This window comes from Marmota monax, unplaced genomic scaffold (genome assembly GCF_021218885.2).
Source record: "Marmota monax isolate L192 unplaced genomic scaffold, Marmota_monax_Labrador192_F-V1.1 WCK01_AAM20220418_F8-fsc00095, whole genome shotgun sequence".
NCBI lineage: Eukaryota > Metazoa > Chordata > Mammalia > Rodentia > Sciuridae > Marmota > Marmota monax.
The window spans coordinates 4,904,959-5,016,691 of record NW_026695244.1 but is presented as its reverse complement, the minus strand read 5'-3'; the positions used below and the strand labels follow the sequence as shown (position 1 = coordinate 5,016,691).

Here is a 111,733-nt window from a genome sequence, read left to right as displayed (position 1 = left end):
GAGAACTGTCAAAGTAGTGGTACCAATGTGCTTTTTAAAGGTTAACTTCAGGGTTTGACTGTGTTCCTATTGGTAGGATGACCTTGCCCCATTATTCTAAATCAGAAGCATCTACTTTCTAGAATTTTCTGGGATAGTATTGAAATCTAAAAGGGACAGTAAGTAGGGTGCATTCCTATAGTCCCACCTACTAAGGAGGCAGGAGGATTGCAAGTTCAAGGCCACACTGGACAATTTAACCAGACCCTGTCTCAAAAAATAAAATGAGGTGGAGCTATAGTTCAGTAAAGTATGGCTTAATTTCAATCTCTTTTCCCTGTCAAGAAGAATAAAAGCTGGGGCTGGAGATGTGGCTCAAGTGGTAACGCTCTCGCCTGGCATGCGTGGGGCACTGGGTTTGATCCTCAGCACCACATAAAATAAAATAAAGATGTGTCCACCGAAAACTGAAAAATAAATATTAAAAAATATTCTCTCTCTCTCTCTCTCTCAAAAAAAAAAAAAAAAAAAAAATTAGAAGAATAAAAGCCACAGCTGGGGATATAGCTCAGTTGGTAGAGTGCTTGCCTTGCATGCTCAAGGTCCTGAGTTCAATCCCCAGCACCACAAAAAAAAAGAAAAGAAAAAGAAAGAAAGAAAAAGAGGAAAGCCAAAAAACTGCTGGGTGCCATGGCACATGCCTCTAATCTCAGTGGTTCAGGATGCTGAATCAGGAGGATCGAAAGTTCAAAGCCAGCCTCAGCAAATTAGTGAAGCCCTAAACAACTTAGTGAGAACCTGTCTAAAAAAAGAAAAGAAAAAAAAAGTATTGAGAAAAGCCAAAAAATAAAAAAAATACTTGTTTTTGTTCTTTTAGTACTAGAAGTAGTGTTAGGGTTAGTGCTCAATGGTAAAGCACTTGCCTAGCATGCTTGAGGTTCTAAGTTCAATATCCAGGACTGAGAAAAAAAAAATATGGGAGGTATATCATTACATGGATAAAGTTAAATAATAATAGAATAAGTGCATTCCTGTAGCTTCCCAAATGACAATACACATAAAGTGGAATAATTTGTTTACTTACCAAGAACTAAAGAGCCACACATCTTCATGAAATGGGGCTTGTTTTTTTTATCTGCAAGCCCAGAGGGAATGGACAAGGGGAAAGCATATCCCTGGGCACCATGTTCCCTTGGGAAATTGGGGTTACTCCTCAGTAACTTATACATGTCCTCTGTGACCTATGCCTTCTATATCCTTCTCTTTCCTAGCCAATTGTATGTATCCATCTCTTTCAAATCTTTTGTTCTCTAAGAGATGGGATGGGCTTCTTAATTGCTTTCAAACACCTATGTCTCTAGTGGTTTGCCTCTAATGTTCTTACCTAGTATTTTCCTCTCACATCATTCCAAATCATACATGAAGTGTTTTCTACAGGTTCAAGTCTGTCATTATCTCATGTATTATAAAAATGATTAAACATCTTTCCAAAATTTACTTTTTCTGCACATTTCCCCCATTTGGACATGTCTGTCAAAACACATTGCACTTTGATAAAACTGGAATGATTCTCATTCAAAAATAGAATAGGACAAATATCTTGCAGTGATTTCAGAAATATATCTAATCATTTTGTTGTTGTTGTTTTGTTCTGTTTTTCTTTTTTTGGCACCAGGGATTGAACCCAGAGGTGCTTACCCACTGAGCCACATCCCCAGCCCTTTTTATATTTTATATAGAGACAGGTTCTTGCTGAGTTGCTTAGGGACTGCTAAGTTGCTGAGGCTGGCTTTGAACTCGTCATCCCCCTGCCTCAGCCTTCTGAGATGCTGGGATCACAGGGATGTGCCACCATACCCTGCCTAATATATTTGGTTTTTGAGAATCCATATTTTATTCCACTGTGAAGTTTTTGATTGGAGTCATTTCTTCAAGTTTGTGTTTTCATCCAATAAGTACTGTACAAGAGAAGCAATTTTCAAAGAAAATGAAAAGTGCCCTAAAAGAGGGAAGAAACCTTTCTGCTAAATGAAATAGCAAAGAGGTCATTAGGAACTTTTATGCAACCTGCTATTAACCTTAACAGCTTTACAATTAAGACTACTAGGTAAGGACTATACTTACTCAGTGTTGTACCTTGGGGAGTATCCAACATGGTTTTAAATGTAAACATTCTGATGTTAACTCTAATTATTGTGCCCAATCCCATTGTTGAATAGAACAAGTGAACAAGTGAACTGACTCCTGGGGATAACAGGTGAATTTTCCCAGGCCCGAAGATATTGATTGAGGCACTGAACAAGAAATTTTACTAAATAGCCCTTTGGTCCAGGAATAAGTCATTCCTTTCTCCTTCTGAGCATTTTCCTCCCAGAATGGAGTTGTTTACCAGTTTACCCTGGTAAATCAGTTTACCCTCTGATTCAGCATGGTCACACACAATAAATGGTTAAGAAGTTACTGTTTCTGCAAGTCTCTGATGCAGTATAACATGTACATATTATTGACCAAAAAGATGATAGATATTAATTTCCTATCTTTCCCATAAGGTCCATAGTTTCTTTCCCCAATCCTTTTTCTCCCCTGTTGCTGGTTACCTTTTTCTCCTCTCCAATTGGTAAGTTCTTTAATCAATTAGAATATCTTTAGTTACTGAGATTTGATCAGTAATCAGCTATATTCTTAAATTCTATTAACTGTATCATGCCTTGTACTTTCTTCTGGCAAAACAACCATATTTATTAACTAGTTCATCATATTAATTCTGGGGATTTATGTCAACTTGGTAACCACTCTGATTCCCATATAGCTTTTTACTCCATTATTGACCAGTAACTTATATTATGCTGTATAATTTATTGGTTGTTTGGGATCTGTCTTCTATTTCTTTAAATATGGATGGATGACACAAATTTATCAAAATAACTTTCAAGTAATTAGCAATTCAATAGAAATTGGTCATTTATGCTGATGAGCTTACTTTCAAATTATAAACATTTTGAATATATTTTATTTATTATTATTATTATTATTATTTTGGTGTCAAATCATTTTATTGAGAAGGTTGGAGATTAAGGAGTGCAGAAGCACTGAAATTAACGATTAATTCCGAGGTCCTCCGCAAGGCCAGACCTTGCCGCTGCCGAAAAGCTTGAATATATTTTAGATTATGCTTTTTTTCTCTTTGGTGGTCCTTAAGCATGCTAGACAAGCACTCTACCGCTGGTCTACATCCCCAGTCCTCAAAGACATACAAATGTAGATGTAAACTGAAATGATTTTCATCCAACCTACCTATATTTATGTTGAGAGCCACAGCCAAAGGGGCCCCAGCAAACTTCCAGCTGCCAGCAAACTTCCAGCTGCTGGCTGATGATTGGCTCACAGCGGCCCCAGCAACATCTAGCTGATTGGCTCCTCGGCCCCAGCAACATCTAGCTGATTGGCTCCTCTGCGGTGATGCTCATTGGGCTGTTTCCCTGCCCTTTCAGACCACGGAGCTGCTCATTGGGGGACTTTTTTACCACAAATTAATCTTGGAGTCAATCCTAGAGGATTGATACCTAACCATATTTGGGAGATGGACGTCACACACTTGCCAGAATTTGGAAAATTAAAATATTTGCATGTTACAGTTGATACTTCTTCTGGATTTTTGATGGGCTCCCTTCATGCCGGAGAAAAAACTAAAGATGTTATAGCTCATTGCTTACAAAATTTTGCCACTGTGGGTGTTCCAAAACAGTTAAAAACAGATAATGCCCCTGGTTATACTTCTACCTCTTTTAAACAATTTTGCTCAACATTTGGCATTACTCATATAACAGGAATCCCATACAATCCACAGGGACAAGGCATAGTTGAAAGAGCTCATCAAACTATTAAAATGTACTTATTAAAGCAAAAAGAAGGAATTGGGAAGGGGTATATATTCCCCAAAGATAAACTTAAAATAACCCTTTTTACTCTAAACTTTTTAAATTTGGATTCATCAGGACTTAGTGCTGCGGAAAGGCATATGTGTCCAAAAAATGTACATAAGCCCAAGGTACTTTGGAAGGATATTCTAACAGGACAATGGAAAGGTCCTGACCCAGTAATTGTCTGGAGTCGGGGGTCTGTTTGTGTGTTTCCACAGGGAGAACAGCAGCCGATTTGGATTCCAGAGAGATTAACCAAGGTCCTGACCCAGTGATTGTCTGGAGTCGGGGGTCTGTTTATGTGTTTCCACAGGGAGAACAGCAGCCGATTTGGATTCCAGAAAGATTAACTAAAGCGATTTCTACAGACCAAAAAGAAGATGATTTGGCTCAAATCCATAACAACTGATATCCAAAACTCCAGTTTGGCTATTCTTACATCTGCAACAGAACCAGGATGCTTTTTTCAATATCTATTTTATTATTGCCCTTTGCCATATCATGAAGTTCTATTTTGTTTTTTGAGCTCATACAGACCTAGGTTAATGTTTTGCTGATCAGTTCTATTTTTTGACTATAGAGTTTTTAAACATTGCAATGGAGATTTCACCTGTAAAAAGTTATAAGGCCTTTACTATAATGTTATGTGTTGTATGTATTATATTATGTGTGCACACTTGTGTTTTGTGTTATATGTTTGAATGTACGTATGTCCATATATCATATATGATGAGCGCTCATGATAAAATGGATCCAAATATTTTTTTTTCACGTGATTTATATGGTTTAATTTAAATTGGGTAAACAACTGTTGAGGATTGTTTTAATATGTAAACAAAAAAGAAGGTTAACAGATCTGTTTGTTTACTTTCACCTTTCCTTTTCATTATATTTAATAATTCTCTTAAAGATAATGTAAATTGTTAAGAAAATTGTTTTCTTTTAGTGCCTTCTGTAATGTTACATAATTTTTTCTTTAGCCATTATTGCCAGAATTCCTATCTTCATCCCAGTGCCGGTGAAGACAATGTAAATTGTTAAGAAAATTGTTTTCTTTTAGTGCCTTCTGTAATGTTACATAATTTTTTCTTTAGCCATTATTGCCAGAATTCCTATCTTCATCCCAGTGCTAGTGAAGTCAAAGATAAAACCAATCTACAGCTTCTACAATAGCCATCACTGAACTGCTTGCAGAACTTGCCTGGACACATTGTGAGCTCACCTGTATGCATTGTGAACTATCTGTTGGTACAGCGAATTGTGGCAGTGCTGGAGTATTTTTGCTGATGGTGTCACCGGTGGTACAATTTTTCAAAGGAGCCCTCAATTGGCTTAATGTCATGGCATTTTGCATCCTCCTCTACTAGTGATGGTCTAAAATTTGGGGGCCAACAGAGGTGAGGCAAAGAACCTCACCCCCCCACAGGTGCAAAGGCCTATCCACAAGTATGGCTGTATGCTGGACCAGTAGTCAGTGACGGGTATGATCCAATTGCAGTGGTACCAACCTAAGACAGGAGGCTGACGCCTAGAGGTCAGTTCATCCGATGACGGGTAAGGACCATATGTTGAATTGGACTGCCTAACAGGCACGGTCCCTAAGCCACATGCTTGTTGTTTAAACAGAGAGGGGGAGATGTTGAGAGCCACAGCCAAAGGGGCCCCAGCAAACTTCCAGCTGCCAGCAAACTTCCAGCTGCTGGCTGATGATTGGCTCACAGCGGCCCCAGCAACATCTAGCTGATTGGCTCCTCGGCCCCAGCAACATCTAGCTGATTGGCTCCTCTGCGGTGATGCTCATTGGGCTGTTTCCCTGCCCTTTCAGACCACGGAGCTGCTCATTGGGGGACTTTTTTGGCTCCGCCCACGTGACCCAGCCAATCGGCCTCAAGAGCAGGAGGATTGTGGGAGGTGGAGAGAAGCTTGGGTGGGAGAGAGAGGCTTGTGGAAAGCCGGTGGTGGCAGTTGAGGCTCTGAGGGTTTTTCCTGAGAGGCTGTTTTGTTTGGCGTGTGTGGTTCTAAAAATAAAGTTAGTTTCTTTTGACAAGTGGCTCCTGATTGTGCCCAGCCAGACTGCGGCATATTTAGATGATTTTTTTAAAAGTAGGTATGGGAAGCATCTATGAACTTCAGCATGAAACTATTCTAGTCTTGAGTATTCTATGAATGAAACATTTAAGCCTTAAATGTAGAAGTAAAGCAAACATGAAAACTGTTCTGATTAAGTATGAATAGAATATATATTTAAGAATCTACTACTAAGCAGTCAAATTTATTTACTCAAGGGTTTCCTAAGAAATGGATAATACCTAAATTGATAGCACAATTCTCCACAATTATGGGATAGTGCTTGCCCATGGCAAAATAGACACTAGAATATATTTCTTCCCTATTTTTTTTTCTTCTTCTGGTTCTAGGGATTGACTAGGGGTGCCTAACCACTGAACTATATCCCCTGCTCTTTTAATTTTTTATTTTGAGACAGAGTCTCACTAAGTTACTTAGGGCCTCACCAAGTTGCTTAGGCTGGCCTCAAACTTGGAATACTCCTACATCCACCTCCCAAGTCACTGGAATTATAGGTGTGTGCCATCACCTGAGGCTTTTCCCTTCTTCCGAAAACTGCTGGGCACTGTATTCTACCTGGGTCATGCCATCAAATTAAAGAAAGATGATTTCAACAGCAATAATAATAAACTGAAGTCTACAATGTCCTAGGCTCTAGTTATGTTCATGTATATTATTAGACTTTGATGTAAACCTAAATCTTTGCAGCATTTAGTCTGTTTTTCAAATTTTCATTCATGTCTCAGAGTCCATTGAGATTATAGTTTCTCAGCTATATTCCAAAGTTGGGAAAAATTATTAAACTATGAGCAAAATTTGAAGCAATCATTACATCTAACACTTACTGGGTTGCAACACTAGGTGATGATATATACATTGATTTGTGTATTAAGGGAGAAAGCTATGGAATCAATTCCCCAGATTTAAATTCTGGCTTTACCACCTACCAGCTATATCTCTATTACTATTATCTATGAAATGGGAATGTTAGTGCTATAACACTTACCTTAGAGAGGGTTTGGAAGACTAAATAATTTAACATGTGCAAAGCATTGGGTAGAAGTAAGTGCTTAAGAAGTTTTAGTTGTTGCTTTCATTATACTAAACATTAAAAAATTGGGGCTGGGGTTGTGGCTCAGTGGTAGAGTGCTTGCCTAGCATGTATGAGGCATCCTCAGCATCACATAAAAATAAATAAATAAAGGTATTATGTCTATATACAACTAAAAATATTTTTTAAAAAACATTAAAAAATTCTCTAGCAATTTCATCTTTATCAAGGAAGAATGAATGTGGATACCAAGAATTATGAGTTAATATGCAACCAATCTACACAGTTCAATAGCAGAAAAGAAAGTATTATATAACTTTTTGCACACAATACTTTCTACCAAACATTTTACTTCTGGCCATTTAAAAATAATAAGAATGGGAAACCCTTTACTTCCCACACAGAAAATATGTAAATTTTTAGATACTTGCAATGCCTTGCAGTCAAGTATTCAATAAATATTTATTCATTGAATAAATGAATAAATAAATAAATGCATAGTTATAGCCAAGACTACAAAGAGAATTTGTTTATTTATATATTATTTAGAGAGGTTAAGTTGGCCTCGAACTCCTGGACTCAAGTGACTCTCTTACCTCAGCCTCCAGAGGCTTAGGATGGCTCTGACAATATAATTTACAACCAACAATGTATGAATTATATAAACTGAGCATTTTAGAGAGCATGTAATCATAATCATTGCTTTTACAACTGGATAAAAATCATCTGTGCAATTGGTGACTACAGATTACTCAACAGGAGTTCTTCATTGTTTCTGGAGGACAAATTAAAATCAGTGTCTTACCAATGGAGGATTAATAACATTTGCTTTTATGAAGGATTTAGACAAATGTGCAAATATAATTTTTTTAAAAAAATAACTCATTGGGCTAAGAAGAAAAATTTAAAAAGAGTCATTACTAAAGGACTATTTTTCTTTGGCCTGGTTTATGAGAACTAATTGTCCCAATAGTCCAAGATATGTTCATGTGGAAGGCAGAAAAATGGCTCCCAAAGATGTAATGTCTTAATCCCCTGAACTTGATGTTCTACATGGCAAGGGGGATTTTATAGATATGAGTAAATTAAGGATCTTTGAATAGGGAGATGAGCCTGGATTATCCAGGTGGGCTGTAAATAATCAGAAGGATCCTTATAAGATCGAAGCAGGAAGACCAGAGTCAAATGGAGATTGGAAGATTCTATACTGCTGGCTTTGAAGATGGAGAAAAGGACCATAAGCCAAGGAATATGGGTAACTTCTAGAAGCTGGAAAAAAACAAGGGCAGGAGGACTGCAGGTTCAAGACCAGCCTCAGCAACTTAAAGCAAGACCCTGTCTCAAAAAATAAAAAGGCTGGTAACATAGTACAAAAAAAAAAAAAAAGTGTAATGTGCCTTGAGATTCTTAGCTGAAATACCAAGCTATGTTGCTTACTCTGTGCATTTTAATAATTCTATTTTCCTTAATTTTGGAAGAGTGAGTATGCTTCAAAAGACAATGTGTTGGGCATGGTGGCACACACCTGTAATCTGACAATTCAGGAGGCTGAGGCAGGCAGATCACAGGTTCAAGGTCAGCCTAGTAATTTAGTGAGACTGTAAGGAACATAATAAGACCCTATCTCAAAATAAAAAATAAAAAGGTCTGGAGACTTAGTTCAGTGGTAAAATCATTTGGAACTGGGTTCAATCCCCAGTACCAAATATCCCCTAGCCCCCCCCCAAAAACCCTAAAACAAAACCCCTAGCATGCTTCAACACTATAATGATTTTGATACAATAATATGTATTTTAATGAGAATAGTTGTATTAATGGATGCAATCCAGAAATTAAATATGGACAACTTAGTATATTGTGGAAGCTTTTTGCTTTTGTTGTGTTGACATCTGCTTTTATTTCAAAATAAGAAGTTAGTATATATGGTATAATAATTTTGTCTCTGTCCCTGTTTCCTGATACAAGTTCCCTGAATGTTGAGCTGATAGGAGTATCATTTGTTCTAATATTTGGTCTTTGTCCTCATAGTTCCTGAAAGAGAGCTCCTAAATCCCTTGAAATATCCTAGGTGGTGGGAGCATCTTTTTTCCTAATGAAGCAACTCTTCATGGGTCCCTAGAAGCTTCAGGGTGGAGACTGGTCACCAGAAAGACTAAGTCTGGATTAGAAACTAAAACTATAAATCGCAGATCCCCAACCTCCAGGGAGAGGAAGGGGGCTGGAAATTGAGTTAAAAATCAATCTTTTGTATGTGACAAAACTTTCATAAAAACTTCTGCTGGGGTTGGGAGAGCTTTCAGGGTAGGGTGGTAGGAGGGTGGTGTGTCCACAGAGGGCATGGAAGCTTTGTGTCCCATATTCCCAAGCCCTCCACCAATGCTTTGCTCTGATTTTCTTATTTAGCTGTTCCTGTCATATCCCTTGTAGTAAACTAGTGAATGTAAGTAAAAAATTCTCCTGAGTTCTGTGTACTATTTTAGCAAATTGTCAAACTGGAAGTTGTGAGAACATATCCTGGCTTTGTAATCAAGTCAGACAGAAATATGGGTAACCTGGGGACCTTATACTTGTGACTGGCCTCTTAAGTGAAAGCAGTCTTGTGGGGCTGAGCCCTTAAACCCACAGAGTCTGATGGTGACTCTGGATGGTTAATGTCAGAATTGGACTGAATTATAGGACACTCAGTATGTCAGGGAGTTGGGAGAATTGGTTAACGTGAGAAAAAACACTCCACAGTTTAGTGTCAGAAATTATTGTTATCATCTTTTAATTTTTAATTTATTTGTATTTTTTGGTACTGAGAATTGAACCCAGGGGCACTTTACTACTGTGCTTCATCCCCAGTCTATTTTATTTATTTAAGGTACCAAGGATTGAACTCAGGGGCATTCAACCACTAAGTGACATTCCCAGCCCAATTTTGTATTTTATTAGAGACGGGGTCTCACTGAGTTGATTAGTGCCTCGTCATTGCTGAGGTTGGCTTTGAACTCTCAGTTCTCCTGTTTCAGCCTCCCCATCTGCTGGGATTATAGGCATGTGTCACCATGCCCGGCGCCAGACAGGTCTTGATAAATTCCTTAGGGCCTTGCTAAGTTACTGAGGCTAGCCCCAAACTTGTGATTCTCCTACCTCAGTCTCCCCAGTCACTGAGATTACAGGTATGTGCTATCACACCTGGCTATTTTTGTTATTATTAATTTTTATTATTTGTGATATGGTGATTGAACTCAGGAGCACTTTACCATTGAGCTATATCCCCAGCCCCTTTTATATTTTATTTATTTATTTTAGTTGTAGATGTACACAATACTTTTATTTATTTTTATGTGGTCCTAAGGATTGAACCCAGTGCCTCACACATGCCAGGCAAGCACTCTACTAATGAGCTACAAACCCAGTCCCTTATATTTTATTTTGACACATGGTCTTGCTGTGTTGAGTCACTGGGATTATAGGTGTGTGCCATCTCACCAGGCAGTGTCAGAAGTTTTGTGAGGAAAAGCAGCTCAGCATGTAAAACCATAAATACATAGAATCCTTTCACAGTGCTTAAATGAATTAACGTTTTTTAAGTTTTGTGAATTTAAAAAGAGAAGCAAAAAGAACCCAGTGAAAATCACATTATTACAACAGTCTGATTCAGAGAAAACAGAAAACTTTCTCCATTTATTTATTTGCAGCTTGAACACTACCACTGATCTACAACTCTTTTTTTTTTTAAATATTTATTTTTTTAGTTTTCGGCGGACACAACAACATCTTTGTTTGTATGTGGTGCTGAGGATTGAACCCAGGCCGCACGCATGCCAGGCGAGCGCGCTACCGCTTGAGCCACATCCCCAGCACCTGATCTACAGCTCTTTTATTTTTTATTTTGACAAAGTATAGCTACATTCCCCAGGCTGATCTTGAACTTGAGATCCTCCTGCCTTAACCTCTCAAGTAGCTGGGATTACAGGACTGCATCACCACCCTGGGCTAGAAACTCCCTTTTAATGGTGGTGCCGGGGAAGACAAATGGTTTGCATAGAGTTTACATGGGCTTTCTAAGAATGTTATTGTAAGTCTGTATTTCCCCACGATTTAATTTAATTTACTTATTTATTTTTAAGATGGGGTCTCACTGTTTTCCAGGCTATTCTTGAATTCCTGGACTACATGCATGTGCCATCATGCCTGGCTCTGCAATTTTTTCTTTAGATACATTTCAGATAGAGACACATGATATAGGGATTGAATGATACTTTATGCCATCATCAATGACTACTACATGAAGTACAAAGAGTTTACTATGATAAAATTTAATTAACATAATTCTTTTCTTGTTCCTCAATAGAGACAAAATGGTTACCATCTAGTTCAAGTTTAGCCTAATGGTCTCCTGAGGTTGATGTTAACATCATTCTGGACAGGGCAACAGGAAGCATCTGTGTATCCTACCATGAATGGAGATGATTCATTCTTTCCCCATTCAAGTATAAATTCGTTGGTATTAAATTACCTAATTGCTATTTATATATTTAAATGTTTAGACATACTGCAATAACTTCTCAGTAAGCTTAAATGATTTAAACCATGGAAATACTTAATTTTTCCCAATTGGTCAACATCGATTCTTTTCTTTTTTTTTTTTTTTTCCTCCATGGTTTAAAGGATACTTGTCATATGAAAGCTATTCTTACAAAATCTTTTGTTCTCATGTTCTACAACCATCTATGGTGACAGCAAAACTCAGGGAACAATGTCAGTCAATTAACAGTTCCCAAAGAGCAGATGGCATAAATGATCATGCCCTACAAAATGGAGAAGGGGAATACACAAAAGATATTTGCTCAAAGATGCTAAAGTTTCCATACAAAAGGCTATAATGGTAACCATTTTTAAATCTCTTTTATATTTGCAGGTGATTCTCTTACATCCTATCTTTTATTTTTGACCTGAGAGACTCATGTAAAAATAACTTAAGAGGGGCTGAGATTGTGGCTCAGTGGTAGAGCACTCGCCTTGCACATGGGAGACCCTGGGTTTGATCCTCAGCACCACATAAAAATATATGAATAAAATAAAGGTATTGTGTCCAACTACAGCTAAAAAATAAATATTAAAAAAAAACTTAAGAGTATGTATTTATGTTAGGTATTTTTAGCAATGAGGAGTATACAAATAAATATGCTAACAGAAAAGTAGAATACGTAACACTGCTTTCAGATTTTTAAACTGTACTATAAAATGACCAATTGGAAAATAATGTTTAAACGTTACTAAAATGATTAGAATTGCACACATATTTTGTTAGCCATTATGGACTTTTATTTATTTACACATCATATAGGAACCTTGTATATGCCAGGTAAGTCTGTTGCCAATGAGCTATAGATGAACTTTTTTAGTGAAATTAATAGAAAGTCTACACTTACTCTCTCAGAGCTCTTCTCATTTAACCTATCTTAAAAAAGGGATTATACTTTTTAAGAATTCAAAATCTCAAATACTATCATTAATTCAAAAAAATTTCTGATGCATACTTTGTGCTCAACATGTAAAACCATAAATACATAAAATCCTGTTTCTGATGCTAAGTGAATAAAATAGACAAAAACAAAAGTTCTAGCCCTCCTGGAACATCTATCTCTTTAAGAAATATTATTATTATTATTATTTTGTGTGGTACAGGGGATTGAACCCAGGGATGCTCTACCACTGAGCTACAAGTTGCTCAGTTGGCCTGGAACTTGCAATCCTCTAGCCTCAGCTTTCCAAGTCACTGGGATTATAGGTATGCACCACAGCACCCAGTAGAAGCTTGTATTTTTAAAGCAGGTCATGAGACTAGGGTTGTAGCTCAGTGGTAGGGCATATGGTTGGCATGTGTTTAATCTCTGGCACCAAAATAACAACAAATAAATAAATAAATATAAAATTAGGATCTATATAAGAATAAAACATCCCTAAAATAATAATTGTTTCCTTTCTTGTCTGACTTCATCCATGTGAGGGCAGGAGCTGTATTTTTCACCAATATCCTACTACTTGTACACTGTAGATGATTTATAGGTACTTCTTGAATATTTGAACAGCAGAAAATCCTTAAAGTAAGTAAAAATTATGGTTCTTTGTTGCATGTTATATCTGTTTGAACTTTTCTGCTTGGCTTTCAAAGTCCTCTTTTTTAATATTTATTTTTTAGGTGTAGTTAGACACAATGCCTTTATTTATTTATTTTTATGTGGTGCTGAGGATCGAACCCAGGGCCTCGCATGTGTTAGGTGAGTGCTCTACTGATGAGGCACAACCTCAGCCCCTCAAAATCCTCTTAACTGGGCCCTACGCTACTTTGTCTACTACATTTCCCAGTGCACACCTATTCCACTGTGGAGAATACCTGCTCACTCCTGCTTTGGATCATGCCATTTCCTCTATCCAACATCAATAAAAATTCTCTCCATTTTAACAAACTGATCTCTGGTCTTCCATGTATCTGGACTATGTTAGGGATTTTGGGGTATCTGATTTAATGCATACAGGAGTGAATGAGGCCCAGAGTTCTGGGAGCACCCCACTGTACTCAGTTCCTGAATTGGGCCTAAAGCCCAGTTTAGTAGCGCCTAGCCTTCTCCAGCAGTCCAAGGAGCCCTTCTCTCCTCACCCTCGCTGTGGCCAGGAACCCTTGCTTATTTTGTTCATTCTTCCTGGTTCTTCTCTTTGCAACTAGATTATAAATTCCCTGAGCACAACTGTGTAGTACCCAATAAATATTTCACCACTGAAGACTGCATGCACTGGGCCTATAATCTCAGTGGCAGGATTAGGAGTTCAAAGCCAGCCTCAGCAAAGCCATAAACATCTCAGTGATACCCTGTGTCTAAATAAAATACAAAAAAAGGGCAAGGGTTATGTTTCAGTGGTTAAGTGGCCCTGAGTTCAATCTCCACTACCAAAAAAAAAAAACCCAAAAAAACAAAAAAACACGCATGGTTTGATCTGAGCCTTTCATTTATTTATTTATTTATTTAGATACTGTGGATTTAATCCAGGTACACTGTGCCACTAAGTCATTTTAAAATTTTTAAATATTACCAGTCATTTTTTATTTTGAAATAGTTCTCCCGAAGTTGCTCAGACTGGCCTCAAACTTGTGATCCTCCTGCCTTAGCCTCCAGGGTCCCTGGGATTACAGGTGTACACCACCAAGTCAACTGTTAAAAAGTTAACCTTTGAGTTCTTCAATAGTGAGGCTGGTGCAAGATGGCTGTGGCATGTTGGAACATGAAGGGCCTGGTAGCAGTAATAACTGGAGTAGCCTCCGGTCTTGGTCTGGCCATTGCAGAACAACTGATGAAGCACAGGACTACTGCTGTGCTTCTGGACATGCCTGACTCAGGTGGTGATGCCCAAACCAAGAAGTTAGGAAAGAGACGCATGTGTGCCCCAATCGATATGACCTCTAAGAAGGATGTTCAATCAGCCCTGACTAGCAAAGGAGAAGTTTGGCTGTGTGGATGTGGCTGTCCACTGTGCAGGTATTGCAATGGCCAATAAGACATAAAACTTAAAGACATACAACTTAGAGAAGAACCAGGCCCATTCCTTGGAGGAGTTCCAGTAGGTTTTCAATGTGAAGCTTATGGGTACCTTCAATGATCCACCTGGTTGCTGGTGAGATGAGCGAGAATGAACCAGACCAGGGAGATCAATGTGGGGTTATCATCAACACTGCCAATGTGGCTGCCTTTGAGGGCTAGGCAGGACAAGCTGCATATTTTGCTTCCACAGGGGGCATAGTTGGCATGACATTGCCCATTGCTTGGGATCTGGCTCCAAAAGGCATCTGGGTTATGGCCATTGCTCCAGGTCAGGTCTGTTTGGCACCCCATTGCTGACTAGGCTTCCAGAGAAGGTGTCCAACTTCCTGGCCAGTCAGGTACCCTTCCTCAGCCAACTGGGTGACCCTGCTGAGTACGCTCACCTGGTCCAGACCATAATCAAGAACCTGTTCCTCAAAGGAGAGGTCATCTGGATGGATGGGGCTCTGCATGCAGCCTTGAAGGGTGACAGCAGGGAAAACGAAGGCTCCTGTGCCTCACCTCCCCCTGGGGTACTACTAACTTTGCTTACCAGTCACCCTCTGTGCCTAATAAACTATTTCATTATAAAAATTATTTTATTTATTTATTTATTTATATTTGCCTTACAGATTTATTTATTATTAGTTGTTCAAAACATTACAAAGCTCTTGACATATCATATTTCATACATTTGATTCAAGTGGGTTATGAACTCCCATTTTTACCCCGTATACAGATTGCAGAATCACATGGGTTACACATCCACGTTTTTACATACTGCCATACTAGTGTCTGTTGTATTCTGCTGCCTTTCTTATCCTCTACTATCCCCCCATATTATAAAAATTTTTTAAAAAATTAACCTTTGAAACAAATTCCATCTTTGACAATTTAAAAAATAAGCTCTATATGGTCAGAATTTGCTATGTGAAAACTCTTTCAAAAGAAATACTTCTCTTGAGATTCAAAAGTTGTCTTTCACTTATAGGTAAACAATTTAATGTTCAGTTGGTCTACGTCCTTCACTGACTTTAATCACAACCCCTTTCAGTTTCTTTTTCCATGCACAGAAGTCCTAGTATTTCCAGATTTTCTTTCATTCTTTTGACCACACAATGGTTCTATATAGATCTTCTCTGGCTCCTTTGTGTCTCTGAGGTAGAGTGACCTAAATTGCATAGACAAGCTTTATTTTGATGAGCTACCCTAGCCAGGGTCACATATTCTAGCCAGCTAATTTCCCACAGACATGTTTAGCTTGGCTAGTAGTTGTTAAAAAATAAAGAAGAAAAAAATTTAAATTTTATTTTGGTACAAGGACTTAACCCAGGGGTGCTTTACCACTGAGCCACATTCCTCAGCCCTATTTTTTTTATTATTATTCTTATTATTTTGAGACAGGGTCTTCCTAAGTTGCTGGTGCTGACTGGAACTTGCAATCCTCCCATCTTAGCTTCCTCAGTCACTGGAATTATAGGCACATACCACTGCACCCAGCTAAGAAACAATATTTTTAACCCAGTGGTCTCAAGTTCTTCTCAGGTTCTACCATTCCTTTAGACTTACACCAGGCCAATTTCCTAGACTGTAAAGTCAAGGAGACCAGAGACTGCCTGTATTGTTCACTATTAAATACTGAAGCTGCTACAAATTTCATCCTTATGTAGAAGCAGCTTTTTAACTTTTTGTCCCAACCCTGAATGAAAATATACCTGGGCCTGATGGTGCACATTTTTTATGCCAGCAACTCAAGAAATGGAGGCAGGAGGGTCACAAGTTCAAGGGTTGTCTGAAAATAAAAAATAAAAAGGACTGGGTATATGACTCAGTGATAAAGCATCCCTGGGTTCCACCTCAGTGTATACACAAAGGCACATATTCTGTGTTAACACTTCAATTACAATGACTTTGGATATTTTCTATCATTCTCCTTTCCTTTCTTGTGGAGGTATGTGTATGTAGTACAAGAGATTGAACCCAGGGCACTCTATCACCAAGCTACATACCCAGCCTTTTTTATGTTGAGATAGGGTCTAAGTTGCCCAGGATGGTTTCAAACTTTTGACCTTTCTGCCTCAACCTCCAGAGTAGTTGGAATTACAATGATGCACCACTATATCCAACTCTCCCAAATTTTATCTTTTTTTTTTTTTTTTTTATACCAGGTATTGAACCCAAGAGTGCTTAACCACTGAGTCATATCCCCAGCCCTTTTTTATATTTTTATTTAGAGATAGGGTCTTGCCGAGTTGCTAAGTGCCTTGCTAACTTGTTGAGGCTGGCTTTGAACTCGTGATCCTCCTAACTCAGCCTCCAGAGTTGTTAGGATTACAGGCATTCACCACTGAGCTGGCTATCATTCTTCTTCATAATCTGCTAAGCTGATGCTTAAATTCCCACATTTTCTAACATCTATGGCAGAATTAAGGTAAGATCTCTTGCCACAGTATTACCTAGTACCCCTGAATAAGAACCCTGTTTGTTTGTTTGTTTGGTTACAGCCAGGTGCTAGGGAAATGCCTAGCAGTGTCTGGTACCTGGAAGAATGAACAAATGCTTGTAGTTTTATGTTGACTGAGTCTGTTCTTATGTGAAAATAAAAGTTCAATTACATATATCCATATATTTTTAATTTCTATTTTTTTAAGTGCTGGGAAACACTCAGAGCCTGGACTTCATGCATGCTAGGCAAGTACCTGAACTACTTCCCCAGCCCTCAATCATATTTAAAATTATTCTTAAAAACTAAACTTTAGGGCTGGGGATGTGGCTCAAGCGGTAGCGCGCTCGCCTGGCATGCGTGCGGCCCAGGTTCGATCCTCAGCACCACATACAAACAAAGATGTGGTGTCCACCGATAACTAAAAAAAAAAAAAAAAAAAAAAAAAACAAAAAAAAAACTAAACTTTAATTTACTGAAGAGCATTAACTTTAATCAAAAGGAAAAATCACACAAGTAGTAAATATGTAATAGGATTCTAATTAACTATATAATTCCTTTTAAATACTTTAGAAACTGATCCAAGACCCAGGTGAGGCAGTGGATGCCTACAATCCCATTACTTAGGAGGCTGAGGCTGAAGGATCACAAGTTTAAGGCCAGACTCAGCAATTAACTGAGACTCAGTCTCAAAATAAAAAATAAAAAGGGCTGGGGATGATGTAGTTCATTGGTAGAGCACTCCAGGAGTTCAATTTCAAGTACTTAAAATTTTTTTTTGATTTTACAGTTAGCTACCCGACTTTTCTCAGTTTTCAAATTAAAATCTACTTTGATCTACTTTCTATGAATTCAGTGGAGAGAAAATAAATAGAAATTGACAGTTATGGAGTAGCTGTTATGAATGAGCTAGTATATCATATAGGGTCCTAAAATCACCTTATTCAAACAGTCTGTGTTAAGAATGAGGGCATTGAGGTTTCAGAGGCCAGGGAGCCTGCCCCAGTTTTCAAGTAAATATTAGCCCTGGGATTCAGGGTTTCTGATCTACACCTACACTAATACTGAATGTGCATTTTAAAACAATAAATGAATAGCTGCCCTATAACACAACTGAAAATATTAGACAAGTATAAAACTTTTATTGTTCCCTTTGTGGTACCACTTTTTTTAAAAGATATTTCATAATTCTTTTATGCCTTATTGTCAGATGTCTTTCATTTTCAATATTTAGGATATTGAGATTTAAATGCATTTCTCTGTACAGAATGGTTAACGAAAGGAGTTAAGTGGTCATAATATTCTTCTTTTGTGTATTCTGTATGTACTTCCTGTACCCCTTATATTTTCAGACTTTGAAGGGCACCAAAATCACAGCTAAACTTAAATTTTTTGTTGCAGACTATAAATTATCTGGGTATTTAAAAAAAATATATGGAAAAAAATCAGTAAACAGTTTCTGTTTCAATGCATATATTTGGTATGCTAGAATCTTAGTTATCTCCCTTCATCTTTCCTTCTGTTGAATTTGGCTTATGACCATGGTAAGTCCACTGTCTAGGTAATGTTTAAAAACAAAACAAAACAAAAACAAAAGGATACCTCCTGACCTTGAGCAGTACTAACTGTAGGTGTTTGCTGGCAAACAACCAAAAAGAGCAGCTGCTCTTTCCTTAGTACTTGCTGTGTGCTGGAGACCCTGCCTAGTGCCTTTATATCCATTACTGCCATCTAGTCCTCAGAACACCCCAATGAGGTAGGTAGTACTATTATCTCCATTTTTACCAATCAGGAAAGTGAGAGGTTAAGAAGCTTACAAAGAGTCAAACAGCACAAAAATGCTGGAGCTATATTTCTAAACTTGATGACTTTGACCTCAGAGATTAAGCTCTTAACCACCACAGCCCCTTACCTATTTGGAAAACAGAAACAAAAACAAACAAACAAACAAACAAAATCTGGAAAACAATGTAGGACACTAAAGTAAGAATTTGTACACTTGGGTTGGCATCAGAAGGCTTCAGGGACAAGGTTTTAAGCAAAGCATCAAAGCAGAATGGAATTTGAGTTGGCAGAGCTGAGAACAGAGAACATCAAAACAAGAAAAGAAGCATCAAAACAAAAGTGGCCATGGCTTCCTGTATGAGGCAAAAAGAACACCACCTAATAGAGGGATTAGGTTGAGTAGTTTCTTTTCTTTTTTTGGTACCAGGGATAGAGACCAGGGGTGCTTAATCACTGAGCCACATTGAACCCCCTTTCCCCTTTTAAAATTTTATTTTGAAAGCTGGGCAGGGTGGTGCACGCCTGTAATCTCAGTGGCTCCGGAGGCTGAGACTGGAGAATCTCTTCAAAGCCAGCCTCAGCTAAAGCAAGGCACTAAGCAACTCAGTGAGACCCTGTCTCTAAATAAAATACAAAATAGGGCTGGGGATGTGGCTCAGTGTTTATTTTTTTATTATTGTTATTATTATTTTTTTTTATTTTGAGAGACTATTGCTTACAGGCTCCCTAATTTGCTGAGGCTGGCTTTGAACCCATGATCCTCCTACCTCAGCCTCCTGTGCTGCTGGGATTATAGGTATGTGCTATCACACCCAGCTAGGTTGAGTAGTTTCTAGTGGAATCTTATCTGCTGTCATGACCACATTTCTTTCTCTTTCTGGTTTTAAGAATGAAACAGGGGTTGGGGTTGTGGCTCAGTGATAGAGTGCTTGCCTGGCATGTGTGAGTCACTGGATTTGATTCTTAATACCATATGTAATTAAAATAAAGGTCCATCAGCAACTAAGATTATATATATTTTAAACAAAATGCAAATACCAATGTTATATGGCACCCGGTTATGCAAAAACCAGAAATTCCAATGTATACAAAAGTAAACAGTAAGATTTTCAATTACGGGGCTGGGGATATGGCTCAAGCGGTAGCGCGCTCGCCTGGCATGCGTGCGGCCCGGGTTCGATCCTCAGCACCACATACAAAGATGTTGTGTCTGCCAAAAACTAAAAAATAAATATTAAAAAATTCTCTCTCTCTGTTTCTCTTAAAAAAAAAAAAGATTTTCAATTACTACCACTGCCTTTAAAAACTTTATGTCTTTGATTATCTTCCCTGGGTTTAAATCAAGCTATTTGGACTATGTTGATAGTTACTCCTTATTTTATTGTAATGAGGAGTAACTTACTTCCCTATTCTCACTAGTGAGTTCTGGTTGTCTTTAAGGACATGGGAAAGATGTTACAGCACAGGAAGTTCAAACTTATTAGTGGGCTATGATCCAGAAAATCACTGTAAATTAGTTGTTTGGAACCTGGAATTTATTTTCCCATGGAAATAGTGGTTATATTCCCAGAGGGTCCACAAAAGCTTACTTAACTAAGAATGCAGTAGAAATGAACACTGTCACCTTTGTGCTAACCTCTGCCTATTATCCCGAAGTCTCTATGGATTTCTCTCCTTATTACAATGTTTAACCACCACTTTGGGAACAGCTTTTCTCATTACAAATTATAGAAAATGTTGACGGTCACTTGTAATTCTATCCAAATCCAATCTTTTAATTGTTCTTTGGGGATGTTTCTTTTTACCACCCAATACTTAAAACAGGACTTCTGTTGGAGAATTATTTTCCTTTTTCTAATATCAAGGAGTCAGTATAATGGCCAAAGAGTGCCTATAGCCTAGGCTATAGTGTCATGTTCTCTGCTATAGCTTGATAAGCACTGCCATCAGAGGCCTAGAAGATATATTCTTGACTTTGTGGAGTTTTAAAACAAACAATCTCCCTAACACTCTTCCCCAGCTTTCTTGGCTTTTGACATGTAATCATATGATAGTTTCTAGGTCTTATTCGTCCTGAGTTTGGTGGTATAATTTAAGAGACTACCTGAATAACGTTCATGCACATTTTGATTATAGTTGAATTGTTACTACTGAAATTTCATTCTCAAATAATCTAAAGCTATGATCTAAATGTCTGCCAAATATATAACTTATCTCAGGAATACTTTCTTTCATGTTATAGTAACCACAATAAAACACAAATATCTTTGTTTTAGATGGAAACATTACCAAGAAATGTTTCCAAAACAGAAATGCTTTAAAAAAAATTGTGTATGGCCACAATAAGAGTGTGGCATTGCAAATTTTTAGGCCACGTACACATCCCACTACTACCTCCTTACTTCTGGGGTATTGCCATGTTGCCCAGACTGGAGTGCAGTGGCTACTCACAGGCATAAGCCCACTAGTGCCCAGCACATGCAAACCTACTAGTGTCCCTGTTCCTAGGAGGTTACCATATTGATGCTGAACCTAGTAAGGACACCCAATTGGCTTTGATATAGCACACTACATCCTTGAACTTCTGGGCTCAAGCGACCCTCAACTTCCTCAGTAGCCACCACACCCAGCTCCTTGGAATTTTACTTGCCAGGAATTCTTGGTATTATTTTAAAGTCTGCCTGTGTTGGGAAAAAACACCTTTAACATTAGGGAAGATTCTTATCATCACAACTACCCTCCAAAAAAACCCACCAAATTTACCTAACCATGTCATCAGTTTTGTTTTTTTTTTAAGCCCATGTGATTCTGTCAGCAAACATTTGCCAACAAAATCATGGCTTTATTGTGTAAAGACAAATTCTACTATATTAAACGTACATACATCTTTTGCTTTAAATCCTCACAATCTATGAATGAGACCTTTTAAGGATATAGGTGGTATTTTTCTTAATAACTTCACTGTAACAGCCATAATATGGTGGTCAATTTTTATAAAACTAAAATCATTAATATAGAAGGTAGATTGATTAGATTCTGATAGTAAAAATATTAAGGTAAGACAGCCCACACCTGTACTAGCTAATCTCAGCAACTGGGAAGGTTGGGGCAGGAGGATGGCAAGTTCCAGGCCAGACTCAGCAATTTAGCAAAACCTTGTCTCAAAAATAAAAATGGCTAGCGTGGTAGAGCACACCTGGGTTCAATATCCAGTTTAAAAACAAAAACTGGGGCTGGGACTGAGGCTCAGTGGTAGAGTGCTTGCCTAGCATGGGCGGAACCTGGGTTCGGTCCTCAGCACCACATAAAAATAAAGGCATTGTGTTGTGTCCATCTACACCTAAAAAAATAAATATTTAAAAAAAATAAAAACAAAAACTAAGGCAAGTGTAGTCCTATTTCAACTAAAGACCAAACAGCTACTTATGAAATCAAGGCATGATAGAATAAATTAGCTAGTGCTTTACACCAACTGATACTGCTCATTTTGAGGATCTGGAAGAAATTTTTTCTTAATAACGATGCATTTCTTTTTGACAACAGGTATTGAACCCAGGAGTGCTTTACCACTGAGCTACATACATCCCCAGTTCATTTACTATTTTTTTTTAAAGGGGGGGGAGGGAATTTTTAATATTTATTTATTTTTAAGTTTTCGGCTAACACAACATCTTTGTTTGTATGTGGTGCTGAGGATCGAACCCGGGCCGCGCGCATGCCAGGCGAGCATGCTACTGCTTGAGCCACATCCCCAGCCCCATTTACTATTATTATTTAAATTTTAAGACAGGATCTTGCTAAATTGCCCATGCTGGCTTAGAACTTGCCCTGCCTCAGCCTCCGTAGTTGCTGGGACTATAGGTGTGGTGTATGCTACTGCACCTGGCTCACAGTGCATTTCACTGACAAATATTAACCTTTTTGCATTCTTCAAAACAATTGATAGATTTAGGCACTACACTTCAGGAAGGTGAAATAAGCTACTAGTTAACTAATGAATGAAAGAGGGCTCCAGTAGCAGGTGACTAAAATTGTTTTTGGCAAAGCACAGTGGTCAGGAACCTAGGATTTCTAGACCCATGGCATTTTAGTAGGCACCTTGGAAACTGCAGGGCAGAACCTAGAATTTTATTGAGCCAAGAAATTTCACACTCTGACAAATTAGACAACTATCCTGTCTTAAAAAAATAAAAGGAAAAAAATAGCATAAAACTTTTTGGAGCTCCTGTGGGAATTAAATGAGAATACATACATAAAGGTATCTAGCAGGGTTGGAATTGTAACTCAGTTGAAGTACAGCGCTCACCTAGCACAGAGCTTGATCCTCAGCACCACATAAAAATAAATAAATAAAATTAAGGTATCGTGTCCATCTACAATTAAAACTACTTTTTAAAAAAGTATCGGGCTGGGGATGTGGCTCAAGCGGAAGCATGCTCGCCTGGCATGCGTGCGGCCCGGGTTCGATCCTCAGCACCACATACAAAGATGTTGTGTCTGCCAAGAACTAAAAAATAAATATTAAAATTCTCTCTCTCTCTCTCTCTTTAAAACAAAACAAAACAAAACAAAAAAAAACAAAACAAAACTATCTAGCAAAGTTACCAATGTGAGCCAGCAGGGTGGTGACAGGCAGGTATTTGACTAATTCAAGCTACTAAGGAGGTTGAAGTGGGAGGATCACTTGAGCCCAGGTGTTGGCAACAGAGCAAGACCCCTTTTCAAAAGTTAGCCAAATTTGAGTAGTGAGAATTTTGCTGGAGGAAAAAAAAGTGCTCCTAAATTATGACAGCTTTTTTTTTTTTTTTAGCACTTTTGCTTCTAAGAATTGAGGGTGCCTGAAATGAGTTAACAACGGAAACAAGTGACCAAATTCACCAATATTGCAAATTCAGTGGGATTCTTCTTAGTTGAGCAGCAATCCCCCAAATTTTGACTAGTTGGCTAGGATGATGAATAAATAGTTTATACCCATGTACAAGTCAACCTTTATAAAGAGAAAGCACTGAAATCCTGTGATTATACAAGTACAGTATTAGCCTGATAGACATCATGCAAGCACATGTCTCTTGGGTGACAAAAGGGATTGCATAAAAAGATACAGCCAGCTTAAGGCAAACAAATACATCTGAATTTCTTGAAACACTGAAAACATCATCTATAAAGTTATATCATATATAAGGAAAAACAAGCTTTTAGCAAACATGGTTTTCAAGTTCACTAGAGGTCTAAGTAAAGGGAAATAGTTTCCTTGCAATGACCACTGTGTTTATCTCCAAATGTTAAAAACAAATAAGTAAAGCAAAGTTCACAACTGAGGCTTCAAAGATGTTAAGAACCAGTTAAGTTGGCAGTGGCTCTGGAGGCAGAGGCAGGAGGACCCAAAGTTCCAAACCAGTCTCAGCAATTTAGCAAGGCCCTATCTCAAAATAAAAAATAAAAAGGGCTGGGGATGTGGCTCAGTGGTAAAGCACCCTGGTTTCAATCCCCAGTACAATAAACAACTAAATAAATAAATAAACCAGTTAATTTTACTTACTTTTTTTTTTTTCCCTATTAAAGAGGGAGGCAAAAACCACAAAAATAATTCGGATATTCAGGTATTATATTCAAATTTAGATAATAAAGATGGGGTTCAGCAAGGCAGAGTGAATACCTGATATGTGCATTAACTGAACTCACCTTAAAGTTATATAACAATTTCTGAATTCGGGAGCTCAAAAAATAGACATTTTTATGTGGAGTCATAAGTTACTTACTACTGATCCAAGGCACTAATACTACAAATTCATTCCCATGAGGTTAGCCAACATGTGTTAGAAAAAATATCTTTTAGTACAAAATTCCATTCCTCATTCCCTGTAGAACATACATAAAGACAGTCTGGTCATTTTCTACCATTCTTCTCTCTCTTCACAAAAATGGAAAAAGTCTGTATAATTCATTTTTCTCCAATAAGAATTCTCTTGGAACTGATGCAAATAGGCAATGCCCTTCTATCACTTTTGCACTACCTCAATATTGTTTATTTTTCATCCTATTAACCTACCATGCTTTGTTCATTAAAAAAACAAAAACAAAAACAAAAAAAAAAACAACAGCTTCATGACATTCGTTGTAATATATGAAAACTCATTCATACAGACCGGCAACACAGTTAAAGTTCTGAACTAACATTTCAACTTTAACAAAAATAACAGATTTCTCAATTCTGTGATACAGGATGCAGACAGCAACATATGTAATACAAAGACCTAAACTTTAAGGACTCTAGATAGATAAAAACGAAATGACCACCTATCAATCTTAATAATTTTCCTTAAGAAACCTAAAGCTGAGTTTAAAAATCTATTTCCAGGTTTACAGTATTCTTCCTTCATGGGCAGACCACAACAGAATTAGGATTATTTCCAGAAACATGGTCAGTTATACACTGGGGTTGGATTTAAACCTCCAGTGATGTCTGCTTTTATTTGCACTGTGAAAAATAAATAGCTGTATTATGCCTTTCTGGACAGTCAATAGGTTTTATTTACATTGCTTTGCAAGGAGGAGACAAAAGACATCTCTTTACAATTGTCTTACAGCAATCTCAGTTTAGAATACGTAATACAGACATATGTGTATGTTTATATATGAAAACACAAACATTTATATATAGAGTAACAAAAATAAATAGACAAAATAACTATGAAGTCTCTTGAAGTACAGATTTATAAACTGTCCACCAGCCACAGAACTTAAACCTGTAATGGACAAAAATCATTACTGACTTTAAAAAAAAAATACGACTTTCACTAACATGGAAAAAAATTAAGATAGAAAAGAGAAAACAATAATCACCGGAAAACCTGTGTCTTGTAAAGATTTCTTCCCATCAGAAGATGCAGAAACATTTTCCCCCCTGGAGCAAATGCACACGTTTCTCATGAACCCTCAGTTTCTTCCCTGCTTTCTCCCTCAGGCGCTGGTGTCGACGGCCGGTGTGGACTTTTTTCCAGAGGTGAGAAGTAGAAATGTGCACTTTATCAGGGAGAGAGTGCACTTTTCCCCCTGGCCCCCCTTTGCTCTGCCTCCAAGATGGTAGGAAAGTTGTCGTTTCGGAGGGCAGAGGAGCCACTCTCTGGTGTTATGTCCTCGCAGTGCCTGTAGTGGTGCTGTAGGAGGCTGCTGCCTCTTCTTGTGCAGCCCCGGCAGCCCTGCCTTCTTGGCTGGAGAGTATATTCAGGGATTTCCCCTTAATAATCACCGACCCTGGGAGCACTTTTTACTTTCCAAAATAAAAATATGATCCTCACCCCTCTTGCTTGACAGGGAAAGGCTCTCACTGAAGCCCAGGGGGGAGCAATAGCAGCGGCAGCCGAGCTTCCTAGTCCATTGCCAGCGCCTCTCACTCTGATCTGTCAGCCCAGCCGAGGGAAAAGGGGGGAAGGAGGAAGGAAAAAAAAAAAAAAAAAAAAAAAGCAGCTGAAAGGTAAGCAGAGGCGGCCCCAGGCCCGGCCCACATCCCCGGGCTCCCGTAGGGCGGCGGGCTGGGCCGCGCAGGCAGGGCGGGCGGCGAGCGCGCTTACGTGAGGCCGGGGATTTGCCGGCCCACGCCAGGCCCGGGGCGGAGAATGAAAGGGTGAGTGGGGCCGGCGCTGGGGTGGCGGGGGCCGGGGGCCTACGGGCCTCGGGGGCGCCCGCCGGCGGCGACCGAAGGCTGGCGGACGGGCGGGCGGGGGTCCGGCCGGGGCGGGAGACGGCCGGGTGGCGAGGCCTGTGCGGGCCGGGGTGGGGGTGTGCGGCGGGAGGGGGGGGGGAGCCGGCTAGGCCTCGGGCCGGCGGGCCCCGCGGCGGCCGCGCCCTGCCCCCGCACCCCGGGCCTGCACGCGCCCCCTCGGGTCCCTCGGGACCTCCAGGCGGGACGGCGGCGCTGCGGGGCGAAATTCGGCGCCGGCCCCGAGGCTCTCCCGCGGGGCGGCAGGCCCGGACTGACGGGACAGGGGCGTCAGGGGCGTCAAGGCCTAGGAGTGGAGAATGGGCGCCGGCCCCCCTTCCCCCTGGGTGTCTCACAGACGCCCCCCGGATTCCGGTAACAGTTGAATTTATTTATCCCCCTCCTTCGCGCTCCGGGCGGCAGGCCGGGGCGGGGCGGGCGGCCTGGCGGGCGTGGGGTGGGGTGGAGGGGCGGTGAGAAGTCAGGTGCAGCCGCGGCCCGGAAAGTTTCCTTTTAGGACCGAATTGGGGTCTGCCCTCTCTTCGGGGAGCCCTGGACCTACCGCCCGGGACCCCCGGGGGCGTGGGGAGAGCACTCGGCTATTTTGAAACTCTTTGCCAGTTCCTGTCCATTGAAGGTACTCCGCCCCTGCACCCCTGGCCCGCGCCCCACCCCACTCCCAGCGAGCCCCGTCGGGCTGCAAACTCCAGCCTGTTCCCCAAGAGCCCTTAGGCTGGGGGAAAGGCCTTCTCTTCCGGTTTGGAAAAGTTTTCAAGGGATTTTTCTTAGCGTTATTAGTTAGTGACCGTGTTTTTTAGGGGTGGGAAGGGAGGGAGATTCAGGTGGTGTTTCTTCTGGACAGTCTCTGCCCATCTCCGATTTAGCCCTTACCCCCCCGAACTGGGTTTATTATCAGGTTTACCACCCTTTTCCTTCGTCCCGGACTCCTTTGGGTCCAAAATCCCCTTTTCTGGTCAGCTCCGGCAGAGGGAAATGTGGGGAGCAGCGAGACAGGCAGCGTGAGGGGCAGGACCAGGCAGGATTTCTGGAGCAGCCCCCAGATGCAGGAGCAGCCCTCCTATTTGGTCACTGTCCGGTAAACCAACCCCGGAATGGAACCAAGGGTCCCTGGTTCTCAGGACGCTTGGAAGCTTTCAAAACTGCGAGGAGGAGGAGGAGGAGGAGGAGGGGGGAGGTGGGCAGGGCAGCTCTTGAAACAAGGTCTTCCTACAGTTTAAGATCAGTAGTTTATTTATTCTGATAACTGATTAATTTATGCACTATTCTTATATGGCACTATGGAATCAGAGAAATGGAAGTTTTAAGGAAACTTGTTACTGCCACATCTTAGAAGGGTCTGTGGAAGAGCCCTCTGGAGTTTTTATTGTTATTATTATTATTATTATTATTATTTTCTGTTTAAACGGATTCAATTTAGTTCTGTTTTGGCGTCTTGAATTTCTGAGAGGTTTTTATTTTTGTTTTTTGAATGTTGTAAACTGAAGTTTCCAATTCTAGATTTCCCACTTTTCAGGGATAGGAAGTTTCCTGTGGCTACTCTTAACCTCCTTCTGGTTGTTCTTTAGAGTTGATGTTGAAATGTTAATGGTTCCTGACACCCTCCTCCCCAGCCCCCAGTGTGGGCACGTTTGGAAACGTTATTTTTCCTCTCTTGTTTGTCCCCCCCCCCCCCCATTTTTTTTTTTTTTTTTTTTTTTGGTGAGCTTGGGCCAGTGCGTTTTTTATTGTGTCCTGCTTGGCAGCAGGTTGGATATTGCTAGCCGAGGTATTCCACGTTCTGACCACTCACACCCTACCAATAGTAAAAAGAGTAATTTGGAGAGCAATGGATATAACCCATGACTTGCTCAGAGCTGACTTCTGTCAGGCACCTGAGACTCCTTATGATTCTTAACCAAGTATGTCTTTTCCTTTGGTCTGCCTGAAGTAAAACTCATTCTCCACAGTGATAGATAACCAACCATTTAGCATTGTGCTTAAGAAAGTCTTGATATTGAAGACTGTATAGGTTTCATACCAAAATGTAAATTAGATTTAATGGTTGTTTTAACTCTGTTGATCAGTTGAAATTTCTTATTAACTTGGACATTTTCATATAAATGTGTACCAAAAATCATTACTTTTATTATAGTTTGATTTTATTTTTAAAGCATACTGGTGGGGGGAAAAAATCCTTCTATGGATTCCTTTTCCCAGGACATTTTTAAAGTTTGAAAGAAATTCTCTTGTTGCCTCATAATTTGATGTTTTTTTCATATTCCTAAGCTTTCAAAAACTGTTTGAACAAATACCAAAACTTTGGTACTTTTTCCCACTTGTCCCAAATGCATATTAATTCCCTAATCTAATCACCTCATGGGCTACTTTATTCCTGTAGGAATGGTAGGTTTGACATTTTTAAAAGTTATATTTTATTTGAAACTAATACAGACTTTCAGGGCAAATATTGGATTAGCTATAAATTGCAAAGAGAATATACCTTTTCACTGTTAAATGTTTTGTTTTAAAAATTGGTGTTTAATTTATAAGTATGAAGTAATCAAATTTTCTTTCCTCAGATTTTATAAACCCATTTGTCTATTCCATCCCAAATGTTTTTTTTCTCCCAGCTAATCATGTTTGCTGCTATTTTTAGAAGAATGAAGATTTTAGTTTAGATGGATTTTAAAAGTTCTGAGTACTCAAAACTTAAAATGTCATTTCAGAAAATTGCTGATCCATTCATTTTTACCTGAGATGCTTTCTCAGGGCCAGCAGCTCTCACTACCCAGGTTTGGACCAGTGGTTATAGATAACAAAAGGCTATTTATATCTGAATACAGCTAAAGAGCAATATTCCCAGACATGAAACCCCCCAACCCCCATACCTGGTAACTTGTAAAAAGGTAGGATAATAGAGGAGGCTGTCTTGGAAGCTAGAATTATCTCCAGAACAGATACTCCTGTGTAAATACAATGGAGTCACATTGAAGTCCACTTAACTTATGCTAATACAATTGTGTTTGGCAAAACATACAGCACATAGTCTCCTTCCCATTATATCAGGTGTGAGTTTGTCGCAGAGGCCCTGACTATAAAAGTTGATTTTAGACAATGCTCTGGATCTTTTGAGATACTTGGTTTAAAAAAAAAAAAAAAAAAAAGTAAAAATTTTAGGTTTCTTTCCCCCCCCCCCTCCTTGCACTTAAGGTGATAAGACTACTTTTTTTTGCGGGGGGGGGGGGGGGGGGGGTGCTGGGGATCGAACCCAGGGCCTTGTGCATACAAGGCAAGCACTCTACCAACTGAGCTATATGCCCAGCCTGACTACTTGGTTTTTATTCCTTCAAAAAATATGATCTGTTGTTGTTGTTGTTGTTTTGGTACCAGGGATTGAACCCAGGAGTGCATAACCACTCAGCCATATCCCTAGCCCATTTTATTTTTGAGATGGAGCCTCACTAAGTTGCTGAGGCTGGCTTTGAACTTTTGATCCTCTTGTTATTGGGATTACAGGTGTGTGCCACCGCGCCCAGCTTGTGATTTGTTTTTAAGACTGGTTTTGGGGGAAATTTTATTGTATCTTGGCATCTTGTAGTCTGACATGTTTGAACTGGGCTTTTGGGTTCTGATCCCAGGTCTTTCACTGGGCAGGTTACTTAATCTTTGGTTTCTTTAACTGGAAATGGAAATAAATTTATTTGACTTAAGCAGTAAGTGAGATAGCCATGTGCTTGGCCCCAGAATAGTTACTGATGGAAGATTGATCCCCCTAGCCCACTTTACCTTTCTGGTAGCACCATCTAAATACTAATACTATTTATTTTATTTGTTTACTTATTTTCTGTAATTAAAAATAATACATTCTTATTCTGTGTTTGGAGAATTACTATTCATCCCACTCAGGGGATAACCATTGTTGTTGTTATTTTTTTTGAGTACTGGGATCACACTCAGGGACATGTGTGGGCAAGTGCTCTTACCACTAAGCTACATCTGCAGCCCATCTACTGTTAACATTTTAAGTGTGTTTTCTTTCTTTTGAGTATATGCATGTATATGGCATCCACATAAGCATAGGCTGTTAAACGTAACAGTAATTGTGAGGTTTTGTGTTGGTTAGAAGAATGGACTCTAGAGTCACATTGGTCTTGAATCCTAGCTGTGTGAAATTGGGTAATTAAAATTACTATCTCAGTTTCTTCATCCACGAAACGGGGCAATATAGTGTTTACTTCATAGGGTTGATGTAAAAAATTAAATGAGGATTTACACATCAGTCCTTTAAAATAGTTCCTAGTGGATAAACTTCATGTAATACTTTCCTCTAAAGATTTTTTATATTCTTGTGTGAATTTTTAATGAGTTTTGACTCAATATATGTTAATAATACTAATAAGTATTTGACTACAGAAAGAATATTATAGTTAATTTCTTGGGCCAAGTACATATTCTTGTGCCAGTAAAAAATTGTGCAGTATACACATGGACAGTTCCAGCAGCTTGCAGTCAGCCTAGCCTCTGCTACCCAATTCTTTCTAGTTGGCAAATGTAAAGGAGTGATAAATGTACCCACTGGTAAAGGAGGAGGTAGGTTTGTTTGACTCTTGGCCTCCTGGAAGATTTGAAGTGACCTGCATGGCCTTGAAGGCCTGAGTACTGTTGGGGGCCTTGGTGGGCTCACTTTAAAGTGTGTTGCCTGAAGAGATGACAGGAATTGTTGAAGTCACTGGTGGTTCATTCATCTACCAGATTAGCTTTCTTGTGGTACCTCTGCCCTTGAGGAGTTTTTAGTCTACTTGGGAAGAAAACTAAGCCAGTATTGAGGAAACCTATTTTTCTCCTCTGGCCTGGGGGCAGGCCTTAAAGTGAGAGGGCTTTGCAGAGATTTCTTTTCTAAGGGAATGGGAGGAGTTAGGTATTCAAGGAGGTAGGACCTGCTGGTATGAATAAATGCCTAGGGACAAAGGAGCATTCTGTGTTGCAAATTGTGGTTCTGTGTGGCCCTGGAGTAGGGGGAGTGGGGGAGTAAACGGGGAGAGGAAGGGTCAGCCTGGCCAGGACTTCAGGAGTTTGTATGTTACACAAAGAAGTTCAGATTTCTTATAAATTTGTAAGCTGACCCCAAAGGCCTTTGACCAAAGAAGTGATCTAGAGGATTCAGGTTGTATAAAGAGTGGCATAGAGGAGAGCATGATTGGAATTAGAACAGTGAGGCAGCTACTGAGAAGAGAGTGAAGCTGGCCTGAATTAAGGTAGCTGAGAGATGGAGAGGAGGTGGCAGAAGAAGGTAAGTGGGTTCCAGAGGTTGGCCACATGTGAATGTGGGCATCATCTTCATAGATGCTGAAAAGGTAGAAGCAGATCAGAAGTAGATTGGTGTGGTCACTGGTTCTTAAGGAAAGGAAAATGTACTTGGACAGTTTTATACATTTGGTTGGAAACCTGGGTAGTAACCTCTAGTCTTGGTAGATATGGAGTAAAGTGATAATAAAAGCCTGTAGGGATGTTTTCTTTGATTTAGACTTTTTATGTTTATGTGTGACTTAATTACTGCAATTTCATTGATGAGGAAGTGGATTTATAAAATTGCTGGGTAACTGTTATCCCTCTTGTATGCATACAAGTTTCAGTGAGCTGCTGACATGAAAATATTGGAAGATTTTATGGAAAAGTTTTAAGTTTTAATCTTGAAAATTTGGAAGATCTGAAAACACTAGGTCTAATTTTTTTTTTTTTTTTTTTAATTGCAACAACTTGTTGGAACTGGCTTGAGTCAGTGCCTTTGGATGAGCAAACTTCTGTAAAGGCTGCTCCTGGCCCACTCCTGTGGCCACTGTAGGCATTTCTTCTTGCACCCCTTTAAGATGAAATCAAAAGAACCTTGGGGAAATTTGGCCTGTAAGTGTGGGGCCCAGAGAAAGGAAGCTACTGACTGAGCAGCCAGGAAGGAGAGATTTTTCAAGAAAGAGAAAGTGACCAACAGTGTCATGCTGCAGAGAGGTCACATAAGCCAGAGATGGAAAAGTGTATGTGGAATTTAGTAACAAAGAGGCCATTCGTTTCAGATTCTTAGAACAGAAGAACTTTGAAGAGTATAGCTACAACTTAGTTTTTCTTCTTTCTTGTCCCTCTTGTGGGGTTTCTGCAACAATAGTGACTATGACAATGGTAGAACTCAGAAAACATTTGTTGTAAAGGATTATTGACTAGAGCTAATACGTGATTAACTAAATCAAACCCTGTTCATTCTGCTGTATTTCCCATCACAAAATTATTAGTATGTAAAACAAAATTATTAGTATGTAAAGACTCTATAGAGAATATTTTTAATTTTTTGCAGTAATGAGAATTGAACCAGGGCCTGTCCATGCTAGGCAATCTCTCTGTCACTGATCTACATTCTTAGCCCTTATTATTTTTACTTTTAAATTTTGAGACATAGAAAATATTTTTATATTAGATTTCTAATATGGAATATAGGAAAGAACTCTTGGTGGATTCTGTAAGTCTAGCCCCAATAGGGTGGGAGGGCCTGAATTAGTGGAGAATTATACAGTACTATTCAGAAAACCACTAGCAGCTGGAGAGGGCATTTTAGCCCTGCAGATTCTAGATTAAAATGATAATACTAATAAGTTACTACTTACTGCTTCTAATAGTAGTTAATACTAAGTGATTACTATGTACTGGGTACCATGCTAAGCACAGTTTGTGAAATACCTAATTTAATTCTCCTGAGCAACTGAATGAGGTATATACAATTATAATCTTCCTTTTCAGATGAGAGAATTTACCAGATTTGAGCCCCATCACTGATTCCTACCAGAGCCAATGAGTGATCTCTACTGCTCCATAAGCTATCCTTACCTTTCTAATAAATCAGGTAAAGGCTATTGAAATTATTTTAATTTTAAATTCATAATGCAAGCTTATATGTTCAATGCTAGAGCAGTCTTTGGCACATAGACATCTGGCAAACATTTATTTTTAAGTAATTCTAATTTAAACTTTAATTATACTGAATATTGCTTTAAGTTTTGGGCAGTAGGCAGTTTTCTCACTGATTTCTTTTTTCCTCTTTTAGTCACATGAGCTGGTGGGTTTTCATCATTCCTCAGTCAAATTTTACTCCTTTTCACATTGACATGAGAATGTTCGTTCTTTTTTTTTTTTTTTTTTTTTAAGTTAATATAGTTGTCTGTTTAGCTACAGTTACATTTTGTGTTCTGTCAAGTTGAATTAAAACTCAATTTAAAAAGTCTTAACATGAAGGAAAAACCTTAAGACTTTTAAGTATGAGACTCTAAATGTGATTTTAACAATAGCTACTCCTTTTGGGATAAGTAAATAGCCTTTTCATCTTCATTAAATATTTTGGAAAGTTAACGTCTCAGGATTTTGGTTCATCCTAGTTTAAAAAAATCGTAAGATATGTTTTTAGGTTAATGCTCCTTAAAGGTGGTAGAATATAAAATTATAGGTGGCAACTAGAGAAAAATGCTGTGGCAGTGAAATGAGCATGCTTCTGAAACAGGAGACTCAAAAGAACAATAATGACACACAGGGAGTCTGCATGGCGGTGACCCAGCAGTAGTCCCAAAGAGAATAATGTTCACGTTTTGTCAAATTGTTTTGTGGTTGTTATTGGAAGACTGAAAAAGCCATTGGCTGCTTGTGCTAAAAGCTTATCTTCCTTTCTCCCTGCTAATATCTTTTTCTCTGTATTTGCAAGAAGAAAGAAACTATGAAAATGAACTGTTTTATTTTACAATTAAACTCAATATATAGTATCAAGAAGGATTTTTTGGAAAAAGATTCTGCATCTTAACATATTTACTGTTTCTGAATTCTAGTGTACGTGGATGTATTTGCTGTGGAAATATTCTTTCTGAGACCTGAATCTCATCTATTTTCAGTAATAGTCATTTCTGCATTTTGGTAATAGATGAATGTATATGTTGTTGTTGCTTTAAAGTTCTTACTTACCTGCATTTTCTCTTTAAGGGAACATAGATCTTTTAAATTCTAAGCTAGTTGTCTCCACAGCTGAAGGTGATATCTGCTAAAGCTGTTAATAAATTTTGTCTGGTTAAGATTTTCTTCCTATTTTAAGTGATTATCATCATGTGTTGAAACTTAAAGCTGTTTTATCCCTCTTTTTATTTTTTGTTTTTTGCAGTGCTGGAGATCCAACCAGTCTCCCACAGCTAGGCAAGCACTCTACCACTGAGCCCAGAAAATGTGATAGTATTTAAATCTTAGGACCTATACATGTTTGATTATGTGGACCTTATGTATTTTATGTTTCCTTTGTTTATTATAGTGAGTATCAAGGAGTGAGGTGATTGTGAACTCCAGCTGTGCAGGCTGGACAGTTGACTATTCAAAAGGAAGATGCAAAGAATGCTATAAAGTGGCCATTTTATTGGACTTTAAAAATATCAAAAGAAATGAGGAAAAATTAATCACAGCTACATATAAAAATTAAGGAGAAATTGTTTATAAGATGTTGAAATTAAATATATATTTTTTTAAGTTTTTTTTTTTTTTTTTTTTTTTAATTTGGTACTGAGGATTGAACTCAGAGGCACTCAACCACTGAGCCACATCCCCAGCCCTATTTTGTATTTTATTTAGAGACAGGGTCTCACTGAGTTGCTTAGCGCCTTGCTTTTGCTGAGGCTGGCTTTGAACTCGAAATTCTCCTATCTCATCCTCCCAGAGCCTTTGGGATTACAAGTATGCGCTGCAGTGGCCAGCTTTAAATATGTTTATGAGTGGCATAGAAGTATAGGTAAACTAGGCACAGTGACACATGCCTGTAATTCCAGTGACTCTGGAGGCTGAGGCAGGAGGATCCCAACTTTTAAGGCCAATCTGGGCAACTTAGCAAGACCCTGTCTCAAAATAAAAAGGGCTGGGGATATAGCTCGGTTGCACAGCATTCTGAGTTCAATTTCCAGTACCAAGAAAAAAAAGGAAGGTTGGGGTGATTAGAGAAAACTTTCACATTTTGTGGGTAAATACTAAAAGAGGGTAGTTGAATGGACTAATGAATTCTTAGAGTTGGAAAGGAGTTGAATAGGTAGACTTTTAATGAGTTTTTACATTTTCAACATTACTTTTTGAATAAATATTGAGTAGCAAATTATTATTATTATTATTTTTTTTTAATATTTATTTTTTAGTTTTCTGCGGACACAACATCTTTGTTTGTATGTGGTGCTGAGGATCGAACCCGGGCCGCACGCATGCCAGGCGAGCGCGCTACCGCTTGAGCCACATCCCCAGCCCTTGAGTAGCAAATTATATGACATCTATTTGATGAAACATGTTACTTCATAAACATTCTGCGATATTAAAAACATTTTATAACTTTTAGTGTATACTGACTTTGTCATGATATCTGACTATGGCTCCTAGAAATAATTCTGTAGACAAAAGTACCGATTTAGTAGAGGATTTTTGTTTTTGGTTCAGGGCATTGAACCCAGGTGTGCTTTATCACAGAGCCACATCCCCAGCCCTTTGTATTATTTATTCACTTATTTTTTACTTTTTTGTAAAAAAAATGTATGAGTTCTAATCAGTTATACATGACAGTAGAAAGGCTTTTCCATTCGTTTTATTTTGAGATAGGATCAGGCTACCTCCCAACTTGTGATCCTCCTGCCTCAGCCTCCTGAGTCGCTGGAACTACAGGCAGGCACCATTGCTTCTGGCTCAATTTACTGGTTTTTAAGAATTATTTAATGATAAGTGGGTGAATGTCGTGAACTTTGAATACATAATCTGGAATTAAGAATTACTCTTACAAAATCTCTTCATTCAACATGTACTTATTGAACATCTACTAATTTCTGGGTACCAGGGTAGACCGAGGAATATAATGATGCACAGAAAACTGTTGGTTCTTTTAGGAGTTTATTTTCTAGGACAGAAGTCAACAGGCACAGTAGGACTTGATGAATGTAGAAACGGGGAAATAGAGGCAGTACCTCAGAAGAGCATTTAACTAACTCATGTTTCTGGTTGAGCTTTGTGGGGTCTGTATGTGTCTTCTTAAGGATTATACCAGGGTTGACCATAGGAGGGAGCACTAAGTAGAAGATAAAGAGGGAAGAGGACCATTTATATGGGCAGATGCAACATTCTGTTTATAAGCTTGGTGAGAGTAGAGGAACCTGAGGTGTCTAGAGCTCTGAATAAAGGTTTCCCAATTATCTGCTCCCTTTCTTTCTTTCTTTTTTTTTCTTTTAAAAAATGTGTTCTTTTTAGGTATACATGACAGTAGAATGTATTTTGATGTATTATACATATATGAAGTATACCTTCTTGTGGTTTTACATGATGTGGAGTTTCATTGGTTGTGTAGTCCTATATGAACATAGAAGTTATGTTCGATTCATTCTACTCTCTTTTCTTTTCCTATCCTCCCTCCCTTCCCATCATCTAATCCAATGAACTTCTGTTCTGCTGCACCCTCCTTATTTATTGTGTGTTAGCATCCGCATATAGAGAGAACATTCAGCCTTTAGTCTTTTGGGATTGTCTTATTTCACGTAGCGTATCTTATTTCACATAGCATGATAGTCTCCAGTTCCATCCATTTACTGGCAAATGGCATAATTTCATTCTTTTTATGGCTGAGTAATATTCTGTTGTGTATACATACCACATTTTCTTTATCTGTTGTTGAAGGGCACTAACTATTGTGAATTGAGCTGCTATAAACATTGATGTGGCCATATATATATATATACACATACATATATACATATGTATATATATATATATATACACATATGTATATATGTATATATATATATATTATTTTTTCTTTCTGGCTTTAAGTCTTTGGGTATATGCCGAGGAGTGTAGCAACTGGGTCAAATGGTGGTTCCATTCCAAGTTTTCCAAGGATTTTCTTTCATTCCCTTTCTTTTTAATGTGTCTCATTTTATAGATTATAATTTTCTAAGGACAAAAAGTATGTCTTGCATTATGGCATTCACAACTATTGAGAAAATGAAAAACTTTTCCTAAGTGTCTAATAAATAAATACTTTTCGCCTTTAAAGGGAAAATGACACGAATTTAGCAAGTTCTTTAATTAAAAAAATTCAGAATTATGAGAAAGTTTGTAAGTTTTATGATTTTGATTTTACTGTTATGTTTTACAATGTAAATACATCTGGTTAATGATGGTACAGTACTTACATCTCTTTTTCCTCTCTAAACCAACCACAAAATAATAGAAATAGAATTAGAGAAAAGAAACTCAAATCTGGAATGACTACCATAAGCTCATAATCAGAATATGTGAACATTAGATGTCCTTAGGTGCAGAGAAAATTAAATCAAGACAAGATGCTAAGAAAGAATGATTTCCTCTTTAGAATCAGGTTGGTGAGGGGAGCAGCTTTCTCCCAAGTAGGTGACACACCCTGAGGGCAATAACTTCTTGCGTGGAATGACAAAGTAGGGCATGTATTGGGCTCCCCAAGTGGCCCAGGAGGTGGGGCAGAATTATAAACTGCAGTCCTACCATTTTTGCAAGTTCAAAATGGATGGAGCATAATGGCGCATACCTAGAATGCCAGGGATTCAAGAGGCTGAGGCAGGAGAACTGCAAGTTCCAAGACAGCACAGGCAATTTAGCAAGATCTTCTCTCAAAAAAAGGGGTGGGGATGTAGCTCAGAGGTAGTGTACCTGGGTTCAATCCCTAGTAATGCTCCTCCCTGTCCCCCCAAAAAAATAGGGGCAGAAATTGTTAGCAAGGAAACTCAACATCTGCTCATGTTTATCAACTAAAAAGGAATCAAGGCTAAAGAATCATCCCTTTCAAATCTATGCCAAGTGGATACTTATGGGCTTGGGAAAGTAGTCCAGCAAGGAGTTAGAACCTCCAGAGAACAGTGATAAAAATTTTCAAAAACGAGGGGCTGGGGACGCAACTCAGTGGTAAGAACCTGCTTGGCATGCTTGACTTGCTTGGCCTTCAGTTCCACCCCCAGGACTGGGGGGGAAACTTTTTCAAAAACAGCAGAGTAGGTGAAAATTGTGATCAAGTAGTTCCAGTGGGAGGAGATGGGGTGGAGTAGTGGTGAGGCATGGCTCCTCTGAAATTAGAATTTAAAGATGAGATTTTAAAGTTCAAGAAAAACAATAACAACTGAAAGAAAAGAGATAAGAGTGAGCTGATGAAACCAGTGTACAGAATAAAGAGAAAAGCATGGTTATTTATACAAATGAATGTTAACTTTCAAAGCAATAGATAATGGAGGCAAGCTTGAGAAATTTAAGAAATCAAAAAAGAAAAAATTAAAGACTTTAGAGACAATGATAGATAAGGAATATAGTGCATCTAGCATACCAATAATTGATACCATCGAGGATGTCAACACAATAAATGAAGGAGGCTGGGCATACACTCCTATAATCGTGGCTGTTCAGAAGGTTGAGGCAGAATTGTTGAGTTCATCGCCAGGCTGGGTAATTTAGTGAGACACTGTCTTAAAATAAAAAGTGAAAAGGGATGTGGAAGTAGCTCAGTGGTATAAGTGTTTTGCTACTAAGCTACATCCCTAGCCCTTTTTATTTTGAGCCAGGATCTCACTTAAGTGCCCATGGTCTCACTAAATTGCTGAGGTTGGCCTTGGACTTGTGATCCACCTGCCTCAGCCTCCTGAGCTGCTAGGATTACACATGTGCACCACAGTACCTTGTTCAATTAAAATATTTTTAATAATAATTTTCAGCAATAATGCTGATACATACAGTTATTTGTGTGAAATCAAGAAATGTCTTCTAATGGAGAGACTATAAATCTTCCAAGAAAACAGCTATATGGTGGAATATGTAATGAATTAAAATTTACAAACAGTACAAAGAAATATAATTAATTGAGATGAAATATCTGTCATATAAGTAAACTGAAGCAAAAGTCAAACCTAATAAAAGAGTATTTAATAGTTGATAAAGCCAGGTGTGGTCCCAGCAAGGCTAGGAGGTCCCAGATTCAAGGCTAGCCCGGGGAATTTAGTGAGATCCTGTCTCAAACTAAAAAAGTAGAAAGGGCTGTGGACTGGGATATAGTTTAGTGGTAGAGTGTACTGGGTTCAATCTCCAGTACAACCCCCCTCCCCCCCAAATAGCCAGGAATAAGGCTGAGGGTGTAGCTCAGTGGTAGAGCATATGTCTAGCATGCATGAGATCCTGGGTTTGATCCCTAGCACTGCAAAAAATAAACAACAACAACAACAAAACAGTAAATAATACTTTAGTATTTTCGGCCTGTGGCTCTGTGATGTCTGTCACATCTGCTCAGCTTATGATAACCCCCGAAGCAGACATGGACAGTATTTAAGTGAATGAGCATGGCTGTATTCAGTAAAATTTTATTTACAAAAACAGGCAGTGTTTCAAATTTGTCCTCTAAACCATAGGTTTTCTGATTTACGATCTTAAACAGTGTCTGAGAAAAGTTGAGAGCAAAGTATGTGCAGAGATTTAACTTGGCAAGCCACATTGAACTCAACACAGAGAATTGATTGAGTTACTTTTGTTTTTCTTTTTGCAGATCTAGGGATTGAACCCAGGGCCTTTGTGCATGCCAGACTCTTATCACTGAAGTATATCCCCAGCCCTGCTATTTCTTCCCCCCTCCCTCCCTCTTTTTCCCGTTCCCCCCATTCCTTTCTTGTATGTTAAACATACTCTACTCCAATCCTTCCCTTCCTCCCTTCCTTATTTTTTTGTACTGGAGATTGAACTCAGAGGCACTTTACCACTGAGCCACATCCCCACCCCTTTTAATTTTTTACTAAGTTGTTTTGGGCCTTGCTGAGGCTGGCTTTGGCACCTTCCTGCCTCTGCCTCCAGAGTCGCTGGGATTACAGGTGTATGCCATCATACCCAGCTCACCATTAAAATTTTTAAGACAAAAAGATAAGGGAAAAATAGAAGTTAGATTATAGTAGGGGATTTTTGATTCAACTCTTCCAGTCCTTGATAGAACAATAATAGAGAATAGGTTATGACATAGGATATGACACATGAGGTTAATAACATCATAAATGGTATAACAAACAACATACCATGAAAACAATTATTTTTTTTTTCACACACCCTTTAGGCCTCCAAAAAGAAATTTAGTTAATATAAGAAGCAAAGATATATGTAGATTATGATCCTATTTCTTTTCTAGAATTAAAACAGAAAAGTACAAAAATTTTCCATTTGAAAAAAAAAACCTCTTTTTTTAAGAAGAATATTTTTAGTTGTAGATGAACACAACACCTTTATTTTATTTATTTAGTTTTTTTATGTGGTGCTGGGGATCAAACCCAGTGCCTCATGCATGCTAAGCAAGCATTCTACCACTGAGCCACAACCCCAGCCCTGAAAAAGATTAACTCTTGGGTCAAAGGAAAAATAAAAAATTAAACCAAATGGTAGAATGTGCTGATAGTCAAAATTCTGTGTATTAATATCTATGGGATATATAGTTAAAGCTGTACTCAAAGGAAAATTCATAGATGTAAATAGAATATTAAGCTGGAAAAGAATGAAAATTCAATCCAAGAAGTAGAATAAAATAATTGGAAGAAAGTGGAAGGATGGTATTAGCAGAGATAAAAGCAGAAATTTAGGAAGTAGATAAATGAGAGTGCTAATAACTCTTAAGATGTTTTTTTATTTTTGGTAGACAGTGTTGATAAAAATATTAAGCAGATAAACTAAAGCTCATCATGAACAAAGGGAGAAAAAAATATCACATTGTATGTGAAAGTACAATAGGACATGGATATTTAGAAAATTAAATGTAAAAAGTTTACTCTGCTCAACTGGATACAGATAAATTGAAAACAGAAGAGCACTATTAGGCTCAAGCAACCCAAGGAACATAGATAACTGAAATGCTTTTTACATTCTTAAAGAACAGAAAAAGAGGGATGGAGGTGTAAGCTCAGTGGTAGAGCTCTGCCTAGCTTGCGGGAGGCCCTGGGTTAGATCCCCAACACAACTTGTGTGTACACGCACATAGAAAAAAGAACATAGGAAAATAAAAAATTGTTTTGTAAATTACTTTTTACAACATTATATTGATACCAAATCTGCCAAAACACACAGAAGAAAACTATACCATTCTCAAAATACAAAAATCTTGCTGGGCATAGAGGCACTTGCTTATAATCCCAGCAATTTGGAAGACTGAGGCAAGAGGATCAAAAGTTTGAGGCCAGTCTCAGCAAACTAGTGAGTCCCTAAGCACCTTAGTGAGAATCTGTCTCAAAATAAAAAGGACTGGGGATGTGGCTCAGTGGTTAGCACCCCTGGGTTCAATCCCTGATTACCAAAAAAAAAAGATAAACAAAAAGTAAAAAAAAAAAAAACAAAAAAAAAACCAAATCCTAGATATTGGTGTCATTCAACAGCACATTAAAAGAATAAATAATGTATGATAACCAAGTTGGCTTTTCTTATATTTTTCTTATATGGAGGTGTTAAACACCATAATTTTAAAAGTGTAAACAGGAAATAAGATTTCCCTAGGTGATGAAAAAATTGGTTAAATTAACCATCAACTTTTACTAAGTTGCTTTGGGCCTTGCTGATTCTGGCTTCAGCATCTTCCTGCCTCTGCCTCCAGAGTCGCTGGGATTACAGGTGTGCGCCACCATACCCAGCTCACCATTAAAATTTTTAAGACAAAAAGATAAGGAAAAATAGAAGTTAGATTATAGTAGGAGATTTTTGATTCAACTCTTCCAAATAAAACACAAACTAAGAAACTTGACAGTATTGGGGTCTTAACCCAGGGGTGCTTTACCAATGAATTACATTTCTGGTCTCCCCCTTTTTTTTTATACTAGGGATTGAACTTGGGTCACTTAACCTCTGAGCTACATCCCCCTGACTTGCTATTTTTTTTATTTTGAGAGTATCTTTTTAAATTGCTGAGGGTCTTGATAATTGACAGAGGCTGGTCTCCAACTTGTGAAGATCCTGCCTCAGTCTCCCAAATTGCTGGGGTTACAGGTATTTTTCACCATGCCCAGCTCAAAAACCTATTCTTAGTAAGATAGGAATTGTTGGGCTTGGGGATGTAACTCAGCTGGCAGAGTGCTTGCTGTGCATGCACAAGGCCCTGGGTTCAATCCCCAGCACCAATAAATAAACAAACAATAGGAATTGTGGGTTGCTTTTTTTTTTTTTAATATATTTTTAGTTGTAAATGGACACAATATCTTTATTTTTATGTGGTGCTGAAGATCGAACCCAGAGCCTCACATGTGCGAGACAAGTGCTGTACCGCTGAACCACAACTGCAGCCTCTGTGGTTTACTTTTTTTCTTTTCTTTGTTTGGTGCTTGAGATTGACCCAGGGCCTAGCATGTGCTAAGCATACACTTTCCCATGGAACTACAAATATGGAATATGTGTTGTGATGTGATGCAAATTAACATTATTTCTAATGAAGCAGTTATTTAAATTTAGGAGTTAACAGTGTTGCTGCCACTGTCGTCATTATTATCATCATCATGATTATTATTTGTTGTACTGGGCATTAAACCCAGTGATGCTCTATCATTGAGCTACATCCCTGACTCTTTTATTTTTTTAGTTTGTGACAGAGTCTCACTAATTTCCTGAGGCTGGCCTCAAACTTGTAATTTTTTCTGCCTCAGCCTCCAGAGTACCTGGGATCACAGGTGTGTGACATTATGCACAGCTTTGCTATTATTGCTTAACATTTTTTCTGGTGGTTCTAGCCAATTGAGTTATGGGAGAATATATGCTTAAAAAACTGGAAAGAAAAGTGAAATCCTCAATTTTTTTAAAATTCTTTTTTTTATTTTTTAATTTTTTTTATTGTTGGTTGTTCAAAACATTACATAGTTCTTGATATATCATCTTTCACACTTTGCTTCAAGTGGGTTATGAACTCCCATTTTTAGCCCATATACAGATTGCAGAATCACATCAATTACACATCCATTGATTTAAATTCTTTTTTTTTAAATATCTTTATTTTTATTTTTATGTGGTGCTGAGAATCGAACCCACTGCCTCATGCATGCCAGGCGAACGCTCTACCACTGAGCCACATCCCCAGCCCGAAATCCTCAATTTTGATTGCATAACTAGGAAATTTCATAGTAAAATGTAAGCATTGCCTTTCATATCCCTCCATTCTTGCCCTTAGACTTATGTGATTTGTAAAATATTCTTCTACATACCAACACACAGGTTTATTTCTTTTTGTAAAATTATTTTTTTAGTTGTAGATGATACAATATCTTTATTTTGTTTATTTATTTTTATGTGGTGCCAAGGATCGACCCAGGGTCTCATGAGCGCCAGACAAGCGCTCTACCACAGAGCTACAATCCCAGCCTTCTTTTTCTTTCTTTTTTTTTTTTCTATAAAGGTAATCAAACAGATTCTGTAAATGACTTTTTTTAAAAAAGTTTTTTATTTGTTTTAATTAATTATACATGACAGTAGAGTGAAGAAGGAGGCATCACAATATCAGACCTTAAACTATACTACAGAGCCATAGTAACAAAAATGGCATGGTATTGGCACCAAAACAGACATGTAGACCAGTAGTACAAAATAGAAGACAGAGAGACAAACCCACATAAATACAGCTATCTCGTGCTAGACAGAGGTGCCAAAAACATTTAGTAGAGAAAAACTAGCCTATTCAATAAATAGTGCTGGGAAAATTGGAAATCCACCTGTAACAAAATGAAACTAAAACCCCATCTCTCACCCTGCACAAAACTCAAAGTGGATCAAAGACTTAGGCAACAGAAACCCTGTGCCTAAGAAGAAAAAATAGGCCCAAATCTTCACCATGTTGGCTTAGGATTTGACTTCTTTAACAAGTCTCCTAAAGTGCAAGAAGTAAAATCAAGAATCAATAAATGGGACAGCTTCAAACTAAAAAGCTGCTTCTCAGCAAAGGAAACAATCAATAACATGAAGAGAGCCAGCAGAATGGGACAAAATCTTTAGCACATGCACCTCAGATAGAGCATTAATCTCCAGGATATATAAAGAACTAGAAAACACCAAAAAACAAAACAACCCAATCAATAAATGGGCTAAGGAACTGTATATAACTTTTTAAGCTTAATTGTACCCAGGGTATTTTTTTCACTGAAGTTCATACACACTTACGTGGACTAATTTGTGAAAGACTTTGCCAGGTAGATGAGTAGTTTAAGAGAGTATAAGAATGAAAAACTGCCTGGGTTGCTTTGACATATTTCCTGTCCTAACTATTCAGACCTTTAGGAAAGCTAAATGAATTTGTAGTCCAATTCTTGCATCCCAATAAGGTGGAAAGGAAAAGCTCTAATTTTTGTTTTATATTGATGTTATTAGATTACTTAGTAATTTGAGTGATTTATTAATATTTCATGTTTTTTTAATCTATTAAAGTTATCGAAATGTTTCTTAAGGAGAATACAAATACGCTACCATTATCACTAGTAGGTGAAATTAGTAATATAAGAATTAACATTTATGGGCCGGGGTTGTGGCTTAGTAGAGCACTTGCCTATCATGCGTGAGGCACTGGATTCGATCCTTGGCACCATATAAAAATGAAAACAAATAAAATAAAGGTATTGTGTTCATCTACAACTAAAAAAATATTTTTAAAATGTTTCTTAAAAAAGAATTAACATTTGTGAATAATAAATTTATCCAGCACTTACCATGTGCTAGGCATGATCCTTACTGTTACATGCTTTGTATCATTGGATCCTTAGAACAACAATGATAACATCTCCTATTATCCCTATTTTACAGATGAGAAAACTGAGATTCAGAGAGGTTAAATGATTTGTTCAAGATAACACAGTAAGTGTTAGATTTGGGGCTGGAACGACTGCATCTTCTCAAGTATTTATGTTTCTTGTTATTTGCTGGTATAAGGAATGTTTCATTCAACCTCTTTTCTTTTGTTTTTATTTTTTTAGCACTAAGGGTTGAAACCAGGGCTTTGCACATGATAAGAACATACACTTTACCACTGAGTTGCACCCTAGCTCCATGTTCAGATTCTGAATGAAAGGGTATTTCCCCAAGTGTTCCTGTAGCTGGTATCTAAGCTGTTCCATCAGCTTTGGGAGGATGGGTTGGACTGCATCAGCTCTCAGAGACACTGACTTTGCAAAATAGATTTGAGTTTCATTGTTGTGGACTCCTATGGGGTTATGTAATAGCTACCCTTTTGGGGGCAGAAGGGTATAGGCAAAGACAGGTCTTTTGGATATAGAAAGGTAGTCAGTATTGTAAAATTCCCTTCCATTTTCTAATGGAATCTCAGAAGGCTTAAGCAATGATTATTATCCTACTTCCAGTGATTAGAAGCACAGGTGGGGTGGAGTGCTGAATGATATAAGTGTGGTTGGATGACTAGGCTTTGTGCTGAAAAAGCTTAGAGTTTAGATGTTATAGTGTGGTGGAGTATTAGAAGGAAAATAACATTTTTAAAAAATTTTACTTTTTATTAGAGCATTATAATTATATGTAGTATTTGGGTTCCTTTTGACAAGATTATCCCCATTCCTCCTCCCTATTTTATATTTTATTTGCTCTATTTTTATGTTTCATAAACATTTGTTACAAATTGGCAAATATTTAGTCAACATAAGAAAAAAGGTAGGAACTGGCTGTGGCTCCATGGTAGCGTGCTTACCCAGCATATGAGAGGCACTGGGTTCGATCCTCAGCACCACATAAAAATAAATAAATAAAATAAAGATACTGTGTCTATCTACAACTAAAAATTAAAAAAAAAAAGAAGAAAGAAAAAGAAAAGAAAAAATGTAGAATTTCTGAGAGAGGTTTTAGGTCTATAGTTTATTCCATTGGCTCAGTAAAGGGATTTGGTTTTCTAAAAATACAAGTACATAAACACCTGTAAAAAGACCTGTACTGGTGACAGTTCATTTGGTGGAGGAGTTCTGCTTTAAGGTATTCGCAAAACTTAACCTGAGTAAATGTTATTTAGTTCCATTTTGAGAGATAGGATAGCATATTTTATAATGTCTTTTTTTTTTTTCCCTATTTGACCGCATTAATGAGAGTTGGAGAATAAGGAAGAATCTATTACATTAGGAAGGGTGATAATGGCATATTTTATAACCTGGATGAACTAGCTTTGCTTATTTCTACTTGTTAATTAGGCTTTTGATGTTTTTATAGACAGTCTGCTTCATCTCGATTCAGCAGCGTTCCAAACTGTGGTATCCTTGGGGTTTTCTTAACATTGCTATGGTGCAGAAGATTTAAAATCAGGTATGGCTGTGAGGCCAAAGTTCCTCAGTAAAATTCTCAATTTAAATCTACCTTGTGATCTCTGATTTATCATTTGGGTTTCTTTTTTTGTGGTGGCCCTTTAGCTGATGTTCACAAGGAATAGAGTCACGTGATGTATGAAGGGAAACATATACACTTCTCTGAGGTTGACAATAAGCCCTTGTGCTCGTATAGCCCCAAACTGTGCAAGCAGCGGCGTCTCAACGGCTACGCTTTCTGTATCAGACACGTTCTGGAGGACAAGACTGCCCCCTTCAAGCAATGTGAATATGTGGCCAAGTACAACAGCCAGCGCTGCACCAACCCCATCCCCAAATCAGAGGATCGTAGGTAAGCAGTCAGTCCTTGATTTCAAGGGTAAACTTGCCTCCTTGTCTTCTGTCTTCTCTTTTTTCCTTTCTCCCTCTTTATGTGTGGTGAATTTAAATGTTGAGTTCTGGGGGAATCCAAGTAAACTTGGGAATACTTCTTAAAAGATTGAAATTTCTTTTAAACAGAGTAGTAAGTTTGAGGGATTATTTTAAAAATATGTGCAAGTCTTTTCTTTTTTTATTCATTTCATAGACTTTTAAAAATTATTTCCCCTGAAAATTGCTGCTTGGCTTCTTGGTACTAGTTTACTTGGTTTGTGTCCTTATAAAGTATTCCTGTCTTTTCTACTTAGTTTTATCCATCTGCCTAGCGAAAGAAACTATAGGAAATAACTGTTAAAATTTATAATAATTTGGGTGTTTTTAAATATATGCATGAAAGATAGTGAAGGATATGTTAATTAAATATATGTAGTTAAATCCTAATTAAGGGTTGGGGTTGTGGCTCAGCGGTAGAGCACTTCCCGCTGGTCTCCTCCTCCTCTGTCCCCCAAATTAAATTTTTTTAGGTATATATTTTTTAATTGTAGATGGACTCAGTACCTTTATTTTATTTATTTATTTTTATGTGGTGCTGGGCAAGTGCTTTACCACTGAGCTACAGCCCCAAACCCCTATTTAAATTTTTTTTTTTTTTTGGTACCAGGTATTGAACCCAGGGGCACTTAACCATAGAACCATACCAACCCCCCCCCCGTCATTTTTTTTTTTTTTTTAAGTATTTTATTTAGAGACAGGGTCTCACTGAGTTACTTAGGGCCTTGCTAAGTTGGTAAAGCTGGCTTTGACCTGGAAGTCCTCCTGCCTCAGCCTCCTGAGCCACTGGGATTACAGGCATGCATCACTGTACCTACCTGCGCCCCTCCCTACTGTTTTAAGTTTTACTAAATTGTTTTATTGTTTTTCACTTTTTGGTTAATATAGTTTTCCTAATATTCCTTTCCTTGCTGGCTACAGCCTTTTTCTTTTCTTTTTTTTTTAATAACGAGGAGTGCATTACCACTGATCCATATCCCTAGCTCTTTTTATTTTTTATTTAGAGACAGGATCTCACTAAGTAACTGAGGCTGGCTTTGAACTTGGGATCTTCTTGCCTCCTCCCAAGTCTCTGGGATTACAGGTGTGCACTACCATGCCTGGTGCTGGCTACAGCTTTATGAATCTCTTTTATTTAAGGTATATATGGTACCTAGCACAAATCTGCTAGTTGGACTTGGAGGTATCATCTGTATGTCAAAAGAATAGGTTCCATTTTCAAATAACTTAAGACTTCATGCTTGGTCAAAGAGGACAACCTTTGTTAAAGATACACAAGTAGCTGCAGTCCCCTGCTAGAACCTCCAAGCAAGCTCTCAGATAACTTGGAGAAACACTGCCAGATGGGTACCCATCCCTTTTGGAACTTCATAGTGCATATTATACAAAACGTTTTGAGAAAAATTTCAGAAGAAACAAGCAACAACAAAATCAATGTCTAATTTTGTTTAAGCCAGCATTTTTCAAAGTTTCTTAAGCATGGAATACTGTTTTTATGTATACTAAGTAAATATACTGAGTAAATATTCGTAAGTGAAACTGTATGAATAATGTGAGTTTAGAGGTGAAATATTCTATTGATTAAAAGCCTCCATGAGTACTTTCTCATTATGTAACAGGACTCTATCCTTTCCTAATATATATATTTTTAATTTTATGTTTTATTCTTTTAATGTCTTAAAAATGACATTTACCTTGCAAAGATAGCCTGCTCATTGTTGAAGACGAATGAGACATGAGCTTTGATTTTTAGTTCAAGTCTCAAATATGTCACTTTCCAAATGGAAAATGGTTTGGGCAAGTTCATGAAGCTTAGTTTCCTAATCTGTATGAAGTGCATTATATTCGTGCCTACTGATATTAGAGGAGATAGTCCAAGTTCTTATATTTTTTTATTGAGAGATTCATTCCACTTACAATTCCATTAACCAGTTTTTTTCTCTTATTCTGTTCTCATGTTCTTCTCTCTGTGTCTCTCTCTGTATAAAGCACACAGTGAACCCTTAAACCCTTCATATTCTTGAGAGTTATGACATAAGCATCTGGATGCTTCTCTGTGAATCTCCTAAAGTAAATACTTAAATGGTATTGGAATATATATTTTTCTCCATAAAAGAATTTTAAATGATCCTTCAGACTCTGAATGAGTTACTTTGTATGTTCTGAATAAAGAACAACAAATCATGTGATAAGCAGTGGTCTAGTTGTTATCAGGGCCCTCACTAGATGACTGACTTGCCTCTGTCTGGCCAACTCTGCTCATGTTCAGTTTGCATATTTGCCTCAGCAGAATCATGCAGACTTTGAGGAATGCTTGAGAATTGTGGAAGTTATGTATTAAATCAATGAGGGCCAAGAGTTACTATAGTCATGAAATTTTTAACCTATAGGATTCACATTGTATAATATGTAATTTTTATATTCTTCATATGTTTCATGCACATTTTCCCATATACTTTTAAAGGTACTGCAACAGCCACTTGCAGGTACTTGGCTTTATCCCGAAAAAAGAGAGGAAGAAAAAGAATGATCCTATAGATGAGGTGAAAGTCAGGCACCAGATGGATACCATGGCCTTTAGCTTGACAGTACCCACGCTGGCCTTGAAGATGCCCAACGGACTGGATGGAATGTCCCTCTCTCCACCTGGGGCAAGGGTCCCTCTCCACTACCTGGAAACTGAGTTGGAAGACCCATTTGCTTTCAACGAGGAAGATGATGATCTGAAGAAAGGGGCAACTGTGAGAAAGAAGTTGCAGAGCAAATTGGCCCAGAATCGGCAGCGCCAGAGAGAGACAGAGATTTTAAAAGTTCGACAAGAGCACTTTAGTCCCCCTCCTACACCTTCCCAGCAGCCTCCGCAGCAGCACTCCCACCTGTCACCTTTATCCACTTTAAAACCTCCAGCGCCGCCGCAGGGTTCTGTCTGCAAGTCACCTCAACCTCAGAACACCAGCCTACCAATGCAGGGAGTGGCCCCCACCACACACACTATAGCACAAGCAAGGCAGTTGTCTCACAAGAGGCCTCTGCCCCTCCTGCCATCCAGTAGGGCTCCCATCGTGGACCCCCCCAGGACTGACCGGGTCCTTATGAAAGCCACAGCCTTCTCTCCACACTTCTCTTGTATAAGTCAGCTGCAGAGACTGGTGAAACTGTGCACACAAAAACATCAGTTGGATACTGATCTGTTTCCCCACTTAGGTGAGTTTTTGGTTTTACCATATCATATATGTATAGATAAACACATTCTGTCACAGCTACCACATAAATGATAGGGCTAGAATACCTACCTGTACAGAGTGATGCTCTGGATGCTTCTTTTTAAGCTTGAGGAGATGAGTGTTTCTGTGTTGCCCAGGCTGGCCTCAAACTCCTGGGCCCAAGTGCTCCTCTGCCTCAACCTCCTGAGTTGCTGGGATTATCAGAACTCTCTGTGTCTTATTGTAGGATTTTAGAATAACAATAGCATTGCTAATATTTGCCAATAGCAGGGGGAAAAAATACCACAAAGCTTCATTTAAAAAAAAATTCACAAGATAATACCTGTGTATGGTTGGAAAGTGAGAAAAATACAGATAAAACTTTTTTTTCTAATTTAAAGGTTTTTTTGTATTTACTATTAATAGTTGGGTTTATTTGTTTTTGATTATTTAAACCTTATTGAATGTGATATGAACTATTATTCTAACTTCAGGAAAAATTCTTTTGCATGATGTGGGTAGCAGTAAAAATATGAACAAAGGATATGAATAGAAGAACAAATATTAATGGTCAATAAACAAACAAAAATCCCCATTGGAGGCAGGGTAATATAAATTAAAACAATGAATTACCAGATTGACAAAAATTATACTCAATGTTGCTAAGGGTATTGTGTCATACTTTTTTTTTGGTACTGGGGATTGAATCCAGGGGCATTTTACCACTGAGCCATATTCCCAGCCCTTTTATTTATTTATTTATTTATTTATTTTTTTGTTGTTGTTGATAGACCTTTATTTATTTTACATGGTGCTGAGAATCGAACCCAGTGCCTCACACATGCCAGGCAAGTGTGCTACCGCTGAACCCCAGCCCTAGCCCTTATTTTTTATTTTGAGACAGGGTCTTGCTAAATTGCTAAATTTCTGAGGCTGGCTTTTAACTTGCAATCCTCCTACCTCAGCCTCCCAAGTCATTGGGATTACAGGCATGTGCCACTGCACCCTGCCTGTATCTCATACTTTGTTGATGAGTAGTGTAGAATACCTTTAAAAATATATATTGGGGCTGGGATTGTGGCTCAGTGGTAGAGCGCTCGCCTAGCATGGGCAGGACCTGGGGTCGACCCTCAGCACCACATAAAAATAAAGGCGTTGTGTTGTGTCCATCTACACCTAAAAAATAAATATTAAAAAAAATATACACACACACAATTATTGATAGCCAACAAATTCCCTTTTGGGACTTGTATTAGTTAGCTTTTCATCACTGTGACCACAGTACCTGACAAGAAAAATTTACAGGAGGAAAAGTTTATTTTGGGGTCAGGGATTCAGAGGTTCAGTTCATGGTCAGCTAACTTTATTGCTCTGGGCCTGAAATGAGGCAGAGCATCATGGCAGAAAGGGCATGGTAGAGGAAAGCTGTCACTACATGGTAGCCAGGAAGCAGAGAGGGAGAGCTAGGGACTAGATACAGTTCCCAAGGGCATGCCCCAGTGACCTACATGCTTAAGCAGTGCCCCACTGGCCTATAGTTACTACCCAGTAATCCATTCAGATCATTATTCCATCAAATGGATTAATCCACTAATGAGGTTATAGCTTTCAAAATCCTGTCTTCACCTCTTAACATTGCTGCATTTCCTAACGTGAGCTTTTCAGGGGACAATTCATATTCAGACCATCACTGGTCTCTACTCTATGAATAACATGTCCTATCTAATAATCTGTGTGTGAAAATGGTTATTACAGCTTTGCTTACAACATTAAAAATCTGTAAATATCTTGAGTCACTGACAGGAAACCTTGATAAATTATTGTACACACATGTGTTAAATAAGCAGCTATTTAAAAGAATTGAATGAAATGTGTATGTTTTGACCAGGATGTGCCCAGGATTTATCAGGTGGAAAAAAAATCAAGAGATGTTCTTTGTTACTCTGTTCATGTGCTTTGTTTATTTTTACAAAAACAAAGTACATCATTATATTTATTGATTAAGTATGTGGATAGATATTTGCCTATTTGTTTGCATAGATAGGAGAAAGTGTAAAAGGATATATGCTTCTGGGCTGTTAACATTGGCTCTTACAGGGAGACTGGAATTGGGCAGGATATGTTTTATGGGAAAAGGGAGTGGTAGCTTTTCTTGTGTAGCTTATATTGTTTCACATATTGTTAACACAGTGTTAGCCAGGGGTGGTGGCACAGGTCTGTAATCCTAGTGGCTCAGAAGGCTGAGGAAGGAGGATCACACGTTCAAAGCCAGCCTCAGAAACTTAGTGAGACCCTGTCTCAAAATCAAAGTACAAAAAGTGCTGGGATGTGGCTCAATGGTTAAGCACCTCTGGGCTCACTCCCTGGTAACAAACAAACAAATAAAAAACACCAACTTTTGATAATTAAAATACTTAATGAAACTCTTAGCTGGGTGTGGTGGCACCCACCTGTGACTCGGAAAGTTGTTACAGGAGGATTGCAAATTCCAGGCCAGTCTGCCTTAGCAACTTACCAAAGCCTTAAGCCACTTAGCGAGACCCTCTCTCAAAAAATAAAAAGGGCTGGAGATGTGGCTCAGTGGTAAAGCACTTTCTGGGTTCAAGCCCCAGGACCGCTGCCCCTCCCACATAACACACCAAAAAACAATTTTTAAAATATAGATAAGCCAAAAGAACAAAGTAAAATACCTCAAACCCTAATACTCATTGATTAATACTTTCTCAAACGTATAAATTTGTTCCTACTATACATGCTGATTTATAACTTTTAAAAAATTTTATGTATTTTCAAGTTAATTTTTATATGAAATAACTTGTCATAGCTGAATTCTATCTTCAATTTTAAGTCATTTCCAGTTTATATCATTATACTCTTGTAGAGCCTTGCCCCAAAATAATTACATCTTTAATTTTTTTCTTCAAATAGATTCTTAGAAGTGGAATTTATATTTTTATAAAAATGTTTTTGGTGGATTACATATATAGCTTAATGGTACAGTGCATACTTAGCATATATGAGCCCCTAGGATCAATCCCTAGCACCAAAAACAAAGTTTTTGATATGTGTTGCTAAATTTTCCTTGAATTACTTTGTCAGTTTACTCTTCTTTCAGTACTACATTTGAATTAGTTATGTCTACATCTTTATCAGCCCTGGATCTTATTATTTTTGCCTTTGCAAATTTAATAGAAAATCTGCTTTAATTTTCACATCTTAGATCAGTATTTTTCAAGTTTGGGCCTTTAGAGGCTTTTACACTTAAAAAATTATTGAGGATAACTGGGCATGGTGGTGCACACCTGCAACCCCATCAACTCAGGAGATTGAGGCAAGAGGCCAGTCTTAGCAACTTAGGGATGCCCTGTCTCAAAAAAATAAAAAGAACTAGGGATGTAGCTCAGTCCCTGTGGGTTCAAGCCCCAGTAGCTTAAAAATAAATAAATAAGTAAATTGAAGGCACCATAAAACTTTTGTATATGTTATTTCTATTGATACTTACTATGTTAGTTGAAATGGAAAAGTTTAAAAATATTAATGATTCATTCAAAAATAACAAAATAAATTCGCCATATAATATGGTAAATAACTTCCAAAACAAATATAACAAGATAGAGTGTTATTTTGCATTGTTATGCATATTTTGATGTCTGATTTACTAGAAGGAAGGTGGATTCTCATGCCTGTTTCTATATTTAATATGTCATGATATATGGTTTTAGGAAAATATGGTCTGACTTTTACGTAGATGGAAAAGTTGGAGTACTTTAATAGCCTTTTTAAAGTAATTGTGGTCATTGTCCTTTGATTCTTCCCTGAAATTTGTAAGTGGTAGTTGCAATGTGGAATCTGAAACTGTATACAGGAATTTTTCATATTGTTACATTAAAATCCTTTGGTTTAGGGCTGGGGCTGTAGCTCAGTGGAAAGGCCACTTAGCATGTGTGAGGCACTGGGTTCAATCCTTAGCATCAGGTAAGAATTAACAAATGGAATAAAGGCATTCTGTCCATCTACAATTACAAAAAAATTTAAAAATTGGTTTAGCCAGGCATGGTGGCGCTTGCCTGTAATCCCAGCAGCTCAGGAGGCCGAGGCGGGAGGATCAAGAGTTCAAAGCCAGCTTCAGCAACTTCCAGACATAAAGCAACTCAATGAGACTCAGTCTGTAGTATCCACTACATTTTATTTATTTTTAAAATACATTTCTTTTATTTATTTGTTTTTATGTGGTGCTGAAGATCGAACCCAGTGCCTCACATGTGCCAAGCAAGCGCTGTACCACTGAGCCACAACCCCAGCCCCTCGTCCACTACATTTTAATTTATAATTTCATTCATTTGTGGATGTTGAAAATTCTTCAGCTTTTGAAACTGGAATTTTATGTTGGGGGCTATTAATTTTGAATGAACTTACAAAAAAAATCAGCCTTTTTTTTAAAAAAAATGTTTTTTAGTTGTAGATGGACACAATGGACTTTTGTTTAATTTATTTTTTAATGTGGTGCTGAGTATGGAACCCAGTGCCTCACAGGTGGTAGGTGAGCACTCTATCATTAAGCTACAACCACAGCCCCAAAATTCAGCCTTTTTATTTTATTTTTTTAAATTTAAAGTCATTTACAGCAAAGTTTATTTTAGAGAAATTGTAATGTAATCTTAGAACCAAACATAGTCTTTGTTTATGTCAGCAAAGAGTGCTTAAAGAAAAATTTAGTCTTCTAATTAGCTTTTATAGTTCTGTCTGGGCTGGTCATATCAGTTAGTTAATATTAAAACTGGCGATAACCTAAGATCAAAGGTTTGCTGTATTGGATAGTTAATTTCTCAGCAGGAAAAACACAACTCAGGTCTTGACTTTTTCAGAGGAAGTGTAGGTGTCTTAGTAGAAAATATCATTACTTCTGTCAACAAAAGATAGATCATATTGTGTTTTGTGTTTGGTACTGGAAATTGAACCGGACACTTAACTTCTGAGCCACATTTTCAGCCCATTTTATTTTGAAACAGGGTCTTGCTAAATTTCTTAAGGTTTGTTAAGTTGCTCAGGCTAAACTCCAACTTTAAGTCCTCCTGATCCAGCCTTCATATTCTGTTTTTTTAAAGGTGCCTTAAGTATCACTTTGAAAGACCTCACTGACATTGGTGTTGTTATCATCACTTAATTGTTTCTTTTTCTTTTTTTCCCTACAAATTTTGATTCTTGCACTTAGTAGTAAGTACTCACATTTTAAGGTGACCTGACACCATAAAGGGTCATCTTGGAACTAGATTTGAAGTTTCTTTTACCAGTGGCAGTATGTAATTTAATTTTAAGCATTTATAATTTGCATTTCAATTATCCATTTCTTAATTTCTCTATTTGGCACATGTAAACTCATTTAAACTATGAAAGAAGTCCATGAGATCCTTTTAAATATAACTGTCTAATGAGAATGCTCTTTTGATTTTTGAAGTTCTCATGTAGGAAGACATAAAATCAAGATGTCTAATAACTTTCATAGTGGCATGAGTATATTGAAATTGCATGATCCCACACACTCAGTTATTCTTTAGGCTATGCAACATCTATTTGTCAAGACATCTTCAGAATATAAACTTTTAAACGGGGAAAACCTTTATGTCAGAAGCTAATAGTTATCCTGTCATTAAAAATTATAGCATTTAACAAAACAGTTAAGCATCATTGATACCATGTTTCTACGTTTTATCTCCTCTAAACTTGTTTTAGCAAATGAAGCACAAAATGTGGAAGCTCTTGTTTAAAGGAATTGAAAGAAGGCCCAAACTTCATTTAATTGAACATCGGTATCCCACCCTTTGCTTTTCCCATGGGAGTGCCGTGCCTAATCCTTGGAACCCTTTCCTTTCCTCCACATGTATTGGGGGAAAGATGGAGTGTGTCTGCCTTTGATAGTTTATTCCAGGGCCTTTCTTTGTTGAAGGTGACTCCATTACCACCTTTTGACTTTTTTCTTGCTAGAACATTACATACATAGGACTTCTTTTCTTAACCCTCTTGAATATGTTTTTCTGATACTGTTTTAGTGTATGATATTTTGATACTTAAAAATTTTACCTTTTATGTGTCCTGAACTCTATATCTTTGCTTCTGTTGTGTCGACTCCATTAGTAAAGAGCCTATTAAAAGTCCATCCTTAATATAGCATAGATTTTTTGTTATAATGTCATTTTTTCAAAACCTGAGCATATATCATATATTTATTATTAATGCCTTTGTAGTGATAGAAATACTGGAGGCATTTGTTCAACACTATGATAGTACTTGCTGGTGTTGGCTTATGTATTTTGGATATCTATTTTTTAGATCTAAGTTTTTAGTCAAAGTAAATTTTTTTCTAACTTGAATATCCTCTGTCTGCCACAGGGTTGGACTGGTCTGAAGAAAGCGGAGAGGAACTGGAGGACTCAGAACAGGCTTCACCATACCAGGTTGCATGGTCTATCCGAGAAACCCTCAGATATGAAAGACACACGTAAGCCTTCTTTTTTGCTTTTATTTTAATTTTTTAAGCACCATTGTAGCAGATAGATTTTGTACTAATATTTTTCTCTTATTGGATCTAGTTTTGATATAATGGAGGTAAAGTAGTTATCATTTGGAAAGAAATGTACCATATTATTTGAGCAAAGCTAATCTTAAGTTTTCTTGGTGAATTAGTCATAGAATTTAGAATTTGTAATAGAGTTTAGAATTGAAAGGGACCTTGGAGATTTCTTCCTTTTTTTTTTTTTTTTATTGGTACTGGGGATTGAACCCAGGGGAGCTCTACTACTGAGCTATGTCCTTGGTCCTTTTTTATTTTATTTTTTTTTTTTGAGACAGGGTCTAAGTTGCCAAGGCCAGATTTGAACTTGGGATTTTCCCCCTCAGCTTCCTGACTAGCTAGGATTACAGATGTGCTCCCCCATGACCAGCGGGCCTTAGAGATTATCTGATTATTTTATTTCCTTGATGATTTTCTATTATAACGAGTGGAGTATTGAAGTCCCCATGTTATTGTGGAATTATTGATTTTTCCCTTCAGTTCTGTCAGTTTTTATTTTGGGACTCCATTAGTTACATGTGTGTTTATAATACTGTGTTTTCCTTATGTGCTGATACTTTAATCATTTTAAAAATAAACTTTTTTGTTTTGAAGTATATTTTGTTTTATGATAATATGGCTATTCTAGCTCTTTTTATGGTTACTATTTCACATATATTTTTTTCCATCTCTTTGTTTTCAACCTGTTTTTGTCTTTGAATTGTAAAATATACATTCTTCTCAAGCTTACACCATATAGGTACTTAATTTCACAAGAAGTCTTAACCATAACCATTTTCTAAAGTGTTTGTACCATTTTATACTCCCATTAGTAATGTATGCGAATTCTTATTGCTCAATATCCTCTCCAACATTTGGTGGTGTCAGTCTTTTTAAAGTTTTATGTATTTGTCTTTTAAAATTTTTTTTCTGTTGCTATAACAGAATACCTGAAATTGGATGATTTTCAATGCATACAGGTTTTTGGATTTTTGTTCTGGAAGCTGGGAATTCCAAGAGCATGGTGGTGGCATCTGCTTGGCTTTTAGTGAGGTCCTTGTGCTGCATCATAACGTAGTTGGAAAGTAAAAGAGCAAGTAGGCTTTTGTAGGGGAGACCAAACACAAGGCTGATCTTGCTTTATAACAGCCCACTTTCCAAGTAACTAATCCAATTTAGCAAAAATTAATCCATCCTTGTGAGAAGGGCATTAATCCCCCTTAACTACATAGTCACCTCTTATTTGCTTCACATCGTAGCACCTTGGCTTTGGGGATCAAGTTCCGACACAAAAATGTGGGGAATACTTTCAAGCTCTTACTACTTTATTTTTTTTTTTCCTCTCTCTTTTTTTGCAGTGCTGTGGATCAAACCTAGAACCTCATAATGCCAGGCAAGCATCCCACCACTGAATTATGCCCCTCACCCTTAGTATTCTAATGAGATATGAAATGATATCTCATTGTCACTGTCATTTTACTTTGTATTTCCCCAATAACTGATGATTTTTTACCATTTCATGTACTTATTGGACATTCAAAAATAATTTTTGGGGAAGTATATTTTCAAGCCTCTTGGTAGTGCCTGGGATCAAACCCAGGGCCTTGTGGTTAATAGGCAAGCATTCTATCACATTCTACCACATCCCCAGCCCTGCCTCCTTCTTAACGTATTTTTTTGTTATATATTTTGGATATTTCTTTTTGTTATATATATGGTTGAGATTGTTTTCCTTTAGTCTGCTACTTGCCTTTTTATTTTTTTAATGGTATCTTTTGATTAGTACCAGTTTTTAATATTAAATAAGTCAAGTTTATTGCATTTCTTTTTATTTTTTTTATTTTAAAAAAATAAAAAAGAATGTACATACCATAAAAAAATGGTGTGTACATTCTGCATACCATTTTTAAATGTTTATGACCATTCAAGATTTTCTCCTCTGTTGTATTTAAGAACTTCATAGTTCTATCTTTAGCATAAAAATTTAGATATATAACCTGTCTTACTTATTTTCATATGGTGGTATGGTTGGAGTCAAGATTCATTCTTTTATGGGTATCTAGTTATTCTAGCATATTTGATGAAAAATCTTCATTTTTTTATTCATGTTTTTTGGTACTTTTTTGTGAAATAATGGACCATATATTGGTGTATTAACCTGGCTTTTTAAAATTTTTTTTTAGTTATCATGGACACAATATATTTATTTTGTTTATTTATTTTTATGTGGTGCTGAGGATCGAACCCAGGGTCTCTCACATGCTAGGTGAGCGCTCTACCACTGAGCCACAACCCCAGCCCTTTTTAGGTCACTTCTATATTTAATATCTTAATTAATGTGGTTCTAGAGTAAGTCTAGAAATTCAGTGACTTGAATTATACAATTTTGTCCTTTTTCACAGTTATTTTGACTAGTTTAGATACTTGCATTCCTATAGGAATTCTTGAATGAAATTATCATTTTTGATAAAATTGTAATTGTGGTTTTTATCATAAATCAATTTGAAGAGAATTGATGTTTTAACAGTGTTATATCTTCCAATCCATGAATGTGGGATACCACTTTAGGTCACTTAAAATCTTTATTGTTATATATTTTATTAAACTTATCTTGAAATTTTTTACTAGTATTTAATGACAGTATTTGCTAGTTGTTAAGTGACCTGCAGTTGTCAATATATACTACAATTTTAATAAATTTACTTATTCAGATTTTTTTTTTTTATAAAATCTATTACTTTCCTTGCAAACAATCATGTCATTTATAAATATGGACAATTTCACTTTCACCCTTTTGATCTTTAAGCCTTTTATTGCTACTTCTGGCCTTACTGTACTAAGATCTTCAGCCAAGTGTTGAATAGAAGTAGTGAAGATAGATATGATTGCTTGCCACTTATTTGTTTGTTTGTTGTTTGTTTATTTATTTATTTGCACTGGGGAATGAACCCAGGTCTTTGAGCAGTGCCAGGCGGGCTCTCTTCCACTGACTTACAAAACCAGCCCTTTAAAAAAAATTTTTTTTTTCAAGGTCTTGCTAAGTGTTTGATGATAGCCTTCAGCTTGTGATCCTCCTGACTCAGTCTCCAGAGTGGTTGGGATTACAAGTGTATGCCACCAGGCTTCATGCCTTGTTTTCTTTATTTGGAGCAAAGTATTTATGTATTTTTGACTTAAATTTTTTTTATTTATAGGGTTTCCATTTATTTTCAATCTTGTTTGGCCATTCCTATTTTTCTTTTATATTTCTTTCTTCATAAAATTCATACTTTAAACATCTCATACATAACAGTTTTATATTCATAATTCCAACCTTTGATGCCCTTGTAAATCTCATTTGTTGTTTTTTCTTTTTGTCATGCAGGATGGCTTATATCTTCTTTGGCATGATAATTTTTGATTTGGTAGGTCCTGGCCTTATGGATTCTCAGTCAAGTTCAACCACTTGATCTTGTAGGGATGAGAGTTGATATCAGCATGCACTCTCAAAGAAGCCCATTTCAAACCCTCTTTTCGCCTTACCTACAAGTTTAGCTTCAGTTCTGAACTTTTTCTATTTATGATTTCTTCGTTTTTTTGATCAAGCACTTCCTTTCAGAGCAACAATGCATCCATAAAGCACCTAGTATATAGGTGCTTTAGAGTGGCAAGTTCCTAAGAGTTCCTAACTGCCATAAGTGTACCATTCTTCCATTGTTTCACCTGTTATTTCTATATGAATGACTCAGATCTTTTTCTCATGTCTGACCATTGTTTTTTCTTAAATTCAAAAACAAGTTCTTTTGAGATAGGTTCTTGCTGTTACATAGGCTTGTCTTGAACCTCTGGGTTCTAGTGATCCGCCTGCCAAGTCTCCCAAATATATCTGACTGTTCTTTTGAGTTTGAACTACCTGTTGGATATTTCTCAACAAATATTCTGTTAATACCTTAAATTCAGCATTTCTACAGTTAAATTCATCGTTTTATTTACTATATATTTTTCTTACCAGTTTCTCTTTTTGATTCCCCTGTTTTGTTTTTTTTTTTAATCAGCAATGTTACCATTTTGCTGCTGTTGTCTTAATAAAGTTAATTTTGTTTGGAGAATTTTCTGTCAATTCTTGTGATTATGGATAAGCCCGGAGTCTCAGAATGTCAAGTTTGGAATTTGTTGGTGTGTGTTTGGTTTTTACTGATAATGTTTCAATATTAATAATAACTGTACTTATATTGTGACTTTACAGATATAATTTTATTTTCTTCACATTTGGAGATAAGCAGGCCAGCTATGTCTCTCATAGATGAGAAAAGTTCACTCAGGGGAAACTGGCCTCTCTCTTCCCAATTCACTCACTGCTCTTCTTAGCAACCAGGCTTGCCATATTAATGTCATATTAATGGGAAGCATCTTGGAGCTGCTGGCAATGGTCTGTGGACCTGTGTCAGTATACAAACTGTTTGTTACTGGTGTGTGACAAGATAAGAATGGAAATTATGAGTAAGCTTTTGAAGCTTCTTTATAATCACATAACATGCCTCAACATCTAGTGCATCTTTCCACAATGAACTGGAGGGGCACTGATTTAGCCCATCTTTCCTCAAGTAATAGTGTCTTTGAAATAACTGTTGTGTTGAGTGATGATCTACCCAAGCTTTGCCTTCCCTGGAAGACCCCTATCAGCCCTTTCTTTTTCTTTCTTTTTTACCAATTGCCCTTCCATTCTCTGTTATGCAGATTCATAGTCATTAAGTCACCCTTAAGTTTCTTATTCTTCATATCCAGTTGCCAAATTAAGTTAATTCTTTTCTGATAATGGCCCTTATGTGTGTTTTTCTTTCTGTTATCTGTCTTGTCTCTTATTTTCATCATTCCCCAGTCTTTGAGTTGTTTGTTGTTGACTCTGAAATTTGTGCTTTTTACCTCAGTGGACTGATGGTGTAGCTTAGTCATAGAGCACTTGCCAAGCATGTGTAAGGCCCTTATCCCTAGCACCCCAAAGTTCCTTTTTTCCTTTTATCTGAAATAGGATTCATTTTCTTCTCCAAATTTGCTATTGATCCAGTTCCTTATTTCATAAATGGTACTACTGTCCTTCCCTAGCCCTGATAGGAACAGCTGGCTTCCTTTCCCAGTTTGTCTTTTCTGCTCACATATTACCACTCACGTTCTCCATGCTGCTGCCCTTATTATCTCTTACCTGGAGTTTGCTAATAGTTTTCTAATTGCTCTCTTCTGTTTCTTCCTCTGCTTTTTCTGTATCTGCTAGCACTGTAATCTTTCTCATGCACATCTCTATTATATTGATACCCATTTTTAAAAAATTTACATAGATTCTTCATTGTCTGTGAAATAAAGGTTAAACTCTTTCATCTGGCATTTAGATTTATAAAATTTTACCAACCATCACTTCCCAGCACGTCCTATACCTTAGCCAAACCAAGCTCCTTAGTACTACAGTTTTCAGTTGTCTCTGTACCTTGGCTTAAAGTGTTTATCCTTATTGATGAGCCTTTTTTCCTTTTCTCCACATCTTTAACTTCTACCCTGTCTTCAAGATCCAGCTCTGTTGTTAGCTCTTCTTCAGGGCCTTTCCTGCAGCACTCTTTCTTGTGAACTTTTGTAGCACATTATCCGTATTTCTCATGGACTTAACTGTTATTTATCTTGTATTAAAGGTGTTTGTAGCACTTACTGGCCCTACCTGAACCCCAAATATAGATCTGCTATGAGATTCTGGGGAACAATTTTAAATAAAAGATTCTTGGGCCTGCCCCATGGAGATTCTGGTTTAGTTAATCAGTGTAGGTCTTGGGAATCTGAAGTTTTAAGATGCTCCTAGGTTTTTCTAATTTGTTTTCAAATATTTGAATTGTTGATCTGTGTGCCTTGCTGTTTGCATCATCACTTTTAGCCTCTTGAATTATTTAACTTTGGAATGTGTTATCTTGTCTGAATTACATTGCAGGCTCTTCTTCAAAACTTTATTTTCTCTTCTATAGTACTCAACATAATAGACACACAATAAATGTTGAATAAGTGATAAGATTGAAGTAAAATCTTCAGTTTATCTATCTGTAGTAGAAGTTGTAGTGAAGAGGACATGCTTCAAGAAAAGACTCCTAACAGAAGTTTGAAGAATAGCCTGTTACATGTCATTGGGGGGGTGGGGGGGGGAGGATAATACCACTTTAAACAAGAGAAACCAAGCAATGATTTACAGATTAGTAAGATAATATATAGTCTATGGCGTCACATGTATGATGGCATTTATGTTAAGATAGAAGAGAAATAAAATAACAGGTTAGTCTTTAGGTCTTGTGTATTATTCCTAACAATAAATAAAGTGAACAGTTTAACCTTGCTGATGGTAGACAATGTTAACTAATCATAGCACTGTTTCTTATTAAGCCTAGATGTGCTCAGCGTCCTTTCCAAATAATACTTCAGTAGGGATCACCTTTCAATCACATTAGTATATGATGAGAAAATGTGTGTTTTGTCTCTGGTGTTGTTGTTGTTGTTGCTGGTGATTGAACCCAAGGCCTTGTGTGTTCGAGGCAAGCACTTTACCAAATGCACTATATATATCCCCAGCCCCCGATTCCTAGCCTTTTTATTCTGAGACAAGGTGTCTGGCTAAGTTGACCAGGCTGGCCTCAAACTTGGAATCCTTTTACTTCAACCTCTCAAGTTACTGGGATTGCAGGTGTGCATCAGGATGCCTGGCCTCAGAATTCTTTAAGTACTTAGCAAGAAAAGGTAGTTAAAAACCAGAATGTCTTAAAAGGGCAGTTCCTAGGTAATGTACTATTAGAATTCACTGCTCTATTTCTGATATGACTGATCTATCTTTTATTGAGTTGTGCTGTCATTTATTCAGTTTTTAGTAAGTAAAGGTAAATAAGTGGTTTTCTCTGTGAGTCCCTATTCATTTAAAATTCAGAAAGTCCTGGGCATTATGTGTCTAATGATGACATGCTAAGAAGGGTAAGCGTCTTAAAGCCCTGGATTGTCTCTGCTGCCTTGTGTTGAGTTGAAATATAATTTTCAGTTCTATTGAAATCTCATGCTCTAATTTTCTTAACCACTTACTCACTTGCCACCAAGGTTTTACCCCTGTTCATTAGCCCCCTTTCCTTATTCTCATTTCCCCTTTCTAAAATGAGCTTAATGTGTAATTGGTTTTTTACTTCTCTCCTTGCACTTTCCAGGCCAGATGACGATGATGCGGAGAGTAGGAGCTCCAGGGTGACCCAACTTTGCACTTACTTTCAGCAGAAATACAAGCACCTCTGCCGCCTGGAAAGGGCAGAATCTCGTCAAAAGAAATGCCGTCATACATTTAGGAAAGCATTGCTGCAGGCAGCCAGTAAAGAACCGGAATGTACTGGTCAGTTAATACAAGAACTTCGGAGAGCAGCATGCACTCGAACCAGGTTAGAGCCACACAGAGCCACTTGTTCTAAGGAACTTGTCTCAGTTTGTATTTTGTTTTCTGTATTTTTGGAGAGGGTGGTTAAGGCACAATGACCATTTAAACCTAAAATATTTGAGACTGCATTTTGGTTTTGTTGTTCCGGAAAAAAGCACCACACAGGTGACAGAATAGTACTGCCATGTACTGATATGATAGTAAAAGCATTACTGAAGTTTTGGCTGGAATTTAATTACAGTTTATTTTTAGAAGGTTGAGAGTATTATCTGTTTTAGTGCTAAAAAATTTCATGTTATTTGAAAGTAATATAGTTTTTTTAGTAACAAAAGAAAAATGTGTTTTATTAAAAGGACATGTTTTTTTGCTTGTATTATTTAAGATTTTTCTTTTCCATGTATTTCATATAACTACCCCACCTAGTATGTGTTCAGTTTTCTTTCATTCATTCACTCATTGTTGTTGTTGTTTATTTTTTTATGTGGTGCTGATGATTGAACTCAGTGCCTCACACATTCGAGGCAAGTTACTCTACCACTGAGCTACAACCCCAGCCCTCACTCATTATGTTTTAGTGGTACTGGGAATTGAACCCAGGGGTGCTCCACCATTGAGCTACATCCTCAGATCGTTCCTACTTTTTATTTTGAGACAGGATCTAAGTTGCCCAAGTTGGCCTCAAACTTGTGATCCTTCTGTCTTAATCTCCTGAGTATGCTTTGCCCAACATGTTCAACATATTTTATTACATTGCATTTCTTTAGGGGGAAGAAACAGCTCTTCTGTTTGTAATGCAGATGCTTGTTTATTGAGCAAAATTTGGAAAAATACAGAAAAAAGAAGGGGGAAATCTCCATAGCTCCATTGATATAACTGAATAAGCACTGTAAACATTATTCTTCTTTTCCACTCATCTTTTTTTTTCTTTTCTTTTTTTTTTTTTTTAATTGTTACCAGGAATTGAACCCAGGGGTGTTTAACCACTGACCCACATCCTTTTTTTAATGTTTATTTTGAGACAGGCTCTTGATAAGTTGCTGAGGCTGGTTTTGAACTTGTGGTCCTCCTGCCTCAGCCTCCTGAGCTACTGGAATTATAGGCATGTGCCACTGCACCTGGTTGTCATTGTTGTTCAATCCTCAGTACTACATAAAAATAAAAATAAATAAATAAACAAAGGTATTGTCCTGTCTACAACTAAAAATTTATTTTAAAAAAGGATTCTTTTAAAGTCTAGGAGACCTAAGTCTTTATTGAGTTTGCTATTTCACACTTCTCAGTGTTACATTTTCAGATGACAACTTTGAGTATATATGTGTAGAAAAAGATTAGGAGTTTGAATATTGAAATGTCTCTAACTGGTGGGTTATTGATAAAGTGAAGAAAAAATATTTGTTCTAATTTTTTAATAGTGATTTATGAGTTACTTGAATAAATCTCTCATGCTAGACAGTAATTTCCATGAGTGCAGGATGAAGGTCCATTTAGTTCTTGTATCTCCAGTGTTGTTCAAAGAATGAATATTATTGAATATATGAAGGTCTGTTTATTTGTTAAAACAATTCACTCAGTTTGACAGAGATTGTAAAATAATGATATCAAATGTTTTAGATGGTATATTGCTCTCAAGTGTATAATTTCAAGAAAGTGTAGCTATATGCAGCATAATACAATTTATATATAAATATTATATACATCAAGTCACATATTGTTATGATATTGTCAGAGATGTAAGAGTTTACACATTGAGATTGGGACAATTTGGTATTTATGTGGAAGACTGTTTTATCTATGTCCATCTCCCTCCCTCCCTCCCTCCCTTTCTTCCTTCATTCCATCCTTCCTTCTGCTGGAGATCAAAACCAAGGACCTTGTACTTGCTAGGCAAGTACTCTACCACTGAGCTACACTGTCAGCTTTTTCTATGATTATTAACTGGTTGTTTTCAGAACATCCTCCAAACTGACTTTAGTGATATGGGAAGAAAATGATAAATGTCACCAAATAATAAAATAACACACCAAGATGGATTCTATTACTATTTTAAAATTTATTCGATATCATTTCATTATGTCACTCTTGATTAATGAAAAGTTTATTGCCCATTGCAGTAAACTACTGATGATCATATAGCAATGTGTCATAGTTGTTCTTTGGTTATTGCTTATTACTGGTACATTGTATTTTAGGTTCACAAAAATTAGTTTTAGTTACATGATATTCTCTATTTATTTGATAATTTTGGTATCAAAGTCCTAGTTCCACAGAAGACATTTAGATAAATATTTTAGAAACTGAAACTTTAATGATTGCCTTCTAATATGTATCTTATAAAATATAGTTTGTATATAAGCTGAATAATATTAAGGTGTTAATCTAACAGCTTTTTCATTCTTTTTGATAAGCAGACTAAGCCACTGAAATAGCCTAAAGTACATAGACGTGTATTTGACTCTGGTGGTGTATAGTCCTACACTGACGAGTGTTGTTGGTGTCTTGTGTTTGTATGGCATTGTTTATGTGGGAGCATGATTGTTTATTAGGGATACTATAGAGCATGCAAAAAGGCAACTTGTAGATATTTTTATATTAAAAACATCAAAATGTTTTAGTAATTCTCTTTGCTTTGTTGGGATTATTTGAGTAATAAAATATATCTAACATAATTTTAACCTTAATCTATCCATGGGGATATTGAAATTCTGAGTTCAGATTCATTTTAAGAGATCAATAAATTGGAACATTAGGTGATTGAAAAAAATGAAACAGATGGTTTCTTTGAAAGTTTAGAAAGAAAATGAGGGAATATGTTGTATAGTAGGGGTGGTAGATAGGTAAATAATTTGTGTGTTCAATGAAAATTATCCCTTCAGTATAGAGAGGTACCTTCTATTTAAATAAAGAGAAAGAGAATTTGGGCTTAGCTGCCAAAAATATTTATTTCAAATTATGTATCTTTTTTACAGGACTAAAGTTAATAATGTAAACACCTTTTGGGGGGCAGTATATAAAACTATTAGGAATAAATGGTTTACTTCTGAAATGACCCTCTTCTTCATCCTTGTAATCTTGATAAATCTTGTAGAACTCTTAATTAAAGCAAGTTCTATGGCAGGGCTTGATTATCTATTTCCATTAACTGTTTCTATAATTATAATAGAAGTATTTTTTATTTGAACATTATGTAAATTCATAGTTTAGATTCTGTATGACTTTATCTACTTAGTATAAATCATTTTATTGAGATCCTTATAGATACTAGAAACAACACAGGATTTCTTTGATTTTCATGCCTGGTTTGTGAGTCAGTTTATTAAGATTTTCCCTCCATATTCAGGCATGTGTAAAGGCCTAACAATTTGTGATGTTTTGTAGAATTATTATTTTTGGAACCATATGCATACATTGCCGGTTCATAAAATCTAAAAGTAAGTTAAATATATTAAATATTAAATGAAACTATGTAATGTTTTGAACAACCAACAATAAAAAAAATATATATATATATTAAATGAAAAAAGTGGAAACAGCATTTAAGTGTTGAAACCCGGAGTTACACATAATGCAAAATTTTAAAATTTGTCCAAAATGAGTATGTTTTAGGGCTTGAGAGTAGCTCAGTCACTGCATCTTAGTGTTCCCTTTGCTATATATATAAGAGCAAGTTAATTTTTATTTTTTGGGTTTTGGTATTGAGGATTAAAAGGGGCTTTACCCTGAGCTGCTTCCCCAGTCCTTTTAATTTAATTAATTATTTTTTTTTTTAAATTGCTACCAGGGATTGAACTACTTAGTTACATTCCCACCCCTTTTTATTTTTTTATTTTAAGACAAGGTCTCACTAAGTTGCTGAGGCTGGCCTTGAGCTTTCGATCCTCCCACCTCTGCCTCCCAAGCCAGTGGGATTATAGGTGTGCACCACTGTGCCTGGCTATGATCAAGGGGTTTTTTGTTTTGTTTTGTTTTGCATATTTATCATTTAGCAGCATAAGGTGACCACATTCTAGTAAGATAATGATAACAGTGACTGACAACCATGTTCACAACACACCTGCCAGCTGAGGGGACCTTGTTGTCTCTTCCCTTTCCAAGTGAGGAAGTTGTTTCTTAACAGAGGCTTATTAACTGTCACACAGCTAGTAAGAGGTAGAGATGAAATTGGGAACAGGGTCTGATTCTAGTCTCATGTTCTTCATCACTTTTCTCCATTACCTTTTTGAAAAGTAAAAGGTATCAAATATCATTTAAAAACAAAAACAAGGGCCAGCTGCAGATGGCTATAATCCCAGTGGCTCAGGAGGCTGAGGCAGGAGGATTGCAAGTTCAGAGCCAGTTTCAACAGAAGCGAGGTGCTAAGCAACTCAGTGAGATGTTGTCTCTAAATAAAATAGAAAATAGGGATGGGGAGGTGGCTTACTGGCCAAGTGCCCCTGAGTTCAATCCCCGGTACCAAAAAACAAAAAGACCATATATTTGAAAACTATTGTGATAAAACTTTTTGCTTTGAATATCAGTAGATTTGGGAAATAACATATTTGGTATTTATAGTACTTGCTTTAACTCATATTTGCAAGTTAATGACTGTGGGTATTATAGATAGTTATAATGTGAATATTACAGAGTACCGACATAATATAGAAAAACTGCATTAGATTCTTAAGCGTGTGCTTTAAAAACTAATTTTGTATTTTTTCTTCCTCAGTATAAGCCGGACCAAGTTGAGGGAGGTGGAACCAGCAGCATGCAGTGGAACCATGAAGGGGGAGCAGTGCACTAACAAAGCCCTTCCATTCACCAGACATTGTTTCCAACGTATCCTTCTAACTTGATCAAGTGTGCATGGAAAAGTTTTAACTCACTTGGAGCTGTGTACCTTTTGTCCCTTGGTACAGGGGATTGAACCCAGAGTCTCCTGCATTTTTAGACAGGTGCTCTGCTGCAGATGATTACTGTGCTTCATTTTTAAATCAAGTGAATGACTTTTGAAATAGTAACTATTTAATTTTTGAAATTATTAAGTGACTTCTAATTTTCCTAAAATCTTACAATTTTTTTCTGCTTATATTAGTTCAGCCCCGCCTCCCGCCCCCCAACACACACACACATTTTATTCTCATGACACTGAGCTGGGAAAGGTAGGAATCACAAGTGCATAAAATTGTACTATTCTTATCTTTTAGACAAAATTGAGATTCAGTTTCTAATTGTCTTAAGTTCAGAATCTGGATCAAAGTCAAGAGGACCAAATAACAACAAAATAAGCCAAACTGATAGCAAATAGGATCTCCTAGTGGCTAACATGTAATTATATGTTATTAATAGAATTCCGATCCTACAGGTGGTTCCAGGTAGCTCATAAGGAGTAACTATATAACAATTATTGATGGAAAAATTAAATCAAAGTTTTAGTTTTTAGTCTTCCAAGATAGTTATACAGCTTTACAGTGTGCCTGATGCTATAAGGTTAATTTGCTGTTTTGGAGAATAATTTGAAAGGAAATAAGTTAACATATCACTGACTAGGCAAAAAGGTCTCTTAGGATTATATACTTAAGGAAAAAATTTTCCAGGGAGCTTTAGACTGTAGATAAAATCTTATTAGCTCTTTTATTAAATATTTAGAACTGAGTAGCTTTTTTGGGGGGTGCGTACTGGGGAGTGAATCCAGGGGCACTTAACCACTGAGCCACATCCCTTGCCCTTTTTTGTTTTCTGTTTAGAGACAGGGTCTCACTGAGTTTCTTAGTGCCTTGCTTTTGCTGAAGCTGGTTTTGAACTCTTGATCTTCCTGCCTCATACTCCCAAGCCAGTGAGCTTATAGGTGTGCGCCCCCACGCCCAGCTATTTTTATTCTTGATAAATATCATAAGCAGAAAGTTTTTTCTTTTAAAATAAGTTTATTTAAAAAAATAGTTGTTACAGTGGAAATTTTAGGAGTGAAATGTGTTAAGAAGATGATCCTTCTCCAAATAACATAAAGTGGTTCAGAATGGCCATAAAAGAGACTTGCACTAGGAGCTTATTAGCAAAATGGCTTCCTTCAGAAGTATCTCCTATAAATAATGAAGGTCAATCCAACTATTAACATTTTACCATATCAGTATTTGGATTTGTACTTTAGGTTTTTACAGATAATAAAATTCATATTTATTAAACATAAGTAAGGGAAGCAGTGAATTATATAGATATTGAAAAGTTAGCATTTAAGAGTATTTTATTCCTAACTTTAAAAAATGCAGATATCCTCTTGAACCGCTCTCAGCAGCTCTTCTCCAGTTGCACCGCCAAGTTTGCAGATGGACAGCAATGCTCTGTGCCAGTTTTTGACATTACACACCAGACACCTCTGTGTGAAGAACATGCCAAAAAAATGGTAAACTCATATTTTATTTTCTGTGACATAGCCTTTCAAACTTTTGATGACTATCTACAGTAGAAAATACTTTGTGTGACCTAGTACAAACTATGTGTATATATAAATCACTGACACAAGTTTTATAAACAGTATTTTTCACCACCTGAAATTTTCTATTCTCTGACCAAAAGATTTTAAGAATGCTAAACATGACTCATTGAATTAATTTCAGACCCTCATTTTTAGAAACACTGTTTTACAAGATACTTGGTGTGGGTTGAGCATTCCCTAATTCAAAAATGTAAAATTCAAAAGGTTTTAAAATTCAAAGCCTTTTGAGTGCTGGCATGATTTTCAAAAATTTCAGATTTTGGAGTCTTTAAATTTTGGTTTCTGGATTAAGGATGTTTATCAGTTAAATTTTATGCATATACTCCGAAGTCTGAAACACTTTTGCTCCTTAAGTTTTTGGATAAGTGATATTAAACCTGCAGCTACTTAGATGAGTTAATTTTGTTTATTATCTACCCCTATTCTATACCTCTCTTTTCTTTTTTTTAAAATATATACAAATATATTTTTAGTTGTAGATGGACACAATACCTTTATTTTATTTATTTGTTTTTATGTGGTGCTGAGAATTGAACCCAGTGCCTCACAAGTGCTAGGCAAGCGTTTTTCCACTGTTTTTTCCCCAGCCCCTATACCTCTCTTTTCTTTAAGATATATTTTCTTACACACAGCAGATTTCCCAAACTCTTTCTTTGCCCTTTTTTCTTTAGGTTTTTGCTTTCTTATATACAGTTCTGTAAATGTCTTGAATATTTGCTAAGATTTTGACTAAATGCCAAGACTTTGTATAATTTGGTTTAATTTAGTTATTGCTTTGGTTAATGTTAGTCCCAGTTGATTCAGAATAATTTTGAGAACATTTAAGTTTGAATTTATGGAATTTTTGAATTGTACATTAAAGTTCATTTTTTGCCTGGGGATGTAGCTCAGTGGTAGTGCACTTGCCTATAAAGTGCAAGGCCATGGGTTTGATTCCTCAACAACACAAAAACAAAACAAAAAAAGTTCACTGATGTTATTTTCACCCATCAGATAGTTACTTCATGAGATTGTGCTAGGTTACCTTATGTACCAAAAAGTTGAGAAAGACACTTCCGGCTGTCTATAAGCACTTTCTGTTTTCATGGACATGTGGCCTATGACCCTGTCTTTGCCACTAACTAAATGCATAACTAGGGACTGATGATTGAACCTTTCTGTACCTTGGGTTCCCTGATTGTAATATACTGGCCTCATCAAGAACCTTATTTGTTTTGGGGTTCGTTTATGGATTGTATGTTTTGAAAATTTTAGATACTAACCTATATACACAAATGTTGGATTTTTTCCCCCCTTTTTAATTAAAAATATTTAAAATTTGGGCATTTTTGTTTGTGTCTTCAGGCTACATTATGGGTAAAGAATAATTTCTGTATGCTTTTGAACCACTTTTGTGGACTTTCATTGATGATTTTGCAGACTTTTGGTAACAGGAGCCCTGCAACTTTCAAACCACTGAAGAATTTGCCAGCTTGAATTTTAAAGTTGTTTGATTCTAGAGTACTTTAGATAGATAGATAGATAGATAGATAGATAGATAGATGGTTGTATATGGACAGCATGCCTTAATTTTATGTTTATTTTTATGTGGTGTTGAGGATCAAACCCAATGCCTCACATGTGCTAGGCACACATTCTACCCATTCTACTGCTGGGCTACAACCCCAGCCCCTGTAGAAGCTTTTTTTTTTCTTTTTTTTTTTTAAGGTACAGGGGATTGAACTCAGGAGCACTTGGCCACTGAGCCACATCCCCAGCCCTATTTTGTATTTTATTTAGAGACAGGGGTCTCACTGTGTTGCTTAGTAACTCATTTTTGCTGAGGCTGGCTTTGAACTCGTGATCTTCCTGCCTCAGACTCCTAAGATACTGGGATTACAGGTGCCCGTTACCATACCCAGCCTCCCTCTAGAGGCTTTTAAGACTAGGAAAGTATTGTTAAGTAGGGAAGCTTATACTATTTGTATATTGATTGTTATGTGAAGGCTTTCGAAGAAATTCAAAGCACTTTATTCTTTTCAGCTGGTTGAATATTCTTCCTTAGGCAAATTCAATAAAGCAAACCTAAAGTTGAATTAGTATGATATGAATTACTCAGAAAATAATGAATATTTTATATTGGGACAAAGTAAAAATAAATATTAATCAGGTTTTGAAAAAGTGTTTACAAATTTTTGAAACTGATTTTCTGTCTGAAGGCTGTTACAAAATCTGACACTGGTTTTAGCTACTTTTGTTCTGGGTCAAAAATTACTTCATTGCCCCTATGAGAGACTTACTCTGGGTTAGACAAGAACTGTGTGAAATCTCTTGGCGCTGCTTTTGTGTTATATCTTCAACCCAAACACATTTTACCAACTTGACTGTCAGTGTCTTAGCCTAAGCTGCCATCATCTTTGCTTTGATTATTGTTATAGTCAGCATCCTAAGTGATCTCCTTTTGCCATACTCTCCCCCCTGTAAACACACACACACACACACACACATACATATATGTATATATATATATATATATATATATATATATATATATACCCGTGAACTGTGAATTTAATTCGAAGAAAGTAGAAAACATCCACAGAAGCTACTCTGGCTATTATTCTGACAAGTGGATACAGTTGTGTGACCATCACCATGATCAAGGATAGTCTCATCACTTCTTCAAATTCTCTTGTAGCGAATCCTTTACTCCATCTTCATTTATCTGTTTTTCAGTTTCTATAATTTTTATATTTTCTAGAATGTTATCAGTGGAATCATATAAGGATGGGCCTTTAAAGCAGGCTTTTTAAAACATCTGATCATCTTAGTCCCATGATTAAACTCTTCTAATGACTTCCTATCACAATCTAGAGTCAAATCCAAAATTCTCACCAATGTCTCTGAGGCACTTTGTGATCTGGGCCTCACTTCTTCAGCTTCATCTCCTCCCCTTGTCGTCCTGGAATTCCAGCAGCGCTGACTTTCTGGCTGTTTTTGATATTCTACATATGCTCCCTCTCGGGGGCTTTGCACTTGGTTTTCTCTTTTCCTGGGATGTTCTTTTCTCAGGTTTCTGCGTGGCTTACTCCTTTATTTCATTCAAGTTTCGGATCACATATCTCATCAGAAAAGTTTTCTACTTCCCTGCTGCCCTGTCAGTTTTTTAATCCCCCCCCCCACCTCTCTCTCTCTCTTTTTTGGTAATAGGGATTGAACCCAGGGGTGCTTAACCACCAAGCCACATCCCCAGTCCAAATTTTATATTTTATTAGAGACAGGGCCTCGCTGAGTTGCTTAGGACCTCACTAGGTTGCTGCAGCTAGTTTTGAACTCTAGATCCTCCTGCCTTAGCTTCCCAAGTTGCTGGGATTACAGGCGTGTGCCACCTTTTTATTGTCCTTTCCAACATTTATTTGCCTAACATTATTTTGTTCATTGTCTATATTCTCCTATAATTGCGGAAACTTTACAAGAGCAGAAACATTTTTGTTCATTGCATTTTCTTATGTGGGAATGTTGAATAAATTAATGGTTAGGCACATGGTTGGGAAGGGTGAAGATTTGGAAGTAAATTCAACCACTGAGGTGAAACAACCATTGGCAGGAGAAGCTTAGACCATAAGAGGTACAGATTGGTAGGCAGAAAAGATGTTCCAACAGGTTGGTCACACCTCAGTTGGTAAGTTAGAAGGTGCTTGGCCTGGCATACAAAAAGACGGAAAGTTGCAAATGAATAGTATTCCAGTACTCACTAAAGCTAGGCAAATGAATCATTGGCATTGGGAAATCCTCTGCCAAGTGGGGGCTCTAGCTCTCTAAAAGAACTAAGTGGGAATGGCCAATAGTAAGAGCAAAACAAGATGTCTATCTTGAGTAGTTCTATGTGCATGATCAGTAAGGTCACAGTGTGTGTAGGCTAGGAGAGTAGGTCAGGAGGCAGCCACCTTTACCAGGTGGATATTGGTAACTCACAAGTCAGACTTGTTAAATCTAGGGCTGGAGCTCTCTGACTTGATCTTACCTAAGATCTGTGCTCACATTGAAGATCTGCTGCTTAAAGTAGACACTGAGCTGAGTGCTGGTTGTTGGTGGTCACTCACTTTTATTAAATAGTGATCATCATAGAAGTAGACTTCAAGTGTTGGGCTCAAAAGAACCACAAGCCTAGGAAATACCTCTTTAAGAAAAAGGAAATTGTTTTTGTGACATAAAGAGTTTAATAATTTTTTTTGGTCAAATATTTGGTATCAAATCATCTTTTAGACTTGTTGAATTTATGCTTTAATTTTTATTTTTCCTGTTTTGAATGTTTTTAATGCTAGTGATAGTTATTCATCCTCAAATACTATTATCTATAAACTTTATATATTCAGTTGTGGATTATTACTGAATTTGTAGAATCAAAGATGACATCAGTTATAAAAACTACTGTACTCAGAAAATATGTTGCCAATGATTCAATATTTTTATTTCACTTAGAATTTTTGTTTTAGACTTACTAAAAGAGCCTTTTAAAAACCTATTTAGACATGAATTTTTATGTTATATGTCATTCCTGGTCTTAGCTATATTATTTGATGTGTGAAAGTCAGTATTTTGCTATTATGTATCATCATCCACTTTGTGGTTATTTCCCTTTCTCATTTAGAGTTGTAGTAAGTTAAGTTCTTCAGTAGTGAATATTTGCTTCTCTAACAATTTTATACTCTCCTATTCTTTGTGCCTTTCTGCATACACAAAAATTTTTTCTACACAAGTTATACTAGCAGTGCATATACTAATTCAAGTAATGCCAGCACAAAGAAGTATAACCGCTGTTGAGTGTATAAAGGCAGGGCCAACTGTAACGAGCATTACCTGGTTGGCAGCTCATGTAAGATACCAACATTTACACTTTCCTATTACAGAGAGATTAAAATGTACATTTTGAATTGATAAAATGTGATGTTAGTTTTGGTGACTGTAAGAAAGTACCAAAGATAAAGTAGCTTGTAATCAATATTTATTTCTCAGTTCTGGATGGTGCAGGCATGGTTGGGTTCTGGTCAGGTTCTTTTTTGGATTATACCCTGCCAACCTCATTGTTGCTTTCTGAGGTCTCACATATTAAGGCCCTGATTCCATACATGGGGGCTCCACCTTCGTGATTGAAACCCCACCTCCTAAAACCATCACATTGGGGGATTAGGATTCAACATCAGTTTGGGGATGAAACAGACTTTTAGTCTGTATCAGATGGTGGGCAGATGATAGAGTTGATGTTATTGACTGAAGAAAGCTAGTTATATCATCACTCTCTCTTTTGTCCTTGTAGGCTCTTACCCCCTTGCCTACTCACTTAATTTCTGCAGTTTTATGTACCTGTGTCCTCAGTGTCCATTCTCTCTGTCTCCCTGCCTGTATAAATTATTTTAAAGGTCTTGACTGAGTCATGGATTTCCTGGTCTGTGTCTTCATCCCCTTTATTCCTGTGCGCCGGTAGTTTTCCCATAGCTCTCTAGACATCTATGTATCTCACCACATCAGGGGAGCTGTCATCCTATCTAGGGGCTGGAGGTGTAACTCAGTAGAGCTTAAGGCCCTGGGTTCTTATCCCCAGTAATGGGGGAAGAAAAAACCAAAACGCTGCAATGCCTGTTAAATAAAAGTTTAAAATGTTTAACGGAAATTCAAAGAAATATGTACTCTGATTCCAGAATTCTTACAGCTTGCTTTTGTGTTTCATCTATGATCATACCTAGTCATTTACTATACTTTTTCTCTTGTTTGTGCTATTTCCTTTAGACAAGAATGATCTTTTCTATTATCCCACAATTTAAAATCTACTTACCTTTTAATCTCACAAACCAAAAATAATTAATTTTTCTTTTGTATACCTGTGGGAGGTGTTTACCTTGTCATTATTTAATGTTCTCTGTACTGTATTTATGTAGATTTTTATCTGTGTTTTCACATACAAGAGTAAGTTCACATAAAACACAAAATTTATGTTATAGTACTTCCCATAATGTCTTTAAATGTGGGATGAACTATGTATATATGTTGAATTCATATGAATTGAATAATTACATAGGTATAAGTTTATTTTAGACATTATATAGAATATTAAGAACTTCAGGCTTTTTGAAGATGATTGTTTTTCCAGATAGTCTCAATTGTTTAAATACTAAATTTGATTTAACTGCCACCTGGGAACATCACAAATTTTACATGATATTGCCATAGTGGGGGCTCTTTTCTATTAACGTGTATACATTATATGATGTTTGAATCGGGTTAAACTATCTTTATGGTAAAACTTCCAGAGTCATTATTCTGGTTTTTTGAGCTGCACAGAATATTATTGTTATCTGTAGTCACCCTACTGTAGAGTAGCACACCAGGAGAGAGGGTGAGGTAGGGTTGATCAGTGAGTAGTCCTCAGTTTAAAAAAAATAATAAATTTTTTTTTGTTTATTCCAAAGGATAATTTCTTGAGAGGAGATAACTCCCGTAAAGTTCAGCACCAGCAGCAGAGGAAACCCAGGAAAAAAACCAAGCCTCCTGCACTCACCAAAAAACATAAGAAAAAGAGAAGGCGTGGACCTCGTCGACCCCAAAAGCCCATCCCCCCAGCAGTCCCCCAAGGGAACCTCAGCATGCCCACCAGCGTCTCACTGCCAGTGGAGGCCTCTCAGATCCGGTGAGTGGTGGTCAGGACTTATTTTTCCTATTTCCTGAATGTTCTCAGAACATCTGTCTGTGTGAGTATCAGAAGGTCGGCACTAAACTACAGAGCCATCCAGTGTGTCAGTCTGTACTTCTGTCTAGTCAAGTGCTCTACCATTGAGCTACGGCCCTGGCCCCAGCCTCATCTTAGCCATTTTGAGGAATATATTTTACTAATTCTGGCTGAGTTTGTAGTGCACATTTATCACTATCAAAGCTTTAGATTATAGCAAAGAGAACAGATGCTGAAATTGTTTTTTGGTCTTTTTTTTTTTTTGGAACTGGAGATTGAACCCAGGACTCAGAATGTGAAGTAAATGCTTTGCCACTGAGCTACATCCCAGCCCAATACTCAGATTTTTTTTTTTTTAACAGAAATTCCATATACATAAGAAATATTTCATCAGAATTATGACATTATTAATTTTGGGCATTTTGACAGGATAACTAGAGCTTCTGTTTCATTTTATTACATTTCAGTTTTACCTGTTTGTCTTTTGTGGTACTGTGGGTTGAACACAATGGCTCATGCTTGCTTGGCAGGCACTCTACCATGCAGTTACATCCCTAGCTCTTGTTTGTAAAATTTTATTTTTCATAGGTCTTGCTAAGTTGCCCAAGCTGACCTTGAACTTGCAATCCTCCTTACTCAGCTTCATGATTGGCTAGGATTATAGGTATGGGTCACCATGCCCAGTGCTTTACTTCATTTTTAAAATTATTATTCTGACCAAATTTGAAATTCTACTACAAAATATTAAGACATACTTGTGATCCATTCTACTAATCTGAAGTAAAAATATAGCTAGAAATAATTCTCTTATCTCAATTATGGGTAAAGATTAAAGAAATATGTGACGGTATATGGCAAGGTATATCTTTTTGCAATGTATCTGCTTTGATTTCCTTCTCACAAAGTAAGGAAGGAGACAGTTTATATTAGGATTTCCCATGTTTGCATTGAATATATATGTATTAAAAAAAAGTGTAGACGTTAGCATCTTCTTATGTGGGGTAAACTTGAATTGTTGACATTGGTATGAAGGTGAAGGGGGAGTGCTGGCACCAAATGCCCTGTCTTCCTAGGAGCCCATCCACGCCCGAGCTGAGTGCTGACGAGTTGCCGGATGACATTGCCAACGAGATCACCGACATTCCACATGATTTGGAATTGAACCAGGAGGACTTTTCAGACGTCCTGCCACGGTTACCTGATGACTTGCAAGATTTTGATTTTTTTGAAGGTATGGTCAGTGTTTTAATTAAAGAAACTGACTTAAAAAAAATGAGTTTGTAAGAAGAGAAATAGTTTTGAGATGTGTCTGAAATTTTCCTCAAGTAAAATATTTTTTCACTCTATAGACAGAAAATATAACACTGCCAAAGTTTTCAGTCCTTTTCAGAAGTGGAGAGTAGGTAATTTTGTTTAACCATATTTTAGGTTTAGTAGATTTATATTGATAGCTAGATTTATAACTTTGTTTCTTTAAAATGAGTAATTTTACTTAATTTTTTGAACACAGACATTTAAACCACAAGTTTATTGAAGTCTTTTAGAACTTTCCCAGTTTTAATATCCTACCCTGTAATTCAATTAAAGTGAACTTTTCTAAAACAAAGTTTGCTTAATCCCATCAACTCCCCAGTGCTTTCAGGGGAAAACTTTTATGCTATTAAGATATTTTTTTTCCCCACTAAAAATTGAATATTTTCATGGTGATAAATCAAGTTCCTAACAATAAGATTTTTTAAATTGATAGTGAAATCAAAGTGTGTCCATGTGCTTCCATTTAATGAAAATCAATTAGAAATGGAAAAAGAATGAGGGAGAAGGATTAGGTAAACACCCCCAAAATGAACTGAGTGCTTAGTGTTGTGCTGAAATGTATGCATGAGCTTCTGTGTTCTGGTCTTCTGTCTGCCCTCAAGCTGGAAGAAGCTGGGCATAGACAAGGCAAGGAACAGTAGCTCTATGCAGCCTGTGTTTTCTATCATAATATAATAAATATAATTTTAGATAAAAACATGTACAACCAAATGGTTATAAGACTTTTAAATTGGTAACACTTAGAGTTCCTAAGAATTGAACATCTGATAAGATGGCCTTCGAGATTCAAGTTCTCAGGCAGCTGATCCTTCAGACCCATCCTGCAGATTAATAGTTTACTTTTTCCTTCCAATGCAGTTCTTAGAAGCTTCCCTTTTCAAGAAGGACTTTCTTTGAATAATTTAAATGTATGAATGCTGTGGTATAGATTAGATATGAGACCTACTTATTCTCAATGCCTTTTGTTGACTCAGGAAAGAATGGAGACCTCCTCCCGACCACCGAAGAGGCTGAGGAGCTTGAACGGGCCCTGCAGGCTGTAACTTCTCTCGAGTGCCTGAGTACCATTGGGGTACTTACCCAGTCAGACGGTGTACCAGTCCAGGAGTTGTCAGATAGAGGAATAGGGGTGTTCTCCACAGGTACTGGAGCTTCAGGAATCCAGTCCTTGAGCCGAGAAGTAAACACGGACCTAGGGGAGCTATTGAATGGGCGAATAGTACATGATAATTTTTCTAGTCTAGAGCTGGACGAGAACCTGCTCCGTTCTGCTACCTTGTCTAACCCACCTACACCCCTGGCAGGGCAGATCCAGGGGCAGTTCTCTGCCCCAGCCAACGTTGGCCTTACTTCTGCCACTCTGATCAGCCAGAGTGCACTTGGGGAGAGAGCCTTCCCAGGACAGTTTCATGGACTTCATGATGGCAGCCATGCCTCCCAGAGGCCACATCCTGCCCAGCTGCTGAGCAAGGCAGACGACCTAATCACCTCACGACAGCAATACAGCAGTGATCATTCACACTCCTCGCCCCATGGAAGCCATTATGATAGTGAGCACGTGCCGTCTCCCTACAGTGACCATATCACCTCTCCCCACACGACATCTTACTCTGGTGATAATATGGCAGCTACCTTTTCAGCAGAGATGCCCATCATGGCGCAGCACTTGCTCCCAACCCAACTTGAGGTGCCACTTGGAGGAGTGGTAAACCCTAGAACTCACTGGGGTAATCTCCCTGTCAACCTTGGAGATCCCTCTCCATTTAGCAACCTTCTCGGCGCAGATGGACATCTTCTTTCCACTTCCCTATCCACGCCACCCACCACTTCGAACTCAGAGACCACACAGCCTGCCTTCGCCACCGTGACCCCCAGCAGCTCCAGTGTGCTTCCGGGGTTACCGCAGACCAGCTTCAGTGGCATGGGGCCTTCTGCTGAACTAATGGCCTCCACCTCTCCCAAGCAGCAACTCCCTCAGTTCAGCGCAGCCTTCGGCCACCAGCTGAGTTCTCACAGTGGCATTCCTAAGGACCTGCAGCCCAGCCACAGCTCTATAGCCCCTCCTACAGGCTTCACAGTAACAGGTGCCACAGCTACAAGTACCAATAATGCATCTTCTCCCTTTCCCTCCCCTAACTGAGCGTGTCTGTGTGTTTGCAGGCAAGGTGGGGAACCCGGTGTTTTCTATCTTTGTTTCCTCTTTAGCACCCCTACCCCCTTTTCCAAAAGAAGACTTAAAAATAGCAGATGGGAATTAGAGGGGCACCCCCTTCCCAGCTCAATAGGTGGCCAGGCAGTGGACCTTGCTGCAGTGTTCACATGTGCTCCTAAGCACTGGTGCTCATTCCCTCCTGGCAGGTCCACTCGGCCCCTGTGGTTTCCTTGGTGGTTCAGCACATTGACTGGATAGGATTGGTTTTTAGCAGCAAGTCCTAGAAGTGGAAGATACCTCAGATTACCAGTGCCCTTTACTATTTCCTAGTATTCAGATCAGTGCTTTCCATTCTATAGCCAGGTTTTTACATAGGTGGTTCTAGATAGAATGATCCTATTAAATGAGTTCCTGTGTAGGAGATAACTGGTGGTGTATAGAGGCAGGTTAAGGCTCTGACTCAGCATCAGCTGCCAAACACCACCCAGAGGCCAGGATGCCATTCCTAATTGTGATCATGGTTAACTAAAAAGAAAAAAAAAAATGTTTTTTGACCACCTGTGAGTGTGTGTGCACCCATGTGTGTGTTTTGTGCAGTGCAGGAAGTAGCGTCCCATTGGGTTGTTAATTTTTTTTTTTTTTAACCCCTGTAATGAGTATAAGGCTTTTTTCTTCTTTGTACATCTCACATCCTAGTAAGGTTGGTCATTCTGTCCCACTGAGTTAACTGAAGTTTCTTGAATAGGGAGGGGGGTGATCTGCCCATGTGAATAGCACAACCCTTTTCTGCTAAATGTTAGCCCATAAAGAAGTGAGACACCAAAAGCTGAATTCACATTAGTGATGGGGGCAGGGCGGGGGCGGGTGTCAAGCAAGACTTGCCTGGAGTGACTGTGGGGTTGCTGAGGCCATTTTGCCTTTTCAGACCTGCACTTGTTTTAAACCCCTCACTCATGGGACACTTTTGCAAGATGTCATTGAAGAAAATATCTTGATGTGAAAAAGCAGGATAGGTCAGATAGATTTGAAAGATGAAATCTGTGAACTTCTTGATCCATCTTTTGCTTTTGACTTTTTCATGTTTACAGTAGTGATTCTTTGGTAAGATTTGTAAAATGTTGAAGACACTTGTAGAATCAGTGTACCAGTTGTGAAGTGATGTGTAATAACTGAAGGATACACATTTTAAAATTTCTTTCAAAGCAGAATATGGAGATCAGACATACATTTTACCTGCATTTGGTACTTTTAAAATAATTTAATCTAGGTTTAAGTAAATTTGGTAAAAGTTTTGGGAAATTCTTTTAAGTATCAGGATTTTAGGGTAAAAAATCATGTTGGATAGTTTAGTAAGTTGGTGACTATGAAATAAATATGTGAGATTTCTTCTTGCCTGCCTTTCCTGCCCTCTGCTTCAGAGAAGGGTGGAGCTAGATTTTAAAGCATCTGTACTCCAATTTTGCTGAGAAATTTCACTGTCCCTTAAGATACATTGGCTATTTATACCTGAGTCCAGCCTAATTTACATATATATTTTTTAAAAGATGAGCAGAGAGAACATATCTATTAGTGAAGTGGTATAATAATTCATTTATCAGGGAATATTTGATCTTAATTCCTTTCTAGTAGGTAAAAGTTTGGACATATTTTCCTATTTCCTATATGTATTCTCTTTATGCCATTATAGTTCTAACCAGGCCCTTCTTTTGGAAGCTTTTCTTTCTCTGCTTTTTAAAGGAATGATGGTGATCAGCAAGCATTATGCAGATACCACGTGCCTGGGATTATGGAGGGGAAATGTCACATGACTGTATGGAATCATATGCCCTATTTTGTATTTATTGAAGTTTCTTTGGGGGCCAAAAATATGTATGTAATATATTTACTTTTTTTTAAAAATCATGTTAATTGATTGGAAGATTTATTTTTAATAGCTTTGCCTTTTTTGAAGATTGAAACATTTCTAAATTATAAGTTATGTCTCAAAGCAAAATTATATTTGGTATCACCATAAATTTCTATTCTGAGTGGTGAGAACACATAATTTGCATATTTCTCACCTGTGAACCTGTGTCAGTAAGCTTTTTTACTTTAGTGCACTGTAATGAAATATTAGTAGTTACCTCTGCTCAAGTATCATTTAGTTTGCTGTGCTATTTTCACATCCCATTGTCATCATCACTAGGTAACACTGAATTCCCAGCAATTTCATTTTGTCTCCATTGTGTACTATCTATAGGTTATAGCACAGTAGCATATGGACTTTTTATTAGCCCTTCTTGACAGCAAAGGGCAGGTCATGGGTAGGTAATTTGAACTATTTCTGGCTATTTGTCCCTCGTATTAGCTGCTTAAAAATCTTCAGTTATCAAAACTGAGTTTGCAGTAAGTTGCACATTTTATTGTTTGCAATTTTCTGTTTTATGTGCATTTAAAAGCCCTTCTCTGCTTTCTAGTTGGGAGGCATGAAAATGATCAGGAATGTTGCCAGTTACAGCTTCACACCAAAAACATTGAGGAAATTCACTTTAGATGCCCACCATGATAGCTGAGGAAAGGGCACTTTTAGAAAGTACCAGTGTAGGGTTGAATAATTAGCAAAAACAAACTTTTCCTCTTTTCATCTACTTCAAAACAAATATCCAAGCTTGCAATTTGCTTTGCTGTTTCTTGTGAAGAGAGAAGAACATCTATAAGCCCAGAGATATCCATTATGTTTTGTTCTAGTTTTCAGAGCAGTTCTAGTCCTATTATTAGTAGGCTTGCTATTAATATGCAAAAAAAGAAATGAAGTGTCTTTTAAAATTGGTGTCTTTTAAAATAACATTTGTGTTATCATAAGGCAATACTGGAATCAAAAACAAGTTTTATATAAGGTCCTATTTAGGTAGAAACTAGCTTTTATTCTAGTATTCAACGTATGAGACACGGTGGCAGAAGATTCACTCTGTTTCTGCAGTTCTTTGGGACCATTTATAAAGGCCAGTTAGCTTGTGTTACTGTGATTTAATTTTCAAAGTTGCTGCAGTTAATGGATGTGTTCTGTGCTCTGAGGATCTGATACTTATGACTGTGATCTATAGCATCTGAAGAAAAGACGGGCTTTCTCTCCTTTAACTGTTAATATTATTTTAATAAAAGTACTTAAGACGTTGTTTTTTCCTGTGTAAAAATGGCTTAGCAATGTTCATATCTCCATAGGTTATGTAGCTAGTCAACAATTCAGGACAGTGAATAGCAATTATACTTCACCCACCAAGTGACAGACTATGCAATGGAAAATTTTACTAATTATTGTCACATAGCTTACACAGCAAAGGATTATTTTCTCTAGTAAACCTACCGTGTGTAATATGCCTACTTTATAAATGACTTCCCGAGCAATTTCATGTTGGCAGGCAGTGTGTGCTGTGTCTAGTGTCCCTCTATGAGAAGATTATAATGTAATGAGAAGCAAATAGGTAGGTATGGAGATAAAGTTGGAAAGTGACTTTATTTTATTTTCATTAAAATTGGTGTTATTGTTTTAGTGGCTTGAGATTAAAGAAAGCTAATACTTTATCTTTGCCAAATACTATTTATAAGATTTATTTCTTAAAGAAGCCCAGTCTCTCAGCTGAAGTTAGAGATCACCATTTTCTTGACTAACACTAAAACTTTTCCTTATCAGGGCTTGTCCTCAAAACATGATTACAATCCACAGTGGCAAAGGCAGTTCTTGTATCAGGAAGGAAACTGTGTCCAAGCTACACACAGGTGCCCCTGTCCATCCCAGGTTCATCCTATATGGAAGAAGTTACATTTCCATTGACCTATAGCATGGAATTTTTATAAATTGGCATTAGAATTTGAGCACACATGCCTAAATCCCTTTCTGTTGGTTTGCTGATCCTGCCTGGGATCCCTTCTGTGCCCTACACCATGGGAGGCTAGTGATGGTTGATCAGCTTCATCAGCAATATCTGTATGAGGTTATTCCTTCTTTTAAAATATTTAGTTCAAAATGTTGTGGATTGGTATCTCAAAACGATGAGGATATTAACACTAAACTAATTATTTAAGCGTTTTAAAATTCATTAAAAATTTTTACGTGCCTAGTTTTCAGTTTCTTCATCCTTTCTTTTAAAATTCTATTAAATTCTGTTCTTAATCTGTCATATAGAGAATGATTGAATAGAGTGGTCTGCTAAATGGTCAACAGAACTCTCCAGCTTAATGAGGCAATTTAGAGGATTTCTTAGAAAAAAATTTAATCATACTTCATTTGTATCTGTTTTATCACCAAAACCTACATTGTTCTAAAGATTTTTTTTCTGACAGAAAGTATATTTCTAGGGGGATATATACATATATGCCCATATGTATGTGTATACATATATATACACATGGTGTATGCAGATATACACATGTGTATATATTAATTCAAGAATAAACATCTAGGACTGGGGTTGTAGCTCAGTGGTAGAGTGTTTACCTTGCAAGTATGAGGCACTGGGTTCTGTCCTCAGCACCACATAAAAATAAATAAATTATAAAGAATAACAAATAGGAAAATATCGTGTCCGTCTACAATTAAATTTTTTTTTAATTTTCCCCCTCAATAAATTGAAAATGACTGAATCTTCACTAATGTTCTATACAAAAGTGAAACAATTTGATGATTTCTTAATATCTTGGTCTTTATAAGCTTTCCTATATCATAGAGTGAGCCAAAATCATATTTCGTAAATTAAAGTAAAATTTTAAATACCTGTGAAGAACATGTATTGATAATCTGCTAAGCATTTTCCATTGACCAGTGGTTAGAATGGAAAATATAAGCATATATGAATAGTTGTGTCTCTTTGATAACCAGCATTAATTAAAGCTGCAATGTGGTTTAAACTTAGGAAGCCTTTTTTTCACTCCAATTGTTTTTTGTTAACTTTTCTCTCTGTGCTTTGATACAGGATTAAGAAAAGATGTGTCATTTCAGACAGAGAGCAAATTTGGTGTGACTTTCTTTACTCCAGGTTCCTGAATATCAGGAGTGTCTGGGTAGTTTGAAGAGCAGAGTTCTAAAGCTTAGTGTGACACAGTCCCATTAGAGAAAAATATGAACACCTAGTAAGCAGTATTGGGCAGCACAGCTTTCCTTCTTCCCTTCTGCCTGCTTGCCTCTGCCCATCCCCGGTACTAAAGTATGCACGTGCACACATACTCTGTACTGATCTTGGCCGAAGAGTAATAGAATCCTCTTCTTTCACTTTTTTTTTTGTTGTTGTTGTTTTTGTTTGTTTGTTTTTCTTAAGCTGGGGACCACTGAAGTAAGCTCTATATGCACCCAAAGTTCCCCATGGAAAAGTTTTCAACACGCAGTGCAGAAGGCTCCAATGCAGCTAAATGTCACGCCTTTGCTTTTACTTGGGGAATAGACTGATTTGCCCAGAAATGACTCCAACCTGCATCGTTAAGGTACAGTTGGCTCCAACGGATTAGTGTTGAAATGAAGAAAAGCTTGACACTTGCTGACGTTGTTTCATCTGTTTGGAAGGGTTGAATCAGTTCCTCTCAACAGTGGCAGTTCTTTTCACTGTATAGTATTGAGTATGTCTCAGGGATTCCTTGTGGAAATTAGGGCAGTTTTTAAAAATAAGAAAACAATTTTAAAAGAAACTAAAGGTGACTCATCATTGAAGAGAGCGCAAGAAAGAGAAAACATTTTGGCTTAGTAGCCCACGGTGTCTCGCCTAGGACTTCTTTCCTTTCTACTTCAGGCTCTCATCTCAGCTTCAGCATACAGAATCCTTTCCCATCATGCACAGCTTTAAAACTTTTATTTAAAAATTTCCTTCCCCCATGAGCTTTCAGAATACTTATTGTAGATTTTAAGAGAAAAGGTATATTAATTTATGCTATTAACATCACCTCATAAATTATAAGTTTTATACTAAAGCTGTATTGAGTGTAATGAATTATGTTGCCTATGTGTTTAATAGCTAAAAAAAAATTATATATGAGCTTTTTTTTTTCCTTTTGACAAACTAGTAAGCACCTTTTTACACTGGATTTCTGCCGTGTCAAGGTGTATAGCTATCCTTTGCTACCTTGCAGATATATAAAATAAAAAGGATATCCTGGGGCCTCAAAATGTAGAACACCTTTAGACCATTTATTATTGTTCATAGAACTGTTGAGAATCATGTTCTTTAGTAAATGATCTGTGGTTTACACTTAAGATGGCTAGAAGCTTAGTTACAGGGTAAATAGAAATACATAGATCAAGTAAAACTCCAACTACTGTAGCTGGAATTTGTAAACTAAGTTTTTAAGACCTCTTTTATTTCCTATGGATTTATTCTTTAATTTACAGTTTATTCTGTAAGTTGGGAAGTAAAATAGAGAAAATAAGTCTAGATGTTCTCAGTGTCTTATTCAGGAACTTTTTTATCCCTCCTCACTAAGGAATTCCCACTGTGACTTAAAAATAGAATTAAATTACTTGTGTGCATGTATATGTTTTTACACACATGCAAAAATATTCATTGGGGCACGTGTGTGAGAGAGATGAATGTGTGCTAATGTACAAATAGAGAAAGGTAACTGAATGTATTGTAGAAATATGATTTATTTAGTTGAGGATGTTAAGAGTTAACTTTCTCATTGTCTCTGTTGTATAAATATACCAAATTCTTCATTATGTTATATTATGTTAAAAGGCAAGCTCTGATATCATGTACGTTTTATTTTAACTTTTGGATTAACTTATGTTTTTTTAAGTGACATGAGAAACAGCAGATTCTAAGACCAGCCTCTCATTTTTTAACATAAAAGCAAGAGAGACAGACAGACAGACAGACCCAGACAGGATCTGTGTTTATCTATTGGGGTGATGGGACCAGAGATCTTTTGAACCTCTTTTATGTTAATAATAGATTTCTTAATATTCTGAGTAATAAAATATTATTGATCATTTTTTCACGGTGACGTTAAAAATTAAGGCCTTTTATAAAAAATTTTTTTGAAGGGGAGTTGTTGGGATCATTTCACCATGCATATTTCAAAGCTGGGGTGATTTCAGTTATTTCCAAAGCATTTTTAAAAAATTTATTCAGTTGTACCATTAATTAGGAAGTTAGAGAGCCCCATCTTTTTGCTGTAGGAAAAATTATGCTACCCTTGACTTTTACCTGATTGGTGTGGAATTAAAAAACATTCCTTTGAGTTTTAGTTATCATTTTGCTACACACTCTTTACTGGAGTGTCTGATGATATAAAATAGTCAAAATTAGAGTTATTAAGTGTTCCAGTCATATTTACTTTTAATATTAAAAAATCATGTGCTTTGAGATATGTCAAAACAACTTCTGATACCGCATCCGCATTTGTAGTCCTCTTTGAAGCTTCATTGACTTCCTCTTGGATACAGTTAAGACCTAGGAAAGCTTTATATGTTGTTCTTTTACAGTTGTATTGTTATTTTTGTAGCATCTCCCAGTTCCATTCGCTTTTGCTTTTGGATTTTAAAAATCTGCATTTCTTGTACATATGCATGCAAATGAAAGAAGGGAGTTTGTATTGGTGCCATTTCTCCCTTCAGTTGCTGGTTAATGGAATTTGCTAGAATAAATTCCCCCTGATTGAAGGGTAAAGACAGACCCTTTTGTGTATATCTGTACAGAGATGTGTATATGGGATGTGGTGGCACTTTGCTGAATGTGAACTTGCCTTGTCAATGGAAAGACTGAAAAGTATTATGTTTATTTATACATTTGTATAAATCTATATATACACGTATGTATATGTGTGTGTATAGATAAAGCTATATACATATATTTCCCTAAAAAAAAAAGTGTGTGTATAATAGGTAACAGCCTTTGTTAAGCAGGATTATACATCTACAGAAAATTCTGGATTATTCTGTAAGCCAGAGGAGGTAACCTTCTAGAGTACATCATCTGAGCATACTAAAATGCAAGTCCTTTGGATTGTAGTCTCACTTAAGGCTGTCAGAAATGATGTCTAACTATTTTTACTCACAGTTCCACTCTCTTCATCGTCCCTACTGCTAGTTAATCTCTCATGAGTGAAAAGCAAAATCACACATCATTTTTTTTCCTCTATAATTATGTCCTTTCAAGCTAGAAGCATTTGACTTAAACATATTTCATTAGCTTCTCACTTGTTTCTTTTAAAGATATTTATTTCTGAATTTTCCCAGAAGATAGAAGTATTTTCTACAGTACTCTTGAGAATTGGTAGTCATCTTTGTCTCAAAAACAGGAAAAAAAAAAAAAAAGGCAACATTCAAACAAAACTAATTTAGAAAGTTTTACCTAGATAATTTCTGGTTATTTAACTTACTTTGAAAAAAACACTTAAGTATTTTGATTGATAGTACACTTACTGTCAGCAAATAGTTTGATTTACTTTGTGATTGAATTATAAATTTACCATTTGCATTTTAAAGGAAAGCGTACAAAATCACATGTAAGCCTCTTGAATTCTGTAACTCACTTTACTCATGTTGAAACTGCTTTAATTAATTCTGCCATATTTCCTTTTGACTTATCTCACAGTGTGACATTCTGTTTTAACTTTGCTGCAGCTCTCTAAAAAACTCGTATCCCTATATATTGTGCCTTTAAATCTCTTATGCACACACAGACAAAAGTGTATATATACATGTTGGAGCATGTGTACATACACTTTGTTAATACTCACACAGTATGTGGGAGTGGACGTATAGATATTCAAAGGCAATGAAATGTTGCTCTCTAGATATATATGTATATAAATAGTGTTGATATAACTGTATATACACATGTATATGTATGAGTTTTAAATGGCAATCTTTTACATTTAGCAAAATGCTGCCCCTACTGGAATATTGTCGCTGCAATGGCAGTTGTATGTATGATTTAAAATACATTATCAAAAATTATTTAAAGAACATTTAAAAGTCTCATCTAAAGACATCCACACATTATTTATTTATCTTCCTTTTCCTTGTATTGTTATGTTTGTTTAACTGAAAGGGAGACCGTTTTTAAAAATGCCATCTATCCCATGAAAGACAAGATTCACTTGAAGAACTTTGTGCATTTTTTCCTCTCTGAGATGGAGATGTACCACAGCACAGCCTGTTTGTTTCAGTTATAAAACAATCCTAATATTTCCATTAGTGTGTGTCATCCACTATCTTCTAGATCAACTTAATTCACCAGTTTGCCTCTTCCTTTCATTAATAAATGATGATCATTGAGATCATTTTGCCTGGAGGGAAGTTAACTACTCTCTCGCTGCAGGGAAATATATCACCTAGTTGTTATTCTGCCTTGTTCAAAATTCAACTTTGAAAGAAGACAGCTCTCTCTCGGGAAGCTGTCTTAAGCACATTTTGCATTTATTTAGTTAAAGGTATTCCCAATCATTTTCTTTAAAAAAAAAAACAAAAAACGAAGAACTCCAAGTTGCATGTGTTTGTCATTTAATTTTTATTCCCCACAGCTTCAGGTAGTTTTCATTAGTAGATCAGCTTGACACACTGAATGCAAGAACATAAAGGAAAAAAAAATTAGCTGTTGAATATTATTTTATTTCCTGATGAGTTGGTAGCAGATTACATCTCAAGAATATGTAGAGAGAGGAAGGTAGATGAACAATCCTAAACTGTAAGATGTTAGAGGGGGTAAAAATGGAGTATGGGAACCCCGAAAGACTAAATGAAGAGGTTGGGGTTGGAATGATTTTACAGAGTATCTTAGCTGGAACTTGATATCAGAAGCAGCCTTTAACAAAAAGCCTCTTGGCACTAACTACAGTACTGAAGCCGAAGTTGAAACCAAGTTGCAGTGGGAAATCAAAGGTGAGGTGGCTGATTTGAAACCAGTGAATGACAGGTTGGACAGTTTTAAAATCTCTTCTAACAAAGTAACTGCACGGTAGCAAGGACTAGCAGTTCTCTAAGCCCTTCTTTTTCAGTGTTCTCATTCACCTTGGCACACAAGTATGTTTAATATGCCATACATTAAAAATATGTAGAAAACAAAACAAAAAAAGCTGCTTAAAGGGAATTTACGAACCAAGAATCTTCTCTGTGTTTGAGTTAAGGGTGTGGCTACAAGCTTGGTCATATGCACAAAAACTGGGAGCCACTCATTTCTGCAGACAGCAGAAGGAAGACAGGAGGTGGTAGGTTTTGGTGGGGCCTGTGTGGGTTAGAAAGGCATGTCTGTGGCATAGAGGGTAGTGTTGCTGGCAGAGAACACATTTGGGAGATGATGGGTTTGGGGTTTGTAATTTCCCTTTAAACAAGAAGAGATGGCTCACATTTTCCATATATCTCAATGAATGTACTGTATTACTGTTTTAAAAATTTGATGAAATAATAATGGATTGGTCTCCTTTTGTTATCTGGTCCTTGTTTAATTTGTTTAAGGGTTTTTGTATACAAAAGTTTACATTTTTATGTATATTTTTCTTGTGTAAAAACTGATGTAATATGTGTATAAAACACTGTATGTATTATCTGTATATAGTGTGACAAAATGATTTTTCTTTCTTTCTTTTGGATGTATTAATAAATCTTGCTGTGAAGTACCCTTGGTTTTAGTATAATTTTCTTAGCCTGGATGTTGATGAAGCTGCTAATCTAAGGAAGGTTTTTTTTTTTTTTAAATTCCCCTTTGTTATTAAATGTAGTATTTTTCAATTCTTAAGTTTTAGCAGCAACTCTTGGGAGATACATTCATGGTCTTTAGGGTCAGACTGACGGTTATTTAAAATAGTAATAGCTATCGATCAATTAAATTCTATCCAAGGTGATTTATAATTATGGTATCCAACCTTGAAGTTCAACCAGAAGTTGCATTTGAAATTGTTATCTGCTGTAATGGAGGTCTTACAAACCAGTTTCTACTTAACTTCCTCAGAAGCCCCCTTATCTCTTCATGAACACAAAAATTTCATGCTATGTAACCAAAGTTAAAAAAAAAAAAAACAGGGGCTGTGGGTGTGGCACAGTAGTAGAGTGCTTGCTTAGCATGTTCAAGGCCCTGGGTTGATCCCCAGCATTGCAAAACAAAAAAACACTTTTTTTTTTTTTTTTTTTGCTGTACTGGGGAATGAACCTGGGAGAACTTTACCATTGAGTACATCCCCAGCCTATTTATTCACTTTAAAATTTATTTGTTTACTTTCACAGTGCTGGGATTGAACCCAGGGCCTCTAGCATGCATGGCAGATGTTCTACCACTGAGCTGCTTCCTCAGCCTGTATTTTTTGTTTTGAGACAGGGACTGAGTTGCCCAGGATGGCCTGGAATTTGCTATTGACCTCAGCCTCCCAAATAAATGGTATTACAGGCTTGCACCACTGTGACCCCTGAAATACTCATTTCTTTAAAGCACTGCCAAGGGCCTACCTTATTTCACTGTGGAATTGAATTGGTTATTTTTTTTGTAGATTGGAATTTTTTATTATACTATCTTATTTGCTGAGGGAAGATTTAGTGTAAACTATTTTGCAGTACACATAAAGGTTAGGACAAAATTCCCAAATTAATAACCTAACCAAGTGCTCCATTTATTGAGTTGCACTATTTGTGTTTGGGGGTTGATCCGTATGGGTGTGGCATTTGGATTTGTTTTCATTTTCTTTGGTCTCTAATCCAGGCATGTTTGAGATGGAGTCTAAAATCTTCCCTTCCATTAAAGAAATGAACTTTGTGTGTGTGTGTATGTGTGTGTGTCTGTGTGTGTGTGTGTGTGTGTGTGTGAGCCTGGGGATCAAACTGTGGCCTCTGCTCACACTAGATAAGTGTTCTGCAGCACTGAGCTACATCCCCAACCTAAGAAATGAACATTTTGAGACTAGAAGCATATCTCCACAGTTATAGTAAAACAGCTAACATTAACAAAAGTATGTCCATCCATTTCTCTTTTGGAACTGACAAGGTCTGGAGAATTATGCTCAAAATTGATCTGTTTACATCTTCAATTATATGGTAGTTGATTTTAAATTTCTGTTATTTTCTACTTAAGGATGCTTTTCTAAATATTCATGCAAACTCTTGATATTTAGCTGGCTAAATTCTTGGTTTTTTAAAAAATAGGCTTGCCTCCTATGGCTACTATCAGTATAACGTTTGAGACAATTTTTTGTTGTTTTTGTTTGTTTTTTGTGGACCTCAGGATTGAACACAGGGTTGTTCTACCACCAAGATACATCCCAGCTCTTATTTTTTATTTTGAGACAGGGTCTCCCTAAGTTTCCCAGCCTGGCCATGAACTTGCCATCCTGCTGGGATTACAGGTAGGTGCCACAGCACCCAATTTGACACAACATCTTTAAAGGTGTGATTTTGAGATTCCATGGATTGCCATGTAATGGCAAAAATTAGAGAATATATTTTTATTAATGTATTCTGTAGCTCATCTCTACCTCTTTGATCTTCCCTTTGCTTCATTTAGATGAACAATAATTCTTTCAAGGGCTGGGGATGTAGCTCAATGGTACAGCACTTAAATCAGCATGCACAGGGCTCTGGGTTCAGTCCCCCGTACTGCCAAAAAAGAAAAGCACGTGTTGTTTAAAATCCTTATTTGCATTAATTTGTACCTCAGCAATATGTGGTTCTGAACACTAACGTGATATTTTGTCCCTTTCATGGTACTCTTCTGAAAAATTCCTTGTTAACATGATGTGACAATAGTCAGTTATGTCCCTTCTTTTAAAATCCCTGTGATGGAGAGGGTTGCCTAATGTTGGCACTCTGAAATTTCTGTCAGTAGTATGCTATTGCTATTTCTATTCCATTTTCCCAATCTTCTATCTTTCCGGTCTTACATTTTAAACACTTTATATTTTTGAGCATTTGTGTTGGGATCAGTGAGACACGTGGGAATGAGTCACAGTTGGAGTCTACATACAAAGACTTTGCTATGCAGTGGGAGAGAAAAGATGCATTAAAGTACATAAGCTGCAGAACTAGTTAGGTGCTCAGAGGAGTGACAGTGTTGCCCCTGTCGGGAGGTGGCTGCCGACCAAAGGACTCGGGAAATTTTCTGGAGAAGTGTGGGAACGGAGCATTCGAAGTTGGACTTTCAGAAATGGAGAACAGGATCCGCAAGCAGAGGACAGCAGAAGCAGTCAGGATACCTCGGGGACTGTGGGGAGAAGAGAATAGGAGAGAGCACGCAGAGCTCGTTGGGGGCCAGGAGGGGCCATCCTGTGATTCAGGAAGAATGACCTGGCATCACGATTTAGGAAGCTGAGTTCCCATTGCATTGGGACGAGTTAGGAGGAAGCTACTGCGATAGGTAAATGAGGAAGTCAAACGTAGTTAGTAAAAATGTAAAGGAAAGGAGACTTCAAAAGGACTTGAAAATAGACTGATATTAGATGTCAGGGGGAAGGGAGAGGAGATATTAGAAGAATTTTCATCCCTGGATTTCTGGAAGAATGGCAGTCTAGCAACAGAGGTGAGCAGCAGTAACTCCAGGCAGTGCGTTGCAGCTATACAAAGTTTGGGTTGGCAGCAGGGGCCACGTGCAGATGGCCAACTTGAGGGCTCATAAGAAAGACCCAATGGGCTGGGATTGTGGCTCAGTGGAGCACTTGCCTAGCATGTGTGAGGCACTGGGTTCGATTCTCAGCACCGCATATAAATAAATGAATAAAATAAAGGTCCATCAATGTCTAAAAAAAAATTAAAAAAAGAAAGAAAGAAAGACCCAAGCTGAAGAGACAGAGGGGGAGTTATGGCATAGAGTCGAACCTTGAAGTTGGCTGTAAATAATCAAGGAAGAAAGATAAGGACAGCTGTTTGGGGAGCCACTCTGTTATCCATTTTTATTTTATTTTGTTTTTAACAGGACTTAAAAGAGAGCTCAAATGATTTGTTCAGTCTTCCAGCTAGTAGACTGTACATCTGCTGTTCAGAGTGTACTGTTTCCCTGGCCCAGCCAGCACTCCCCTAGGAAGGATGACATTGAGGAAATCTACCCCTCCCCCAACCCTTGCCTAGGGAGGACCTAGGGAGCACTGCCTGCTCCCCACTCTCCATCGCCATGACCTCCTGCTTGACACCTCTAGACTGTGCTCCAGCATCCACATCCTTAACTCTGGAAACCCTAACCCCAAGCACAGCATGCCTGCCCAAGGGTGCACATTAAATATTACTGAATGGAGGGCGTACCCTGAAGAAGTGGGTGAATAGAAGGAGGGCAGAGTTGAAGAGACAGAGATCTGGTGACAGGTAGTATAGTAGGAGCTGGTGAAGGCTCTGTACTATGGGGAAAGACTTCCTTGGTTCTCAACTTGATTCTGTTATTCATAAGTTGTGTGATCCTAGGCAAGTCATTTCCCTTTCTCTGATGTGTTGTCCTCATCTGCAAAACACATTGGGAGTGCTTCATGACACAAGACATGAAAAGCACTTAGAACAGCACATGGTAAATTTTAGTTGGTGTTTTTTTTTTTATAATGAGGGAAAGATTGATGACGAACAACATCAAGTAAATGTAAGTAAATATCTGAGGAAGTGACCAAGGGGACAGAGGTTAGCAGTACAGGAGGGAGCTTGGGCAAAAAGTTACTGATTTTTGAAATCCAAGAGGTTATAGGTAGCCATTGCATGGACTTATTTTACCCAATCAAGTTCCAAAACGTTTTAGGATGTATTCAGTTCCTGAAATTCTGTTAACTTATATATAAATTTTCCTTTGCTTTATATTTTCTAAAAATTCTCCTACCTTTTTCTTACAAAATACAAAGCATCATTTAATGGAACAAAATCTCTCAATGGGGAACCACCATTTGACTCAGCTATCCCACTCCTTGGTTTTTATTCAAAGGACTTAAAATCAGCATACTACAGTGACACAGCCACATCAATGTTTATAGCAACCAACCTAGGTGCCCTTCAACAGATGAATGGACAAAGAAAATGTGATAAAGTAAATATATGCAATGGAATATTTACTCAGCTTTAAAGAAAAATGAAATTATGGCATTAGTAGGTAAATGGATGGAACTAGAGAACATCATGCCAAGTGAAATAAGCCAGTCTCAGAAAATCAAAGGTCAAACGTTTTCTCTGAAAAGCAGATGCTGATCCATAGTGGGGTTGGGGGGGAGAATGAAGGAACTTTGGATTGTGCAGAGGGGAGTGAGAAGAGGGTTGGGATTGTGGGGATGGGAAGGATGGTAGAAAGAGACAGACATTATTACCCTATATACATGTATGATTACACTACTATTGTGACTCAGCACCAGGCACAGCCAGAGGAATGAGAAGTTGTGCTCCATTTGTGTACACTGTGTCAAAATGCCTTCTAGGGCTGGGGCTGTGACTCAGTGGTGGAGCGCTTGCCTAGCACGAATGAGGCACTGGATTAGATCCCCAGCACCACATAAAAAAACAAAAACAAAAACAAAATAAACACACAAAATAAAGCTATTGTGTCCATCTACAACTAAGAATATTTTTTAAAAAATGCATTCTACTGTCACATATAACTAATTAGAACAAAGAAAGGAAAGAAAAAAAGAGAGAGAGAGAAAAATCTATCATTGGATCCTGATTTGAAGAATATCTTTTGGGTTAAAAATTACATAAGATGAATTCTAGATAGGGAAGAGGGGTGGGAGGGAAAGGGCAGGGGCAGAGGATTAGCAAGGATGGTGGAATATGATGGACATCACTATTCAAAGTATATGTATGAAGACTCAAATTGGGTGTCAACATACTTTATATACAAAGATATGAAAAATTATGCTCTATATGCGTAATAAGAATTGTAATGCACTCTGCTGTCGTGTATTTAAAAAAATAAAATCAACAAAAAAGTTACATAAGAAAATAAAAATGACTATAATTAGCAGGAGATCCTCTATCAAAAGCTGTACTTGTTGCCAGGTGCGGTGGCACACGCCTTTAATCCCAGAGGCTCGGAAGGCTGAGACAGGAGGATTGTGAGTTCAAAGCCTTCCTCAGCAAAAGTGAGGCACTTAGCAACTCAGTAGATACAAAGAAATAAAATACAAAATAGGCCTGGGGATGTGGCTCAGCGGTCAGGTGCCCCTGAGTTCAATCCCCGGCACTCCCCCCCCACAAAAAAAAGATGTGCTTGTCACCTGCTAAACTGAAGAGTCAGATCATATATCACCTCCATAGTACATCGAAGCCAAATACCCAGGGCCCACAGATCTGACAGTCTGCACCGTGTATAATTTTCAGGACTAAAACCTTCCCTCGTTCCTCTCATCCCTGCATGGCCGTCTTTCTGTTTTCTACTCAACATTATAATTGCCCTTTCCACTTAGCATTACTGCTTAACTCAGGGAGGTCCTGACTATTTCTAAGGCCGTCCATGACCTCTGCTGTCACTCTCTTTAACCTGTCCTGAACAACATTGATGACAATCAACATTGTCCCTTTTCTCCACTTCATTTCCAGATTCTTTATCAATTCTATCTCCTCTTTCATAATTCTTCAACCTTCTCTTTTGTTCTTGCTCTATACACGAGTCCTGAGTTAGGGCTGGTTATGGATGGGATGTGAGGTGTCCCTCCAAAGCTCTGTGAGAGGGTTCAGAGGGGAAATGATTGAATTGTGAGAGTCTTAACCCAATCAGTGAATTAGACCCCTGGTGGAATTAACTGAGCAGTAAGGAGAGGCAGGGGGTGTGGCTGGAGGAGGTGGGCATTGGGGGCGTGGCAAGTAGAGACCCCTCTCTCTGCTTCCTGATCATCATGTGAGCTGCTTCCCTCCGCCACACTATGATGTTCAGCCTTTGAGCCCTGAAGAATGGAGTCTGCTATTATGGATTGAGACTTCTGAAACCGTGAGTCCCCAAATAAACTGTCCCTTCTCTACAATTGTTCTTGTCGGTTCTTCTAGTCCCAGCAGCGAAAAAGCTGACTAAAACAGGACCCTTTTACTACCCTGGCTGGACTCCAAACCTGACCGTTCTCAGCCTTCAGTCTCAACATCACCTGCTTCCTGAAGATCTCACCTCCATATTCAGCCGTCACTAGAAATTTAGCTTGGCTAAATCCAAACTTGCCATATTTTCCTTAAAGCCAGCTCTCACGGTGAATTTTTGCCCTTGTTCATTTGTTTTTTGTTTTTATTTTGTTTTTGATACCAGGGATTGAACCCAAGGGCATGCAACCACTGAGCTACATCCCCAGACTTTTTAATTTTGTGTATTTCGAGGCAGGGTTTCACTAGGTTGCTTACAGCCTCACTAAGTTGCTGAGGCTGGCTTCGAACCTGTGATCCTCCTGCCTCTGCCTCTTGGGATTACAGGTGTGCACCACCACTCCTGGCTCATTTGTTCTTTTATTAGTTCATTCATTCAGCAAATATAAATTCACTCACTCGAATATTTTGAGTCATCTTGATTTTTCCTGGAGTCCTATTTACATCACTTGCTGATGGAACTAGGACAGTAGTTTTCTGTTATCCTTGCCTCTAATCTCTCTTCCCTCAATTCCTTTCCAAACCTGTCCAATTGACCTCCCCAAGACACTCTAAAATTAGGCAAAAATGATATCTGGTCCTAGCTGAGCTTCCTCTATTCATTCTTCTTCCCTCCCCTGTTAGAAGGTCCCAACGCAGTGTGATTTTCAGGGCTCCTCCTTACTACCTGCTGGAGCCAAGTTTCATCGTGTGACTAATGTGCTACAAATGTGTTCCCCTTCACAGGTGCCGTCTTCCAGCCACACAGTCTACACACACTTCTGTGCACAACGGGAGGGATCCTTCTTTGAACACCGTATCTTTGCTCATCTAAGAAATACCTTTTCTCAAGCCCTCCTTTTCTCAACAAGACTTCCCTTTCTGGTGAAATCCTTTGTCACGTTTCTCTGCAGCACTCATTACCTATAACACTAATTTGAAGCAAAATATGCTACCTCCTCCCGCCCCCTATAGATCAAGGAAGAAATCAAGAAAGGGGTTTTAAAAATTCTTGCAAACGGAGATATGACATACCAAAAATCTGTGGGCTATAGCAAAAGCCGTACCAAGTTTACAGCAATCAACCACCATCCAAAAAGCAGAAAGATCTCAAATAAACAACTGATCACTGAAACTCAAGGAACAGAGAAATAAGAACAAAGTTAATAAAAGGGAAGAAATAATAAAGATTAGAGCAGAAATAAAATGAAATAGAGACTAAAAATTAACACAAAAGATCAATGAGCAACAAGCTGCTGGTTCTTCAAAAAGTTAAAATAAAAAACCCTAGCTTGACTAAGAAAAAAAGAAGACTCAAATGAAAAAGGAGATATTACAACCAGTAGCACAGAAATGCAAAGGATCATTAGAGATTAATAGGAGCATCTGCACATCAACAAATGTGATAACCCAGAGGTGGGCAAATTCCTGCATACATATACCTTACCAAGGTTGAATTATGAAGAAATACCCATTTTGGGACATGCCTTTTTAAAATCCTTATTACTAACTAGGTATGGAGGCGCACACCTCTAGTTCCAATGACTCAGGAGGCTGAGGCAGGAGGAATGCAAGTTTGAGGCCAGCCTCAGCAATTTAGTGACACCATGTCTCAAATAAAAAAGGGACTGGGAATGTACTCAGTGGTAAAGCACCCCTGGTTGGCTCAATCCCCAGTACCAAAAAATAAAATAAAATAAAATCATGGGGCTGGGGTTGTGGCTCAGTGGTAGAGCACTTGCCTAGCATGTATGAAGCACTGGGTTGGATCCCCGGCACCACATAAAAATAAACAAATAAAGGTATTGTGTCCATCTACAACTAAAAAAATTAAAAAATAAAATAATAAAATAAAATAAAATCTTATTGCTTAAGATAATGGCCTAATGCATATAACAGAACCTGAATAAACTGTCACTCACTACAATGCTAGCAAAAGCCAAATAGTACATCCGACTCCCTTGGGTGGGAGAAGACAAGGAACCTTCAAATATATCTTGAGATACTCAAAATTGGTGACCTTGTCTAAAACACTCATTTGTCAGTTTATGCTTGATTCTCAGCATTTCATTGATCTGTGACCTGTCTCCCCTCAAAAGTCTACTCAGAATATTAGTTAAGAATGTGCATCCAAGCCAGGTGAGGTGGCTCATGCATATAATCCCAGCTACTCAGGAGGGTGAGGCAGGTGGATCACAAGTTTGAGGCCAACCTCAGCAACTGAGTGAGACCCTGCCTCAAAGTAAGATGAAGAGGGCTGGGGATGTGGCTTACTAGTAAAATTCGTGTTTACCAAGTACAGGGCATGGATTGGATCCCCAGTATTGAAAAAAAAGTGCATCCAGTGTCTTTTTTGTTTTTAATTTTATGTACTGATGGAATAACACTGCCCAAATTGTGTTTGAATTTTGATATTAAAGTATAACATGTTTGCAGTTATTACCTACATTTATCTCTCAAAATAATACGAAGCTTGGAGCTCTAATTTACTTGTGTTATTATTGTTTATTTCTCTTATCATATTCTTGCTTAATTAACAGGCTACTTTAGAAAATAAACTTATTGCTGAAAATTGGTAGTAAATCTGATTTATATGAATTAGTCATGCTTTCTTATTGTCATAAGTTACCAAATTTGAGATGCTTTCTTTGGGGAAATATTTTTTTTCTAAGACCGAATAATAATGTTCCTAGAAAATGCAACAAAACATTAAAATCTTGTATTCTTTTTTTTAATGTTTATTTTTTAGTTTTAGATGGACACAATATCTTTATTTTACATTTATGTGGTGCTGAGGATCGAACCCAGTGCCTCATGCATGTCAGGCAAGCTCTCTACCCCTGAGCCACAACCCCAGCCCTAAAATCGTGTATTCTTAGATATCTGATCAAATGATGTTTAAAATAGGTTGCTAAGAACAGACGCTATTCTGGATACTATTAAGCTAGTCTGTTAGGGAAAAAAAAAAAAAGATTCTTAAAGGCAGAATTTTATTGTTGGAACAGCAGAAATCGCAGTTTTGCTTTGGGACAATTTTTAACTGGCATGATATTTGTAAACCCAAACATTTATAAATAAACAGCCTTCTAGAATAGCACTGGGCAGAAGTTCAAATTGTTTCAGCACAACAGAGGATTTGGGAGAATAACCTTATCTTTCTGGGCCTTGGTTTCCTCATCTGTAATTAAGAGAATTTGGTCAGATCCATCATTGCTAAACTTTGCTCTGTGAACATCCTCAAGGCCCCTGAAAGTGGCAGGTGGGATTAGGATGTGGTGGGGTGAGACAATCTGTGAGGCTCCACGTGCCCTTTTCCCTTTTAATGGGCTTTGTTTCCACAATGAGTTGTGAAGCTAAAGATTTAAAATGTCTGGGTGCAACAGTAGCGCACCTGACTCCAGATCAGAAGATTGTGTGTTCAAATTAAAAATGACTGAAAATCAGGGGCCTCCACAGTGGTGCATGCCTATAATCCCAGCGGTTTGGGAGGCTGAGGGAGGAGGATCACGGAGTTCAAAGCCAGCCTCAGCAAAAGTGAGGTGCTAAGCAACTCAGTGAGACTCCATCTCTAAATAAAATACAAAACAGGGCTGGGGATGTGGTTCAGTGGTCAGGTGCCCCTGAGTTCAATCCTGGGTGCCCACTCCCTACCCAAAACAAACTAACAAAAAAGAGACTGAAAATCAAAAGTTGTAAAATCTCCAAGTTTCCTTCCAATTTCAGAAGTCTAATTCTAACTTTTGTTTTTGTTTTGAAAATAGTATTCATATTTTGAAATATAGACTGCTAAGTAAACAGCTGTTTTGGATCCACTGTTTTTTTTTCTCCTCCTAAATCATACTTTCTCCTCTTCTTTCCACCAGGTTGTAGTTGTATAGCATCTTAGGGATCAGGATGATCAGAATTCTAACAAGGTCTGTTAGGGAGTGCCAAGCTTTCCAAATGCACATTTAAGTAAGGTAACAGTTTTGTTGGTTTGTTTGTTTAGTTCAGTCAGTTTATTCATTCATTCATTCATTCATTCCAATTTGTTACATATGACAGCAGAATGCATTACATTTCATTTTACACATATAGAACACAATTTTCCTATCTCTGGTTGTACACAAAATATAGTCTGGAATGTAACAGTTTTTAACTGTACTTTTAAACTTTGTTAGCATCTCAAATTTCTTTGTTTTGAAAAGCTTACACCCCCTGCTTGCAGTTTTGTTGGTCTCAGGCAGTGTTTCCCTGTCTGTGTGTTAGGATGCTCTGGCCTCTGTTAGGTGCTATGGGCTTTTCGTCAGCCCCTAGGCTGTGGCAGATTCCTGCCTCTGTGAACCAATACTCCTATGTGACCCCTTTCCTTTGTCGACTAGTGACTCAGCCTCCTAATCAGAGACTGGTTTCTACATGTCATTCCTTCCTGTCTTTCATAATGTTTCCCAAGAGACCTTTGGAGTCCACCATGGTGTAGGGGTATAGCTACTCCATGTGTCCTGTGATTGTCCCAGAACACAGTAGCTGCTGGGAGCCATTAGCCAAGTAGGTATGACAGTTTCCTTGCCAGCATACCCCATGCTGCTTAGTGGAAGGACTCGTGGAAATAGGACATTTTGCAGTGACATTGCAGTTAGGTGACCTTGCTCAAGGACCAGGGCGGATCCGGGATTAGGGTGTTCCCGGTTTAGGATAATCAGGTTTAGGGCGTTCCAGGTTTAAGATTATTCCTGCTGGGAATAGGGCGTATCCTGCTGCCTGAGTTCCCCTTGAGTTCTCACGGGATTCAGACAGTATTTTTTTGGGAGATAGAAGCCCAGTGGATGTGGATTTGGGCAGAGAACGTGGATTTCCCCAGAACGTGTTTGTAGACGGCTGGTGTGAGTTCGGGAATAAAGAGTTGCTGTTTGAATCTATAAGCTGTGTGGTGGCTCGTGATTGTGTGCCCAGCCAGACTGCGGCATTTGTGCCCAGCCAGACTGCGGCAAGTAGCCTGTGAGGAGATGCTGTCAGGCCATTTCCCATTTCCAGGGTACTCAACCACTGAACCACATCCCCAGCTCTATTTTGTAGTTTATTTAGAGACAGGGTCTCACTGAGTTTCTTAGTGCCTCTCCATTGCTGAGGATGGTTTTAAACTCACAATCCTCCTGTCTCAGCCTCCTGAGTTGCTGGGATTACAGATGTGTGCCACCATACCCAGAAGAAACTCTTTTTACTTAGTTGAAATGGATAAATTCTAGCTATGTGTGTACCGCCTGCATTTGGAGAACACATTTGGAGAACTGGTCAGCCAATTTCTCAGTGCTTCCTGACTTTTTTGTGGTACTGGAGATTGAACCCAGGGCCTCACGCATACAAAGCAAGTGCTCTACCACTGAGCCACCTCTCCAGCCCTTTTTATTTTATCTGATTATTTTATCTGATTATCTGATTATTTTATTTTAGTGATCTCACTAAGTTGCAGAAGCTGGCCTGCCTCAGCCTCTCGAGTAGCTGGAATTACAGGCTGTGACACACACCTGGCTTCTTGGTGACTTCTGATGATTCTGAGGCCCACCTTTAGAATCCAGCCGAGGTTCGAAAACTGCTCAGCTGCAGCTTGGCCTTGGCTCCTCAGCTAGAGTGTCCTATCATCCTCGTTGTCATGGGCCCCTCTCTCAGCATTACACTGTGGAGCAATGGCCAGGAGGAGTTGGCACGTTGCTCATTTTTCTTTTGCTGCCTATATAAGTAATAAACTGAATCTAACAGGGCTTGTTTCTCCACTGGCCAAATCTGCCAGCTTTGCTTGACATGTGCCAATTACATCTGTTCCTACCATTTGCCTAATTCTTTTCCTAGTATGCTGTAGAAAAGTCGAGAACCAACTAGAATGGAGAACGCGTTCCCAGAAGGTACTTTACAGGCACCTTCTCTGGGCAGCCATTCCTGTCTGTTGGATCTTACTCATCATTTCTGTGCAGTGTTTTCTTTGGAGCAAACTTACAATCCAGTCACTGGTTGCCATCAGGAAAATGTTCAGATCAGTTTGAGAACCATTAAGAATGGTTGTGGAATAATAGCCTTGGAGCCTATGTTCATTAATTATTCAAGGACTAATTATCTGCTGTTCATTTTCCGAGCTCCTAGGTCTCCAACTCCTCCTCTGGCTGCTTGTCTTCTGGAGGTTTCATGCTGCATAAGCACATGTACCTCAGGGAGTAGGGAGGGAAGACGTACCCCACTGTGGTCAGTTCACAAGCTGAAACTCAAGAATGTAGGGGAGGAGGCTTTTTAAGGGACTGGTGGCCCTTAGTTGTCTAGCAGTGCTGATGCTGCCTCTACTACTACTTCTTAGTTTTTAAATTTTACTTATTTATTTTTGGTACCAGGACTTGAATACAGGGGCGCTTAACTACTGAGCCACATCCTCAGCCCTTTTTTAAAAATTTTATTTAGAGACAAGACAACTCTTGCCGAGTTGCTTAGGAGTTCACTAAATTGCTGAGGCTGGCTTTGAACTTTCAATCTTCCTGCCTCAGCCTCCTGAGCTGGCGGGATTACAGGTGTTCACCACTGTGCCCAGCTTACCAGTACTGGGGATTGAACCCAGACCCTGGTACATGTACACAATATTCTTAAACAAATTTATCACTATATGGAAGTATAGAATATCAGAGTAGGAAAGGTAATTTATTTTTTATTTCTTTTCGGGCTCTGGGGACTGAACCCAGGGCCTGAGAGTTGGTAGGCAAGTGCTCTATCACTGAGCTACACCCCAAGTCCTGGAATCATCCTTCACAGGTAAAGTCCCCCACCTACCCTCTCTTTCAAGTAGACCATTCCATTTTTGCACATCTCTATTAAGAACATTTTTTTTTTTTTTTTTGGTACTAGGAAATGAACTCAGGGGCACTGAACCATTGAACCACATCCTCAGCTCTAGTTTTTAATTTATTTAGAGACACAGTCTCACTGAGTTTCTTAGTGCCTCTCCATTGCTGAGGCTGGTTTTGAACTCACAATCCTCCTGTCTCAGCCCCCTGAGCTGCTGGATTATAGGCGTGTGCCACCGTACCTAGAAGAAACACTTTACTTAGCTGAAATCTATAAATTCTAGCCATGTGTGTACCGTCTGCATTTGGAAAACACACATTAAATATAAGTTCTCTTCCCCCACAATAAAGACCTGGGTCCTGCCACTAACTTGTTTGGAGACACTGTTTAACAAGTCTCTCAACTTCCTTGGGCTTTTATTTCTTTCTCTATAAAAGGAAGAAGTTGAATGACAGTATGTAAAGTAACTTCTAGAGGCTCTGGGTTCAATCCCTAGTCTCGAAAAAAAGAACAGTAAAAAATGTTATCTGATCATGAGTGAGTTCTTATGATGGGTTTATTGCCCTTATAAAAGAGGCGCACGGGTGCTTGCTTACCCTTTCCACCACATAAGCACCATCTGTGAACCAAAAAATGAGTTGTCACCAGACACTGAATATGCCAGCCTCTCTTTTCCTTCTTTCCTTCTTTCTTTTCATTATAGTGGAGATTGAAACCAGGAATCCTCTACCACTGAGCTATCGTCCAGTTCTTTATAATTTTTCATTTTGAGACAGGATCTTGCTAAATTACGGATCTTGCTAAATTATGCTAATTTATGGATCTTGCTAAATTAACTGTGATTCTCCTCCCTCAGTCTCTGGAGCAACTGGGATCACAGGCTTATATCACCACACCTGTCTGCAAGCCTTTTGATCTTGGACTGCCCATTCTCCAGAATTGTGAGAAGTAAATTTCTGTACCTAAGTTATCCAGGTTATAGAATTTGTTACAGCAGCCTGCATGGTCTGAGACATACTATACTGCTCCAGTAATTCTCCCTTCTCTTCTATATCATGTTTCTTTACCTAAAGGATCATTTCCATGCACATACAAGCATACCATTATGCTTCACATTTTTAAAAACAAATATAAAACTCTCCATTGATTCTTCTCCTCTAGCTCTTACCCCAGTTTTCTTCTCTTTAGAGCCAAGCCCCTTGAAACAATTGTTTGTATTTTCTGTCTGTTTCCTCACCTCCTGTTCTCTCTTGACCCCCTCCTATGAGGCTTTCACTTCCTACTGCTGCTCTGAGACTTGACAAGGTCACCTACACCTCTCTGTGGCTAAGTCTCAAGGTCAGCCCTTGGACCTCACTCTAGCAGCAGCACTCATGAACTTCATCTTGAATTGCTCCTCACTTCTCTTATGATGACAGATTCTCTTAGTCTTTTCTTCCATCTCACCAGCGGCTTCTTGGTTTCTCTCTCTGGAGCTTCCCTTCCTCCCAACATGTAACACTGAATGCTTCAGGGCTCAGACTTTGCGGCTCCTCCTTCCCCATTCACAGCATTGTGGCCTCCACCCATGGATGGCTCTAAGAACCATTGGTAGCTCCTGACTTACATCTCTATCCAGTATTTTGACTCTTGTCTTCACACACATGTATCTGTCTTCTTGACATCTCCACTTGGTTATCCAAGAGGTTTTCAATTAAATGTTCAAAGCCAAGCTTCAGCCTCATGCCTGATCACTGCACAGTCTTTCCCATCTCAGTGGACACCAGTATGACCATTGTACCATCATCCTAATTCTCGGGTCTAAAATCTTAGTGTTATCCTTTAATCATCTCCTTCTTTCATACCCCACGTCTAGTTCATCAGCTCTACTCTTATCAGATACTCTGAACACTAACGACTGGTTGATTCTGATTAACCACCTCCACTGGTTCCCACAGGGGTCCAAGCCACTGTCATCTCTCACTTGGATTACTACAGTGGCTGCTTGGTCACCTTGCTTTTACCCCTACCCCAGCTCAGTCCATCCTCAGCACAGTTGTCAGTGATTCTGTCAAAACTAAGTCAGGCCTTGTGAGTCCTCTACTCAGGAGCAAGCGTGATCTTCCCGACGCCCAGTGCTACAGGACATCTGGTCTTTTGTTTCTTCTCTGAACTTTCCTCTTTCCCCTGCACTGATTCCATTCCAGCCTTGCTGGTCTCTGTGATATTTCTTAAATATGGGCCATGCTCCTGCTTTGGCATCTTTGTACTTATTCTCCCTTGCTTTGGTACACTCTTTCCTATGACAACTGGATATGGATTGCAATTCCCAGTGAAGCTTTCCCTGATGATTTTACCTAAAGCTCCAAATTTTCTCAATACTTGCTGCCCTTTTTCTCCTTATCACTTGTCATTGCTAATATGCTATACATTTTACATTTACATATTGGTGCTGGGTTTGAACTCAGGGCTTTGAGCATAATGAGCCAGTGCTCTACCAGGGAGCTATATCCCCAACTGCTTATTTATTTATAATATATATATATATATATTTGCTGTAGTTGGACACAATACCTTTATTTTATTTATTTATATGTGGTGCTGAGGATCGGACCCAGGGCCTTACATGTGCTAGGCGAGCGCTCTACTGCTGAGCCACAACCTCAGCCCTATTTCTTTCTTTTTAAAAAACATATTTCCGTAGTTGTAGATGGACAGCCTGCCTTTATTTGATTTATTTTTTTATGTGGTGCTAAGGATCCAACCCAGTGTCTCACACATGCTAGGCAAGTGCTCTGCCGCAGCTGCAGCCCCAGCTCTTATTTCTTTTTAAATGTCTATTTCTTCATGGGAATCTAAGTTCCAGAAGAGCAGGGGTTTTGTCTGCATTGTTCACTGCTGTCTTCCCAGTACCTACAACAGTGCCTGACATGTAATAGAGGCTCATTCATTTAATGAATAAATAAATGAATAATGAATGGATGACTTCTCATCAGTTCTTATCTGTTATGGACACTGGTTACAATTTATATGGATTTATAAAAATTTATTTAACTATATTATACAAGTATCACTTGTTCTTATAGAAGGATTAGAAAATGTAGTTAAGCAAAAGACAAAATGCCTATAATGCCTTTTACCCATATTCAACCTCTGTGCCATTTTAGTCTATTTTCTTCTAGAGTTTTCTCTTTGCATTGCTCTACTTATATATTTTAAAAAATGGGATTCATACCTATATGAATTTATATATAGCCTAACCTTTTAACAATTTAACATGGTGACAATATTTCATTGTCAATAAATCTCTCCACCATACATACAGATATATAGATATAGATAGATATAGATATATACACATATAATTTTTTTTTTTTGGTACCAGGGATTGAACCCAGGGGCTTTAACTTCTGAGCCATATCCCCAGCACACACCCTCTCCCTTGAGAGAGGGTGTCACTGAGTTGCTTAGGGCCTCTATAAGTTGCTGAGGCTGGCTTTGAACTCATGAACCTCCTGCCTCAGCCTCCCTAGTTTCTAGGATTACAGGTGTGTGCCACTATACCTGACTAATTTTTTCTCAGTACTGGAACATTGGAGATTGAACCCAGTGGCATTCTACCACTGAGCTACATCTCCAGTCCTTTTTATTTCTTATTTTGAGACCAGGTCTCATTATGTTGCCAGGGCTGGCCTTGAACTTGAGCTCCTCCTTTCTCAGTCCCTTGAGTCACAGATTTACAGGTATGCCCAGCTTGGCTTCACTTTTGATACTAAATTCAGGCCACAGAAATAGTGAGTTTGGCTGTGAACTGAGGGTCTGGAGCATGGATCCAAGCAGCTCCCAGTCAGAGAAGGGCTGTGAGGAATCAGCCATGGGGAAGCCCTCAAGGAGCTTGGGGACCTTTTCCTTGGGCTCCTCACTCTTGCCCACAGCACTTAGCCACCCCTTACTTCCAGATGAGGTGCTCCTTCCCTTCTTGGAATCACGGCCTTCCCTGTTTCTGGTACGTAGACTACAAAGACATGAATGGTTTCACCTCCCTTTTTGAGTCTCCATGACCTCTTAGTGGGGATGAGCAGAATGGAATCAGAACAGTTCCCCCTCCTGTTGACTGTGGTGTGTTGTGCCTGCTTAGGGATTCCAGAGCCATTTGGGGAGGCCCAGAGATGTGCTATTCTTCAGGTAGCCATGGGCCTGAGGAGACAGACCAGCCATAAACATGGCTTGTTGGGGCTGGGGCTGTAGCTAAGTGGTAGAGTGCTTGCCTAGCACGTATGAGGCACTGGGTTTGATTCTCAGCATCACATAAAAAAATAAATAAATAAAATAAAGGTATTGTGTCCATCTACAACTAAATACACACACATATGTATGTATTTACATTTTTACAAATTTTATATTTATATATGTGTGTGTGTATGTGTATATATATATAGCTTGTTGGAACTGAAATGCACCATGCTGGTAAAGTACAGGCCAGGTTTCAAATCTTAGTATGAAAAAAAAATTGTAAAATACCTCATGAATAAATTTTTACATTGATTTCATACTGAAATAACATTTAGAACTATTGGATTAAATAATTAAAAAAATTAAATTAATTTTACCCATTTATTTTTATTTTTTAAATTTAAAATTATAAGTGCTGCTTGCATTTTTGCCTTGCTTGATGTTTCTGTGTATAAGTGCTGTGCTGGAACTTTGTGATTTTTTTTTTTTTTTTTTTTTTAGTGGTGGTACTAGGGATTGAACCCAGGTTCTTCACTTGTACTCTACCCCTGAGCTACAGCCCAGACCTTTTTCAGTTTTATTTTGGAGCAGGGTCTTGCTAAGTTGCCTGGGCTGGCCTTGAACTTGGGATCTTCTTGTGTATCTAGGATTACAGGCATGAGCAACGTGTGTTCTCTGAGCCTGCAGCTGCAGCAGCCTTTCTTGAAACACAGAATTTCAGAGGCTAAAATGCAGATTCTGCTCTGCATTTTAACCAACTTCCCACTGGTTTCAGATTCGGATTTGAGTCTGAGAAGGCCTCAGTAGTGGACTTCCTGGAGATTTAGTCATTCCAGCTGCTAACAAGAACACATTCTATCATGGCCACTGCCCAGAGGCATGCTAAACAAAACGTAAAGGGTTTTCAAAATGTTGAAACTTTTTTTCCCCCCTATCTCCCACTACTGTTTGCTTTGAGTTGAACTTTCAGAAGGAGGCTGGGGTCCCAGAGCATTGAGCACGTTGGGTTGGGCAGTGGGAGCTGAAGAGAAAAGGGTAAGTCACAGGGGATAGGGAAGCTTTGAGGAAGAAGACAAAGTCCTTGTTTGTGCACTCCAGTTAATGGTTAACTTTATGTGGAAAACAAAGCGGTTGAAACTGTGGACTTTAGTTTCTGGCTCTTCTCAACAATCATGTGAACTTGGTTTAATTGCCCTCCTGTCTTGGAGAATTGCAGACGTTAGAAATAGATTGGGCTCTGTATACCCAAGCCTCACGAACTAGGGGATCAGTCACACAGAGAAAGATCTGGACTTTTCATTGGTGTTCTGGTTTTCTCCCCCTTCTCTGGATAAGTAGATAAGTCATTAGCTGCATAGATCTGCAGTAAAATATCCCACCTATAAATTATAGATTCATGTTTTGGAAATAGTAATGAATAAATGACTCAAGTAGAATGTTTAACAGCTTTATTGAGCTATATTTTGCATGCCGTAAAATTCATCCACTTTAAGTGCACAATTTGAGTAGAATTTTTATTATAACCGAGTAGAAAAGTAATGATGCTTTCTCAGTCCTCTCATATTAGATGGAAATTGTGGATGTTTAACTGTTTCCTGACCTACAATGTGATTCAGCCTTAACTTAAAAGGCTGTTTTTCAACATTCTTTCAGAACAGAAAAATATTTACCCAGAGAATTTTTCAGCTAATGAGATGTCATTCCATATTTCCTATCTCCCTTTAGAGTAAATTATAGTAGAAGATACGTTACACAAATCTAGATTTGATCATTCTATTTTTTCAACTGACTCTTCATACTATAATTCATTTTACACTCAGAAAATGGATTTTTCACCGAATAAACAAACCTAATCAACCTTTTCTGACAAAGATATTTGTCAATATTTAAAAAAAATTGAGACGTGAAGGAGAACTAAACACAGGATTGTACTGTGCATAAAAATTATAACTTTATAAGGAAAATAGACAGGCAATAAATACCAGAAATGCAAATGGAGAAATGAATAATAAACATAAGGAAGCAGACTCATGCTTGGACATGCCCAACAAGCATTTCAAACTGAAAATGAAATGTGACTAACACTTTTTTAAATCTCCTATGCTTGATTCCTTCATAACATAACTGAGAAATACATACTTGATGGATGCAAACACTCATTTAATTTATATCTGTGTATGTATTCTCTTCTGGGTTAGATAGAAATGCCTTGTTCTGCTCTCAGTTATTTCTTGACAGGACTTTTAGTCTCACTTTCATAAGCTACAAGGCAACAGAAAAACGCAAAGGAAAGGTTAGTGATGTTGAGCCTCCTGTGATTCAATGTCTGCCGGATATTTGGTCAGCATGCCGGAAGTACTGTGAAGTTCTGAATCCCCTTAGACTTCCTGTCACTGTCAGGATGTCACTGTTGGTCTCCTGCCCTTCTTCTTCTTCTTTTGTTCTTCCTGTACTAGGGATTGAACCCAAGGGCACTCAACGACTGAGCTACTTCCCCAGTCCTTTTCATTTTTAATTTTGAGACAGGGTCTCACTAAGTTGCCGTGGCTGGCCTCAAATTTGTGATCCTCCTACCTTAGCCTCCTGAGCTACTGGGATTACAAGTATGCACCACTGTGCCTGGCTTCACCTGCCCTTTCTGATCCATCACTCATTGTTCCTTTCTTATTCCTTATTCTTGCAAAGTTAAGTCTGGGCAGATCTGCAGC

The 111,733-nt window shown here is 37.8% G+C and overlaps 1 protein-coding gene, 1 long non-coding RNA gene and 1 pseudogene across 17 annotated transcripts; 2 read left to right on the top strand and 1 right to left on the bottom strand.

The window, feature by feature from the left end:
- The first annotated feature begins 14,265 nt into the window (after positions 1–14,265).
- On the top strand, positions 14,266–17,134 carry LOC124105725 (3-hydroxyacyl-CoA dehydrogenase type-2-like; annotated as a pseudogene).
- Positions 17,135–23,786: 6,652 nt separating this feature from the next.
- Positions 23,787–27,664, bottom strand: LOC131424051 (uncharacterized). Of its 2 annotated transcripts, none has more exons than XR_009226459.1 (2): positions 27,432–27,664; positions 23,787–26,210 (listed from the first exon to the last, which is right to left on the bottom strand). It is a non-coding gene; the product is annotated as an uncharacterized LOC131424051 (long non-coding RNA). The 2 variants fall into 2 exon arrangements; XR_009226460.1 differs by lacking the exon at positions 27,432–27,664 and adding an exon at positions 26,382–26,534.
- Positions 26,155–91,645, top strand: Ino80d (INO80 complex subunit D). 15 transcript variants are annotated; one of them, XM_046462945.2, is made up of 14 exons: positions 26,980–27,146; positions 33,293–33,395; positions 45,344–45,394; positions 46,745–46,837; positions 46,942–47,188; positions 49,730–50,469; positions 56,856–56,964; positions 64,209–64,433; positions 69,132–69,241; positions 70,669–70,802; positions 77,342–77,559; positions 78,672–78,829; positions 79,887–80,996; positions 86,356–91,645. In XM_046462945.2, exons 5-14 carry the CDS (start codon positions 46,971–46,973, stop codon positions 86,367–86,369), a joined length of 3,036 nt encoding a protein of 1,011 aa, XP_046318901.1. In that variant the 5' UTR covers positions 26,980–27,146; positions 33,293–33,395; positions 45,344–45,394; positions 46,745–46,837; positions 46,942–46,970; the 3' UTR covers positions 86,370–91,645. The 15 variants fall into 15 exon arrangements, with proteins under 15 accessions (XP_058434211.1, XP_058434219.1, XP_046318898.1 ...); XM_058578228.1 differs by lacking the exon at positions 26,980–27,146 and adding an exon at positions 26,155–26,284 and having other exon boundaries at positions 79,887–91,645; XM_046462942.2 differs by lacking the exon at positions 26,980–27,146 and adding an exon at positions 26,318–26,434 and having other exon boundaries at positions 79,887–91,645.
- Positions 91,646–111,733: the final 20,088 nt, after the last annotated feature.

Bases quoted from the DNA above. Each gene is read 5' to 3' on its own strand.
- Ino80d (XM_058578236.1), top strand. From the start codon at position 46,971: ATGTATGAAGGGAAACATATACACTTCTCTGAGGTTGACAATAAGCCC. The intron at 64,434-69,131 runs GTTAGAGCCACA...TTTCTTCCTCAG, and splicing joins GCAGCATGCACTCGAACCAG to TATAAGCCGGACCAAGTTGA. The intron at 70,803-77,341 runs GTAAACTCATAT...TTTATTCCAAAG, and splicing joins AAGAACATGCCAAAAAAATG to GATAATTTCTTGAGAGGAGA.